This window comes from Maniola jurtina, chromosome 4 (assembly GCF_905333055.1).
Source record: "Maniola jurtina chromosome 4, ilManJurt1.1, whole genome shotgun sequence".
NCBI lineage: Eukaryota > Metazoa > Arthropoda > Insecta > Lepidoptera > Nymphalidae > Maniola > Maniola jurtina.
The window spans coordinates 18,134-162,312 of NC_060032.1; the positions used below are offsets into that span (position 1 = coordinate 18,134).

A 144,179-nucleotide genomic window follows, 5' to 3' on the forward strand; every position below is an offset into this window, starting at 1 on the left:
TGAAGATTTTTAAATAAATAGTTGGGGATGATACTGTTATTGTCGCAAATAAAATGCCATAAGCCTACGTTGTCGTATTAGTTTACAAATTGCGAAAAACCAAATTAAATTTGAATTTCGCGGTGTAACGTGTGGTATTTATTGTATATAAATATTAAAAGTAAACATATAACTTCAAATCACTGATCTCCTTACGACTAGCGACATCTGTGCGTAGCGGGTGGAACTAGTTCGGCATCTTGGTGTGATGCTTGTAACAGCCATCATAAAAGAATTTATTTATTATTACTAATTATTAATTTACGTTTGTGTAAATATTTGCCTTTTCTTTATAAAAGGATCTATAAAATACATTTGTAAAAGTTTCACATGAGTTAGGGAATTATTTTTAAAACTGACAGGTGGTCAGGAATCTGGGGCCAGAAAAAAAAAAAAAAAGAAAAAGAATTTGGTGTGACAGTTTTTCTTTCTTTTTTCGGACGCCTTGCAAGATGGATGGCGTAATTAAAATTCGTAAAGGATAATGTGTTAGTTTAGGCTGGGATTTTTGAAAAATGGTATGTGTGAGTTTATTCGTGCGAGATCAATTCGTCCACTTTTCGATGGTGTTGTGAATTTATGATTCCTTGTTACAGTTTTAGGATAAAGTTCTACCACGCGGCGGGTGGGTGTCGGTCATCACGATTTGGTAAGTGAATCATTACTCTCAAAAATTAATTAGAAAGATGTAAGGCTCCCCTACCCGAAATAAGCGTGTCGCCAATTTGCAATTTCATTTTTCTTTTTAGGTGGCGACATGGGTGTGTCGTGTTGATGTGTTGTTGTGATTAAGAATTTTATGGAATTTAATTGAAATTTAAACAACTTGATAAGAAAATCATCATCATGGTCCCCTAACAACCTAATAATTTAAAAACCATGATTGGGTTATAAAATAACGCTGAAATTTGAGAGTTAACACGCGTTTTGCTCGCTTCACGTTTGGATTGAGGAAGCGTGCACCGCCAGTAATCCATAGGAATCTCTTGCATCCTTTACCTTGCTCGTCCGTATGACACACGGCCACAGTCTGCATGAGCCGCGCGTCCGGAGCGAAGCTTGATTTTTCGGAACAGGTGTTTTCCTAAGTCTTCAGGAGATTAAGGTGGATTCTCTCCAACATATTAACTTTTTTTGTGAAGCTAATTCAACTACTTTTGTATTTTGGTTGACATTTATACTAATTGATGGTTTACCCTAGATTGTGACTTATCCGTTCATAAAATTGTAACTTAGCATTATGTCGAGTAACCTAAGATCATAATTAAGGTGCGTTGAATGCGGACAGCACCTTGAGATTGTATAATACCTCTCTCATGTCTCAGTAACTAGTCGAGTAAACTATAAATTGTAAAGCTCTAACAAACAAGAGAAGAATTAAATAACTATTTCTAAGGTACTCGAGGTTTCAATTTAATAATTAACTTTTTCCACATAAATCCCTGGCTGTACGGAGCTGATTCTGCTAACATGTCTAGGTCCAAGCAACGCACCTAGAGTCCCTGTAAGACCTAGGACCTGGATATGTTACAGCGGGCAGACCCGTCGCATCCACCTTAATTTTTAAGTGTGCTAATATTTATCACCATCACGTTATTGAACCAAAAATAGTTTATGAGATTTTTAAATAGTTAATAAATTATTTAAATTATTTTATTTCGTTTTATTTTTGTTGACCAAAAAAAGTTGAATAAATCGGTTATTTGCCGAAAATCGGTAAATGAAAACCGAAAAGCCGATATTTTTACGATAAAGTGCGACACTATATTTAATTTACGATTCATTACGATTTTCGAAGCTCATTCCTAAAATTACTAGGCTGTCATGACGTCATCGTGACGTTTCGCCGCAACCGTTTACATCTATATTATATTGTGGGAAAGAGACGTGTAATGTATAGTGTTAAATTGCCATAAGAGGGTGAAATAGAAAGACCATGATACAAAGAAAGTTTTTTTTTTTTTTTTCTCTCGTCTGGCTTTTTACACTGATTAGCCAATGTCAAGTGTGTAGTTATTTACAAGTTAGGAAAACTATATGTATAAGTATGGACTTCGTCTGTGCTGGCGCCCGCCGACATACACGCGGCGCCCCTTTAGAGCGCTTCTCAGTCAGTTCCTCGGTCAGTTCCACCACCAATAAACACCAGCGGGACACAAAAACCGGCCACTTTTAACAAAAAAACACTCCAAAAAGTCACAACACGCGCGCCAACAAACGCCACCACAGACAAAGTCCATAAAGTTTATTATAGATAGATATTGATTTTTTCTATATATATAATCCGATATTATCGGTATGAATAGTACTCGCTACTAATCATAAACAGATCTATGGAACTTCGTCGTCTATCTCCGGATTCGTGGTCTGTGGTGTCTAGTCGCAAGTATGGTCCATGTTCAACACACGGGATGAGATAAAATCAATAAAACTACTGTTAAAGATAAAAGATTTTTAATAAAGAAAAGATTAAAAAATACACAAATCGTCCGAGAATACGTAAATCGGAGACTCTCTTTTAATAAAAATATTTCTCGACACGAGCTAAATGTTAATTTCTACGTAAATCGATAATCACAACGACATTCACGATATCTAAGAAGAAAGAGACATCGACCGAGCTTCCGAAGAGCTCCACTACGAAAATTATTGTCGGGGGAGGAGCCGTGACGTCACCACGCCGACACGTCCAGCGTGGACACGACGCGGCGCGTGCGGTAGCGCGGCGGCGCCGTGCGCGACGGCGGCGCGCGCAGCGCGAGCGGCTCCAGCGGCGAGCTGGCCGCGTCGCCGTCGGCCGCCGAGGCCGCCAGCGCGTCGCCGCGCTCCAGCGACCACTGGCGCCGCAGCCCGCGCGCGGCGCCGGCGCGGGGCGCGTCGGGGCCGGCCACGGACGCGGCCGAGGAGCGCAGGTAGCGCGCGCGGCGCTGCGCGGCGGGCGGGCTGTTGCTGGCCGACGCGGCGCCCGAGCGCTGCCACGCTGCGGGGAGAGCGGCCGTCAAACATTGCAGTGACGCCTCGATTTTCGCATTACATTTCGCTCTCATATCATCACAACTAACCGAACTTGTCTGGGGAGGGGTCGGAGCCCTGGCGCTCTGGCGCGGCGCGGGCGGCCGGCGCCTCGCCCTCGGCCTCACCTTCCGCCTCGAACAACACTTCTTCCGTCCTAATTTCAATTAAATATCAATGAAGGAATCTTAAAAACAAAAAAACTAATCAAAAGTGGACAATGGACATACACCAACTACACAAATGCACTATGTCGAACTACGAGTATATTCAGTGGAACAACCACTGTGAAGTATGCATGGGAGAGCGGCACGTACTCGAGCGGTGGCGGCGCGGGCAGAGGCTTGTCGAAGCCGTCCTTGCCCAGCAGCCAGTAGGTGAGCATGGCGCCCTTGCCCTTGACCGGCGTGAGGCCGCGCGCGCGCAGCCGGAAGCCGCCCGCCGCCAGCAGGCGCGTCGCCGTGGCACCAGACAGCTGCACACGCCACGCCGCGCCCGTGGACTCCATGCGCGACGCGGTGTTCACGGTGTCGCCGAACAGGCAATAGCGCGGCATGGTGAGCCCCACCACGCCGGCGCAGCACGGGCCCGAGTGCAGGCCGCTGCGCAGGTGCAGCGGCGCGGCGGGCAGGTGGCGGATGCGGAAGCGGCCCGCCAGGTGCAGCAGGTGCAGCGCCATGGTGGCCACGCGCTCGGCGTGGTCGGCGCAGCGCTGCGGCAGCCCGCCCACCACCATGTACGCGTCGCCGATCGTCTCCACCTGCGACACACGCGCGTTAGCGGCGGGGGCGCGGGGCGCGGGAGGGGACGGAGGCAACGCTACCTTGTACACGCGGTACTGCTCGATGGCGGCGTCGAAGGTCGTGTACAGGTCGTTGAGCAGGTCCACCACCTGCACGGGCGTGGAGCGCGCCGCCAGCGCCGTGAAGCCCACGATGTCGCTGAAGTACACCGACACGTCCTCGAACTCCTCCGGCTCCACGCGCAGCCCCAGCAGCAGCCGCTCCGCCACCGACCTGCGACAACAGCGACCTCGTCACGCGCCCCACGCGTCCACATCTCACTCCAACCAAAGCGCTCACCGAGGCAGCATGCGGTTCAGGAGCTGTTCCGTCTTTTTTTTCTCCATGTCGAGCTGCTCCGTGCGATCCTTGACTAATTCTTCTAAATTATTGCTATATTTTTCCAACATCTCAAACATGGAGTCCACGATGTTCGTTTTTCTGAAAAATTAAAAAGAGGGATATCGATTCGGACAGAGTGAGACACACGATTTGGATGAGAGTGAGACGTAAAGCGAAGGCAGGGCGGGTACCTGCCGCGGTGCATGTGGCGGAAGAGGTCGTGCAGGCGCGCGAAGTCGGGGCGCAGGTCGGGCTGCTCGCTCCAGCACTGGCGCATGACGGCCACGGCGTCGGGCGGCGCAGCGCCCAGCGACACGGACGGCCGCACCAGCGGCGGCGGGCGCCGCAGCTTTTCCACGATCTCTGCAAATGATGGGCGTCAGAGTCCGCGCACACGCTGCTCCCCCCCGCCTCTTCCCGCACGGCACCGCTCACCTTCCGGTGACAGCGACAGCATGCAGTAGGGCTCGCCGCGCACGATCACCTCCTGCATGATGATGCCGAACGAGAACACGTCGCCCGCCTGCGTGCCGCCCGGCACCGACGCCGAGCTCGCCTCGCGCAGCAGCTCCGGCGCCGTCCACAGCAGCTCTGCAACAGAGGCACGTGACGGACTCGAGGCGGAGTGCGGCGCGGGGTGTGCGGGAGGGGCAGTATACCGACCTCGGGCGGCGCGCGGCGGGTAGGGCAGCGCCTGCGCCGCAGCCAGCGCGGGCAGGCCGTAGTCGGTGACGCGCAGCACCCAGCGCGCGTCCACGACGCAGTTGCGCGATGACAGGCGCGCGTGCAGGCGCACGGGTGACTGGTGCAGGTAGCGCATGCCGCGCACCAGGTCCGTGAGCAACGACAGGCGGAACGTCCAGTCCAGCCCGATGTCGTCCGCCACCAGCACGTCCTCCAGCGAGCCGCGCCCGCACGCCTCCCACACCAGCGCCGGCCGCACCTCCGTCAGGCAGCCTGTGCGTACGGGGACAGTCATTTTTTTTCGGGTTGAGTATGGTGCGTGGGCCCTACTGGCCGGACGGCATCACCCAGAGAGTCGACGAGCCCGAAGCTCAACCCGGGGCCCGAGGAAACGATTGGAGAGATCGAGGGGGCGAACCACGGCCACGAACGAAAGACGTTAGGACGAATAACCGCACGCCGCCGAGACCGTGGCTGAGTCCACGTCCGGGTGACGTTAAACATCGGGGACCTCGTGTTCGCTGGCGAAGTCGCTGTGCAGGGTAGGCAGTGGATGACTATCGACCTTAGACATGCTTGATGTAGTAGACGCTGCTTTGCGAATGTGCGCGGTGAAGCTGATTTTCCCATCGTAGCTTACAGCCAGATACTGGAATTCAGCTTGGCAAGGGAGGGGCGATGGCACTCACCGATGAAGGGGTTCAAGTTCTCGTGGCGCAGGCTCTGCATGACCAGCAGGATGTCGACGGTCTTGCGGCGCAGCTCGAGCGTGGCGGCCGGCAAGTACTTCACGTGGACGGGGTCGCCCTGCACCATCACAACATTCGCTATCAGCTGACACTATATTATTGTACACAATACAGTGTGATTTTTTTAACAAGGACAGTACAACAAGGTTAGTTTAACAAGACAAGTAAGTAAGACAAATTCAAATTCAAATTCAAATTCAAATTCAATTTATTTTTATTCAATTAAACTTTTACAAGTGCTTTTGAATCGTCAAAATAATCTACCACTGGTTCGGAATGCTGTTCCTACCGAGAACACAGAACCGAGACAGTTTAACAAGGGGAAATACAAAACCGTAGGAGGTAAAGATTGACTATGCCAAAATTGTTTTCACAAAAAAAGAGCTGAAATTTCCACAGACAGCTTTCCTGTATCTCCTATGGTTTTAAATTGCCCCATACTGTCCCAGTTAAAACAACAGACGGTAGTATATCGATACTAATGCTCCTTCCTTTTAAAATTATCAGAATATATATTTTGATGTACAGAAATCGTCCAGTTACTGCAGTTTTATTATAGAATAGAACGTATGAAGCTGCACATAACGAGGTACAAAATAATGTAAAATGTAGCGGGCACCTTGTACCGGACGCGCGCGTCGGGCGCGAGGCGCGAGGCGCTGCAGGTGGAGGAGGGCGCGGAGGGCGGCGCGTCGGGGCGGCGCAGCAGCGCGGGGCGCGGCGCCTCGCGCAGCTCGTGCAGCTGCTGCAGCCAGCCCAGCATGCTCTCCATGCCCTCGCCTACGCCGCGCTCGTCGGTCGGGAACGCGAAGTCAGCGGCGGCTAACACGGGCGAGGCGCGCGGGCGGCGCGGCGCGCGGCGCAGGCCGCTCCGCCGCGCAAACGCCGCCAGCGCCGCGCCCGCCACCAGCGCGCCGCCCAGCGCGCACGCCGCGCACAGCGCCAGCGCGGCCGCGGGCGGCGCCGGCTCGCCGTCGGCGGCGCGCGCCTGGCCCCGGCGCCGAAGCTCGCGCTCGCCCGCCGCGTCCACGGCGACGCGCGTCGTCCAGCGCTCGGGCGCGCGCAGCGGCCGGTGCGATGTCACCGCGACGCTCGCCCGTGCCCAACTCGCGTCGACGGCTGTACTTTTGTACAAAAAAAAATTGTAACGATAAATCTCCTCCCCCGTTCGCATCGCTTCCTCGTGAAGCAGAGCGGCTTCTAAAATCTCGTCGTACACAGACCGCGCGTCAGAATCGATTTCGAGCGAGAGTTCATCGCTCAGAATCAGCGAGCGATCGTCGCGTGCGTCGTGGAGGTCGCCGCCGCGCTCGGCCGAGCCCGTGTCCGCTTGCGTACCGTCGCGGTGCGTCGCGTTTTCCCACAAAGACTGCTCCGCTGGGATCTCCGAGACCGAGACCGATGAATTGTCTGCAGCTCCGGTCGCGTTCCCGCGGTGAGTCGAGCGCAGAGGAAGCGATTCCCGAAGAGATCCAAAGTAATCCGATACGAAAACGTCCATCACAGACTCTGGAGTGGAGAGCGATTTCCCATTGGCCGCGTCGATCTCCGATACCGACTCGTTCGTGAGTCGGTAGTGCGCGTGCGCGTCCGCGGGCTCGGCCACGCGCAGCAGCAGCACGTCGGTGTCGGCGCCGCGCCACGTCGCCGCCACTCGTCGCCACGTCGCCGCTACGACCGACGAGTCGCAAAGGATAACAGCTGAACAGAATTAGGGATCCAAGGTTAGTTTCGTTGAATCAAATATAACTTCGTTCTCAGACGTCTGTGTAAGCATAGACGTTACATTATGACGACATGCGACAGTCGCACTTGAGCAGAGCCTTGTAGCAGTCACAACAAACAGCGGGGACTGCCGAGAGAAGTGAACACTTAACACCGTAACTTAACACAGTAGTATTTTAGGGTTCCGTACCCTAAGGGTGCCAATGGGACCCTATTACAAAGCCTCCGCATTCCATGTGCCCGTGCGTCTGTCCGTCTGTCTGTCAGCGGGCTGTATCTCGTGAACTATAATAGGTACAGAGTTGAAATTTTCACAAAATGTGCTTCGTGTGCTGGTCCGGCTCGTACTTGACGGTTTTTTTATCAAAATTTCATAATTTGTAATTTAACCCATTACCATTAGTTTAGTTTAGATGTTTAGTTAGAGTTCCGCACTTCAAAAGGAAAAAAGGAACCCTTACAGGATCACTTTGTTGTCTGTTTTTGTGTCTGTCTGTCCGTCTGTCGTGTCTGTCAAGAAAACCTATAGGGTACTACCCGTTGACCTAGAATCATGAAATTCTGCGCATAACACTGTATGGAAAGCGTCAACTGCAGCCTGCAAAACGAAAGCTCCACTGACGCATCAATTGCGCGGTAGTTAAAACAATCCCATCTCTTTTATTACCACAAAATGATCGATGAATCAGCCAGTGTTCATTGTCAGAGCTCATTTTACCTGACGGCGCGTAGACAGGGTTGCGCGCTACTCACCGTGCGGAGGGCGTGTGGGGTCGCCCGGCGGCCGCCGCACCGCCACGCCGGCTGCGGCCAGCGCGCGCTCCGCTTCCAGCAGCGCTGCGCCGCACTCGGGCGCGCTGCGGGCGGCCGGCGGCGCCACGAGCACGCGCCGCCAGCGCAGGAGCAGCGCGAGGTGCGCAAGCGCGGCGCCGCGCGCGCGCGCCTCCCCGCACGGCGCGGGCTGCGGGCGGCTCAGCGCGGTGGCGGCGGCGGCCACGGCGCCACACGCGCGCGCGCCCAGCCGCCCCACCGCCACCACACCGCCACCCGCGCCCAGCGCCTCCAGCGCGCGCCGCGCCACCGCCGCGCGCCAGCCGGCTCCGCACGTCTCTGCAACACGAGGGGGCGTCATCAAACGCGAGTCAAACATGAGGGCGGCCAAAAGAGGCGCACCGGACTCCTTATTGTTTTCGTCTCGACGGCTGGGTCTTCGACCAGTGATACGGTAAACATGAATCGGTACTAAAAGAAAAGTGAATAGTGATGCCCAAAAATGAAGCTCTACAAGCGATGGTAGGTGATGTCGTCGGAGCTGTAAGTACCTTCGTGGCCGAGCAGGCGGTAGTGGGCGGGCAGGCGCGAGAAGCGCGCGCTGTCGGTGGCGTAGCGCTCCAGGCGAGCTCGCGTGACCGCGTCCGGGGCGCGGCACGCCGAGCGCGCCACGAGCAGCAGTGGCGCGGGGGGCGGCGCGGCGGGAGGCGCGGCGGAAGGCGCGGGCAGCGCGCGCGCGCTCAGCAGCAGCAGGGCCGGCAGCAGCAGCGCGGCGCGCATGGCGCGCGGTCACGTGGCCGGCATGGCGCGCCGCTCGCCGCGCCGCCGGCTCGCTCGGCGGCGTCCGGTCGGGGCGCCTCCTGGCCGGTCAACGAATCAATCACTTTCTTTCAATAAATCGCACGAGATTCAAAACAACACTTACAAATTGTAAATTCAATCTGCGATAGTTCAATCACTTAATAATTAATTTTATTTACCTACAATTAACTCTACAGATTAGTGGTGTCAAAAAATAATTTATCTATAATACATATTCAATATAGAAAAATATTCAGGATATTAGATTTTCATTAAACCCCATATTGATTACAAAATATAGTAATTTAAAAAAAATAGAAATTCTTACTAGCATTAGAATTGCTTTTAAATTTGACGAGGCGTTTGCTAAAGATACAGCTACGATCTACGCCTACGTCACAACTCACAAGTCACAACAGTAATAATAAAAATATTGGATATTGCGTAACTGTTACATCATTTTTAGTATTTTGCCTATCTAACCCGAGATTGGTTCGAATGTGGAATACTGCGATAGAATAAATTATTTATCTAGGTTTTCGTATTCTATTAAATCAGGACTGCAGTTTATTTATTTGTCAACGTGAGTGTCGATAATTATTTTGAATGTGGATAATTAATTGTTTCGTTTTTCGTAGATAGATTTGTGTCGTGCGTTAGTTATTATTTATAGGTTAGGTAGTTAGGTACGTAAAGTGCTAGTTGATGTTTTTGGAAATATGTGCATAATTTTATAACACGTATGAATTAGCTACTATGTTTTCTTTTTAAGTAGTAAGTAGTAAATACCTATCTACTTAGTGTTTATGTGGTTAATTCTTGCAACTCAACTTCAGATTAGTTTTTCTAACCGATTGAGTTGAAATTTGAAACAGTAATCAGATATTTAACTTCGATTACAATGCAATAATTATGGTACCATATCGGTGGTTTGATGATGGAACCGGGTGGGCATAAAATTTCTCAACTTCTGAACAGGGTAACTCGGTCGTGTTTGGTCTCGTTGGATTTGCCTTGACAAGTACTTTAGAGTGAATATAGATCATATCCAGAATCTCATGATGGAGCTGGAAGGTGGCCATAGAATCCAAGTGTCCGTTATAGCTTCGGCGTGCTTGGCCTGTTAGATTTTTGTACCTGTTTTAGCGTGATGAAATAATTTCAATTGACATAGTTAATAATATTTTCAATGTACCTATTGACAAACTTGTACCTACTTTCTTAAGTTCGGGATTTCTCTATGTTTTTCAGGGTTCTGTATCGGAAGGGTGCTAACAACGAGAACCTATTATTTGTTTTTGTAACTGTAACCTTGTAGCTGTACTAATAAATATACTATAAAATATAGGTAGGTATATTTATTCAAGTAAACTTTTACATTTTACAAGTGCTTTTGAATCGTCAAGAAACTCGGCGGTTGCTCTTTTCAAGTGTTCAGTTGTTTATTAACCCCCGACCCAAAAAGAGGGGCGCTATAAGTTTGACGTGTGTATCTGTCTGTGGCATCGTAGCTCCTAAACTAATGAACCGATTTTAATTTAGTTTTTTTTGTTTGAAATGTGGCTTGATCGAAAGTGTTCTTAGCTATAGTCCAAGAAAATCGGCTCAGCCGTATGAAAGTTTTATCAGCTTTTTTCTAGTTACTGTAAACTTCACTTGTCGGGGGTGTTATAATTTTTTAATTTACACTTATAACAATATTATGTAATAGCAATTGCAGCCTCGCGCATTGCTGAAGCGAGTCAAATCCATGCTTTTTATGGTTTACATAATATTCTATTGTAAAAACAATAAATAAAAATCTGTTTTAGAATGTACAAGTAAAGCTCTTTCATATGATACTCCACTTGGTATAGTATCTTACTTGTGCTATAAAACCTACCTACCTGCCAAATTTCATGATTGTAGGTGAACGGGAAGTACAATTAAATAAAAATCTGTTTTAGAATGTACATTGTACAGGCAGGTGACTACTAGGCTACGTAAGACCTACCTGCCTGCCAAATTTCATGATTGTAGGTCTAGGTTCTTGACAGACACGACGGACGGACGGACAAACAAACAGACAGACAACAAAGTGATCCTAAATGAACTTTTAAGTACGCCTAGTGTGTGAACTAGACAGTCCTAAGCCCGTAAAAGTATGAAGGGAAGTTCAATTTTTTTTTATTTTTTTTAGGAATATATTCTATCGTAAAAAATATTCAATATTTTTAAGTAACTAGCGTTAGTATTAAGATATGTAAATGTAACCATATTTGACACCTCTACTACAGATACATGAAGGATGTAGCGTGTGGTGGTATCTATATTAATAATTCAGCGTATATTATTCAAAAGTAGGTTGTTGTTTAGCAGTCAATAATAATTCCGAAGCGGAGATGCGTGTCGCGCAACACGCAGCACGAGCAGGGCGTCGGGGCGGCGGGCAGGGCGCGAGGCGCAGCGCGGCGCAGTACGCGAGGTCGCGGCGCGCGCTCGCCGGCCACTGCCGCCGCGTAGCGCGCGCTCGCCACTGCGCACGCTCGGCGCACGCTACGCCGCCGCCCGTAGCACACGGGGCCCGTAGACTCACCGGCCCCTCGCCACGGCCCGGCGCGGCGAAGTCTCTCGTGTGTGTGTGTGTGTCGACAGTCACAGTATACTATTATCGTCCGACGATGCACACGTCTTGACTTATTCATTTATTCATTCATAAGCGAAATAACCCGGTCAAATGCGAGTCGGACTCGCACACTAAGGGTTCCGTACTCAAAAGGAAAAGAGGAACCCTTATAGGATCACTTTGGCGCCTGTCTCTCTGTCTGCCCTTCTGTAGTGTCTGTCACGAAAACTTATAGGGTAAGTACTTTCCGTTAGTCTAGAATCATGGGCAGGTAGATAAGTCTTAATATAGCACATGTAAAGAATAAAATTCTAAAACCGTGAATTTGTGGTTACATCATTGGTTACATCACAAAAAAAAATTAAAATGGGTTCAAGAACTAATAATAATATATAATTAGTATTTTCAATTTTCAAAGTAAGATAACTATATCAAGTGGAATGTCATATGAAAGGGCTTTATCTGTATACTAGCTGATGCCCGCGACTTCGTTCGCGTGGATGTAGGTTTTTTAAAATTCCCGTGGGAACTCCTTGATTTTACGGGATAAAAAGTAGCCTATGTGCTAATCCAGGGTACAATCTAACTCCATTCTAAATTTCAGCCCAATCTGTCCAGTAGTTTTTGCGTGAAGGAGTAACAAACATACACACACACATATACAAGCTTTCTCCTTTATAATATTAGTGTGATTCTAAAACTGATGTTTATTTTTATCCGATCGCTGGCCACGCCACCGGTTTCACTTATCCAGTTTGGTGTCGGGCGAAACAGATACTGAGGATGGGGAACGTGGAAAGGGAATTGCCCTCCCCGCGAACCCTAGCCTTCGGGAGGACCTGTGGATGATGCACGCGGGGCGATGCGTCGTTTACAGCGTGGTCGGGTTGGTCGGCGTGCAGACAGCTGGTTGTGACATGCCTGTAACGGGCACATAGTGTAGTGGTGGGCTGGCGGAGTAGCGAGGCGTCGCCGGTCGCTTGTGCTCCGTCGTCAGCGGTGGGATAGAACTGCGTGTGTAGTCGGTAGGACTCCGACATAACCACTGTGGCCGATGGTATTCATGACGGATTTTTAGTCGGTAGGAGTCCGACATAACCACTGTGGCCGATGGTATTCATGACGGATTTTTAGTCGGTAGGAGTCCGCCATAACCACTGTGGCCGATGGTATTCATGACGGATTTTTAGTCGGTAGGAGTCCGACATAACCACTGTGGCCGATGGTATTCATGACGGATTTTTAGTCGGTAGAAGTCCGACATAACCACTGTGGCCGATGGTATTCATGACGGATTTTTAGTCGGTAGGAGTCCGACATAACCACTGTGGCCGATGGTATTCATGACGGATTTTCCTCTAGGTCTTGTTTTATTTTTTTTGCTATTTGCTACTTTTTGATTAAGTATGTCATGACAAAACTTACAGTTTGTATTGTTAAATATTTTTTTATTAAAAAATTTATAAGATAAATATAGAAATATGAATTAATAATAAAATAAATGTAGTTATTTATCACCCAGTCAAAGTAAATGCGACTCTTCCCATCGAGTCATACCTAGAGTAGTACTAGTGTGACATGATCAAGTGTGACTCGTCAGGAAGCTGTTTGGATGAGTCGGTATATTAATTAGTTAGTCGTGGACCGTGGTGGGGACTGGGGAGCATCGGACGCGGCGGGCAGCAACTCGCCGCGCGCGACGGCCTCGATGCGGGCGCGGTCGAGGCGCAGCGCCGCGCGGCCCTCGCTGGCGGCCAGGTCGCGCGCGCCGAGCCGCGCGTAGAAGCGCAGCGCGTCCGCGTTGCTGCTCAGCACGTGCCAGTCGATGCGGTGCACGCCGCTCTCCAGCGCCATCTGCACACGCGCACACCGCACTCAACGCGACACGTCCCAGAACGCTCGGCTCGTTCGGGCAGGGTCCCTACCTAATTGTCCTAAATCAGCCTACTTGTCGAAACGGACAGTTTCACCTGGCACTGTGGTCACTCGGCTCGGATGTCCGCTGGAGGCTCCAGGCTCTTTGCAGCAGGTGTTTACACACTTCGCCAATTATTCAGCGATACACAGAGTTTGAAGCGGACCACTATCGCTATCGGCACTACCGAGTCATACATTACTCAAATCACGATCCTATCTTATCCTCCCCAGTCCAATTAATGCATTCAAATCGGTTCAGTAGTTTCAGTAGATTAAATAGTTTAGTTTTTACATCTATTGGCACTCCGAGCATCCATTAAAATCTCCTAACGCGGCTTAAGAATTTTTCACTTAACACAAAAAATACTGTTTGGGCCTCCTTAATCATTATTCTATACTCATATGGATAACTTATATTTAGCTTCCTCCGATTAAATTTTTTAAAATATTATGTTCGATGTAGGTACAGAAGTCGTCCAGTGATTCAGCACACAAGGGGCTCGACCTGGCACAGCTCGCGCAGCAGGCGGCGGCCGACGCCCGCGCCGCGCCGCGCCGGCCGCACGTACAGGTCCTCCACGTAGAAGGCGCGGCGCGTCCAGCTGGAGTAGGCGCGGCTGCACAGCGCGTGGCCCACCAGCTCGCCGCCGACCTCCGCCACCAGCCCGAAGAACCAGCTCGGCGAGCTCGAGAACCCGTCCTCGATCAGATCTGTCGACGTAACACATACATCGTGCGCTCCGCTCCTCTTACTTAACGACTAGCAATATGTCTGACTGAGTTGCGCTATTATAATTACGCAGGCGTGCTGAATACATCATTAATTTTATCATTGACTACTTTTGCTTAATTTTAGTGAATAAAAGTTAGTAAATGCACTATTAATTATTCGTTAACAATACACTGTTCACCTTCCACGCTGAGTTTCGGCCCCTCAGGCATCCCCTCGAACGCCGCCAGTTCCTGCAACATCCAACAGAATCGTTGTGCCTACCTATTATTGTATCAAATAATATTTATGGTATATATACTCCACTCATACTCATGCTATACCTAGTGGTTCTTAACTGATGAGAATAACCATAATCCGAAATTTACCGATAAGCATCCGATAGGCTAAATCTTTTCTCCCGCTGTTCACGTAAATAAGGCCGACATGCGCGTGTCTCGAGTTACATCACTCACGTGGATCATGCGGTGCACGGCGGGCACGTCCTCGCGGCGCATGGCGCGCACCGCGCAGGGCTCCGACGACATGCTGACTCCACCTCGCTGTATGCTGTGAACTATAACACAAACGTCACAGTCGCGACAGCTCGCGGCCGACACGCGTGCTCGACCTTCGACTACATACAGACAACACATACCTGACTGCGCATAGCACGCTAGCAACGTAGACGTAAGCTAGGTATGGCAGCTGAGAGCAGTGTGATTGTTTCGTGTTGGCAGATAGATGCCGCTGTAGGTACAATAATTCGTTATCTGATTCCATTACAGATTGATTAAACGAACTCTCTCTTTGCGATTGTTTTCAATGATTAATAATTTTGATGATTCGTATGATTACCTGCTTATTTATCTTTTCCTGCCTACACGCTATTATATTAGGCCAGATAAAAATAAAATAGTATTGCCTGTAGTCGTTTTGACATCTGAAGACAAAAAAAAGTGAACTTAGCAATAATTTTCTAATGAAAAAATATTTTATATAGGTACTTATTTTAATTCTTATTACAATATTATTTTCATTTGGCAACCGGGCCCTTTCATAAGTACGGTTTCTCGTTGTAGTCTAGACACTAGTGCCATCAGTGCCATCTGTCGATATAATCGGCCATTACTTTGCCAACAAAGTTTTAACCATACGTCACTCTTCGAAGCTAGATGACGTTTTAAGGAAATGATATTTAATTGAAATAATAAATATGACAATTCTGTGACCATGTACATAGATCTAGAATCTAGATCTTACAGAGCTTTTTTTTTTTTTTTTTTGTTGACGCTGGGGAATGCATTTACGCATCCCCCCCGGAGGGAGGGTATGTGGGACTCGCCGGCCGAGAGGCGACCGGAATACCCACTAAACCCCAGCGGCGCTACTGCGCGTCGCCTGGCGACTGGGTCACGGGAACGGCCGAAGCAAACACCGCAACCCAGCCAGCGACGTCTGCCGAGGCAGACCCTCCACTGGGGACCTGCTCGGTCCCCACCACCTCCGGGACGCACCAACGAAGTGCGTCCCCCGACCCTGGGACGCGCACGTCGCCCGTGTCCCGTCCTACGCTTCGTCCACTGTGCCCTCTGCTAGTCAGAGGGACACGCGGAGAAACCTCCCCCCCTGCCAGGTCATTAGCCATAGCCAACAATATCTCCGAAGAGAAATTATTAGCCATGTTACCGGGGCGCACCGGCCCGAACACTGCTCTTCCCCTCGGACGCATCCAAAACGGACCAGCAGCATCCAGGCACACTGGGAGGTTACCTGGCTGGCGCCCCATAGGGATTAATATTCTTTTCTCTAACATGCATGGAAATATTGTCATTATTTTGAAAAAAGAATACGTGAAGTATCGAATTTTCGGAGAAAGAAAATCAAATCCATTGCTGGAGCGTTTTTTGAATTTGAAACGGCGTGGAGGTTATTAATAAATACTCTTTGGCAAGAAACAGTTAAAAATTATTTTGCTATAATCCGCCAAATACTCTTTGATCGGATCTCTTTTGTCATTACTCATTCTTGGCATACCATAGTCTCTTTGCTTAGTACAAATTGCGTTTACGTGGCTGCACTGTATAGCCCTAGATGCGTTTGTCTGTCGGCACAGATGATGAAAAAAAAATTGGCGGCAAAGCTGAAAATTCGTCTTGATTTGTTATTTAGTTACATACCTACTTAATAAATATACATTTAATAATAATTAAAATGAGTTTCAACGGCTCAGAGTGTGAAATGGAGATTAATTATTGCACTCCACTAGATTTAAGATCAGAAGCCAAATTGAATTGGCAATGGAAAACCTGCTTTCAGCGAAGTCAAGAAAAATACATGAAAATATATGAAATTTTTATGAGTTGGAAAAACGAGAAAAAAGTCAACATTTCAAGTCAATATATTTACAACAACATAATTTTTATAAGACAAAAATTTTCAAAAGAAAAATAAAACCGACTTCAAAAATCACAAACACTAAAAAGTACAAAATAATTTTTGTTTAGCTACACATGTAATGTACCTAGGTATGAAGTCGGGCGAGCTTCACTCTTGGATTTATAATATGCTCGCTCGACTTCATACCTAGGTACATTACACGTGTAGCTAAACAAAAATTATTTTGTACTTTTTAGTGTTTGTGGTTTTTGAAGTCGGTTTTATTTTTCTTTTGAAATATTTTTATTTCACAGTTTTTAGTGGCCCCACTGTACATTGCGGCCACTAAAAAGTATGCAATGCCAGTTAAAACTGTTTACTAAGCTATTACACTGATCGCAAGCAATTTGCTCTTATCCATTGAGAAGTTCTGTTCTCCATCTCCGAAGATATTCATCAGATCTTCACCAAATTTATATGGGACCACCTGCACAGTATACCCTTTCAAACAAAAAAAAAACATATCTTGTGAATGTGGTAACCGCTACAGAGTAATCGGGGAACACACATAAAAAATAAAATAAAAAATAAAAAAAAAGATTCCGACGAATTGAGAACCTCCTCCTTTTTAGGAAGTCGGTTAAAAATATTCTTAGTTACAAGAGAGTTGGCGATCTACACAACAGGCTGACTAGACACCGTCAAGCTTGCGACTCCTACGCTCCGCCTCAGGAAGGTCCAAAAGTCATTTGTGGGAATGGGTATAATCTTTTATAACAATTCCTCAGCCAATTTTGGACTTGCCTTTACACAGGTTCAAAAAATCTACTAAAAATATGCTCCTGAGAAAAGCGTAATATTATACTATCGAAGATTATGTAAATGATAAAAGAGCGTGGATTTGACCTGCAATTCGCTCCAGCAATGCGCAGGACTTCAATTGCTTTTATACATGGCATAATATTGTATATCAAATCTTTGAAAAGAGCAACCGCCGAGTTGCTTGCTGGTTCTTCTCGGTAGAAAAGGCATTCCGAACCAGTGGTAGATGCTTTTGACGATTCAAAAGAACTTGTAAAAGTCTAATTGAATAAAGATATTTTGATTTTTGAATTTTTTGAATTTTCTCCGAAACAGTATTTTTGGCGTATTTTAATGAGATTGCTAAAACTAAAAAGCCATCTACATTATGGGCAATTGATTCCATGCGGAAATGTACAGTTCATGTTAAAAACGGCATTTGATGTATAATATAAAAAGTGTGTTTTATTTCCTTGCATTCTTTTGAAAAAAACACTATATATGGCTCGGCGGGAAATGGCAATTGCCTGTCTCGTATTTAGTGAAGTCCTCGCCAAACTCATACTCGACCTGCAATTGCCTATATATCCTGGCCTTTGCAATAATGTACTATTAAAATGAAGATAACTTTGATGGAGCATTTTTCTGAACACTAATATTATGTAGGTAATAATTTTTAGCCGTTTAACGTCCGTATTACCGAACATCCAGTAATCAATTGTTAGGTAGGTGTAACCCGGGAAAGACAGAGTACCTACTACTAATAACACCCTTATGTCCAGGGAAATACTTGCCACGGAATTAAAAATAACCTAATCTACACCGGATAGTCGCGGGCGTCATCTACATAATTGGTAAAATGTGGTAAAAAAACAGTTCGTATCCCGGAAACGTCTTATGCTACTTTTATTTATTTATTTATTTAATTAATTATTTAATTAGAACGGACCTTTTAAGTCCAATTACACTAATTAAATTATACAGTAAAAATAATTTTGTTAAGTCAATAATGTCTAAAAAGTAATGTAAAGTCTAAAATGTCAACTACAAATTCTCACAAAAGTGCAGGATCTGACCTATGAGGTCAGCCCATTTGTCAGCAAATATGTCACAGCGAGGGGACTCCTTCAGCAAAGTGCGCGGTATGGGAGACCTGGCGCGCGCTACCGTGCGACTAAATGGACTCACGAAAAGCTTGCGGCGGCGGCGGCGGCGCGGGCGGAGGTAGCTGTGATCAGTGGGTGCGTAAGCGGAGCAGAGCTTGTTGTGCAGAGCAGTCAATCACACCCATAAGAATCTTGCAAATTGTACCAATTTGTTCGCACTCTCGTCGGGTTTTACTTTTAAGCGAGTTGAAACCCAAGTGCCCTTGGAGATTTTTTTTTTTTTGATCCCGGGAAACCAATAATTTCCCACCTGGTTTTTGTAAAACCAAAACTTACGCCCAGTAGATAGCGGCATCATAAAAATATTTAGAACTCTAACATTTTATATATTGTACCTACAGTATGTAGTAACGTCAGTGTGTAAGCCACACTGCGTTCTGGTCTTCACTTCCACAGTGCACAGTGCGACCGCGCGGCGATCATCTGCATCATCAGTCATCATCATCACCCACTCACCACATCACAATAGTATCTAAATAAGTAAATGTGACTTTTCATCGATTTTCTTTTTCTTACCATCGAGTCACACCCAGAGTTTCTTATCACCGTGGCACCTACCTACATTTTCATCATCATCGCGTGCCTTCTTCGAAACGAAGTTTGGCGATCATCATCCGAAAAGCTTCTCTATTAAAAGCCGCCTCTTTCAACTTCGGGTCGCTAAGCCCTGTCCACCCCCTTATATCGTCCAATCATTTGCGTCTTTGGCGACCTTGAGCTCTTTTGCCTGCAATTCTGCCTTCCAACATTAATCTTGGGAATGAGAATTGTCCTCCTCTCTGTAAATGCCCAAAGAAAGCGAGCTTCCTTCGCATGATGGTGGACATGAGTTCTCTCTCTTTGTGGACCAATTCCAGTACCTTGGTGTTCGGTGTAAAGCTGTTCCAGGTTATCTTGAGCATTTTCCCGTAAATCCACATTTCGAAAGCTTGCAGGCAGTTAGTTGCTTCCTTTTTGAGAACCCAAGATTCATACATAGACCAGACATAGCACTTTACAAGGCGGCATCTCAGCTCAAGCTGTAGGTAATTTGGTGCTGCAGAGGATCTTGGACATCTTGTGGAACATGACTTTGGCTTGGCTAATACGGCACTTTATTTCTTGTCTACCTACATTTTACAAATTCAATAATAATTATTATTATTTTTGACAACAATTAAAAAGTGTACAATGGTAGGTAAGTACCTACCGAAATTGAATAAAGGATTTGATTTTGACTTTGACTTCGTTGGTAATTCTAATGGACAAAAAGGTTGCAACTAGTATAACAGTGTGACTCCGTGGGGAAAACAATTCGATGAATTCCCAACGAGTCACTGTAAACCATCTGTAAACCATCTGTAAACCATCTGTAAACCGCACTCAACCGTCAAACAAAAGCCCAAAGCTTAAGTACCTACAAACCATAGATATGTTACAAACTATTTTATGAATTATTATTTCAGTACAAGTATTTTGCTGTTCAAATACAGTATAAAGTAGGCTCTGTACATGCCAGATACCAGAAATTCATATTTCTAGCTACTTAATTCAGTTTTTGGGATAGACCCCGTCACAAAAATGGTCTCAAACTGATGGCCCCCATTTTTTTTATTTTTCAAGACAAAAACATTAAAAAATATGATCATACTCTACTCAATAGTTCTAGATAATCACATCCCACATGCGAGGGTAAGAAAAATATATATTTTCCGGCTCCTTTTTTCATGTACCTATGAGCCCGCTGGAAAATAATTTAATTTAATTTCTAATATTCGGTTTTAGGTAAACGTTCTACCTAAGTAAGTAAGTACATCAAAGCATAAAATTTCAGGTTTGTTTATCTCGTTTCGTCTACGAACTACAGATTGCGAGAAAACTGTATCAATCATTGTTGTCATTGTTTTGATTTGTTGAATTTATGGTATTCTTGTTGAAACAATGCATTGTAGCCAATAGTGAGCGAGCGTCAGCCAATCAGAGGTGATTGCGATCGCGACATTAAGTAACCTGTCATTCTACCGCAATCGAGCCGCTGTGTGTGACATGCGGACTGACAGATAGACATTAGACAGACAGCAGAGGGACATTGTCATTAGGTAATAGGGCTCCGCTTTTACCGTTTGGTTACGGAACTCTAAAAAATAAAACAATCCTTTCTTGGACGAATCCTTTTTCAACTACCCAAACAGTTTAAAAAATTAAGTTCAGGTAAGTAATTCTAATTAATGAACTTTGAAGGCCTGTAAGCACAATGTGAGTATTTAGATATTATGTGTAAGTAATAGTGCATCTTGGTTGGTTTACCTACGGGTCGGCTCATGTATACACCTACCAAGGCTTTCCTAAGGCCTTCACTATACGTACTTACACACTTAGTAATAATTCTGTTCCAAGAGGTAATACTTAATTTTGTATGTATTTACCAACCAGGTACCTACATGACTTAGTATTTCCATTTTAATTTGTAACGCTATCTCCCTTTGTGTCGATTTTTAATATTAATTATCTTACCTACAGCTTTTGGATTTATTTTGGCTACTTAGATACTGCTTAGATGCTTGTAGATATTAGTGCAGAATGTAGAGCACCAAGCAATCAAACTGGCAACTAAATAATTGTTTTTGGAACAAATAAAACATTTCCAACTGCCCAACTCCGGGCTGCTGCTAAAACTTTAACATTACAGTAAAACCAACCCAACAAACCCCGTGACTATCGAGATGGGAAAGCGCGGAAGCTATTCAACTGGGTGAAACCGTCACGCGCCTCTGCGCCCTGCGCCGCGGCGACCCTGCCGACCTCGGCTGTGCTGGGCCGCAGGGCGGGCGGCGCGGGCGCGGCCGGGCGGCCGTGCGCGGCGCGCGCGCCGGACTCGCGCGCCGGCCTCCGCAGCGCGCGCTCGCGACCGCGCACCGGCATGCGAACCCGCGCGCCGCACGTCGCCCCCCGCACCCCGCACCTGCCCCGGCCATGGCGGACGCCAAGCACGAGTACCACTTCGGTGAGTACAGCCACAGTCCAGCCCCCACACACTACCGGGTCGAGTCTGTCGCACTGACCACCTTAACTACCACTGTTCCACTAGCAAGTTTTGTTTTACTTCAAAATTATACAATTTCCTGCGCCGCCTATAAAAAAGAAATTGTGAAAAATGTCACACAAAATGTAGCGGCTTGCTGCGCGACGAGCGGCGGCTTCGTCACTCGCTCAGGTACGAGCAGATATTTCATTTTCAATTTTTCTCTAAAGTGGAAATGGTCACGTAGTCGCGTACGGTTCTCGGATTGCTGCGTGCCCGCGTGCGCCGCGTGCCGGCGGCAGGTGAGCTCGCGGCGTCGCGGCGGCGGCGGCGGCGGCGGCGGCGGGTCGCGGCAGGCTTTATCATCCGGCGATTAGATAAAGCGGAATCGCTGGTGCGCGGAGCGGCGCCCAGCAGTGCGGCGAGCGGCGGCGCGCGCGCAGCTCGCTGCCGGAGCGCTTCCTCGTCCTCGTGAGCGAGTGGTGATCCTCCACGGCTGCAGCGGCCGCGCTGCGTGTGCGCAGGAATCGTTTAAATTGTTCTCGCGGCGCGCGGTCGCCGCTTCTCCGACATGTCTGACGCAAAGGAACGTATTCGGAGCGAGTCGGTAAGTACCCAGATAGTACTCCAGCTGTTCTACAATCGGTGTCCTACCGGCTACGCTCGGGTCCAGCCGAGAGCGCCGCGAGTGCGCCGCGTGGCGGACGCGGCGCCGACGCACGGCCAAGTAAGTAAGTAGGTACGGCACGCCGCGCCGCATGCTCCTACTTCACAAGTATTCAAACTATGCGCTAATGTATTTTTAATTTACCTGTAGTTTAGTCAGGCTAGGTACTTCGTAATTGAAAATTTAAAATAGGATAGGTCGATAAAATATATCTACTTCATTTTCTTATTAGGTTTCGTTGCACCAGTACGTAAGATCACGTACCATCCACCACCTACCACCTACCACTATCCTCGCCACTCGCCTCGCTTCGCTCGAGTGCAATTTCTGAAAATCTCCAGGGAATATCTATATCCTACTTAAATCCAAAATCAAAGTATTTTTTTATTCATACCCAAAAGCTATAAATTTTCATGGATAGGTATAGGTTTTTAGGGAAGTAGATACCTCAAAAGGAAAAGCGGAACCCTTATAGGATTTTTTTGTTGTCTGTCTGTCCATCCGTCGTGTCTGGCAAGAAAACCTATAGGGTGGGTTCCCGTTGACTTAGAATCATGAAAGGCAGGTAGGTATGTCTTGCACAAGTAAAGGAATAAATCTGAAAACTGTTAATTTGTGGTAACATCATAAAAAAAATATTAAAATGTGTTTCAATTTTCAAGGTGAGATAACTATACCAAGTAAACAGATTTCATTTATTTTCATGAATAATAGTTTTTGGTTTAGCGTGCAAAATCTCGGAAAAATACCCGAGTACGGGACCCTCAGTGCGCGTGTCTGACTCGCACTTGGCTGGTTTTTTAAACTATAAACATGCGCTCAACTGCAACCGCGCCATTAAGTGATGACGATGATGCAGACTACGGTGCTGGCGGAGCGCACTATCAGGCACCCTGTACCAGGCACTCTGTATCAGGCACCCTGTACCAGGCACCGTGTATCAGGCACTCTGTATCAGGCACTCTGTATCAGGCACTCTGTATCAGGCACTCTGTATCAGGCACTCTGTATCAGGGACCCTGTACCAGGCACCCTGTATCAGGCACTCTGTATCAGGCACTCTGTATCAGGGACCCTGTACCAGGCACCCTGTATCAGGCACTCTGTATCAGGCACCCTGTATCGGCACCCTGTATCAGGCGCCCTGTATCAGGCACTCTATATCAGGGACCCTGTACCAGGCACCCTGTACCAGGCACCCTGTATCAGGCACTCTGTATCAGGCACTCTGTATCAGGGACCCTGTACCAGGCACCCTGTATCAGGCACTCTGTATCAGGCACCCTGTATCGGCACCCTGTATCAGGCGCCCTGTATCAGGCACTCTATATCAGGGACCCTGTACCAGGCACCCTGTACCAGGCACCCTGTATCAGGCACTCTGTATCAGGCACCCTGTATCGGCACCCTGTATCAGGCGCCCTGTATCAGGCACTCTATATCAGGGACCCTGTACCAGGCACCCTGTATCAGACACTCTGTATCAGGCAGCCTGTATCGGCACCCTGTATCAAGCGCCCTGGCATCAGGACTGAGGTCAAGTAGTTATTGCTCGCTGGCTGCAATATATTATCACCATCAACAGTTCCAAAATCCTCACGGCTTAGGACTGCAGCAGGTACCCCGCAGCATCAAGATTGAAGAGTTGGGACTTGGAGTTCAATAATGAAGTCTATGTTTGGTATTAACCGACTTCAAAAAAAGGAGGAGATTCTCAATTCGTCGGAATCTTTTATTTTTTAATGTATGTTCACCGATTACTCAAAGACTCCTGAACCGATTTGGAAATTTTTTTGAAAGGGTATACTGTGCAAGTGGTCTCATATAAAGGTGAAGATCTGATGAATATCTTCGGAGATGGAGAACAGAACTTCTCAATGGATAAGAGCAAATTGCTCGCGATTAGTGTAATAGCTTAGTAATAACCAGTAAGTAGGGTTTAACTGGGCATAGCATTATAGTTCAGTGGGGCCACTAAAAATTGTGAAATAAAAAAAATTCAAAATAAAAATAAAACCGACTTCAAAAACCACAAGCACTAAAAGTAATAAATATTTTTTGTTTAGTTACACGTGTATTGTATACTAGGTATGAAGTCGAGCGAGCATAAATAAAACAAAATTAGAAATCCAAATGTGAAGCTCGCCCGACTTCATACCTAGGTACATTACAATTTTTTTTATTGGTCAGTATTATTTCACCACTAATAGTCCCGGAATGGCCGGTTGGTTTAGGAGTGCTGCTGTATCCTTTTTCATCAGAGTTGAAGAGTTGAAACTTGGAATTTAGAATTATGAAGTTATCGCTTGGTATCTACAATATCAATTTACCATCAGCAAATCCTAAATCTCTAAGGCTTAGGAGTGGCTGCATCATCAGGTTTGAGAAGTTGGATTTTAATCATAAACTCATTGCTCGGTAGGTACGTCTGATACTTATCGACCCACCATCAACAGTTCCTCAATCTCCACCCCGCATCATCACGGTTGAGGGTTGGGACTCGGAGCTCAGTCATGAAGTCGATGCTTGGTGCCTATACTTACTTAATATCAAACCACAATTCGCAATTCCTAAATCCTCACGGCTTAGGAGTGCTGTAACTTGCATCGTCAGGGTTGAGAGTTGAGCGTGCTTGGCAGTAACAATATAATTTCACAAGTAACAGTTTCTACATCCCCACGGTCTAATGTCAAACTGTGGACCTCGGGCGACAGAGAGAGCTAAGCTTGGAGTATCTCTACGTGATCAAGTCAGAAATGAGAATCTGTAGGAGATGCAGAGCAACTGACATAGCTCAGCGCGTTGCGAAGCTGAAGTGGCAATGGCCAGGGCACGTACTTAGTTCGAACAACCAACACGTTTGGATCCCAAGGAGCTAGAATGGCGATCTCGCACCGGAAGTTTGGAAGGTTGGAAGATCCCCCACTAGGTAGGACAGACGACATCGAGCGAGTCGCAGGGCGCTACACCGTGGCGTGTGCAAGTCCCCACAAGAGCCCTATGTCCGGCAGCAGACGTGTATCGGTTGACAATGATGACAATGATGATGGTTTAAGAGTGCTGTATCCCGCATCCTCAGGTCGATTGAGAAGGCTGGTACCTACTTACCTACTTGCAGTTCAGTCATGAACTCTTTGCTTGGTAGGTAGGTCCCTTGAATATTAATTCACCATGGGTAGTTCTCGGATCTTCATAACTTAGGCGGCGGCGACTTCTCCGAAAAGTTGGAGGTGTACATGCCTAGCGTCGGACCCCGGGGCCCAGACCGTAGGGTTGGACGCCGGGGCCAGACCCCCCAAAATATAAATACCAGTCGCCTAGCAAGCCCGTAGATACCTAGTCAGATAGGTGGCTCAGGAGGTAATGTTTTCGAAAGCTACAGAGTTGCACAATCGTTGGCAGAACAATAAGTAATTTCTAACTCTATGATAACGCCTGTCGTTGCTAATAAAATTAAAATAAATGATGTTAGTGGGTAGGAAGTTAGGTAGGCAGGTACATGTTACAGGAACGATATTATTCATCATGAAAAGTTAAAACGATCGTCGTTTCATCATGTGCTAGTATGTAGCATGTAGCGTATGTGGAGCCGACGACCTGATTCACATTAGCCGCGGCGCGGGCGAGCGCGGGGGTGCGGCGGGGCGCGGCGCGCTGGCGGCGGGGGCGAGCGATAAGCGCGCGCCCCCCCTCCCCCGCCCCGCGCACCTCGCCCCGCCGCGCCCTGCGCCCGCGCACTCAACAACAAATTGTAACAGACTCAAGTGGAGCGTGAAAATGAGTTTTCTCCACGAAAATCCACTACACAGTAGGTAGGTATAGGTACCTACTCGCCCTATTAAGTTTTGATCGAAGACAGTCTCCGATTACAATATGGTAATGGCAATTATCAATATGTATTCGGCTGATTGTCTATAAGATGTTATCTACGTGTTTGATATTTGTAGTGGTGCTGTTTTGGGCTGTAGACTGATCTAAGCTGTGCGATGTGAAGGGTGGTCGGTCCCCACGATGCGGTAGTATCGACGCTAGCCGCGGCAGCGCGTCGGTCGGTCGTTGTGAATGGTGGTCGGGAAGCATAATGAGGCATCTCTGATGTCGTTATCTGCGAGTTCCGTCGCCGCGTCGTTAAAGAGTAGCGCGATAAGGCGCCGCGTAAGTACGTCGGTGGCGGGTCAGAGATTACGCGTTTACGTAAACTTAACACAACATCGGTTTGGCTTCGTACTGGTTTTTCGACACAGACATAATAGCTACTCGAAAACCCTAAAGACTCTTGAAAACAGTCCGCGCTAATTGATGATTATGAATAGTAGGTAGAGTAAAGGGTTTGCGGATGATTGTAAAGCGTTACGTTTACGCAAAGTTCCGGCGGCCGGTCACGATAACGCTGGCATTACCATTAGGCACAGTTACAGTGAATAACGACGCGCGCCTTGTGCGGGGAACACTTGCATGGCGTGAGCGTGCATGTAGGTGGGTGGATGTAGGTAATAGCTGATCCATAGGAACTTACGCGCCTTCTAGCAAAATCTGGAAAGGGCCATCGATCGATAAAAATACTTCTTATTATGATCGTTATTAAATAAACAGTAGGTATAGATCAAAGTCGCCAAGCAAGTAGGCCCTGGTAAGGGTACCACAGCTACACAATATTATTAACACATTGTAGTAGCAAATAAGTAGGCACCTACCTAATTATAATTATTGTTATAAATAATAATATGGTTATAATGTTTGGAATCGTTCAATATTGGTAACTGCGAGCGGTGTCGGCGGGGCCGGCGGGCGGCGCGGGTCATGTGGGGAGGTGCGCGGGGCGCGCGGGGAGGGCGCGAGCTGATAAGGCTCGACCTCCGGCCTGCGCTTCAAAATATTAATATCTTATTTATTTAAAATTGTCACCGTCCCCCCTCGCCCCTCTGCCCTTCCAGCACTCCTCGGCAACGAGCCTCTTTCATTCGACAGTGGCCAACAAACTAAATAATATCACAGAATATAGGTACATATTTTACATAAAACACTTATTGGGTAGAAACCTACTAGGTAAATATCGAAATACTGATAAAATAAAACTATTTTCATTTTGAATGGACAACAGACAACGTAACATAATCGAGCAGACATCTGTCCGCGCATCCATTTCACGCGGACAAATTGCCCCTACGTACCTAGGTAGTAGGTACCCACTACGAAGTTTGAACCATTCCACGGAACACGACACTCAACACTCCAGAAGAATAATATGGAAATCCAAGACAAGAGCAAAATCCAAATTGTTATGAATTAGTTTAACTTGGATGTCTTGTTTGTCATGTACCTACCTAATGAACTGGGGCTCGGTTTATAATAATTACTAAACATATTAAGTACACCGTTACTTTGTTTGTTGATGTAGGCATCCAGCTACTCCACTAACGATGAGTGATCAATGATTACTGTAATATCAGAACTGGTTAACTTAGCTGTACCTACCTACTTAGTTCATGAATTCATTTTAAATGTAAGTATACAAATAGCGAACAGTGTGAGCGGAAGATCAATGCATTATTTATTAGTAACATATTAAGGTATTATCATTAGTCATAAAACTATTAGTTCTGTAACAATACAAGTAGGTACATCTCTGCCTCCCTATCTAGAGTGGGGACTGAGGGGCGGATGTCAAAGGGCAGCTCAGTGGGTAGGTACATCCTGTATGAGGGCTAGAGCCCAGTATAAGTTGAAGCGGTGAATAATAACCCAAAAATTCAGCGGAAGGCAAGTAGTCGTTTACGCTATTATGCTCAGTTCATGTAATTCCGGAAGCGTTAGTCATCACCACAGAGCCATCACTCACCAGCGCCGAGTATTTACATCAGAGCAAAATAAAATACGCGTTACTAATATGGGTGCATCATACTTACGGGATACTTACACTCGTCGTTCCTGCACACTCGCCAGCCCGACGATTACCTCAACCAACACCTTACCGGTACCTATACCTTGGACAGGGATGTATCGGGAAAGGCAGAAATGAAATCACAATAATTCAAGAAACACTTTATTAACGAAGCATATATCGGAGGAAGAAATCAAACACATCAGCTACGAATATTTTATTGGAAATAAAGTGATATCGACTTACCTCAACATCGTGGAAGCGGTCGGTGTATTTCTGGATGATCATCCGACAATCGCTGGTTTCAATTAGAACACGCCCAAGAAACCGCTACACTAACAAAAACCTCCAAACGTTATTTGGTACTAGAGCATGCCCGCGACTTCGTCCGCGTAGATGTAGATTTTTGAAGATCCCGTGGGAACTGTTTGGTTTTCCGGGATAAAAGTTGTCTATGTCAATAACATGGACGCAAGCTACCTCGGTACCAAATTTCATACAAATCGGTAGAGCGGATGGGTCTTTAGGAATCCCGTGGGAACTCTTAGATTTTCCTTGATAAAAAGTTGCCTATGTCCGTCCCCTGGATATAAGCTAACCCAATACCAAAATTCGTCAGAATCGGTTAAACTATTGGGCCGTTCAAAGGTAGCAGACAGACAGACAGACACACTTTCGCATTTATAATAATAAATTATAGTATGGGTTAGTGTATCGATGAAAATAAAAGATTTGTGGAGTACAGGTAGTTCTACCATTAGGTACTTGATGTCCTTCAAAATAACAAAAAAAGTAGAAATTATATAGAATTATTCGCCCTAAATGTACTTCTCTTCACACGTGAACAGCGAGAGTGTTCGTTGCCACTACGCCGCCTGCCAGTGGACGAGAACGAGCATGCGGGCGCCGGGCTGGGCAGTGGGCAGGATAACTGTGCAGCGGCCGCGCCGGCGCAGTGCCCACTGATCGGCATCGGTGTTTTCTAAAGTCGTAATCTGGGAAATTGTGTTGAAAATTTTAACGGTCCATAATATCGCAAGGTGCCTGATTAGATTAGATTGTCTCAGATCCATGTTTTGTACAGACTGCATTGTTTACTATCGTAACGTGTAATCAATGTGGGATTCAAACTCGATCAGTAATTAATTGAATCCCGTGTAGTAGCCAGTATAGCTACTAGCCGGATCAATTTTCTGCTAATCCTAAACCAGTAAGTAGTTAGGTACATATATTGAAGAGCATACTGAGAACTCAGGTAGGAATGTATCCGCGAACAAGTAGGTAGGTACGGGGTAAGAGGCATATCCGCGGTTCCCACCACCTACTAGGAACTCATTACATTAATTTCGCTGCAAGTACGAGTATATACCTGTTCGCTAGGTGCAAGCTGTATATACCTGTTCGCTAGGTATGAGAGGTATCTTCGCTGGTTTAACAATAAGATAGGTAGGAACCTATCACCCATAAACATTATAATAAAGTTACACGAGTGGGGCCTCCGCATTCATGTAATTTTGAGCAATACCACAGTTTTATCGTAAAACTGTTGCAATAGGTACATACTTAGTACTAAAATAAATGTCGCTGAAAGTTCCGTCTGTCTTCAGCTCGCTGAGCCTTCAACCTCCAGATAAGAGCTGCGATAGATTGCGCTAATCGTGCGGCGTAATCGCGACAGCTGATCGAGTAGCTAATTAGCTAAGCTTTGTATACAGACATGACGTGCTACACTGTGCGCCTGTGCCAAGTTCATTGTAGCTGCTGATAGCTAGGCAGCGCGATATCTGCGCGCGCGGCGCCGCCTATCTTATCGGCAAGGACGAGCGTAATCTCGCCGGCTCACCTCCCGCAGCCCGCGCTGCAGTCTGCTGCGCCGCGCCGCTGCGCCGGTGCCGCACCTGCTGCTCCGCAGTGGACCCGGCAGCAGCTCGCGTCACTCCCAGTCCTCCTGCCACTCACGAGCTTCGTAGCTTATCCTCAGAATCGGGCCATTATGATCTATTTGAAATCTTCTAAGGTTTTACTAAGTTATTAAGCTAAACAGTAGGTGTGCCCGGAGAGGGCATGTGCGTGAATGTGCAGTGTCGTATTGTTTAGGAGGAACATGTGGACGAGTCTTTCCACATTGAGAGGCAGACAGTTTGTGCTATTGTGTTCGGATATCAGACGTCAGGGTCTCGTTGAGCTCGGTATTGTTTTTGTCGAATGTGATGTTTGGCAGTTCGCTGGTGTAAATCCTGAGCCGCGTAATCCCCGACTCAAAACAAAGCAGCGTGGCGGCTGGCCGGGCTGTTTGTTGTGGCAGCGCCGCGGGGCGCCGCGCTCGCTCACCACTTAGTTTTTTCTCCTCGCGATACTCAGAAGCGAGAAAAACTGCCCCCGCACAGATTTACAGCGCCCTTACCGCTAATGCGATAAAATTTATAGGTTCCCGGGAGACGGTAGTAGCGCGAGCGATGATTTGTGGCGCGCGAGCTGCGAGCTGCGACCGACATGTTTATAGCGCGCGAGTCGCTTCGCGGAACTATTGGCGAAGTTCTAATGCCTGATGACAGATATCATTATTATTGCCTGTGGATTTATGGCTTTCAAGGTTTATTTCAAAAATAATCCATTACGATTTGCGGTTAATTAGGTACTAATTTTTTGTAGTAAGTAGGTAAGTATATTAATAGATACGTAGCTCCCGATAAGGTCGTGAAAAAAATATTGTTCACTCAAGACAGAGATCCTGCGATTACAAACTTGTAGGTATTCTAAAATTTTAGGTACTGGCTGTCACCCTCAGGGCCATCTATCATTAGCTAAGTTTATTTAAAGTGAAGGACCAGAATTCGTCAGTATGCAATCAACCGTGGCCAAAAAGAATTGTTATTACCAGTAATGCTTAGGTATAGGTGGTACATTCATTGCGTCGACGACTCAGCGTCTCCACAGCAGGTCCTGTGGCAGTGTTGGCGGCGAGGCCGTGTTGGCGGCGAGGCCGTGCGGTGTGCGCGGAGTGGCGTAGGTCGCGACGATAGTGCTATCGCGCTGCAGCGATCAGCTGAGCGTCGGCACTGCTGCCGTGTGTGAGCTGCCACTTAGACCTTCTAAGTTCTAGATAGAGTAATAATAATGTCAAGTAATAGTACCTAATGTGTCGCTTCTATCTTACAACTTACACTGAATTAGGTATAGGTGGGTATCTAGATCTAGTAGGTACCTACCTACATCCATCATAAAGGAGAAAAGTTGATCAATTTTTGAAAGTGCACGTTTTAATTCGCAGTAGGTAGGTTTATTAGCCGCATCGCCCGTGTGTACAAGTTACCCCATTGCATTGGCGCGGCGCGGCGGCGGGACAAATTTTATGATTGATAACCGATTCTTCATTTTTTTGGTGTACCTACTTATCCACACCATTTTGTTACGTAGGTAGGTATCTCATTGTGAATAACTAATCAGTCTATAAAACTAAATAAAAAGGAACTTATAGGTACCTAAGTACATACTTCGACTATACCTGTCAGTAACTAAGTATTTATCTTTCCTGGTCAGATATACCCGAGTGCCAAGTGCCTAACTTTTACAAATAGATAGTTACCTATTTCATTTTTTTTTTTAATATTTTTATATTCCTAATTTCCAAAATTATTTGATAGGTATTATAATTATGATGTTAGAGCTATTTTTTTTACTTTTGAAGGCATTAGTAGGTAGATAAGTTGGAAGGTAAACATTTAGTTCATATTAAAATACAAATTAATGGAAGAACAAGGGGAGAGTCTTTTCCACCCTCGCTCCTACGACGGGAGCACGGGAGTGTAGGGCTGGAGGTGGCTGGAGGGTGTGCGGGCATGTGTGCGTGCGGGGGCGGCGCCGGGGTGCGGCGCGGTGGAGGGGCGGGCGGCGTGCGCACGCGCAGCCCACCGCGCGCAGTACACACGCGAGCGCCGCGCGGAGAGGACGCGCGCCGGACGAGTGAGTGACAGTGACAGTATGTTGCACGACGCGTGGCCGCACTGGCACCACCGCCCGGAGGCCTTCGAGCTGGACGCCTTCATCGCAGAAGTCAACAACAATAACGCCAAAGGTAAGCGAGTGACGCCACACACGCCTCGCTGAGATTTCATTCATGATGCGGTTTTGTTTACTACAAGGTAGGTTTCTTATTTTTTATCTAAATTACTGAAGACGTGTCGGCATGATAGATATGAGTGGTGTTAGACTTGAGAGAGTATTCGTTGTAAAGTATACTATGACGGTAGGTATACCTACGTAACTACGCGGCTTTCTCGAGCGTGGGTGACGACAATAACAATGATAGTAGGGTGCTTATACCTATCGACATTACCTAGGGATCGAATTACACAATTATGCATAATAATCACATTGCCATTCAAAATAAATTCAATGAATGAATGTTCGGTGGTGTCTCGGGTGGTGTGACGAGAAGGCGGCGCCTGACGCGTGTGTGTGTGTGCAGAGGGCGCGGCGGAGAGCGGCGCGGACAGCCCGCCCGCGTACGGCTACGCCCCCGGCGCGTCGCCGCGCTACCAGGAGCTGCGGCCGGCGCACGCGGGCTACGCGCCGCTGGACGAGGCGCTGTTCAAGCCGGCGGGCTCCACGGACGGCTTCCTGCGCCGCAGCCCCGAGCTGAGCCCGTCGCCCGAGCGCCGCGACGACTACCGCGCGCTGCACTACGACGCGTACGCGCCGCCGCCCTACGCGCAGGACCACCACCACCACATCGCGCACGACGGGTGAGTCGCGCCACCTACCTGCTCCTAGTCCTGAGCTGTTTGTAGCCTATGCGAATCATTTGCCGCACACTGGGAACCATTTTCCATCTAATTTTTTTTTTTAAAGTAATTTAGTAGGTGGGACCAATACCAAATAATTTATTTGCTCATGAGTCATGTACCAATAACTCAAAACTAAAAGATTATAAGTAGATAGGTAGGTATACCATGAAAGAGTGAGGATACTTCTTCCAGCAGCACTAAATATATTTAGGTAGATACCCACTTAACAGGGCTCTCTCTGTCACTCGCTTCATATAATCGTAGTTCCAATTTCATTTGAATATCAAGCAACCAAAGTCCATGAAATTTTGCAGACATTCTAGAAACTAATATCTGTGTCTGTGGTGTTTTAGATTTTTCTAAAAATATGTAGATAGTTTTAAAATTACAGGGGCTCAAAGATTTGTATGTAAATTTTTAAGACCGCGTAACTTTGAAACCGAATATTTTAACAGAAATCTGGAAAACCACAGACATAGCTATTAGTTTCTAGAATATGTCTGCAAAATTTCATGGACTTTGGTTGCTTAATATTCAAATGAAATTGGAACTACGCTTGTATGAAGCGAGTGACGGAGAGACCCCTCTTAACTTCAAAATCTTCAAACGGCTAGTCAAGAATGGCTGTGATTTAATTTCAAATCAAATAATGAATTCTCCAGCGGAATAGTGTGCTCTGTCGAGCTGCCCAGTAGGTGCCTACCCGCTGCGTAGGAACAGATCGACTAGGTAGTCAGTGTGCTAGTAACGAGCACGTGCGACGCGCTGTCGTTAGCCGCACTACTTACTGCCACTCGCCCCTGTACTACTGCAGTGTCGTGGCAACGGTCTGTTATCTTAATTACTTTGGTGCTCTTTGCCAAACCATTTCCTACTGATGAACATTAGAAACTAAGCTGATAGCTAGGCAGTAGACAGCTACCAAGTTGGCAGCTGTCTAACTTATTAAAGTGAAAAAAAGTTAAGTAATTATCTCTTTTTTTATTGTTAAGTACTTTTTGCCCCAAAAATTTAAAACTTGCCTCTAACGGGGCTAATTGTACATATCTCACAATTTAATCGTTTTGAGAAAGAGTCTCTTAAGTATTTAAATCACAAGAGTGTATTTATCTACCCAGGTAGGTAGATACATACTTATTACATTACATTATTTTTCGAGTGTAGGATCCTAATTAAAATATATTGCAAACCTAATTAGGTAGGTACATACTTAGGTATTGAATGTTCTGTGGAGCACGTAAATAGATACCTATTTAGTATTTATATTGACTTTACGCGGTACCCACCTAGGCAGCACTAGCTACAATATAAAGTAAACAAGTTACAAATTCCCAACATTTTACATACAATAATTAATTCAATGTCATTTAGAGCTATTTAGTAGTGAAAAACAAAGCTTTGGCCATAAGTAATTTCCCTTCAAACTTACTTGCGTCCAGTATTATATTTTAAAGTAGGTATATATGTATGTGAGTAAATATGGCAATAAGGTAGGTACTAGGTAGGTAGGTAGGTATTATACTATTTGGTTACAACAATAATTTATTTATCCTTATACAGCGAGTCCAGACAACGGATGCCGGATCGGTTTGTTTGTGGCTAGTAACTAATGTTCTACTCATGTGCTGATGTGTTAGCTAGTACCTAGGTATAACTGTCCCGATACCTCGATAGGTATCGGGGACTTGGTAAGTAGGTACGTAGGTACCTATTTATTAAACAATTGTATAAAATTAATTCATCCAAGCATAAAATGTACTTAATACTTAGGCATGGTTGTCTGATTCTTAAGTAGGTATATACATACCTACTTGTGGAATGATGTTATTAGGTATACCTAAATATCAAATCAGTAACATTGCTGAATAGATAATATTAGTATTTTGTTACGTGGTCGTATTTCATCAAAGTCAAAATCATTTATTCAAAGTAGGTACAATTGTACTCTTTTTAATGGTCGAAATTGTTAAATTTGTACGATATACTTAGTGGTGATATTTTATTACGTAACATAAAACTAAAGCTACGAGGGTTCCAAACGCGCCCAAGTCTGAGAAGAGCCCACAACAAACTCAGCCGGGTAAAATCGCTTATCTAATCTTTTGATATTACGTAACTTAACTATTATATTTATAATAAAACTTGCAATAGGTAGATAAGTAGGTATAGGAGGTAGAGGCAGGTACCTAACGCAGATCAAGAAGTAGGCAGAAATAAAAGCGATTACATTCCTAGCCTAAACCATTTCACATCAGAAGCTAGACTGTTGCGAGAGAAATAAAATTGAGTTAACAGGGCTCTCTCCGTCACTCGTTTCATACAATCGTAGTTCCAATTTCATTTGAATATTAAGCAACCAAAGTCCATGAAATTTTGCAGACATATTCTAGAAAGGAGGTTCGTGTTGCGTTCTTGGTGCGGAGTCGCTGCGGCGCGGCCGATGCGGCGCGTGCGGCGTGACGCGCTGCCGATGATAGGATTGCGCAATGCGTTACGCGTGAACTCTGAGCACCTGGGTGCGCTCATCCGCCCACCACGAGCGGAGCTCTCACGAGCCGGAGCGCGGCATCAGCTGTTCGAACGTCGACCACCGTCTGTTATCGTTTCATGAATCTCGCTTAGAAACTTCTCTCCTAAGTATCTCTTTCTGTATTCCGAGAGATTTTGTTTGGGTTTCTACTCGGAATACACTTACAGGATACAGAATCTTTGTCTTAGGGTTTAGGGTCCTTACAAGAAAGTTTAAAAGTTACTTACTCTGCGAGCGATGCAGAGAGTTGTGCTTAAAGTTTGTCTAGTGAGATGTAGCGGGAAGCGTAGGTAGGTAGTGTAGTGTAGGTACCCAAGGAATGCGGAACCCCTCCACTCGGTAGACAGATGAGTCGCAGGGAGCGATTGGGATCGGGCAGCGGCGGTGCAGGAGCGCGGCGTGTGCAAGTCCTGCATGCGGAGCTGCGGACGTGCATCGGTCGATGAGGATGACGATGATAAAGCTTTGGTACTTTACCTCGCGTGTAGCTACCTAAGAGGAATTAATCTCTTTCAAAGAAATTATGAAATAGTAATAATGATCGAGAGCAGTACCTACCTATTTCAATGTAAAACTCCAGCAGCTCTTGGGCAGGCTTTATCAGCTCTGTGCGCGCTACGTGCCCGCCGCCGCGCGCGGCGCACGTGCGGCTCGGCGCGCGGCGCGTTGCGACACATGAGGCGAGTGGAGTTTTCCTACTGTCCAACAATATAGTCTTATTGCCGCCACATTGTTGACGTGGACTGTAATTGTGAAATCAGCTCGTTGCAACAGTAGGGAAGTGCGGCCGACTTGGCCGTCGCGTCGTGAAGAAGATTTTTTCATGTGTTCATAATATCTTGAACTTCCACTCCAGGCAAAGGTAATGTCGCTAACACATTGTAAATATAATATGTGTATAAAAACCGGCCAAGTGCGAGTCGGACTCGCGCACCGAAAGTTCCGTACTCGGGTATTTTTTTCGACATTTTGCACGATAAATCAAAAACTATTATGCGTAAAAATAAATAAAAATCTGTTTTAGAATGTGCAAATAAAGTCTTTTTATATGATACCCCACTATGATGGTATAGTTATCTTACTTTGAAAATTTAAACACATTTATAATTTTTTTTTACAAATTCTTTTAAAAATTTTAAAAAATCACGGTTTTCGGATTTATTTCTTTACTTGTGCTATAAGACCTACCTACCTGCCAAAGTTCATGATTCTAGGTCAAGGGGAAGTGCCTACCCTATATAGGTTTTCTTGACAGACACGACGGACGGACGGACAGACAGACAGACAGAAAACAAAGTGATCCAATAAGGGTTCCATTTTTCCTTTTGAGGTACCTACGGAACCCTAAAAAGAGCAATATAATAGATGTACTTAAGTAAATAGTGATTGAGTGCGGATAGGATCCAGCATCACGGCTGTGCAGATGCGCTGTGTGACGTTGGCTCATTGTGAGACATCCGGCACACAGGATCCCGCCGTGTCATCGGAGAGTTATGATCATAGCGGTCGGTTTCTTAGGGTTCCGTACCCGAGGAGTGCCGTCCGTCTGTTCGTTCGGCTGTCTAGCAGCGGGTTGTATCTCGTAAATCGCAATAAGTACCGACTTAAAGAGTGTAAATTTTCACAGAATGTGTATTTCTATGCATGTAGGTAGGTATAAAAAACAAAAAAAAATGTCAAAATGGCCGCCATGAAAATTTTAAAAAAAGGTATTTTATACCATTGGTACGGAACCCTTCGTCTTCGAATTAGACGCACACTAGATCAATTTTTATTTTGCAATGATGATAACTGACTACATTATATTTAGGTATAGAGTTTATAGGTGTTTGAGTATAGGGATAGCGTTACATCATGAACTGCTAGCCGAGATGTTCGCAAGTCATATTACGTACCTATACCTACCTACTACTCAGCGGGAAACTCTCGGGCGTGGGAACCTCTCCATCCCTGCAGCAGCGGGCTTATATTTTGTAATTTAGGCGATTTATACTTGTACAGTCGGCAGCAAAGCTATGTTAGCACCCGCCAGTAGGTACCTACAACTAGCTTTGTTCCTGACTGTACCAAAATATCTATTTGAATAGTTCAACTGACTGAGAAACTGTCTTTTTATACCTACCAAATATTATAGCAACTTTTCGCATTGGTTTCATCTTGTCAACTCAAAATGTTAAAACCATTCACGGGACAAACATTTCGCTAACCGCTTCTAATTTGTATGCGTTTCGTTGACATATTTAGAGGAAAGGGTGTCCATACGCTAACGATGTAGTTCATCAGTCCGTGTTGCGGTCAGCAACTGGCAGGTCGCAGATCGTCGCATGAACGGCTCCGACTAATGAGTAATTAAATATAACGCGACTCTGCGGTCGCCGCGATAAGCGAGCTGCGTGCGAGTACACACGACGCAGCTGTCTGTCTCTGACAAATATAATCAATATAGAGGAACTACCAATTACATTTATTGTATTTATCTTTATTGGAGGCGTTGCTGGAGCCACGCCATTCGTTTCGTCGTTAAAGTACTTAAAACCACTTTCTAGTATTGGCGTCACTCAGAAAAGCAGGTATTATTTAAATATTTTTATCGAATTATTGGAATGTCCTCTCCAAAACCAACACAAAAAAAACACAAGTTTAATGTGTAAGGTTATCCGAGAGTTTTAATCTAAACAAACTAATGCCAAAATAAATAATTTAATTAGAGCGTGATTGCTATCACAACATCTAATTATCCAGTTCACAACCCAAATACCGAAAATATGCGATATCGCTCCGAATCTCAGAAGGAGACTGAACTAAAACCTTCAAAACACCCGTATTTATGCGAGTTCAATCTTGTCGGCCTCCTAGTAACAGATTGTATGACATCGAATGAGCGAAATATCGATTTTATCAAACTACCTGCATTAGAAAAATTAATAATTTTATATTATTTTTGACAACTCAAATCAATTTTTAAAAATAACCTTACAGTTCGGCCGTCCTGAATTTAACACGTCCTCGTGTTTCTAATTAATCATGTCATGTCAGTCGCGGGCTTCCTTGCCCTAAGTCAAATCCAAATCATGGGCTATCCTGCCCTCCGTCAAATAATTAAAACCTACCCTTGAACTGCCGAACTCTCAGTTTTAATATCAAATCAACAGTAAATCCAAACGACTAACTTCTCATTCGATGTATACGAAATCTGAACCACTTATTGCAAATTACTTTCCACTTCACAAAAGACTAAATTCTTTAGAAAAAACTTAATATTTTAATCACCAAATTACCAAAACCACCGAACTCATTAAAAAAATTTATCAAATGTGGGTTGGTTCGAAAAAGATACCAAAGCGAAATTAAGACAACGTGAGACACGTCCCGCTTCTGAATTATTGGCGTCACTCAGAAAAGCAGGTATTATTTAAATATTTTTATCGAATTATTGGAATGTCCTCTCCAAAACCAACACAAAAAAAACACAAGTTTAATGTGTAAGGTTATCCGAGAGTTTTAATCTAAACAAACTAATGCCAAAATAAATAATTTAATTAGAGCGTGATTGCTATCACAACATCTAATTATCCAGTTCACAACCCAAATACCGAAAATATGCGATATCGCTCCGAATCTCAGAAGGAGACTGAACTAAAACCTTCAAAACACCCGTATTTATGCGAGTTCAATCTTGTCGGCCTCCTAGTAACAGATTGTATGACATCGAATGAGCGAAATATCGATTTTATCAAACTACCTGCATTAGATAAATTAATAATTTTATATTATTATTTTTGACAACTCAAATCAATTTTTAAAAATAACCTTACACTAGGTAGTTTTATCGTTTGAATTATAAGCGTCACTCAAAAAAGCAGGTATCATTTAAATATTTTTCTCGAATTATTGGGATGACTTCCCAAAACCTACGCAAAAAACACAGGTTCAATGCGTAGAGGTTATCCGAGAGTTTTAATCTAAACAAACTATTGCCAAAATATAGAGCGTGATTGCTATCACAACATCTAATTATCCAGTTCACAATCCAAGTACCGAAAATATGCGATATCGCTCCGAATCTTAGATGGAGACTAAACTTAAACCTTCAACCCTATAGCCCTAGGTTGGTCTCCTAGCAACAGATTGTATGACGTCGAATGAGCCACATATCGATTTTGTCGAACTACCTTCATCAGATAAATTAATAATTTTATATCATATTTGACAACTCAAATCAATTTTTAAAAATAACCTCACAATAGGCACCTAGGAGGTAGGTACGACAAGAACGAATTGTAGTAGCTAGTTACGTGTTATAATTCTACTTGCTATAATTATAGGATTGTTCAGTAATATTGTGTGGTCGAACTATTTATAACTGTCATTATTATTTTGTAGCCTATTGTGAAATGTCTACTTCTACCGAAGTAGGTAGGTATAACTAGTTTGTTTGTACTACGTAGTGGTAGGCAGGCAGGTATAGTAGTTTTGCCAATGCAGTTACATCACCTAACCTAGCCAGTGCATTGCGAATGCAATGTAGGTAGCTCTTAGGTACCTACCTACTATGGAAGTTAATGAAGCACAGGCTAATCTTGGTAGGTAAGTGCCTTGATAATTACTTATTTGTAAGTAAAGCATCTATTCAAAACAAGTTTTCAAATTTAATTTTATTGAAATAAAATTAAAACTAGTCTTTCAGTCAGTTCTTTCAGTCAGCAATATCCTAGCGATCAGGTTTCATTCTTTAAAACCTGCAGCATTAATGCTGAGCCAGGGCCTTTTCATTTTGTGCCACGTGGGTGCAAGAACTCATTTTAAGTACTTACTTAATTATTAAGTAAATATTAAGTAAGTACTTAAAATGAGTTCTTGCACCCACGTGGCACAAAAAATGAAAGGGATAAAAAATAAAAAAAGCACAAAAAATGCTGAGCCAGGGCCTTTTCATTTTGTGCCACGTGGGTGCAAGAACTCATTTTAAGTACTTACTTAATTATTAAGTAAATATTTTATTATTAACTACTACTAACCACTCTAGGTATATTTTATGCAGAAGATGAATAAATTATCTCTCTTTCTTTCTTTGTCTTGGAACAATGATCCGTTTATCCGTTGACCTCTTCATAGGCTTTGTTTTCTATTTCCTAAAATATTGAATTTTGTTCCAACTTAATAATGAAATAAATCTTAGAGTAATTAATGTTGGCGGTATACTCGTATATGCTCAGCGAGCCGGACGTCGTCGGCGCGGTGTCGAGGCTGTTATGTTTCGGGGGTTCGAATTAAAAACAACTCCATGCAGTTCAGTTGCGGGCCTCTGGTTATCGCGCCAATTAGAGGTCCTACACACACACTTTCACGTCGCGTGCGCACACCGCACGCACACTGCGCGCGCGCTCGTGCGTGTGAGTAGGCTGCCCACGATACGAACAATTATCATTTAAAACGTTTTCACGAAAGCCCGACTGCGATTTGCACTGCATCTTTTTCAACCCCCACAGTAAAACGCATAAAAACCACCATTTTGAATTTTATATAATTATGTAGCTACTTACCCACTGACACTCACGCCATCGAGACGAATCTAATGACGTATCATTTATCGAAATCGGTTGAGTCGTTGAGTAGTTACAAGTGGACGTAGAAACGGACATACATACATACAGGGCACAACACCCTCCTTTGAGTTTCACCGCAGTTGGATAAAAATTCAAGCAGGCTAAAATTGGGGTTCGGCAAAAAATTGGCGATATCGCGAATTGTGTAGCTATGGTGGTCTGTGAGCATCCGCAATCGTTTCGCATACTTACTCGCGCTAACCAAATGGTTAGTGCGAACGCGAGAACTCTTTGATATCCGGGAATTAGCAAATAGAAAAAAATTCGGTACATTACATAATTAATTGCAAAAATGTATCTAATATTTTTTCAAAATTTATATTGAATTTTATAGATAGGTAAATGTAGGGTTGGTACTAAAATATTATTCTCTTTGTAAATTCCTTTTTGTTGTATCTAGAAAGAAAGTAGAGACATATTATTATTTCTTTGAACTTTTTAGGCGTAAAATATATCGGATGATGTGTTCAATGACACTATTATTTAGCTAGTAGTGCATTTCGCACCGCCTGCGTGTCCGCCGCCGCGTCATACAAAAACTTATTTTTGAAAAAATATTCTATTGACTATATTGTATGCTACGTGTGATGCTCATGCTCGCAATCACAACCGTGCCAACCCGTGGCAAGGTCCTGCGGGACCGTCCGCCGACCGCCGCGCGCCGCAGCGAGGAGTCCCCGCGATTTTCAAAACTTTAGTCATTATTTAAACTAGGTATATATACAATATATCGCTTTAATATGTTATAGCTATTATACAATAGCTAAAATTTTATTGAAAATCAAAATAAATAAAAACAGGTAAATAAGTACTTACCTAATTAGGTATACTATTTTTCCTATAATTACTATTATTAATTATGATCATCACCCCGTCACCGCCTCACTACTGAGCACGGCTCTCCTTTAGCTATCAGCAAGGTTTGGCCGCAGTCCACCTGCTGGCTTAAGGTGCCCACCTTATGTGGTATGCACCTTTAGTGTGGATTGGTGTCACACACCTTTGAGAATATTATGGAGAATTCTGAAGCATAGAGGTTTCCTCACGATGTTTTCCTTAACCGTTAAAGCAAGTGATGTTTAATTGCTTAAACGCAAAAAACTCCGAACAGTTCGAGGGGCACGCTCGAGACCGAACCCTGGAACCTTCAAATAAAAAGGCAAGTTAACTGCTAAGCTCAGCACCTTCATGGAGAATATAGAATCAGAGTCACCTGCTCCTGAACTACTTACTTGTCCTGTGCTGAAACACAGCTTATCTAGTTTATGATATTATATTACTTGCCTCCTTAGATAAACGCAGCGTCAGAAGTAGAGCGCCGCTCGAGCACCCACTTATGTACCTAGGTAGGTACCTATCCAACTGTCTGTCTGCTATAAGTCGTCATATCTCCCTAAATAGGCTGCTAAACTAAAATAGGAAGTCAATGTTTTGGTTGGGCGCCTGTTCCAATTAGGAAGAGCTGTTGTGCTTGTTGAATGATTTCATTCAACGATAGGCACTCACTACTAGGTAGGTACAACTCACAGCTGCAAACTAGAGGCTCGGTGCCGGCAGCGAGCAGCGCGACACGACCTCCGCCTCGCTGTATGCACTTACGAGCACGTTTCAAACCTCTTGCACATAATATTATTATTGTGATGAATGTTATTACAATAATCCATACTAATATTATAAAGTGTATCTGTCTGTCTGTTACCTTTTGACGGCCATCCGCTTAACCGATTTTTATGTAATTCGGTACAGAGATAGCTCGTATGCCGGAGACGAACATAAGCTGCCTAATATTATGCTAGTACGCTTAACGCTTATCGGTTAATTGCTTGGTTCCTACTTCGCCTATAAAATGGAATCCCATAAGTGGTTATAGTTTTCGTGCGTAACGTAAGTAAACATTACGCACTACACGCACTAAATTTTTTGTTTAAGTAAAACAGCTATTTTGGTTCTCTTCTCGATATACCTACTACAGTGATTAAAAAATCTACGTTTCTCACATAAGTATTTTGTTATAAAAAACAGTTTTGGCTCCTAAAGAGCTACTAAGATCTAAGATATCGAAGGTTGATAAGAGTCATGTATTGTAGGCATGTGTAAGCTGGCGCAGCATCGGCAGGAGTACATGTTCGGCATTTGCAGTAGGTGTGTGTGGAGTCACCACTTACCTACGTCGCTTACAAGCTTCCTGCGTCGGCAGGTAGCCGTAACTCGCTGCCTGCAGTCTCTGCAGCCAGGCTCGCAGGCCTCCGCCGCGGTGACACACTAGCCGGCACGTGTGTGTGTGTGTGTGTTCCGCGAAGCCGCCATGACTCGCACTTCCTGCGCGGCGCCGCGCCCGGCTGTACTTAACCCACTAACGACACTAACTAGTTACTAGTAAGTGGTACCTCGGAACATAACACTGCACATTTCCCAAACGTATAGGTACGTCCGTAGGCGCTGTCACAACAACACTACATGCTGAATATTATCCAAAGAATATAACATCGTATGTTTCATCTAATCAAGGCACATGAGCAGCCCTTACTCTGTCATTTTTTATATAAAAATAAGTAAGTATAATGATCTCGTTATCACCTGAGTACTTCCTCGTAAATCTATTGCATAGTAGGTAGATAGTAAACTATTAGTTAGGTAAAGGTTAGGTACTGAAACAACGACATACCTACCGAGTTAAAATCAAAGCTAACTCCTATTCAAAATAGAATTGTAGGCACTTACACTTTTGATTAATTACTATCCATAATTGTTGTGAGATAACTTATACATAGAATGGTGATAATTAATTACGCAAACTTAAAACTAAAGTTACCAAATGCGCTCTGGTCTGAGAAGAGCCACCTACAAACCGTCCGCGTATCAATATCTTACTCCTAGCTAAGACTATCCAGATAACTTTGTAGGTAGGTATTTGATAAGACTGATGGTAGGCAACATTCTTCATTTAGTACAATCTAATTCCCCAGTCCCCACATACAAACATACACACCTAAGTAGGTATTTGTTTGTGTGGAGGCTACGCTGACAGGATAGGACCTCGTCGTCGTTGAAGGCAAACATTTGTAACGCCGCGCTCGTCACAAATACGCAGGTGAGGATCGTTCGCAGCCAGGTACGGCGAGTCCCGCTGGTGCACGCTGGTGTGTGCTGGTGTATGGAGTCAACAACCCTCTTTTTGCGCGTCGGCAAACATGTCCTGTGTGACGATCCGGGTTATTATAAATTATAGTAAACGCGCTGAGTGCTTGAGCAAACGAGCCGCCCGCCCCCCGCGCCGCCCGCCCGCGCCCCTCGCGCCCGCGGGAGACCGTTACATAATAAAATCATTGTTTATTAGGTTATTAACTTAGTGTTAGCTATTGTGGTTCTACCGCGCTATATATTATGATAATGTGGTTGCTTTGTTTCAGAAAAAAAAACTAAATTAAAATTTTTGCAAGTCGCGGTAGGTTTGTGTGTGTAGCGGTGGGTGGATGGCGGCAGGGGTGGGGGAGGGACGCGGGCGCGGGCGCAGTGCCCTCAAATTCAGCAAAGGAGGCATTGCCTGACGATGATGATGGCAAAATAAAAGTTTTACCCAAAAGTGGTGGTTTCTACTGATTCGATTCGTTTGTACACTGGCTCTTCTAGTTTACATTTTGTACGACGAAAAGTAACGTTAGCGAAGATAAAACTTGTTGCCCTCACTCGTGTTGACCTATTTGAGAATTTGAGATGTTTTTATGTGGAATATAAAACGATATTATACCTACCTATTAGCGACACACATACACATAGACGACATATGTATTACACATAGACGACGCGTGACGTAGTAGGTACCTATCTGCCTAGCCGCCAGCCAGGCTGCGCGCCCACGCTGCTGCGCGTGGCGTGGGAACCGCGAACTGCGCGTTTTTATCCCCCGCGACCTGTGGGATGTTTCCCTTCGGAAATATTTGTCACGATAATTATGACGTAATAAACGATAATAATAGAAGCGTTAGCCCGGTTGCAGTGGAACAGAGTACAAACCTAATCGGGAGGCCGGGGTTCGATTACTCATACGGCAATCAATTTAGGGTTTCATATCTTCATAGCAAAAAAGGACTACTTCGTTGTCTCTTTGTCTGTCTGTCAAGATCTGTCAAGGGAATCAAAACCTATAGAATAGGTATCTACTTCCCGTTGACCTAGAATGGTGAAAGACAGGCAAAAACGTCTTAAACAAGTAAAGGGAAACATGTGGTTAGGGAAATCATAAAATAATTGAATAGTGTTATTTCTTGTTTGATGGTACAGAACCTTTCGTGTGCGAGTCCGACTCGCACTTGACCAGTTTTAACCTAAGATTAAAGGCTCAACTCTCAAGTGCGTAACTAGGTTGGTAAATGAAGAGATCCAAAGCTAGATATCAATGATCCAGAAATCAAGACCGTAATGTTCATAATTAATATTATCTCTTGTGTTTGTCGGTTTGTGCATCGATGGTTTGTGCTGATCCATGATAAGTACATACCTACTTAGTTACGTTTGACTAATGGATGTTTGAATCTACCGGTTAGTGTTGGTGTACAGCGCGGCGCAAGACGGCGCAGTAGGTACCTACCGTCGTTACATGTACACTGGAATTTTCCTCAATTTAATTAGTGCAGTAAACAAACGGTTCTTGTGAGCAGGAAAACTGAATGTTATTGGGTACACGAACGAGTTAATTAAGTACCTACAGCAGCAAACAGAATTGGGAATTGACTTACATCTCATAACAGACGATCGAATTAAACAATATTTTGCCTCTAGCTATCCTCATAATATTATTAATTATAATCTTGCAGATTAATTGTTATATAGATGTCATTAGTTATCTATCTACTGATACACCTAGCTGCACGTGGGTGAGGGCAATTCATTCACTCATCAGTCATTTCATCGATAAGAATAGGCCGAGAATGAACGAATGAATGGGATACTTACTATTGATGCAATGCTGCGATGCTGTGATGAAGTCCGCCTCCTGTTTGGAAGTCGGGAGTTAGGGTCAGCAGCTAACCTCTTAACTTTCTGAAGCTAGGAGCATTTCAATCACTTGCTTTAATAGTAAAGGAAAACATCTGAACATCCATAATGTTCTCGAAGGTGTGTGAAATCTGTCAGTCCGCGCGTTGGCCAGCGTGGTAGACCAAACCCTTCTCATTCTGAGAGGAGACTCGTGCTCAGTAGTGAGGCGGCGATGGGTTGATCATGATCACAATCATGATTAATATACTATTATTATTATATAGACTGTCTTCTATTTCTTTTTCGTAGCTTTTATCTGTCTCGTTCATACCTGGACCCTGGATCCTCCTGCTGGATCACTTCCACAATCCACACTTAACATTGCTATTGCATCTTTCTTTTGAAGTTGTTTGAATGTGTATCTGCTTGTGGGATAAACACCCAAGTTATCCCTGTACTTGTCTCAGTGAGCAATAGTTAGTTCACTGTTGTCTAGTTTTACTCGTGTGGCCCCCGGGCCCCGGTCAGCTGCATCACTGCGCCCTGTGCTGCCCCGGCAGTGGAGCGAGGTGAGCGAGGCGGGCGAGGTGAGCGAGGCGGGCGAGGTGAGGCGCTAGGCGCTAGCGTGTTTGCACCTGTTTTTGTTCGTCCCTAACGCGCTATTTTACACGTTTTAAGGGCCCTTCGGATCGTTTCTAAATTAGTCCTATTTATTTTTTGTCCGTGTGGAGTGACGACTTGAGTGTTTCGAAATGAGTTATTTGTATAGGCCCTCTGTGCCCTGCGCCCGCGCCGCACACGGCTCGCCCGCGCCGCACACGGCTCGCCCGCGCCTCGCCGCCAAACATCATTCTATCATCATCATCATCGTCGCGTGCCTTCTTCGAAATGAAGCTTAGCGATCATCATCCAAAAGCTTCTTTATTTATAGCCACCTCTTTTAATTTCGGGTAACTAAGCCCTGTCCACCCCTTTGTATCGTCTAACCGTTTGCGTGTTTGACGACCTAGAAGCCTTTTGCCCTCAATGCTACCTCCAACACCAATCTTGGGATTGGTGTTGGAGGCTCCCGTTCAAAAATGTGTGTGTGTGTGTGTGTGTGTGTGTGTGTGTGTGTGTGTGTGTGTGTGTGTGTGTGTGTGTGTGTGTGTGTGTGTGTGTGTGTGTGTGTGTGTGTGTGTGTGTGTTCAAATAGGGCGAGCTTCTTTCGCATGAGGGTGGAATTAATAATTCCTGAGATTTGGTGATTAGTCAATGGCTGAGTCACCTGATTGGGACGGTCTGTTTCGCTTTTATACACTAGCTGGTATTACTATGGTACTGTTGTTTCTACAATGTCCACACTGTAGATGTCAGAGTTGGACGCTAGGCACAGTCCACGCGCTGCGGTGCTACGTCACGTCCGCCTGCAGCGCCGCGGCAGATAACGAGCCCCTAATGAATTGTTATTTCGGATGCTGGGCTGGTGGGTGGTTTGTTTACACTCTCCGTGAACAACAGGACAGTTCATAACATTTGCATCGCGAAAGCTCGCCTGGCGTCCCCCGGGAGCGGCGGCCTCGTGCGATTTTCTAGGAAGCGGAGGGAGGAGGACTTCACACATCGTTACATAGATGTGTTGTAAATCGATAAGCAGCATTTTCCCACACTCCAAGTTAGCTATTTTTATTTTCTTACTTATTTACAAATATAATATGAGGCATCCTAAAAAAAGTTGCTCATTTCTGTGAAAGTTTTAGGATTAGTCATTAGATTATGCTTCCTGTTTATCCTTCATAATTGGGTTCGAAGTAATAATTATCTTTGATATTTGTCAAGATAAATATAGGTATGTTGATATCTTTTGATAAATATAATCGACAATATTTGATAGTAGTTAATTTGGATTGTTCAGATTCCGAGGTGAGGCGGATGAGGATAGTTGGTTTCTAGTATTAGTTTGCAAGTTTTTAGTCACGAAATTAAGAACAAAATATTATTATAATAGAATTATCTACTTGCTTCTAGCGTAAGTGTTGAGTGATACCACTTAAATAGTATTACTAGGCGGGCTGTTTGATAAATAATTACCGGTTAGTTATCATGATAAGTATCCTTATAATAATTATAACCTTGCTAACAGGAGAGCTTTAAAGCTCCGTCTCTTTTTCTTCTTTCTGGGCAGTTTCCGTCAGCTCTGCGTCCACCCGTCCCTGTGCAGGTATAGCTCCGTGTGTAGGTATGAATGGCGAGTAGGTACGTAGATGGGAGCGTGTGTGTTGACACCATGAATGTGGCACATTCACAGAACGGAGTGAGCCGTCAGCCGACACGCGTCATCAGTACCCGACACCTGCTGCCACGTCGGCAGTAGCCGCGTGCTGCCCTTCAGTGCTCTTGTTGTAGACACAATAAACTTGTAATTTGCATCTCAATTGAAGGCTTGAATAAACATAGTTTCATCTTTCTACTATTCTATTACTAGCTGATGCCCACAACGTCATTCGCGTCGATATACCTAGGTAGGTTATACAGAAACTCCGACGATTGATTTTCCGGGCTAAAAAGTACCCTATGTGTTTATCCAGGATATAATCTATCTCAATTTCAACCAAATCCGTCCAGTAATTTTTGCGTGAAAGTGTAACAAATATACACACGCATACATACACATATACCTACATACACACGCTTTTATAATATTAATGTGTGATCATAAAGCTTAAATGTTAATATTTAGTAGGTATGGCAGAGGCAACCAAAGTCCTAATAAAAGGGAAACAGCTAAAGAGCCTGGTCACGATGGCATATTTCCCACGTCGCGTCGTGAGTCAACCGATCAGGCACACTGGATCACCGGGAGGCATGGCGTGACGCTCACACCTCTACTCGGCTAACTCTGTGTCGCCATTGGCTGAAATGCACTATCTAAGCAAGAACCTTGAATCCAGTCAATCACGACAATAGAGTTTCTAGCAATGGACGCCAAACACAAGTACTGAGGCAGCAGTTTATGGGTTCTGTGAAAAGTCAAGCACGGTTGCCATAGGAATCCCTCGACCGCATGTGTCGGACACACCACCGGTCATGTTGGACAAGTGTTTGTTAAACAGCACATGGTTGATCGGTCGGAACGGACTCGCCCGCGTACTTCGTGTAGGAAGTGCGGGCGCGCGTGGCGGAGCACGTGCGCGCCCGCGTGCCCGGGTGCCGTGCTCGCGCCGGATCGACGACTCCTGCGGGACGACACTTGCACGACACGGAGCTGCAATTCTGTTGGGGTCCACAGAAGTGGAGCCCGGCCGTGGTAATTACCATGCCCATACTGTTCAAGGAACGTCAAGTTTAGTTCACTATGTAAGGTTATTTTTAAAAATTGATTTGAGTTGTCAAAAATAATATAAAATTATTAATTTATCTCATGCAGGTAGATTGATGAAATCGATATTTGGCTCATTCGATGTCATACAATCTGTTGCTAGGAGGCCAACAAGATTGAACTTGCATAAATACGGGTGTTTCGAAGGTTGTAGTTTAGTCTCCTTCCGAGATTCGGAGCGATATCGCATATTTTCGGTATTTGGATTGTGAACTGTATAATTAGATATTGTGATAGCAATCACGCTCTAATTAAATTATTTATTTTGGCATTAGTTTGTTTAGATTAAGACTCTCGGATTACCTTTACACATTGAACTTGTGTTTTTTGTGTTGGTAAATGAGAGGACATTCCAATAATTCCATAAAAATAATTAAATAATACCTGCTTTTCTGAGTGACGCCAATAATTCAGAAGCGGGACGTGTCTCACGTTGCCTTAATTTCGCTTTGGTATCTTTTTTTAAACAACCCACATTTGATTAAAATTTTAATTGAGTTTGATTTGGTGACTAAAAGTTTTAGTTTTTTTTTAAGAATTTAGTCTTTTGTGAAGTGGAAAGTAACTTGCAATAAGTGGTTCAGATTTTGTATACATCGAATGGGAAGTTAGTCGTTTGGATTTATTGTTGACTTGATATTAAAACTGAGAGTTCGGCAGTTCAAGGGTAGGTTTTAATGATTTGACGGAGGGCAGGATAGCCCATGATTTGGATTTGACTTAGGGCAAGGAAGCCCGCGACTGACATGACAAGATTGATTAGAAACACGAGGACGTGTTAAATTCAGGACGGCCGAACTGTAAGGTTATTTTTAAAAATTGATTTGAGTTGTCAAAAATAATATAAAATTATTAATTTATCTCATGCAGGTAGATTGATAAAATCGATATTTGGCTCATTCGATGTCATACAATCTGTTGCTAGGAGGCCAACAAGATTGAACTTGCATAAATACGGGTGTTTCGAAGGTTGTAGTTTAGTCTCCTTCCGAGATTCGGAGCGATATCGCATATTTTCGGTATTTGGGTTGTGAACTGTATAATTAGATGTTGTGATAGCAATCACGCTCTAATTAAATTATTTATTTTGGCATTAGTTTGTTTAGATTAAGACTCTCGGATTACCTTTACACATTGAACTTGTGTTTTTTGTGTTGGTAAATGAGAGGACATTCCAGTAATTCCATAAAAATAATTAAATAATACCTGCTTTTCTGAGTGACGCCAATAACTATAATCCGTCAAAACAGGCAAATCTGTTTGGTACAATTTGCCACGTAGACGCTATACACTGTGTTTGATAAATCATCGTGCCATATTATATTCTTTCATCGTGTCTGCTACTTGACAAACGTTCAAACAGTCCTTCGAGTTCACAGAAATTTTCATTTCCGCGCTCAGCTGTTAGCAGGATTGTTACAGCAAAGAGATCTAAACAGACCTATCTTCTTAGGTGATGTAATATGTGTTGATCTCTATCAAATAAGTTCATTATTCTTATCGTCCTAAGTTTATTGTCATGATCATTCACTAGTTAGTTAAGTTAGGGCGTAGTATGTAGTTTCGTGTGCACCGTTGTCGTGCAAGTGTGGCGGCGTGGTGGTGCGCGGCGGCGGATTGAGGGCATTGTAGTATGTTATTATATCCGGGTTCAAGTTGCGTCGTAAACCAGCGCGTATTGTTCCCGCTGCTGAGGCGTGCTGAGGCCGGCGCACACGCGACGGTGACGTGTGTTGTATTCTGTATTACAACTTACAAGGAATTGTGGTTACAGTAATTGATGTCAAGAAAATTTGAAAATGGTGGTGTCGGAGTGTCTGTTGAAACGAGCGTTGAGTGTGTTGTGGAAAGATTTTGGAAGATCTCTGTGATGTTGCGTGGTGATGTCTCGTGCGTGTGTTACAGTAGCAAGGTGGTAATGCACATTGCGTGCTGCACTTTGTATCATACAATTAATGTCTGTGTTAAGCTTATTGTATATTTGTACATCACGGTCTTGTATATCGTGGACGTCCGCAAAGTAATGTCTGTTTGTATGTAACGTACGAGTTGAGACGCGGCAATGCAGTCGCACGCAGACTGATCCGTCAATCAACCTACACGCAGACACAGCCCTCACATTGTCTATTTGTGAACTGGAAGGCTTGCGCTGCAGCTTGTGCCGCCGCATCTTTAAATGTATCGTCCTAGTTCCCTATTCATATACACATCAAGTCAGTGTGCCTCTCTGCCAAGTGGCGTCCCGTGTGTTCGCTGCCGAGACTGGACGTGGAAGTGTAACGCTGTGTACGTGAGCCCTTAGTGGCGATCGCTAAACAAACAATCGTTGCGCGATTAGCTCGGTAAGGCATTGTTGTACTCCACTCACACACACATGCGCGCACGAGTGCTGTACCTACACGTACGCACGTGATACCTACTCAAGACACCATGCAGGAAGTAAGTGTTATTGATATAATTTGCTTAGATGTCACTAAAACAAATGTGTGTAGGTACTGGCGAGATTTAGTTCCCGGTGCCTTGTCTCACATTACCAACATTTCAATGACCAGTCCCTTTTCTGTAAATTAGTTGAGTCATTAGCTCATTGTCGTTACAGACGCGAGAACAAATAAACAATACAAAACATGCCTAAGTATGTGTTTATACATCATATTACACGAATCATTAGGCAAGTACCTATTATAAATAATTTTCACAATGTTATTCATAACCTAGATACCTAAGTACATAGTCTACTTACTTATTTTGACAATTTAATTTCTAACTATTAAGTACCTATTCTTTTTGCTCTTTTGGATTTTCAATTTTCCGTTTTAGAGATCTCAATTCTCAATACGTTTGTGGTCCCAACAAACGGGGTCTAGTCTCCGATGTCCATTATCTCAGTAGCACGGAAGTTGTGATTATCTCCTACGATCTGAACGTTACACTTTATGGTGGGTATTCACGCTGCAGCAGGCCATTTTAGGCGACAGTGGAAGTGAGATGATGGCGATCTGTCAAACTGAACACTGAAGCTGTCAAACTGCAGCAGCTGTGGTGTAGCTAGGTACGTACGTTGCATGCCGCTGGGCTCGCTAATGTATGCAAGCGGACCGAGGGCGTCGCGACGGCGACGAGGGGGGTGCGAGGGGGAGGTGGCGGGGGGCGCCGCAGATAAGACCGCTGCTTCCGAACCGTTCCGAGCCGTTAGCTGCGCGCCCCACATGCGCGGGCGCCGCGTGTGTTTGCCGATACTTGCACAGCCATCACATCACAGAGCTGCCGCTGAAGCTATCCAATTCGTGTAATATACACATACAAAATAAATGGAAACCGCTGATCCACTCGAGGCCGGGATCTTCAGTAATCACGAAGGAAGAGACTCAATCACATCCTCATAGCCTACTGGGGCACAGAATATTTATACCTAGTAGTAACTTCCCTGGGGAGTGGGGAGCCCTACAACGATGTCTGGTTTTACAACAATTTGACGATCGTTATTAGTTTTAATAAGTATGATGATGATAATATTATGAAAAATTATTTACAGCTCAAAAATGATAAGCTATGTCAGGAATTCTACCGCGGCTTAGACCTTCGATTATTATTATTAGAGATTTTATTATTGCTAATTAAGTCAAAGGGTCAGGTTATAGATAGATAGGTACAATACAATATACAGCATATCCACTGAGGTAGGTATGTTTGTAGGTTTTGGAGTGAATATGTCACAAGTTGTGTCACAAGGTTTCGTCCATATTCGGGATACAAAACTTTGTCCTCGCCTGGTTAGATACGAATGTGTCAGAGCGCTATGACAGCTGACGGCACCGAGCGCGGCCGCGGCCGGTAGCGGCGCGTTCTGCGGGGCGGCAGCGGCCGCGGTGCCATACTCTCCATGCCGCTCGGCACCCGGCACCCGGGCCGCCGCTTAGTTCACTACACAGTACTTATACAATAACTTAATAGTAGTTTGGCCGTGGGCTGTTCGATATATCGTTTGGTGAATTGACCCACTTCATTTACACACGCTTTGTTAGCGCCGCTACGATTGTCTCGATTAGCAACCGTTTTGTCAGTTAAGTATTTGTGTTGGTCGATGCGATATTGTATGCTAACGCGGCGGTCGTGTGCAGGAGCGGCGGCGGCGCGGCGGTGTACGCGCGCTGCGCCTACCCGGCGGCGCCCTCGCCGTACTTCGGCAACGGCGTGGAGCTCGCGCAGACGCAGATCTGGGCCTGCTCGTCCAGCGCGGGCGGCTCGCCTAGCTACGCGCCGGCGGGCGGCGGCGGGAGCGGCGGCGGCGGCGGCGCGCTCGGCGAGGAGTTCGAGGGCAGCGAGGCGGGCGAGGCGGCGGGCGGCGGCGCGCTGCCGGCCTTCAGCGCGCGCTTCGGCGGCCCCTTCGCCGGCGGCGCCGCGCGCCCCGCGCTCTACGCGCCCGCGCTCGCGGCCAACACCTACACGCAGTCCGTGAGTACATCCTCATTCCTCACACAGTTCAATGTAACTACCCTCCGTTCTCGAGGAACTCGGCGTCAAGTAGCATCTGTCCCCTTCTGTATCTGCGGGTTTGCATTTTCACTTTCTGTCGTCACATATATTATTATGTAGACGCGACGATGTTTCTATTGAACGACTAGTACTTCAAAGAAGAGTAATAAGGCAGAAAAAAGGCAGAGCACGTGCAAGACCGTCCCCTCACAGGAGTAGGTACAAAAGAAGGCAGCCATCAGAGAGGAATGCAGACGCATAGTAGCGTGCTACAGCACTGCAGTGAGAACCATGACCGCTCTGTCAAGAGCATAGCGACAAAAAAGAAGAAAGTGTCCACTATTCCACGGTAGTATCTCCTACCCATGGCAAACCCATGGTGAGCTTTCAAGTTAGAGTAGATAGGATACCTACCTACCAACCCGCCTAGCAACCGTGATATCGAAAACGGTCATACAAATAGGTAGATCATTTATTCACTCCCTCTGTTCGGAAGTCGGTTAAAGAACCACAATAGCATGTACTCGCAATATCCGCGATAAGGGACTGGTGCTGCCCGCTGGCGCCTGACGAGTGACGCCTCCTTGCTACTGAATCTGACGACTTTACCTACTGACGATTAATTATGTATTTTAATTTGTTGTAAATTGTACAATATGCCTGTTCCAAATTGGAAGGTACTAGCTAGTTTTAGTGACGCATATAATAAAAAATAATTAAAATAATATAGATAGGTGGCTATACATATATACTGTGTATATTTAAACGGATTAAACACTCAAGTTAAACAACCACTAATAAAAATTTAAATACCTGGTTACGTAGACCTGTTTCTGAAAACAGGCAAGTTTTGGCGCGTCAATTAAATATGTAACTTTAATTACCCCATAATTACTGCTCGATAAACTGCTGTACGACTTGACTTTCAAATTAAGTTTAAGTATTAGCTTATTATTCATACATTTTTTTTTAATTGAGCAAAAATGTATTCTTAGGGATTTTACAAGTTGTACCTATTGTATTCGAATAAGGATCACAGGTTTTAAAGGGTTTCAAAGGCATTAAGATAATGGACTGATAAGGTACCTACCTAAAGTCCGGGAGTGAAGCATTGAAGTATATATTGCGTCGCTATGCGTTAGTCACAGTTTTGCGAAGTTATTCAAGGCTTGAGAATGTAGATCAAAGAAGATTACCCGCTTGGCTCAGTTATGACTTGAAGTACAGGTGCATATCCACGTCGCACTTGAATCAACTTACTTACAATTACTTTCCATTACAAAAAGCTTCTTATAGCAAGCATAGGTACTTACAGACATACCTACTACAAGTTTCACAAAAAGGAACAACGTTGTCCGTGCATTACACTGCCATAGTTAGACTTAATTATTGCCAATAGGTATATCCATTGTGTAAACTTAAATTTGTAGATAGCTGTTAATTAAATATATATGTATTATCTCTTTTCAGGAAGTATGGAGCATAGAAGGAGGGAGAAGGACAAACCTGCCCGCCTCCGCCAGCCTCTCTGCGTGTAAGACAATAGCTCTGTTATTTCAAACCTATTTTATTCAACATAATTACTATATCTAGGCCTTAATTTCCCTTAAGTTGATAGCTTTTCATATAAGAATGGTCCAATTCGACATTAAAAGTTGGGAGTTACAAATAAGATAAGATTTGAATGTCAAAGAGAAAATTAGGACCCAATTTAAAATCTTAAATAAGCTTAAAATCAATTATTCTATCATTTTAGCCATAGTTTAGCTATAAGATGCAAATGCATAAATGAATCTTTAATTAAGTACAATTAATTATTTTTGCTCCTACTGTCGAGCTAATTATACCGTGGTGGGGACACAACCTCTGAGCATACCATAACTTGCATTACAGTTCATCTGTGCTACACACTCGCACAAACCTCTACTCGCAAAATCACAATCTACTCGCTATTGGCAGTTCAACTCAAAAAACTGTTGTTAGTGACAATGACAATGAGAACGTACAATGATGCGCACGCGTCACGCCTGCGACCGTGCCTGCGACGCCACGTCTGCACTTCACGCTGCAAACATGCACACACTATGAGTCACACGATCTTTTGTGTGTGATTTAAAGTGCACAAATATGGACGTTCCTATGCTTTACATAGGTACCTACTTACTTATCTGATCGCTTAAAACTTACCCGCTTATAGCCTCGTGCAAAATTACCCGAACATCCTGTGGAAGTGAACAAGAAACACGCGAACAGGTCACACGTACAAAAGAACTTTACAAAACTAACCTTCGACAGAATGAGATCAGTGCAGAGTATCAGGAGTAGTATAATATCACACTATCACACTATAATATTATAAAGGAGAAAGTTTGTATGTGTGTGTGTGTGTATGTTTGTTACTCTTTCACGCAAAAACTAATGGACGGATTGGGCTGAAATTTAGAATGGAGATAGATTATACCCTGTATTAGCACATAGGCTACTTTTTATCCCGGAAAATCAAAAAGTTCCCACGGGAATTCTGAAAACACCTACATCCACGCGAAGGAAGTCGCGGGTATCAGCTAATGTATAATAAATTAAGTAAACCCTACAATTATTGTAGGGTTAATAAACACTATTGTTACCAATAAATACTTAGTTATTTGTTATGCAAGGTTGGAAAGTTATTATTTTGGCGCGAGAGCAGCGAGAGTTTGTATTGAATTCCGAAACAGCGAAGGATCCTAATTTTGAATCCTGAGTGAAGCGAGGAATTCAAATGCATCTCACTACAGCGAGGAAAACGCCAGATGCTTGCAAGTTCTTTCCTTTTAGTAGTCTTTTTAGTGTTGCTTTTTCGTTTCATCGAGTTTCAAGTCACAAATAAACTTAAAAAAACTGAAACGAGATCCTCGCTATTTAAAAACTGATAAGCATCTAGGATGCATGCTGATAACGACAGTGTGTGTGTGTGTGTGTGCGTGTGTGAGTGGTCGTGTAGAGCATGTGTGCGAGCAGAGACAGTTCTCGCGGGGGTCACGCGATAGCCTCTGGTAGTTACTCTGCCGCTGTCAAAGCTATTATGTATTATTATAATTATGAATACCCTTACGAGCTCGTAATTCGGGAGCGATAAGCGAGCCGACGGATGGTGCCGCGAGCCACTTGAACCGTCGTCCGTCCTCGACAGTCGACAGTCGACACCGAACGACGAGTTTTATTCCACTTTTGTTGCCTGTTTGATGATTAATAGCTTTTCTTTGAAAGGTTTCTCCCTCGGTTAAGTGTTACAGTCAATAAAATTGGGGATTTTTGTACAATTCCAGCGTGAAGCTCTAAAGTCATTATTTAGTTAACTATATATTTTTATCTTTTCCATTGTTTTGTCCTTTCCAGTCTCCTTATATATAAACACAGTAAGTATGTTTAAATTTGGTTTTAATCTAATCATGAAGCGGTAATAGCTTATAGCTAAAACGTCGACCTCTCGTATATACCTACCTCATATGTATATTATGTTAGACTATTTGTAGACAAAGATGTGAATAATATCTTCGTCATTTTCGCTGGTTGAGTTTAAAAAACTTTTCATCATATTGTACCTAATCAATGATTCTCTTTGCAAATATGGCAGTGCACCCTATGGCTATAGGTACATCGATGACCCTAACGCAATAGTCGTAGTGAAGTGGTTAGTGAGACAACGGCCGATGTCCGGCTGTTTGCGCAGGTCCCTACAAAAAACGATGTCCTCCTCCAAATAAACTCGTTCCCTTTTAAGCGCATTAAAATCGCATTCCTTATACGGCGTGGATAAGGCACGTGCCGCGCAAACAGCGCCGCGTCCGGCGCGTCCGCCCCGCGCGCCCCCGCGCTCACCCCCGCGCACACCCCCGCGCGCCCCACATCCCGAGTGACACAAAAAATACAATGTTGTCAAACACTAGCCTCGCGTTTGTCTCGTCGCTGCTTTTTTCTTCCTCCCCAAAAGAAATCTTACAATTTACTGCTGTGATGTATGATTGTCGTGTCAAAGTCGTAAATCAGTACCGATCGTGTCATCTCCTACTTGGTGGGGAAAAAACGAATTTCAATTTGTTGAATTTAATCACGTTCAAATGAACACTTTTATTGTTTCAATCTTCTAGACTAGAATCTCGAATGAAGCGTCTACTTGATTTCCTGCACTATTGAGTATTGACATGTGCTGAGGTCCACAGTTTACCTATTTACCTACATTGAAGTGGACTACTCGTAAGTAACACCCCAGTATTGTGAATCGAGCCAACTTTGTTCAGGTGGAAGGTTTTCTAAAAATCGCATGCAACTTTTTGGTTTTTCGAGATGAAATAGCACGTAAGGCTTCTGTAGAATGCAAGCTATTACTAAATTTTGTCAAAATTGGTTAAACGGATGGACTATGACAAGTTAGCAAACAGTCAAATAGACAGGCACTCTTTCGCGTTTAAAATATTAAGTATGGAGATATGAATTGTTGTCCATTTCGCATACATTCGCTATTGGAATACATACCGGAAGTCAATATTTGACGGCGCATCGTGTGCAAAGTTTTGAGACTTTTGGAAGCTTTTTATTTGGAAACTATTAATGAATACAACAATATTTGTGATTTTAATTAGCTATAGTCCAGTAGGGTTATGTACTTACTACTACAATATAATATAATCATAATTGCTTGATATAATCACTGCGAAAGTGAGTCTGTCTGTCTTTCTGCTAGCTTTTCATAGCCCATCGTTGAACCAATTTTGATGAAGTTTAGTACTGAGATAGCTTGCATTCCATGGAGGCCATAATTGCTACTTTTTTGTTTCGGAAAGTTCCATGCAACTTTTATAAACTCTGGCCACGTGAAGCAAGTTGCGGGCATTCTCTATTTGGTACAGACAGCTCGCATCCTGGAGATGGATGATATATGTAATAGATTTAAAACTTTCTCTACGGCGTTGCCAGAATATTACAAATAGTGAGGCACCTCACGGCTCGCTGGCGACCGGGGCGCGTCAGCGGCGTGGCGCGCGCTTATCTCGCGCAGTGCGAGCCTGCGCCTGCGCCGCTAGGACACAGTTAACGCCATTAGCCATTAGGACGAGCTTGCCTCGTGACGTCATCTCTAGGTACTCGCATGCGCCCATTGTCGATGGCAATCGAATGTGACCATTGTTCGCAATGACTTCAAATCTGTGCTTCACCATTTACTAAGTAGGTACGTTTTGATTATTAACACTTTACGATTACGATTTATGAAACTACTAGTAAATACCCGTGACTTCATTCGGTGGATTTAGGTTTTTAATAGTTCCGTTAATCCGTTGGAACTCTTTATTTTGTAGTCTGTTCCCGTAGGAACTCTTAATTTTGCACCACGTTCCCGTGGGAACTCTTAATTTTATTGGATCAAAAATAGCATTATTAACAGTTTCATCCAGGTGCAAACACTACGACTGATAATCGTAAGATTTCAATGTCATGGAGTCAGGGTCACTCTGTCATCGATCGTCGCAGCAGAAGGCGGCGTGTCAGCACTTTAGTTGCCGACGTCGGGTTTCCAGTTCATTGCACTGCGCGGTGCACCTGACCTGCCTGCTATGTAAACAATTGCAATATTACTTACCTGAATTACGTGAGGCAGCTATTAACTTGAACAAAATATAGCCATGTGACATTACAGTTGGATCTTTATAATAGATGAGATGATGTCCGCGGTTCCGCCCGCGTCAATTTAGGTTTTTAAAAACCCGTGGGAACTGATCAGTTTTGCGGGATAAAAAGTAGTCTATGTCCTTCCTCGGGATGCAAGTTATCTCGTCAAAATCGGTTGAACGGATGAGCCTTGAAAAGCTAGCAGACAGACAGACACACTTTCGCATTTAGGTATAATATTAGTATGGTTAATGTAATTCATAGCTAACCTTACCTCAAAATCTCCGTTAATCTCCAGTACTCGTCTCGGGCCTCCAAATCTTAAATTAAAAAATCCTTCTATGGTTACCCAAACCAAATTATTTTCAATAGTTAAGGGGTTTTTGGGTTTTTCATTAATCTATGGCCGGCGCACCGTTCTGGCCCCGAACCCCAAATCCTGGTTGCCCGTATTTGGTTCGCGTGAATGTTTGTTATTTTGCTATGATTTTCCAGAACATGAGCTACATATTTCGGAGAATAACAAACGTGTACAGATAGGGTTTTATCGATAGATAGCGATTATGCAATGGATGTAGGTCCGTCATTACATGTGGACACTGCGGCGCACATGGCCCCGGCGCGGCCGCTGCGGTAACGCGACACCGGCGCACGCGCACGCCGCGCCGCTTCGCACGCCCCGCGACGACGGACACGATGCCATCACATACATCACGAAACATTACACTTTACGACTACATTATTTAGCTAATGAGATCGAATTACACTGGTATTAAATTGTTGAATGACTCTTGCTAAATACCTACATTGAAAGGAAATTATGAGATGGACAAGCAACACTTTCATTTGTCCAACGCAAGTGGTCAATGTCGATGGAGATGCCAAACCAAGAACCGTCAAAACAATCATAATAATATCCATCAATCCAATGTTTAGATTCAATCGGTTTGAAGTTTTGCTAACCCGAAGTAGATATATCTTATTAGCTTCGATATTCAGCGTACTACCTTATTGTTTTATAACGGTGCGCCGCGCAGCGAGTGTGGGGCATGAGAGTATGGCGCATTCCCGTATGTTCTGCAGCCGTTCGCGGCAGTGACCCCGGACACAATGCGCCGCGAGGCACGAACTCGCGCGCGGCACGCGCGGCCTCGCGGCTTGCGGCTGTCGCGGCGCGGCCATTGCCAAGGCCGCGCCGACGTCCAGCGCCGGACAAAGAGCGCTAACGGTTCCTTGTTAGCCGCGAAGGAGGAAGTACATTTGTAAACAACAAATTATGGTATGCTCAGGTTTCGTTCGGAGCCCTAATTCTCTCCGACGTTGAAATCGTAACACCTACGTACGCATGATGTACGAGGAGTTACGATTGGAACGTCGCAATACGTAGGGCTGGTCGCTCGGTGCGAGTACGTGTGTCTGTGGCAGTCGAGGCGGAGCTGTTCACGGAGGGGCGCGAGTGCGTGAACTGCGGCGCCATCCACACGCCGCTGTGGCGGCGCGACGGCACCGGCCACTACCTGTGCAACGCGTGCGGCCTCTACAACAAAATGAACGGCATGAACCGGCCGCTGAAGCAGCCGCGGCGGCTGGTACGTCAGCGCCACGCCGCGCACGCGCCGCCCGCGCCCGACGTACGCACCGCTCGCTCTACCCCCGCCCCGCCCCTCGCCCACGCCCCCGCCCCCGCCCCGCCCCACCGCCCCCCGCCCGCGAGACATCCGCGCCCGAGCGACCCTCGCTGACAGTCGGTTGTGTGTTGCAGTGGCCGCGGAGGGGGCCCCGCCGGGCGCGGATTTCTACAAGGGCTTCCTGTTTAACGGCGTCGCCGCGCACGCACTGTCCGCGCCCGCCCCCGCGCTCGGCGCCCACGCCGCGCACCACGCGAGCCCCGACTACGCCAAGCAGAAGAAAGGGGTATGTCGCCCCGGCCCCGACCGGCAGCCCGCAGGGTCGGCTTTCGGTACACATCCACACGCACTGTGCTCAAGCATCTGTGGGGGAATCTGTGCGACGCTTGGAGCGTGTACAAATTTTTGTCGATTTTTTGTAAATAAGTACGAGGTGTCATTGGAGTCCTTCCAAATGCTTGCAGTAGAGTTGACGTGGACCGGGCTCATGTGTGGTAACCTGAAAGCTCGCCCTCGGGCGCCGCACGGTGCTCCCCGTCCGCTGCGACGTGACCCGCCGTTCCCTCCGCCCTCGCTCCTGTCCATTCCTCCCATCATTAACTATGTAGTACCACTGACGCACATCGCTTCTGCTGAATGACCTCACACTAACCCTTCACCCGCTCCACCTCACATTTCATTGTTTCAGTGTTTGTGTTGAGAGACGTTGTATCTACTGATATACCAACTTGTTCCAACTTCAGCAACTTACTCGTGTCTACAGCCCGGTCGGCGGTTGTATTCGTTCAGATCTTGGAACATTTCATCTACCGGTGTGATGGCATATCTGTAGATGTCTCTTATTCAGTTCCAAGTTACCATTAAAAATTCCCCGTCAAGTAAACCTTCAAGTAGGAGGTGTCTGTCTCGATCATATTCATGTCACCGCTTGTCCGCTTGGCGCTCGCCTGCAGCGCGGCCGCGTGTAACGTGTGGTGTGTGCAGCAGATGGGCGCCAAGCGGCCGGGCGTGCTGTGCAGCAACTGCCAGACGGGCACGACGTCGCTGTGGCGCCGCAACGCGCAGGGCGAGAACGTGTGCAACGCGTGCGGCCTGTACTACAAGCTGCACGGCATCAACCGCCCGCTCGCCATGAAGAAGGACGCCATACAGGTGAGGTTCCACACTGTTCGACTGTCGACGTCACTGTCGCACAGCGAGATAAAGTCCTGTCAGCCCGACGCCACGCAGTCTGGTCTGTTCGACCCCTAGAGTGTTCTTCTATCGCGTGAAGCCAGAAACTTTAGAAGGAAGTTGTGAATGAAACGAGCCTAGGAGCCGAGTGGAGCGAGCTGTAGAATGAACGATGAAAAACTTTTTTACTGATTGGACCATCCCCGACTTGCACCGACGCAACGGTCGCGGTGCACTGAACTTGCTGCGTAACGAAACGAGAAAATGGATGATTGGTCCAAATCGCAAGTTTCACCTGAGCTTTGTTAAAGTTTGGAGCATCAGCGCAGTCGCCGGTCTGTCGGTATTCTACAGAATATATTTTGAGAGGTCGCTTGAGAACTTTTTGATCTGAATTGTTGCCTCACTTTTCTATTATCGTGCTGCAACGGTTTTGCTAAGGTCTGCACTTTGCAGCTGTACGTAGTCAAAATACCAAGATGCGCCCCACTAGGAACATAATATTTGTAGATGCTTTTGACGATTTAAAAGAACTTGTAAAAGTCTAATTGAATAAAAATATTTTGAATTTTGAATATTGTTGATTTAGATATGTAGGTAAATCACGGTATTGGGGCGCGTCATTTCAAAATTGACAAGCTCTGCTGCTATACCAACGAGTGATCAGGTTCTTGGTTTAACTCGGACCGTTAGGATGTGGAGTCTCCTTATAGCTTCAGTTTCCTATTGTAGGCTGCATCATCACTCACCAGTAGCTAAGCACATAATCTGATGGCGTCTAAACGACTCGTTGTCGATTCCACGACTACTATGTGAGGTGATGATGATGAATGGATTTAATTGATTCTACATCGATCGATAGTTCAAAGTTGTACATCCTGTGTATCCAGTGATGTTTTTCAATATTAAAAACAGAATCTTGGAATTATCAACTTTTACAAAGCTTTTACAATTGATAAAATAGGCTTTGATCGATAATAATATTACTTTGACATTTTATTAGATACTCAATGGTAACCATTTCTGCATTTCAGACAAGAAAGCGAAAACCTAAGAACGCATCGAATTTGAAGAATAAAGTGAACAATATCAAAATGGAATGTAAGTACTTACTGTCCCTACTTGATGCTAGAAAACGGTGAAATTATTTTACTGAAAGCGAAGGAAGATATTGTTTGAAAGCCAAGAATATTGTGGCGACTGTCTCGCACGGTTAACTTGTCAGTTGCACATCTGAATCCATTAAACAGGTAATGCAATTGGTAGTGCAGTTAGAACGCTAGCATAAACGATGAGAGCTGATAGTACTGATGATTATTATTATTAAAAAGAAAAGAAATGCGAAAAAATCATTTAAAAAAAACCTGTATTCAAAATACAAAGTTCACAATATATTGCAAATAACACATCTGACTGACGCTAGAGGTCAACGAGCGTTGCATGGATAAATGCCGCGGAGTGAATGCCGCGTCGTAGTCGGGGCATTGACCCCGAGTTTCAGCATATATTGCGGCTTGTTATTGGTATTGGGTTGTGTGTAAGTAGTAGGTATTATACACCGCTAAGTTTTTGCTAAAGTTACAATTACACCCTGTAGGTATATAAGTGACGTTTCTCATCCACAGTGGAGTCCGTGAAGGCGAACACGACGGTGGTGCGCTCGCCGCTCACGTTCGGCTACTACGTGCAGCAGTCGCAGCAGCAGCAGCAGCAGCAGCAGCAGCAGCAGCAACAGCAGCAGCAGCAGCAGCAGCAGCTGTCGGTGAAGCTGGAGGAGCCGCCGCCGGCGCACGCGCACCAGCTGTCGCACAGCCAGCCCTACTACGCGGAGGAGTACCGGCGCGCGGAGCCCGCCGAGCGCCTGGAGCGGCCCACCGTCGTGTCGCTGGGCAGTTGAGCGCGCTCCCGCGCCCCGCCCCCGCCCGCACGGGACACCCACGAGAATCTCACTTGTGTAAGCCTAGGTAACGCTCGCGGCGCTCGGCCGCGAGCGGCCGCATAGTCGCTAGTTGACCAAATACGCCCGCGCGGCGCTACCCCAGGGTAGCCGCACTTTAGGATATATTTTTTACAATAGTTTGACAGATTTTATGAGTACAAGCATTTATAAATAAATATTTACGAGTAGTTGGAGGCCGGTCGCGGGCATCGACGCGCCGCCCCGCAGCAGCGCGCGGCCGGCGAGCTGCCGGCGTGCTGTCTCAAACAAATGTATGAAACAAAAAAACATACGTAGATACGATGGCGTCCATTCTGTTGTCTTTCTTTCAACTAAATTAAGAGTATATGCATCTTTTTAACTTCTTAATATTGCTAAAAAACAGATGGAAAATAAATTTTAAGTTAAAGACTAAGTCACTGCTGCTCTACAAAAAAATTAGAGGCTCACGACTGGCGCCTAAATGCACGAGGTTTAACAGTTCTAAATTTAATCAGCCTGTCTTTTTCCTATTACATTGGTAAGAAAAAGATGCGAATACTCTGAAATTAAGTTGCCGTCAATATCAGTACCAATAACCGCTAAAGTAGTAGACAATGCTGATATACCAGGTCGCCAGTCGCGCAGACGCGCGTGCTTCTGTTACCAAATAATTTTATACTTAGGTATGTTAAATACTATAAGACTGTGCCCTGGCATTCCACGTGTCGCCTTCCTATATAGATACACCTAGATATACATATATAACGTTAGTGCCTACATCGTAGTTCATAAATTATTACTATCCGCGGAAGTTGTTCCGTGGAAACATACAATTTTGTGTGTTTTGTTATGTTTTGTCGACTCCATGACTTCGAATACATTCCACGAATTTAGTTAAATGTAAGACTATATTAGAACATTAAATATATGAACTATTTTATTTCACCCTTTCACAATAAAATAATGATTGTAATGAATCGATGCGTAGAAACACGCCTTCGACTGTAGAGCGAGGACGTCAGAGCTCGCTCCGCCTCGAGTTCCCGCGTCGCTCCAGACGGGTAGACTGGCCTGTACGCAGAGCTCGCGCGTCGCTTCCGAGCTGTCTCTGGTTTCCAAGCGCATACAGCTCTGCTCATACAGGGGCAGTTCGGAGCCGTAGCGACCGATCGTTTCAAACTTTGAGCGCTTAGTCCGTCTTTCATTTTCACACAAAAGACCACTCGAGCAAAATGACGACTGCCCGAATAGTTAGGTAATAACGATGGTTCGCGCAGTTGACCGCGACTGCTCGAGCAGTCCGCGTCCGCGTACAGCTGCCCGCCTGCAGCCGCTCGAAGCCTGCTTCAGTCGGACACCACTACTTGATAATGAGCTAGCACTGAGCCCTAACGGCTGTTACTTTCGAATCATAACACTTGATAATAATTCTAGTAAGACTGCAGTCTAAGCACGATCAATACGCGACAATACTGTTCGCTTATCGAAAAATTATTGCAAAAAAACGCTAGAAAGATGTGCCGCAATGATTGTGCTTGGGCTGCAGGTATCACATTTTACGTTATAAGAGAAAACGAGCCGAATCTCTCGATTCGGCTCGTTTTCTGCCTCCTTTTTGGGAGTCGGCTAAAAATATGTTTGTACAAAGTTGCCATCTGTTGCATGTCATCAGAAGCGATTTTGCATCTGCAGATGGCATAAGTCAATCCACCAGATGATGTTGCACAAGTATGGAACCTGCGCCTCAGCGCTCGTTATATCCATAAACTAAGTATGTCTATCGCTTGCAAAGAACTACCTTGTGTCGATATTTGAGACAATTAGTATATCTATGTTAACAAACTATGTAAACGCTCTCATTTACAATAATGGATTTAATGATTGATGATTTTTTTTAAGTTAAATTGTCTGTTTGTTAAAATATGTCTACCATATAGATCAATGAAATAACATAAACACAAGTACATAGTCGTATCGCCGACCAGCAGATGGGTGCACATTAAAACTTTTCAGCAAAGATACGGGCTCATTTTTTGTAACAAATCTAACAGAAACAATATTTTGTTTAAGCTTTTAATTTTTTTTATTAATTACACATTCAACTAACCTAGCATCACCACTAAGTAATGTTTTTCACGAGGACCTATACAAAGAAGTGATAACAACCGGTTTTGTTGATTAAAATCCAAGCAGAGGTGATGCTAGGCGTAGATCCGGCGCGGTGAAACGACTAGAGTTGCTGGTGTTTATAGACACTAGAGAGTTTCTGCGTGAGAGGGCGGTCACAAGAGCTTGCATAATATTATTAAAATTAAATAAAGATTACATGAAGTACAACAATCTACCGATATGCCGACTGTCTGTCACATTCGCTCGCCATGTAGGTGAGACAACAAACGAGGAGATTTTACATCTTACCAATGTTGGCGTCGAAACACTTCAGAGTAAAAGGGAGCTATTGTAAAGCTCAAGTTCATCCACACATACAAACGGAAACCTCGCGAAATGAAATTCGGTGGCACTGAGTTATTATTAGGTCCATTTTACTCTGAATATATTTTGTTTTTGGACGCTGGAATTCTGTTAGCGTTGCGTGTTGGTGAGATTTAAAATCTCTTAAGCATAGGGACCTAAAGACAGTTAATTGTGAATGAAGAAGTAAAATTGCGGTCGGTGTAATGATAAAGTTCTAGGCCTGAATAGTTTTAGTTTAAGACCTGTTCGGGGTTCTTAGTCATCTTTATGATTTCGTATTCATATTTTCAATGTGTACCACCGACGTCCAACGCCCTGAGGGTATTGGAGTTGGATGTCGGTACTGCAGAGGCTACGACGCGCGACGCAAAGATCTGATTCATTAGATACCTCTCTATGTTTAAGCCGAATTATGGAATAAGCTCAGTTTTACAATGTTATCAAAATTTAAATTATTCACTAATAATGTAGTCGGACGTGGATAGCGAATACAAATAAATATGATATTATATAAAGTTAATTATAATAAAATGATAGTTAAATGTCTACAAATGAATTATAAAGTGAATATTTTGTAAAGACCGCGTGGTTTCGCGGCGCAGCCTTAGCACGATCAGTGCGAAGACACTTGTTCGCGGCTTTTCAACTAACGGCCTGCGAACACGAGAGACTATTGTCCGTAGAGGACAAAAATTTAGCACTAAGTTACTGCCTCACATAACGCACACAATAAACTAACAGTACGGCGCAACACTGTGGTAAAATATGAAGACTTTTGTCCTCCGCGGACAATTATAGTCCATCGTCTACGTAGGCTAAAAGCGTTAGGTGATAATCGAGCCACGGGAGCGCGTCATCGCAGTGGTTATGTTATGCTTGGACGGATGATAGTCATTGTTGTTGGCGAGGCTGCGCGCGCTCGCGGCCGCAACTGTTATATTTTATGTAAATATAATATAAGAAAGAAGTACACTTTAATAAATGAGCATATTATTATGATTATTGGTGTGTTGTTTGATTTAACGATGTCATTATGTCACTGTAGCCTATATACCTCCCTGTGTCGTCCCTCGAGGCTCAGAGCAGTAATGTCGTTGGCTATGTATGGAGGTGTGTGTGTGGAAGGATAGCGATTATCGCAGTGATCGCTGCTAAGCCACTCTGATCAACTTAAACCGGACAAGTATTACAAAGCTATACTTACCTACTGCTCAGATCTATACAATTACTAATGAAGGATTGTATGAAATCATAAAACCTAAATGTTAGCATTACGTCCAAGTCATCAATCTATCGCCAGCGGACTGCTGACTCGAATAAGTAGCTACGGGTCTGCTCTCAGAATAAGAAAGGTTTGGCAACAGTGTAGCACGCTGGCCGAGTGCGGATTGGCAGCTTTTACACATCTTTGAGAACATTACGGAAAACTCTCGAATGTGCAAGTTTTATCACAATGTTGTAAGAATTTTTATCCTTCATTCAATTCGGCAAGCCAGGTATTTACCTACCTTACAGTGCCTATCTGGCCTTATCTCTCACGGACTTTAATATTAGGAAATAATACAACTTTATTGGGCACGTCATAAACTATGCTCTATATGAGGTTTATATTTATTTACAACAATATAAATTACTCGGATTGCTGAAGATTATACAAAGGAAACTTTAAATTAATCTATGTAGGTACCTACCTGCTTTGTGTCTTGTTGTAGGCTAGTATAGGTACCTACCTAAATGTTTGTACCTATCATGAACGTCCTGGTATTGAATTTAAAGTTCTATGTTATTTTGGATTGGTTTAGAAGATGATGATGGTATGGTATGATTTTGATCAAATTGGCTACCTTCCACTTCCATTGAACAATTTTTGATTGTTAATTGTTGGATTTGTAAGATAATAATGTAATGATGATAAATGATAATAATTAATTAAGTAGGTAGGTACTTATATACTTACGTTAACTTAAAATTAAAGCTACAAGGGTACCAACCGCGCCCAGGTCTGAGCCTAAACATTAAAATATATATAACTAGAGGATGCCCGCGACTTCGTCCGCGTGGATTTAGGTTTTTAAAGATCCCGTGGGAGCTATTTGATTTTCCGAGATAAAATGCTTATGTCAATTACAGGGACGCAAGCTATCTCGGTACCAAATTTCATACAAATCGGTTAACCTTATCGACCCATTTCCGCCCCACTACTGAGTACGGGTCTCCTCTCAGAATGAGAAGGGTTTTAGGCCATAGTCCACCACGCTGGCCCAATGTGGATTGGCGGACTTCACACACTTTTGAGAACATGGAGAACTCTCAGGCATGCAGGTTTCTTCACGATGATGTTTTCCTTCACCGTTAAAGCAAGTGATATTTTAATTGCTTTAATCGGTTAAGCGGCAGGGTATTTAGGAATCCCGTGAAAACTCTTTGATTTTCCGGGATAAGACGTAGCCTATGTCCGTCTCCGGGATATAAGCTAACCCTGTACCAAATTTCGACAGAATCGGTTAAACTGTTGGGCCGTGAAAAGGTAGCAGACAGACAGACACACTTTCGCTTTTATAATATTAGTATGGAATTCACGTTAAGTGCTCCCAATACAAGGCTGCACCCCTAGCTTACAATCTAGCTCACCTTAGCTCTGGTATGAAAAGTAACACTTAAAAAAAAATTCAAAAGAAAAATAAAACCGACTTCAAAACCACAAACAACTTTTGTTTAGCTACACGTGTAATTTACCTACGAGTATGAAGTCGAGCGAGCATATTAAAACAAAATTAGAAATCGAAGAGTGAAGCTCGCCCGACTTCATACCTAGGTACATTACACGTGTAGCTAAACAAAAAGTTATTTTTTATTTTTTAGTGTGTGGTTTTTGAAGTCGGTTTTATTTTTCTTTCGAATTTTTTTTATTTTACAACTTTTAGTGGCCCCACTGTACTATAAAATGCTATGCCCAGTTAAAACCCTTCTGTTTACTAAGCTATTACACTGATCGCGAGCAATTTGCTCTTATATCAATTGAGGAGTTCTGTTCTCCATCTCCGAAGATATTCATCAGATCTTCACCAAATTTATATGGGACCACCTACCCTATCAAACAAAAAAATTATTTCCAAATCGGTCCAGGGGTCTTCGAGTAATCGGGGAACATACATAAAAAATAAAAAAAAATAAAAAAAGATTCCGATGAATTGAGAACCTCCTCCTTTTTTGGAAGTCGGTTAAAAATGGACTGTGAGTTTCGTTTCAATCCAATCCAATCCATCAGCCTCTGTGCGTCCACTGTTACTAAATGTAGGCCTTTTCAAGAGCGCGCCACCAAACACGGTGAACTAGCGAACTGCCAGAGAGACACACTTTCGTATTTATGATAATAACGTGAGATGCTAGAAATTAATTTGAATCTCATTTCAAATGGAATAACTAAATGTGAAGCAGGTAGACGCGTGACGCAGACACCTTGCCGGCGGCATAAGTAGGGAATATCAATATCGCATAGTAAGTACATTCATCATGATTATTACTTGTGCAACTTATTAATTGTCTTTGTTGTCTGCATTATGAATCATGCCGGAATTGGGTAGATTGTAGAGCGATGTGCGAAGGCTCGGCTCAACTAACGCAGAGAGACTACAGGCAGAGCTGCGGCCATTGACTAGTTATACGCTGCTTAGGTAACTAAATTAGGTATATGTTGGAGAATTTCTTCAAATGCCTAGATTTACGCAAAAATGCTGGATATTATTCAACTTACGGTTTATAAACATACAGATTCGTAGAAGGTTCGGCGTAGAAGCGTAGCCGCATTGGCAATTCATTTACACATCTACACATTAGAAAAACTCTGTTGTACCTACTTGGTAACTAAGTAGTAAACCGTGTAGGTGCTTAGTTACCAAGTACAACAGAGTTTTTTATATATATTTATATTTTATATGATTGAGAAAATGTGAAAACCATAGTTTCCATAATGTTTTCAATTTTCCTGAAACAAAGTTGATATATACAGGTAGGTAAGTAGGTAGGTATGTATAGCAGCACTCAACGCTTCAGTGTTGGGAAACGTCGAGTGGATACCTGCAAGTAGTCACGCGGCTGTGCTACGTGATGCTCGGGACGGCGGGGCGGGCGCGAGGGGGGGGGGGGGGGAGTGCTGAAACAATATGGTGGCTTATCGCGCCCCCGCCCCGCACCCCGCACTTTATTAGCTTTTCACGGAAAATATTCCACGAAAAATACAACTGATAACATCGTGATGAGGTCGATCGGCGCCCATCGATAATCCGCGACACGGTGCTATCAGATCGCGAGCACCTCCCGCGCTGCACCGCACCGCACCGCACGCCGCGCCGCGCCGCACCGCACCGCCGCACCGCATCCTGCACTGCACTGCACATCCTCCCGACTGCCCGCTCGCACCACTAGCCGAGCTTATACTTAACGCTGGCCAGAAATACGTTTACTTCCCCACGATAGTGTATCTCGGCGCGGAGTGTCGCCGGTAATGAGTGGCGACAGATACGCGCTCTCGTAATCAAATCTGTGGCTCTATCTGATAATTACCGCGTATCGGGGTGCTATCGCCATATCTCCGCACCCGCAGATACGCCGCCTGCGAGCTGCTCGCACCGAGCGAGGGCGAGGGCGGCGCGGGGGACGCTATGCCACGGCATAAACAAATATTAGCTCGAGCCTCGTCTGTTTGCTGCGCTTATCGCGTCACTCGCGAACGCACCCAGCCCTCCATCGGCCTACATATATGAGGCTTAAGCAGAGTCCACACCGCAGACGCACCGGGACGTGCCAGCGACGCGACCGAGCCGCGATCCTTCAACATAATCACTTCATTTTTGATAGTGATCGAAATCTTATCAAATTACCTACCTGCCTATAACAATCTGGGGTATCTTTAAAACCAGAGAAAATTGGTATCTCCTAGGTAAACGCATCCAATCAAACATCACTTTCCGTCATGTGTGACTGTGATCTTTAATGGATAAAAAAGTTTCGAAGGCTCTAGAAGCGACACACGGCCCCGCTTATTTACCGCGTGTGTGTAAGCAGTCCACTATGGGCACCTCTCGCCGCGCCCGCGCCTTCAATCCACGTAGATTACTCATTAGGGGCGCCTTTACACGGAAATGTTTGCAAACAGTGAGTCAGGACTGTCCCCCCGCAAGGTTCCCGCTACGCCGCGCTCAGCTGTTCCGCTAGATACAGTATCTGTGCGACTAGATACACTATCGAGGCCCTAAGATAGCCAATCTCACATTAGCGCCTAGTTAAGATAAACGAGATAACGTTTAGCATATGTTCGGTGCGATAGCCGCCACGCCGCGCGGTCGATGCACCGCACTATCGTTATCATCGGCAGGACGACTTACACTCCTCAACGAACACTGAACTAGGCTTATGCAACTTAATGGCGCACCAACAGGCACAGGACAGGGACACCCAACTGTTTCACATCGCGAGCTATAAAATAAGGCTAAGTATGAAGCCAACCTTCGCTAGTCAGCTAAACAGCCAATTTCATTATATCACACAGTAACTACTTATCTGGAAAAGTTACAGGTAGGTAGGTACCTACTTTACTACAACATGCTTACATTTCCTTATGCATGCCGTAAGGAAAAAGCCACAAGGCTTTTGACGTCATGTCATAGTGACTTTGCAAGAAGCTTTTCGATTGCGATCGAAAATCGTCAAAATTAATCAACAAAGATTAGTGCGGAATTATACCCTTTATAAACACCTAATTAATGTTATGAAGCAGGTAACGTTTGACGATATTGTAACTGGCTGGTGACGTAATACACGCCACATTGCACAGTAGTTATATTTACGTGTTAGGTAATATTGTGTCCTAAATACGACTACTTACCTATTGAGCACCGTCTCGTGAAACAGAAACAGTTTTTGAACTGTTAGGTAGAAGAATGGATGATTCTTAATCTGTCATCTCTGTCCTAGGTACCTACTTAGATATATAAATGAAATTATCACCTTCAGATAAGATCGTTTCAGTGTTAGCAAGATCGATACCTACTCCTGAATTCTGAAATAAAACAAAGTTGTCACTGATATTGATAACACTAAGCGAATAGTATAATTGAAGCCTGTCCTTATCAGCAGATACTGGAGTGATAATGAGTTGTTTACCGCGAGCTGTAGGTACCTGCGTGCCGCCTGCGCCTGTAACTGTTCGTAGTGTGCCAATACTGTAAGCATTGCCAACCATATCAAGGCAGATCACTGAAAAACCGACCAAGTGCGAGTCAGACCCGCGCACCGAGGGTTCCGTACTCGGGCATTTTCCCGACATTTTGCACGATAAATCAAAAACTATTTCACATAAAAATAAATAAAAACTGTTTTAGAATATACAGGTAAAGCCCTTTTATATGGTACCTCACTTGGTATAGAACTTACGTATCTTACTTTGAAAATTGAAAATGAAATTACTAATTAGTATTATTAATTGTTCATGAACACATTTTAATTAATTTTTTGTGTTGTAACTACAAATTCACGGTTTCGCATTTTTTTTATTTGTGCTTTAAGACCTACCTACCAAATTTTTCTAGATCAACTCTATACTTAATAGATTTTATTGACAGACGCGGCAGACGGACAGACATACAGGGCTCCGTTTTTTCTTTTGAGATATGGAACCCTAAGTGTCGTAATAATAGTAAGTACTTAGAAAAGTAAAGAAATCGGTAATATCCTCTCTTCATAGAAAGAACCGTGAAATATAGATTCTTTAATTTAAAATTTATTTCACGTCTTTTTCCAGCAATACAGAAGAGAAAAGACTCAGATACTTACTCTAAATTTAGGTTAGAGAAAGATATCAGAATTGATGCTATAGGAAAAGTACTGGGTAAAGTTTTCAAATCCAAATCTATACTAATAAATAAAATTGGAGTGTCTGTCTGTAATTTCGAAATAACTACCACATATTAAGGTCATATGGTTATTTGAACGATACCATAACTGAATCACACGTTTTTAAAATTTTTGTCTGTCTGTCTGTCTGTCTGTCTGTCTGTCTGTTTGAAAAGGCTAATCTTCGGAACGGCTGAACCGATTTTAACGGGATTTTCACATACAAGTAGAGGATTGACCAGGGTGTGACATAGGCTACTTTTTTAACCGACTTTCAAGAAGGGAGTTGTGTTTTTTTACCTATGTGCACCGAAATCTCCGAGATTTCTGAACCGATTTGCGTCATTTCTTTTTTAATCGATAGAAGAACTTTGCGACATTATTTCATAAAAAATTTTGATTCCAACTCCTCAATCCTGATGCTGCAGGGGATCTAAATAATCCACGCGGGCGAAGCTGCGGGCATCAGCTAGTTCAAAATATTTTTATTCAATTAGACTTTTACAAGTTCTTTTGAATCATCAAAAGCATCTACCACTGGTTCGGAATGCCTTTCCTACCGAGAAGAACCAGCAAGAAACTCGGCGGTTGCTCTTTTCAAAGATTTGATATACAATATTATGCCATGTATAAAAGCAATTGAAGTCCTGCGCATTGCTGGAGCGAACATCGACAAGTACCTACGCTCTACGTACCTACCTAATACCTGAGAGGTAGGAACCTCTCCTACTCCTATGCATGAATGAATACATGCTCCTGTATAGGCAGTGGTAAATCGCAACAAGTTGAGACATACAAGAGGAGACAAGATGTCCTTTGGAAATGTATTGTAGGTACTTGGGGCCGATGATCAAGTGGTTGCAGTGTCGGCTGTCAGCGCGCTGACAGACAGCCGACACGCCGATAAGCCGACGACGCCGACGCCGCATCACACGCTCCGATATCATCTGATATCTATCACGTTTGACAAAATATCGATAACAGACGTACAGAATTAAGGTCGTAGCTCACTCACGGCACCGTTCCCTCACAACTCACAACTCACGGACGGCTCCGCCTCAAATCGAAGTGATCGTTAGTTTGTCCACTTGCAATGTGTTGCTGGCAATTGTATGTCATCACTGTAAAATGTATCTACAGAGTACCTACTTAGGTACGACTTCAAGCCGCCCAAAGAATGTTTGTTCTTTTACCGTAGGAGCGGTGTCGCGTAAGTGAGCTACGATCTTTACAGAATTCTGAATACATAGACCATATATCTAGAATTTTGTGACCAAAATGGCAGTAGATACTCGTACAATACTTTGTCAAAATACTGCAAATAGTACCTAATGTACATGTCTCAGTTATGGTGAATATACAGCTTGTGGAGTATTTGGATACTTAAGAGTTTTTCCTAAGTTATACTGTAGGCATCAATATATCATACAAAAGAAGGTTTATTAGGAACATCATCACAGATCGTCGGTGAGGAAGTAAGCCTTTACATTTTACCGATATACCTACCTATAATATAGAGTGCCTGTTCTAAGAACAGATTAAAACAATCTTGTTAGAATTTAAAAACGGCGATAAACGTTGGCCCCCTGCAGTTGGGCGATCCGGCGCGGGCAGTGGGCACGGGCTCTAACTTTTCGGACTTATGTCCGGTGTAACCATTGTAACCAATACAGTAACGGTGAAGGAAAAAACTTGTATTCTTGAGAGTTCTCTTAATGATCTCGGCGGTGTGTGAAATCTGCCAGCGCGGTAGTCTATGGTCAAACCCTTTTCATTTAGAGACTCGTGCTCAGTAGCAAGCCCGCGATGGTTGATCATGATGACGATGTAAGGTTATTCCAGACCCTTGCCTGTAGCCACTAGTCAGTCGGATACAAAGAAGGACTGTACCTCACTGATGTTTTCTTATAAAATATTTGCCTCATCATCATCATCGTCCCACTACTTACATAGCTTAGCGCGGGTCTCTCCTCACAGCGAGAAGGGCTTAGGCCGGAGACTGGCACGCTGGCCCCGCGCAGGTCGGCAGATCTACTATTTATATTGATATACATATTTACCTACGAAGGTGTATGTATTTTGTAGCGATGTTACAACAACAAGTGTGACGAGAGATAAGCCGTTGAGCGCTGAATCATGAGCCGTCGCGCATGTCGCGATATGGACGCAGTACCTCGCTCCCATGTACCCGTGCCTCGAGCTGGCAAGTGGCCACCACTCGATAACACCACACCGTCTCAGAGGCCTCGAGTGCCGCGACCAAGTCGCCAATACAACGCACACGTGACAGTTTTCAGCTCAGCCGGCAAACGTGTGGAATGTTTATTTGAGAGATGTTATACAGTAAAGGGATGCTAGATGTTTTTTTTTGTAAAAATTAATCATTTCTCCTTCAGCTAAACGTTAAGCTTGTGTTGTAACAGGTTACAACAATAGTGCAACGTGTACATTTCAGTTCGCTCCTAGGCTACACACACCGATTACATTAAAACCTTCAATTTACAGCTTTACAACGGAATTTTTGAAAACAATAGATGGAAATACACTGCAGAAACTTTGGATTTCATAGGAAATGGCCTAATCTTTCATGACCGAACATTGGTTAAAAAAGTCTTTCACTCTAGTATAGGTAGTAAGTATATAACTTCGAAGCCAATGTTAGCAATGCCTTTCTGTTTACAGCTCAAACCTACACATTGCTTGTAAGATTGTAGATTTATGTACATCTTACAGTAATATAAATCAACAGTGGTGATGAAACGCTGTGCATTCTAAATAATGGTTCAGTAATCGGTTTATTACAGCGGATAGTGATGACGCGTGACGCAACCTATCGCCAACAATCTAATCGTAGTCACCGCACCGACGCAAACCCAGTAGCTCAGGCGACACTCACCACAACTACGTACAGCCTTACAGGAAAGGCCGTTCTGCAGATAACTTCAATTATTATTATCTTAGACTTTGTGATAAAATAAGTAATTCAATGAGCTATTCATTAATGCTTAACCTTTATTTTATAAACTGGGACAAATCTTAAGATACTCGATTTTTTTGATTTCGCGATTTATGTGCGATGTCTGCCACCAGCTCTACCCTCAGCGCATATCGGAAGGCTCCGATATGGAATATCGATAGTTATAATCACAATAAGTACTTAGTACATACTACCTAACTATTTGTGCGAAGTATCCTGTATATCGTGTTTGTTTAGTTAGGTATATGATGGTCGCAGAATCACATTGACAAGGCTAGTAAATACCTAGCTAGCTAGAGCTTGCTTATCGTCGATTTTATATGATTAATGTTGCTCGAAACAATAATAATTACAATAAAAACGGTCGATAAGTCGGTAATGCGCCGCGGCCGTTATCTTATCGGCTTACTTGACACATCGATCATCGCTCTAATTACCGCTGATACCCAGCGCGGTGGACAGCGGCCCAGGCGCGTCCACTCCTGCGCAGCCTGTCCTGCGGGACACGCAAACTGACATTATTCACATGACACAGAGATGCAGATATTTTCCCAGAAAGAAGAAACCTCAACGTGTCTACTTATATTCAAGTTATTCCGCTTTCATCTTAGACTGCATCTGTAAAACATGAGATTGCAGTAAAGAGTTAACTTGTCATAAAAAAATAAGTAAGGCACTTAGTACTAAGTAGGTAGGTACATTTAAATGCTTTATTTTAAGCTTGATCTCGAAGGATCTAATCACTCTACTAAGATGTAAAATACTAGATCCTAAAAGTACTTTTGTCCTAAGATTAGCTTAGGTAATTAGTCTTTATCCTATTGTAGTGTATTTATGGTGTAAATAAAATGATAAACATGAAACTGGTAAGTTTGAAAGGGGCGCCTTAGCCTGCCAAACTGTGTTGTATTTATATTTTTGTGTTTATCCTATGTTACTAGAACAAAAACTAGGTACATATATATATTTTTAATGTTTGATAATCCATACTAATATTATAAATGCGAAAGCGTGTCTGTCTGTCTGCTACCTTTTCACGGCCCAACAGTTGAACCGATTCTGACGAAATTTGGTACAGGATTAGCTTATATCCTGGAGACGGACATAAGCTACTTTTTATCCCGGAAAATCAAAGAGTTCCCATGGGATTCTTAAAAACCCATCCGCTTAACCGATTTGTATGAAATTTGGTACCGAGGTAGCTTGCGTCCCTGTAATTGACATAGGCACCTTTTTATCCCGGAAAATCAAACAGTTCTCACGGGATCTTTAAAATCCTAAATCCACGCGGGTGAACTCGCGGGCATCCTCTAGTAAGTAAATAAAGACATTTTTCAAACAAACAAAAACTAACTAAATTCTAAAATCTAATTATCCTGCAATTATAGTACTTACACGGTAGCTATACCTACCTACCTAATATTATAATAGAGACTGAATGGTGGTCGAAATGAGCACAGATTACTATCAGCAATTGTAGGTTATATTTTTTCTATGATAACTCGTTACCCCGCAGCAATCACCATATCGTTGTTGATATACCTACTGATAGATACTTACTAATTGAATAATCTCTTGATTATCTGTGTTGATTAGCTGCCCAGTGCCCAGTGCATCAGATTGCGGACGCCCGATGCTCGATAGGAGCCGCGTCACGCGTGACACGCGGCCAACAGCCACTGTCGAAGCTATTAGCTACCTGCTTACCTAATACCTATACCTAAGTCTTTATCTGAGATTGTTGTGGGCTCTTACCAGACCTAGGCGCGTGAGGAACCCTCGTAGCTTTAGTTTTAAGTTTACGTAATTAATTATCACTACTATAAATCGTCTTATAAATGTTAAAATTGTAACCATCAAAAAGAGTACAATAGTACCGCTACCGTGAATAAATGTTTTGAGTTATTTACTCATTATTCTAAAAGATAAAGAATATATAAAAATTGTTTATTCAAATGAACTTTTTCAAGTGCTTTTGAATTGTCACTAAATCTTACTTTACACTGTTTTTAACAGGGCTCTCTCCGTCACTCGTTTCCACTCGTTTCATACAATCGTAGTTCCAATTTCATTTGAATATTAAGCAACCAAAGTCCATGAAATTTTGCAGACATATTCTAGAAACTAATATCTGTGTCTGTGGTGTTTTAGATTTTTCTAAAAATATGTAGTTTTAAAATTACAGGGGCTCCAAGATTTGTATGAAAATTTTAAGACCGCGTAACTTTGAAACCGAATATTTTAACAGAAATCTGGAAAACCACAGACATAGATATTAGTTTCTAGAATATGTCTGCAAAATTTCATGGACTTAGGCTGCTTAATATTCAAATGAAATTGGAACTACGATTGTATGAAACGAGTGGAAACGAGTGACGGAGAGAGCCCTCTATAAGTTTGACGTGTGTATCTGTGTATCTGTGTGTCTGTGTATCTGTGTATCTGTGTATCTGTGTATCTGTGTATCTGTGTGTCTGTGTATCTGTGTATCTGTGTATCTGTCTGTGGCATCGTAGCGCCTAAACGAATGAACCGATTTTAATTTAGTTTTTTTTGTCTGAAAGGTGGCTTGATCGAGAGTGTTCTTAGCTATAATCTAAAAAAATTGGTTCAGCCGTTTAAGAGTTATCAGCTCTTTTCTAGTTTTCTTGTAGAAAAGAAGGTTAGATAACCGTTTGGTTCATAATATTATGTTAATAGACAAATGTCAAGCTGTCAAGATGGACGTTGCCTAAATACATAATTATTTATTTGAAAATGATGTTTTGGAAAACTCAAATACTTTGGATCGTCGGGGGTGTTATAAATTTTTAATTTACACTTGTGATAGGAAGGGAATGCCCTTCCTATCAAAAAAAAAAAATCATCAAGAAACTCGGCTGTTGCTCTTGTCCAATATTAAATTTAGAACATTATTATACTAATTAATGCCACATAGGTACATACCTACTCTATGGCTCGGTGAAGCTGCATGAGTCTCGCGCCGCGCAAACAGCGCAGATAACGCAGCCTCCCAAACTCTATTATTTGTAGACTCTGACATCGTAAACCGTGCCTACGTAGGTACCTACACCTACTGTTGAGTAACATTAGTACTTAATATTAATTTAATTATCTGCAGGAATTAGGTCGGATTCAAAAAAGAACAGAATTCTCAAAAACACCTATAATAATATCAGTTCCTATGTAATACCTACAGTCAGACCTATAGGTATACCTACTAGTCCGATTTGTAAACCGGTTGAAAGCCGCAAGTTGGTCCTATCTACGTGACATTCCTACTTAATTATTATTTTTAGATTTGAAAGGGTTGATAGACAAGTAACATCAGTAAACTCTGTATTAAAACTATTCTAATGACAATTCTAAAAATCTTTGAAAAGAGCAACCACCGAGTTTCTTACTAGTTTTTTTCGGTAGGAAAGACATTCCGAACCAATGCTAGGTACCTACCTATATGCATTTCAATAGTACCTACTTGTAAGAAATTAATTGAAAATAAATAAATTATTTTTAGTTTTATTCTAAACAGAACAACAAAATTAAGAACTAGGATATGCATAATTGATATTGTAAAGTTCTAGGGCTTATTTTCAAGTTCCAACGTGCATTTAGGTACTTACTTATTCACATGAGTCGATCTAATATTATGCGAGTCGGTTTTTCAGCTCGCCGGAGACCCCTGTAACACGAACCAGCGCGAGGGCAGAAAATGGTGAAAAGCTACGAATAGCAAGAGCTGTGTACCGTCCGACCAATGGCCGGCGCCGCCCCGCCCCGCGCGCCGCCCGCCCGCCCCCGCGCTGATAACACGCCGTCACCACTCCGCGAGTGATAGTGAGCGGGCGCGATGCGCGACGCGCTGCGTACCACATACGTTGTTTTCCTACTTACGGAAAAGACTGAAAATACCTAAATATTATCTACAGGTGAGTTTCACTTGCCGTTTTTGCCTATAAAATGTTTTTAAATAAAGTTATGCTGTAATTTAAAAAGTTGTGATTTATGGAAAGTGCCAGGTGAATAAATTTTTCATTAATATACTTAAGTGTCGTGATTTAGCCTTGGATTGCTGTGATGGAGAGGTAGATTATTTGTTCTGTTATAAAATCATTTGATCCGTAAATCCTCTATTTACCTAATTAAAACATTAAAGCACATTATATCTAATACACAAACTTCCAATCGTTAGATATTCGTAGGTAGATAAGATATAAAACATAAATAAGTTTTTCCAATATAATATTTTCAAACGAACCCTCTTTAAAATTCTTATTAAAATGTGATGAGTAATAATGTGAAACAGTTACCTAATTAATGCTGAAAACAAAATAAAAATAATTTAATTGAATTTTTAATTCAATATTCAGATTTACAATAATTCATTCGGTCTGCGAGGCAGAGACCTGTGACACGCTTTCGGACAGACAGACAGACAGCAGACTGATATTAATAAGGCTCCGTTTTTACCGTTTGCTACGGAACCTTAAAAATGGATACCTAAATTAATTACTGTACCTATCATTTGGCTAAACAATTGTATAAAACTCTAGTAACTTTACGGTGCAACTCACTCGTAGCTCAAATCAAATGTAAGTACATTTGATTTAAATTACGGACCTAGTCATAACAGTTTTAGGTATTTTCCTTTGATTCATCAATATTTTTAGAAAACAAGTATTTTATACAAATGGTAACGTCAAAAATTACAAAATAAAATTGTGAAGATGAATTTTTACAGTAAGTAGGTTTAACTCATATTATTTATCCAATTATTAACAAAAAATATTTTTATAAGAGACCATTACTTACTTAGGTATCGTGCGGCACTTTTATAAAGGTATCTACGCATGTTTTTGCTGAAAATCTTCGTTGATCTTTTAGCTATCCGTAATATACTTATAACAGCTCTATTTGATGCCCTATTTCAGTTGAATTCTGACTTGTTGCAATATTTTATTTAGTTCATTGACTCGCAGCCCCCGGCGCGCCCTGCTGCCTGAGCTCAACAAATATTGTATTAATATGCCCTTATCAAAGATGTAGGGCTCGGCGCGTTATCTCTCGATCGTGTGTTTGTGTGTTTGCTCCGAGCCACACCGGCCATAAACCTCCGCCGGCTCCGGCCCGCGCCGGAAACCTGCCGACGCAACCTAAATTGTACCTTGACTACATAATCCTAAGTTTAAATTTGGTTTAAAGTTAATTTATAACAGCTTAGGAATTAGGTTGAATCGTGTCACCTTATTGCAACTAGTAAAGGTCTTAAATTGTATAAATATAATATCTAGACATGTTTGCTAAAGCTCACAACTAAGGGCGCAGTGAAACGTTCAAAAACTCAAGTGACTGTGAAACATTTCATGTCGACGATATATTATCATCAAGTCATCAGTAGGTATCGAGTACAGTCTCGTCTCGCAATGAGAAGGGTTTCGCCACACTTAGCCCACCACTGAGGCTAAGTGCGGATTTGGATGTTTTCCTTCACCGTTAAAGCAAGTGATATTTAACTTAAAACGTCCATAACTGTGAAAAGTTAGAAGCCCGAGTACCTACCTACCTTCTTACTAGTCTTACGTCCTACATTTCCGTCGTATTTTTTAGTAACATATCCAAATGGAAAATAATCATATTAAAAAAAGTAAAGGAATGGAAAAGAGCACGCGTCCACCGCTGGGCTGCCGGCGCCGGCGCCGCGCCGCGTGGACTGTTTGTATTTCCGCGCCGCTCGGCTCTTCCGGGTCAAAGCCTTCGTTGTGTTTGTCCAAGTCTAGTTCAGGAAACTGACGTGTGTTGACTCTCGACCGAATCTCGAGTGTACACAGTCCTGTTCCGACTCTAAAATAACCTATTTTATTTTATAACCAAAAATGGATCGCTTAGATTTTTTTATTCCTATTTGACTGACGCTCGACTAAAACTATAGTTGATAGAAAATACCTACAGATGAGGTCAAACTTGAAACACACGACTACAACATGTTCATACTCAAACTATAGTAACACGGATGTCGGGTGGGTGTTCCAGTAGTTGTTATTTTGTCTCGATACAAGCATTTGTTCCAGATTAAAAATGGAGAATGTCAACAATATGATCGAAAGGAAGCAGGAGCAGCGCGAGGGAGACAACGACGAAGCGTTACAGCTCGTCAAGCACGAGGAGCGTGCGGGCATAGTTGGCGACGCCAGCGCCGGCGGCGACGCGGACGGCTCGCCGGCGCTCGGCGCAGGCGCCGGGGCGGAGGCCGGCGGCGAGCAGCACTCGGTCATAACGTCGCGGAGGGCCTTGAGAACTATAACCACGGCGGGCCACATCACCGACGGCACGGATTTACACGACGAAGGCGTCAAAGACGAGCCTCCGGAGCAGTCGTCGTTGGAGCACGACCAGATGCAGTATTCGACGAAACTGGAAGACGAGAACGGGCGCGCCGTCGCCGCTCACTACGAGGAGGAGAGGATGCGGTTAGCGGAGGCGGAGACGGCGAGGTACCTGTCGTTCAAGCAGGAGCCGTACCGCGCCCTGCAGTCGCCCGCGCCGGCGCCGCAGGACAAGCGCGGCCAGCCGCAGTACGCCAGGATCCCCCCGCCGCGGACGACGTACGGGCGCGGGCTGTCGCTGCGCTACGGCGCGCCGCACCACGTGATAGTCGCTGCGGAGGGGGAGGCGGAGGAGCACGCGCACGAGCTGTTCCTGCAGAAGGACAAGGCGGAGCAGCTGCAGCAGTACAGCGAGGCGCCCGCGCAGGACGCCCGCCAGTACGCGGCCGTGCTGGGCGAGCACGGCGCGGCGTCCGCGCTCGAGATGATCCAGACCACGTCCCTGAGCAACCAGCAGTCGGTCGGCGTCGCTTACCAGCAGGTGACGATGTACTTTCAGCTGACAATAATGTGGAAGATGCAACGAGTTCTGCCCACGGTTCATTTATTTTCGAACATTTTTCAGATTATTAAAATTATATTATATCAAGACATTAGGTAACAACATAAGTTTTCTTTCGTCGACGGTCTTCTCTGGTTAGGCTTGTTTAGTTTAGGCTGAGTGACTAGTTTAAAAGAGGTTCATATTGCAAATAGAAATATCAAAACTATAGTTAAATGCAATCGACTAAAAATATATGAGTACCGCCCTGTTTTTCCGCTCATTACAGCTGAAGTGCAAGAAATGGAACCCAAAAAATAATAATAAATTAGGGCGCCCGCTAAAAAGAAACGATATCCTACCAAAAAGCATTTCAGTTTTTGGTGGGGTCAAGTTGGCCGTCGAGGAGAGACAATCACGTGGCTGGGTACGCAGTAAGTAAGTTGTCTCGTGATGCGCAGGTGAAGTACGAGTCGCGCGGCGCGGGCGGCGCGGGCGGCGCGGGCGAGGGCGAGGCGCGGGGCTCGACGTACGCCAGCCTGCAGCCCGTGACGTCGGTGGGCGGCGGCTACGCGTACGCCGGCCAGAGCCCGCAGTACGCGGCGGCCGGCTACGGCGCCTACGGCAAGGAGCAGCTGCTGACGCTGTACGGCGCGGCGCCGCGCGGCGACGACTCGCCGCCCGGCCAGCTGCTGTACCGCAGCGACCCCACGCTGTCGTCGTCGTCGCTCGGCTCGCGCGCCGCGCACGTCGTCTACGGCTCCGTCGTGCCGCAGTCGCAGGCCGTGTACGACGCCCCGCCCAGCCCCAACTCTCAGCAGGTACCCACTACTCTCAACACTGCGCACTATTCCTTTGTCGTTCACAGTACAGCGTGTGTGTGTGTGTAGCAGGTGACGCTGTACACGCACGGCAACACGGTGCAGTACAAGGTGGGCGCGGGCGGCGAGCACTACCTGGCGGCGGGCGGCGGCGTGGAGTACGTGCCGGTGTCGGGCTACGAGGGCGGCCTGCTGGTCGAGAGCTACCCCGCGCAGCCGTGGCCCGCGCACAACCTGCTGCCCATCGACGACTCCTTCGACCCCAGTCAGTATCCACACTACCCCCTACCCCCTACCCCCTGCCCATTCTCTCTCACAGTCACTTCTCAACCTTACACAATCTCTAAGGAATCGGCGAGGCGACAGCTTTACCCTGCCTACTTCTTAGCTTACACCTTCACTAACCGAGATCATTTCTTTAGAGTTAAGAATCAAAAGAACTCGAATTCAAGAGTTTTAAGTTGTCTGTAATATTCAAAATTCAAAAATGTTTATATTCAATTAAACTTTTACAAGTGCTTTTGAATCGTCAAAAAACTACCACTGGTTCGGAATGCCGTTCCTACCGAGAAGAACCAGCAAGATACTCTATTGAGAGACTATTGAGAGAATATGTTTCCCCTTGTATAATTTTCAGTGTCGAAAGGCACAAACGATTGACACGTGTGTATTCTCCGTCAGACATGGCGGGCATGGGCGAGGTGAAGGAGTGCGTGAACTGCGCGGCGGCCGCCACGCCGCTGTGGCGACGCGACGGCACCGGCCACTACCTGTGCAACGCGTGCGGCCTCTACACGCGCATCAACGGCGTCAACCGCCCGCCGCTCAAGGGGCAGAAGGCCAAGCCGCAGCAAGCACTGGTGAGACTGTATACATGGCGTCAGCGGGTGAACGAGGCCGTCTACCTGTGTAACGTTATTCATCAAGATTTGCGAGAAAGCGTTGCCGCAAAATTGTGCTTTGACTAGTGATAAAAGTATTTCAGTCCAAACAGAAATGTTAACCGTTGTGTCCCCGACAGCCCACGAACGGGAACCGGCGCGTGGGCGTGACGTGCGCCAACTGCCGCACCTCCAACACCACGCTGTGGCGCCGCAACAACAACGGCGAGCCCGTCTGCAACGCGTGCGGCCTCTACTACAAGCTGCACAACGTGAGTACACCGCCGCCGCCGCGCGCAGCACCCACATACCCGAACTGAGCCACTATTACGCAAAATAGTTTACTCTGCCGAATTCTGCCGGTCGGTTGAATCTCCGTCCCGTCTCTGTCACTTCACAGAGTGGCTCTATCTAGACGTTTCCAGCGACCAATTGTATGAATTGTCTCTTTAGGCTGGGAACTGTTTGAAGAGCTAACCCGTCAGTCAACCCAGTTTAATTGAATATTACAAGTTATCCACTGTATGATATCGTCAAACTAAACTCAACTTTTATCTTGATTGACCACCGGTCAACCGGCGTGCTTCGGGGCTGAGCCTTCTCGTCTGAGCGCGGTCGGCAAGCGCCATCCTTCTATTTTGGGCAGCCGTAAGCCGTAGGTTTCGAGTCTGGTGACACCCTTGCGTCGTACCGTTTGTCAACTGGTGCCTTGTTGGTAGCAATCGCAATATTTTTCGTATATTGTTGGTTCCGTGACCTACCTTTTTAAGGCTGTTAACGGTAAATCTGAGATGCTAAAGTTATATATCGTGATAGACGGCAGTGTGTGGAGTCGTGACAGATAGGCGGTATCGCGCGGCAGTGATAGCGCGGGTTACGCGGCGCGCCGAGCCGCGCGGCGAGCGGCGCGGCGCAATCGCCGCAGCGGTTATCAGGGAACTCCTCGGCAAACACCGGCCCCACGTGGAAATCACAACACGGGGTGCCATCTAATCTGGCGAGATAAACGCGGGGCTGGCGACTGATAGAGAATTATCATCGCGGCCACGAATATTCATAATGAGATAAATAATCTTTTATCAATTATCTCCACGCGGCCAGATACGCTTGTTTAAAGGATGATAGGAGTGCGGCGGGAGATTACGAGGAGTTCCCCGCCGCCGGCCGCCGGGGCAGGGCGCCGCTCGTGCGGCCGCCGGCGACTCCGACTGCGGGCCTTACAATCCACTAACTAGCCGTATAGATTAAGACATCTGTGCTGTTTGTAAAGTGAGTTTTCGACGATAAAAGTGCACGGTTCCGTAATTAGTCAGAGTCTACAAAGTGTTTATATTTCGCTCCGGAATTGTAATAAAACCCCTTTCTGTTTTCTTGCATTGCACCAAAACGTTCCTACAGTGTTACCGCCGCCGCTCGGCCATCATGTACCGAAGGCCGTACCTAACAGAACATACTAATAAGTTCTTGAAACGTGTGGCATACCGTATAACATTATTTAACTGTATTGTTTGAACAATAAAAGTGCGCAGTTCCGCAACAGTGTCAACAAAGTGTTTTATTAATATATCGTCGCGATAAAAGATAACATGGTGCTCTTCACACTTACCTAAGCTGAATGCTTAGCTGATTCTCGCTGAAGGTCAGATTTGAACCTCCTCGTAATAAACTGTGTTAGCATGTAGGGATCTACCTATGTAGTTACGTTTATGAAAGCCTTTGCAAAGCACAGCGCAAAATGCTAAAACGTGAGAGTAGGACGCAATTTTTGACGGAGTTAAAAATTTCTAGATCGATCTTATTTTTTGAAACAATTTGATAACAAAAATCAATACTTTTACTAATTTTTAAATGCATAAATTACAATAATTGATGAATTTTTGAATGATTTGATGATGAAGAAAGTTGCGTGGAAGCAACCGGCTAAGCTGTTGGTTGTTCGATGGCGCAGTGAATGACAATATTGTCATTTTTTAACAGCCTTCAAAAAAGGAGGAGGTTCTCAATTCATCGGAATTTTGAATTTTTAGACTTTTTTTTTGTTTGAAAGGGTATAAGTACTTCGCAGGTGGTCCCATATAAAGGTGAAGATCTGATGAATATCTTCGGAGATGGAGAACAGAACTCCTTAATCGATAGAGTAGATTGCTCGCGATCAGTGTAATAGCTTAGTAAACAGTAGGGTTTTAACTAGGCATAGCATATTTTAGTACAGTGGGGCCACTAAAAATAGTGAAATAAAAAATTTAAAAAGAAAAATAAAATCGACTTTAATAACGACAAACACTAAAAAGTTATTGAAGTCGATTTTATTTTTCTTTTAAATTTTTTAATGATTTGTAAAGAGCAACTGCTGAGTTTCTTGCCAGCTCTTCCGTCGTAGAATCTGCATTCCGAACTGCTGGTAAAGTCGCAGACGGGCTATAAGGGACAGTAGTTGTTATACATACCTACATGAAATAAATACATTTTGATTTTGATTTTTAAATTGTGATCATAATGCTGTGCAAATCATAAAGCATCATCCAAACCTGCGCGACTTAAGCGGTTAAAAGCGGGAGCGTCAGCCGCGCGGCGGTCGACTCTCACAATATGCACTGCACACCTACGTGCATCCCGCATTCATGGCGCGCAGGTGTGGCCGTAGCTTAACGAGTGTACAATGTTTGGCGCGCAGGTGAACCGGCCGCTAAGCATGAAGAAGGACGGCATCCAGACGCGCAAGCGCAAGCCCAAGAGCATGGGCGGCGGCGGCGGCGCGGGCGGCGCGGGGGCGGGCGGGCGGCCCGGCGCGCTGTCCGGTACGTGGCTGTAGCTTGTGCCGTGCTGTGTGTGTGAGGTGCGCCCGCTACACCTACATCCCTACATCCTACACCTACACGCCGACTACTACTTTCTACTTTACTTTTGCACCTAGTTCATTGTTCCGATTTTCGAATGAGCAGTTATACTAGAGGCTGGCTAATGAAAGATGAGACTGAAATCGCCCGGCAAAAAAAAAATTCGGAGGGCATCCCCAAACTTATAGTGAAAAAAAATTGAATAACTTAATTTGATACTTACTTGAAATTATTAAATTTTTTAAATGTTAATTTACAGATTAGAAATCTTTTCACACATATCCGGTTTTACAAACTTCTACGATTTTAAAAACTCATCAAGGGATTGGATTCCCAGACACATTGACGTTCCTGATACATCTTTCAGTTTTATTATCAAAGGAAACATTTTTTGTGTTAAAATCAGAAATCATAACCAATGATGTAATATCGTATCGCTTACAATCGTAATATAATAAAAGCTATGTGCTAATAAGAGACATGGTTTTAGTTTTACATCATTAATATTAATATCTTTTACGAATTTAAACCAAGTATCAAAATTAAATTGTCATACTTACATAAGAAATGGATGACGTCAATCGACGTTTTAGGGTTGCCCACTAAAAAGTTTGGAAAAAAGCCGAGGATCATCTTTCATTAGCCAAACTCTAGTACTTAATATTGTCTGCATTATTTAGGTACGACTGTCCTGGTTTCTGTGGTATTCGTACAATATTGCTGTATGTTTACACATGGTATAAAGGTAATAGAGATGCAGCAAATAGTGAAGTAGAAAGTAAATAATACTAAGCATATACCTAGAGTCATAGCGACGTTGCGCGGCGCAGACTGTGGGCGCAGGCCGTAACAGTGTAAGATCATAGGCATTAGGAAAGATTCCGACGGTCGACGAGTATCGTGATGTACTTCAACATCGCCGGCTCACTACTGGACACGGTTCACTTCTAAGAAAAAGACGACTTTGAAAAACGGTGAAGGGAAACATCGTGAGAATCTCTGCATGCCTGAGAGTTTTCATATAGGTAATGTTTTCAAAGGTGTGTGATGTCTGCCGGTCCGCACTAGGCCAGCGTGACAGACTATGAGCGAAGCCTTCTCATTCTGAGAGGAGAGCTATGCGCAGTAGTGGGCTGACAATAGGTTCATCATGTTTGATCATGATTTACCACGGAGCTCGGAGCATCGCGGTATCCGTCGATCGTCGGAACCCTCCCGTGGAGCGGAGGTATTGACGTGACGTGTGCGCAGCGGAGGCACACAAGGTGCTGCCTCCGCTGTACTCGGCGGTGGAGGGCGCGGCGCCGCTGCTGCTGCTGCCGGCCGCGCGCGCGCACGCCGCCGCCACGTCCGCGCCCGACGCCACGCGTGAGTACCCGCCTCGCCACACTACGCTACTGTGCACCACACCACTAAACAACTGCCCAACACTATTCTATTTCTATCTATTCTTTACAATAATAACTGGAAGTTTTATGACTTGTCTCTATGATCTAAATAACGCCTTATCTTATTCGCGAATCGCTTCAAACAGTGCTAACAATATAACTTGGACAATGGACATACATACTTAACCTTAGATTTGCGAAACATCAAACAGATAAGTAGGAAAGTAAACCAACTTTAAGTATGTTTCTTGGGCTCAACCTGCATTGTGTAGCCCGATACCTACCCCCCCCCCCCCCATACATAATAAATATGCAGATTCCCGTAATTACATAATGTGCCTGCACTCTTAACTAAAAATGATTTAGAAACTCTCAAGCAAGTCTACCTATAGGTATGCAACCATTGATACTATACCAAGAAACACAACTCGTCTACTGGATGTTCAACTTGATTTGTAACTCTTGAGTGTGAGTCCCCGCTGTGCTTCGCTACTCGTGTGTTCCATTTCCAAGCTGTGTGCGCTGGCTGTGAGTGTGTAGAACGCCTCAATTGTACCAATCGCAGTGTTTGCACATCTGTCGTTATCTCGGCGCACACACCACAGCGCACCTACCTACGTATAGGCTTCATGCCGAGTGTGATTTGTTAAGTTATTCGTGACGTTCTGCAGCTTAAACTTATCACTTAAAAGTCCGTTACAAGTTAGCCATAATATCGTAACGATTCACGAGGAAAATTACAACGGTTTACGATAAGAGCAAAAAGAATTTTTTGAGTGCCAGGTTTCGATTACCAGTCCTTGCATTACCGGCAAAACGTTGCCTGTAGGATGGTAACTGATAACTGCTCTATTTTGAAGCATTGCAGAGGTTTTTGCCGGCTTTTCTCAGTAGAAACGGCTTTCCGAATTTGTGGTAGTCTTGACATATTATCATAAGTAAACAGGCTGCCCTATATGAAATAAATAAATTCATCAATTTATTCATATTTTCCTGATAGTGGGTACAATGCGTAGACATGCAGCGTAGGTCGATTAGTAGCTTAGTAGTCGATTAGGGGTATTGCTGGTTTATTACAAACGGCCAAACCCTTCCCAAGTTAGTCCACTTCTTATTCTTTCAAGGACTACCTTGTATTATAGAAAAAAGGAGTAGTTTTTGCTTGATGTCTAAAACCACTATTTGTTTAAATACCTCCTGGAATATACCGGGTCCGGTCATAGCACTGTCCCACGTGTATATAACAGTGAAGCTACCAACGATGCTGATGTTTCAGGGTACCAGCGCTAGACGCGCGGCGCGCAGCGCCGAGCCGCGCCATCCCGCTTCTGAACCAAAAGTATGCAATATTTGCACACAGGAACTACATATTAGTTGTAAGAATACAGGTTGTTACACAGGGTTCTGATTCTTTATGACATTCAAATGTTTACGATATGCGCGAAAGATCAAGACTATGTTCAGGTGAATGTGACAATAACTCTACAACAATCAAATAAAATATTTACATAAAATATAATTATATAACATAACATAAAATATTTACAATAAGATTTAAGAGACGACTAAAGTGCTCTAAATTAGAGAATTAGATATCACCAGATGTCACCTACAGTATGGCGTTCATTGTGATGTTTTTCTCTAAACTTTTAGAGTTCTTTTTCTTTTTAATATTGTTAAAAGAGGATGGAAAATGAATAAATAAATGAGCCTACGACTGGCATCTAAAGTCAGGCGATTAGATAGTCCTTAATTAAATTAATTTTGTCTGTCCTTTTCTTACTACATTGGTAAGAAAAAGATGCGAATACTTACACTAAGTTGCGATCAGAATCAGTACGTCAGTGCCAGTTTTTACTTCATAATTATAAGGAAGAGATTTTGAGATAAATAGGTAAGTAGAGCGCGGCGTTTCAGACTTCCGGCACACTTCCGGCACATGGAAATATTTAAGCTTCCGGTGGTTATTTTAATATAGAGCAAATTCTATTATTTAATTATTGAAAAAACCAATTTACTTATATTAGTTTATTAAGGGCCATTTGAAAGCTTTAAGTAAATTAAACAACCTTTGACCAAATAAGTAAATCGCATCATGTCTTCTAAAATCCTATGTACCTAACATAATCATAAAAACTGGGTCACTATCGAGGTACCAAGATACCCATAACATTCTGGAAACTTCCTTCACCACCGTGACTAACGAATAGGAAAAAGTTTTTTCGTATTCGTTTCACAAAGTATTTACTTTGTGAAACGTTATCTAGGTAATCGGTCACTCTGCTCATTTAGTCGCGGTTTTTTTACCGACCTTTGTAAAGTAAACACTTAAAATTAACATTTTTTCTTTTTTGATTGTATTCTGGATTTGTTCCAATTCATTTAACCAAAATCCTTTCCAATATTCCCAAATCATATGATCTACGCAGATTGTATCGATAGGCACCTGTCGCAATGATTAAGTGGAATAATATAAAACGTTATCTATATTCGAGACTAGCTGATGCCCGCAGCTTCGCCCGCGTGGATTGGTCAGATCCCCTGCAGCATCAGGATCGAGGAGTTGGACTCCAAATTTTTTATGAAACAATGTTGCAAAGTTCCTCTATCGATTAAAAAAGAAATGACGCAAATCGGTTCAGAAATCTCGGAGATTTCGGTGTACATAGGTAGAAAAACACAACTCCCTTTTTGAAAGTCGGTTAAAAAAGTAGCCTATGTTAGTCCCTGGTCAATTCTCTACTTGTCTCTGAAAATCCCGTCAAAATCGGTTCAGCCGTTCCCAAGATTAGCCTTTTCAAACAGACAGACAGACAGACAGACAGACAGACAGACAGACAGACAAAAATTTTAAAAACGTGTGATTCAGTTATAGTATCGTTCAAATAACCATATGACCTTAATATGCGGCAGTTATTTCGATATTACAGACAGACACTCCAACTTTATTTATTAGTATAGAAGTATAGATTCCCAACGAATATTACGAGCACGACACCGAGGTACTAGGTAGGTAGGTGCGGTATGTACTGGAAATACCAATAATGTGTTATCGGAGGATCAATCCACTGATAACGTTATCGACACACGAATTTGTAATATTTATTTGGAGCTATAAAGTATACAATATCACCTACTTAGAATTATTCGATCCAACGCAAAATGTGAAAAAGTCATAATATTTCTAAGAAGGTACTTATTTACTTTCATAATTTTTTAACACAGATCAAAAAAACAAGGCGCTCATTTTTAAAATTAAAAATCGAGAAAAGTAGATAATAATATGTTTGTGTTTGAGTGGATGGCAGTAATTTCATAGTTAAAAATATCCCTACTCCAAATCAGTGATTGTACTCTAGAAAGTGGACCATACATTATTTGTATTAAGTATTAATAAATTATTTAAGTAACTAGGTAGGTTAGGTACGTACCTACTTACGTAGGTAGGTACGTGAGTAGGTACCTATCTTATCTGCTTTATGTAAACGGTAAACCTAAGCAAAATGCTGTGTTGTTACAATAAATATTATAATGATTATTTAATCATACTTTTGTACATAACTCCTATCGACTAGGGTAATATATTTTAGGCGCAGGGAACTGTGCGAATTCTAAAAATATCTATAAAAAAGAATAATATGACGAATTTATTAATATATGATATAATTTATAATTATTTAATAAATAATTTAATTTATATAAGTTTGCGTTGTCTGTGTATGGTGTGTAGCTGTAGGTGTATGTGTGTATATATTGTGTTAACTATAAAGTAGGTTTGTACAGCTCCTCAACTTATTCCTGTACCTACTCGACAAAGTGCGCGAATATTTGTAATATATTTTACTATAGATTTAAGTATTTAAATATTATTGAATGTAATTTTAATAAAAAATCTTGCCCGTGTGTGCTTTTCTTTCCTTTAATACAACATTAGAAAACATAAATCGCAAGGCTTTAGGTAATAAATAATGGATAGGTGGAAGTGCATAGATAGGAGAGTGGTACCTAGTAGCTACCTAGATAGGAGTCATCTTCTTATGTTGTTTAAATAACAAACTATAACATATTACCTATCGACCTATTGGATGGAATAGATATAAATGTAACCTCGTTTTAGTCCTACCTATTCTAAAGTCTGCGTAGATTGTACCTACATGCCTACGAAATTCCATTTTGTAAGCTATTTAGGGTACCTACATAGGAAATAAGTAGATGAACAATTCTATAGCAAAAATGAGAGTTTTAACACAATATACTGGAATATCACTATTACCTACCTATGTACGTGCCTTTATTCAAAACATTATGAAATAATTTTATTATGACGTAGCTGGCGTAGGCCGTAGCATTCGTAGAACTCCGGAAAATACTTGAAAATATGCACACAAGGTTGAGAAACATAATAGTGACCCTTCAACGCCATCTATTTATATATGGAACCAAAAGTTTCAAATAACGTGCACAGATGGCGTTATCAGTATAATTGAAAAACCTTTTCTCTAAATACGCTTGAAATCTAATTTGCGTTTAGGTTATACAATAAACTCTTAAACTTTTGCATTTCCATAAGATTGAATTTAATGTTTTATTTTTATGAAAATTGTTTTCGAATTTTTCACTTTCGCACGAATTAGTACCGTTTATTCCCACGAGTGCTGCAGCTTTCATAAGTAATTGTTGCAGTCATCAATAGATGGCGCTACCAGTCCTAAAGTAAGGAGTAAAATGTAGCTTGAAACTGTTGAACCCTCTTTGCTTGAAAATGTTTTGTATCGTTGTACAAACTTGTAAAGTTGTAGTTATTGGAGCTGGTTTCGGTCGCTCTCGGCTCCTTTGTGCTTTATTTTTACATTTTAACAAGAGATCCTCGCTCGCACGGTGTTTATTTCGTTTATAATTAGGCCTTCGTAGCTGTATTTAAATATTGTTTCAAATGCAAAACATAATCTTTGTGGTACTTAGTCGAGAGTAAAAATACCTTTTATCATACCTACTGAGTAACTCTACAGTTTGTGTGCATACATTATGCACTGTAGGCTATAGGTATACCTTTTTAACTCGCTAGGTGTACTGTAATATCTGATAGCCTAGTGTGTAGTGCGCAGATGTCGGCCTTGTAATCTGGAGGTCGGGGGTTCGATCCCGGGCCTGCAGCTATAACTTTTCGGAGTTATGTGCGTTCTAAGCAGTCAAATATAACTTGCTGTCACTTAGGAAAGCACCGTGAGCAAACCTGCATACTTGCATACTTGCATAGGTTCCTACCTGAAGCTGAAGCTTTCAATCCGCTTTTGGCCGACGTGGTGGACTATGACCTAAGCCCTTCTCGTTCTGAGAGGGGATCTGCAGATCCCCGAACGAGAAGAGTAGGTATAAGTGCTCAACTAGGCTAGCGTTGGGTTGATGATGATGTGGGCCCTACAAAGCTGCCAATTTGGTAGGTATATTGTAATATCTTAGGTACGGAACCCTAGAAAGGTTTTATAGAAGACACGATTAAATCAGACACAGGTACCTAGGTGTTCTACTCACCATTGCGTTATATAGGTATGTAGGTATGTGTAGCTGCAGCTTGCCTCTTATAACTACGAGCCCCCTGGTCGTGCGCGGTTAAGTTTAATTTATGGGCGAAGCAGAGTGCAGTTGCTTGTATATCATTTGTGGCTTGTCTTCAATTATATTAAAAATGGCTTTGCGCGATAACCACATGGAAATACAGAATCGTAGTTAAATAATAATGATGATTGTATAACCTGCCTACTAAAACAATTATTGTATACCTATATACCTATACATATATACCTAGGTTAGCTTTTATCTACGTACATCAGTAATTTGGCCTAATTTGGAGAACCGAACCGGGACCCCCGCTTGTAACACAGCGCTCACCACTGCGCCGGGAGGAACATTAACCTTTTTTATTGAAATCAATAAATAGACGTCTTTGTTCTTTTGTTTGCTAAGCGCGGCCTACTTATCTGTTAAACCGATTTTGAAGAAAGGTAGATGCAGAGATAGTTTACATACTTCATACTTATAGGTATACTTACTTACTGCCCGGAAAAAGAACTAGGCTTCCTTTTATTCTAAAAAACAAAAGAGTTCCCACGGGATTTTTAAAAAACCTAAATCAACATGAATGATGTCGTGCGCATCATCAACTTGACACAGATAGGTATAAGTAGCTTGTCCCTATCCTGGTGACGTACGGTCGGCCTCAGAATTCGAGTAGCGATTCTGCGAAACTATTGCATCAAAAACCTCTCACACCTATAGCTTTTTTAGGGTTCCGTACCTCAAAAGGAAAATTGGAACCCTTATAGGATCACTTTGTTGTCTGGCTGTCTATCTATCTGTCGTGTCTGTCAAGAAAACCTATAGGGCACTTCCCGTTGACCTAGGTCCTAGAATCATGAAATTTGGCAGGCAGGTATTTCTTATAGCGAAAGTAAAGGAAAAAATCCGGAAATCCGAATTTGTGGTTAGGTAGGTACCTACCTAACCACAAATTCGCGGTTTTCAAAATTCCACAGATCACAAAAAAAAATGGGTTTCAATTTCCAAAATAAGATAACTAAGTATACCAAGTAGGGTATCATACGAAAGGGTTATCTGTGCGTGCTAAAATAGATTTTTTTTAATGCATAATAGTTTTTTATTTATGGAGCAAAATGTTGGAAAAAAATACCCGAGTACGGAACCCTCGGTGCGCGAGTCTGATTCGCACTTGGCTGGTTTTTTTCTATAAATACGCCACACACACCTAACGCATGTGCATAACCGTGCTACGCGAATAATTATGATCATTAAAGTGCTAAACGACTTAGGGCCTTTGACTGTAATCATAGAGTACGGTTTATCCCGGAAATCATAGCGTTCCCACGGGATTTTTAAAATCTGAATCCACGCAGATGAAGTCGTGAACATAATTATTTAGTACCTAAGTACCTACTTAGTACTATTCTCAAATATTGAATCAAACTTGGTTTGCATGAGGCGGACGCGGACAACGCTTCTCTTGGCGGCGACTTTTGGTAAAAGAAAAGCGACAAAATGCAATGTTGAAGATTCAAGTGTATTTTCCATGTTCTCTTCTTCATTAATCATGCACGCAAACGCAATATCATTTTGTTATCAGTCGCTTGAATGACCACTATATTGAGCAGATATCAAACTTTATATCGCTCAATATCGTAATTCAGGAAAAGCAGTCAATGTTAATGTGTTAAGTATAAGTAGGTAAGTACCGACTCAGCGGGTCATATTATTATCTATTGGCTCGATAATTGCAAGATTATTTATCTTAATGCTCTAATTTATACCATTTGCAACTTTATTCCACATAATATACATAATAATGTATACTCAGAGAGCTTACGGTAAATACGGTGGGCATCATTGAAAAAAGCAAAATGCAACAAAAATTGCATTTAGTGAGATGCCTTGCATTGGCGTTGATGCCCACGACTTCGCTTGGACTAAGGATTTTAAAAATACCGTTGGAGCTCTATGATTTTCTAGAATAAAAAGTCTTATGTCAGTTTTCAGTATTCGATCCTTCCACGTAGTAGGTACCGTAATTGTGACGTGATGAAAGGACAAACCGACAGAAAACACAGTTTCGCTTTTATGTTAAGTAGGTAGTGACAGTATGCGCTAAACATAGGCCAATCATTTGCAGTTGCAACACAGTGATTTGCGCAGGACTCGAGTCCCGCTGAGATTTGTACTGTTTTTACTTTTTAACCGACTTCCTAAAAAGGAGGAGGTTCTCAATTCGTCGGAATCTTTTTTTTTTTGTACAATGCGCAACATAAGTACGTGTTCATATTGAACTACTTTGTCTTGCGCGCACTGTATCTTCTCACCACCAACTCTTGGACCATAAGATAAATCAATAAATAAGTAAGCCTAAACTTCAAATAACTTAAAACTTTTTAAACGTATTACTATACCTAGTTATAAATTATATTTTTATTTATTTTATTTTATTTATTTAATTAAAGACTTAATTAAAAAAGAACATTTTGCACCAATAATAATTGTTGTAGACCAAAGTACTAGACAACTGAGACTGGTGTTTGAAATTTTGCAGCCCAAATAGACCGTAGTGTGTACTAGTGCTGTATGATTTATTGCACAGGTCCGACCGAACAGTAAAAGTAAGTATAAAAGAGCTGCTTATCTAGTTCATTGAGTAATTTTGTATAACTTTGTTACTTAACAGAGCTCTCTCCGTCACTTACTCCATACAATCGTAGTTCCCATTTCATTTGAATATTAAGCAACCAAAGTCCATGAAATTTTGCAGACATAGTCTAGAAACTAATATCTGTGTCTGTGGTGTTTTAGATTTTTCTAAAAATATGTAGTTTTAAAATTACAGGGGCTCAAAGATTTGTATTTTTCTTTAAAAAAAGGCCCAACTTTGTGCTCGTTTTTCTAGACAACGAAGCAATTTAATGAAATTTGGAAAAACCACAGACCTAGAAAATTTAATGAATATTATGTAGTAAAAAAATTATCGTTATATATTTTATATTGTTATAATTATGTGGGAACTACGAAAACCAGAAATTACACCCAGAAATCTTGAAAATTTCGTGCTGTCTCGATTTGTGCAAGCGGGGTGGTAAAGTGCGGGGGACGACACGTGAAACTGACAGAAACTGACAGTCTAAACACACGGGCCACATTTAGACTGCACCCAACTCCAAACTTGTCGATAGGTCTAACTAAATACACTGGTACATTTCAACTTGCGTTAGACGTATGCGTTACCTACTCAGACGTTGCCTGTAGATAAAAATATGTCTCATGTTTGCTGGCAATAGCGCATGCATCAAACCCTGCAAGTTGCAACTCTCTTGCAACCTATTCCTCACGCAATACGCACAGCTTTAATATTATAATTTTTGACAATGTATACTATATGTAATGCCATATCACAGGTCACTCTCTGATTTATTGCTAACAATTTACTTCCAAATCAATTCCAAATGCAAAGAAATCTAAGTGTGTTGAATTCACACTGCCCAATACCAGGACCTTAAATGACATAAATTCATTGATAAATAATCATATGTTGAAAATAAAGGAGAACCCCGTGTTTCTCGGTATAATGTTAGATGCAAAGCTTCTATGAAACACCCACATATCAACACTTGATGGTAAACTCAGCTCTGCTGCTTACACTGTTAGAAAAATTCGACAGGTACTGACGTGACGGAAACTGCAAAAATTGTATATTTTGCCTATTTTCACTGTATTATGTCTTACAGACTCTTGCTATGAGATAAAGCGGTAGATATTGAGAAAAAAATGTATTACAGAAAAGGACAGGACGTGCAATTTATAATTTAAAACCGCGCGCTGCCATACAATAAAAATATAAGGAAATAAGTACCTTATCTATTATCTTATAGTAGCTTCTAAATATATTTACAACTAGCTAATGCCCGCAGCTTCGCTCGCGTGGATTTAGGTTTTTAAAAATCCCGATCCTTTCATTTCCCAGAACAAAAGTTGCCTCTCCGTAATAGCCCGTCCCCGGGATGCAACTTGTTTCTGTATCACGTAAGAATATTTAAACGGATTATCCTTTTCAAATCCCGAGGGATCACCAGGATTTAGGAATGCAATTTCTTACAGCATCAGGGTTGAGGTCAACGACAAAGTGTTTACTTGGTATAGATACCTTCAATATCAATTAATAATCGACACTTTTTAAATCCCATTAGCTTTAGTAGTCAGGTCCCCTGCAACATCAGGATTGAGGAGTTGGAATCCAAATTTTTTATTGAACAATGTCGCAAACTTTCTTTATCGATTAAAAAACTACCCAAAATTACGCAGTTAGGTTACCTGCCAAATTTCATGGTTTTGAGTCAACGGGAAGTACCCTAGAGGTTTTCTTGACACACACGACAGACAGAGAGATAGACAACAAAGTGATCCTATAAGAGTTCCGTTTTTCATTTTGAGGTACGAAACCCTAGAAAACGTAGGAACGGCATTCCCAACCAGTGGTAAATTTTTCTGACCATCCAAAAACACTTTGAAGTTTACCTAAAAGTTTACAGGAATAAAAATTTATCATTGTATTCCATTCCATTTCATTCTATTCCATTCTGTTCAAAGATAAATAGATAATAAAAATATTTGTCACCGAAACAATAATTTACGATACATCAACCAATATCAATTTTACTGATGACAATCTGACTATTACCAAAGTGAACGACTACTATAATATCTATTATATACGACTAACATAATATGTATTATAAATTGTGTGCCGTTTGCATTCTCACTAGGTTCTCATTAAGTTTGTTTTATTTGGTTAAACTTTCTGGCATTTATATTGTTATGACGTTTAATTGGCAAACAGTCTGTTTATTGGCTGAAACTCAAAAATTCAGCCAATCACAACAAAGAAAATATTGTAATAATGATTGATGCAGCTTTCTGTAATTGAAAACAAAATATTTGACATTAACTTGAATGTGACAGTGTTTTCCGAATAGGGTTGCCAGAGGCCCCGTATTTTACTGGTTACCCCGTATTTCAAGATACAGAAACCTGTAATTATGAAAATAAAATACGGGGCAAATAAAACTAAATATTTTTAGGGTTCCGTAACTCAAAAGCAAAAAAGAACTCTTATAGAATCACTTCGTTGTCTGTCAGTCTGTCAGTCTTTCCGTCTGTCCATCTGTCCATCTGTCCTTCTATCCGTCTGTCATGTGTTCATGAACAAATATTAGTATTTTCAATTTTCAAAGTAAGATAACTACATATATCACGTGGGTTATCATATGAAAGGGCTTTACCTGTTCATTCTAAAACAGATTTTTATTTATTTTTATGCATATTTTTTTAATGCATAACAGTTTTTGATTTCTCGAGTAAAATGTCGGAAAAAATGCCCGAATACGGAACCCTCGGTGCGTGGGTCTGACTCGCACTTGGCCGGTTTTTTACAAATTCAGCAGGAGCTGGCTGGCGAAATTAAACACTGACGTTATGTCCAGTAGAAAGAATATTTTCCTTTTGCGGCAATGCGTAGCCGAAACCCACTCGATATTGATCATGGTCGTAGTCAAGGCGGCGGGGCTTGGTTTGAGGATGTAAGCCTTTTTTTATACAAGTTAGCCCGTGACTTTAATCTTTTCTAGTGGTAAGTGATGATGCAGTCTAATTTCTTGGCCGTTAGGGCCATACTAACCATATAACTAGCCATGACCGAAGCCTCCCACCAGACCAGAAATTTTGAAATGGCGACTGCGCCTGGACAGCCGTCAAAAACCTAAGCCTAAAATAATACTTACACTATTTCTTGCATTTGCTTACCAATTTTTTTTTTGGAAATATATCAAACATTTCGCGCTCACTTCACTCGCGCTTTGAATTTCTATTGCTTGGTGTAAACGCCGCAATTTCGTTTGCATGAATTTAGATTTTTAAAAATTCCGTGGGGGATTTTCCGGGCTAAAAAGCCGCCTAAAAAAAAATTTCTGGGATGCAAGTTACCTCTGAATAGTAAGTACCAAAATTTTGGTAAAGAAGATGGGCCGTGAAAGGGTAACAAATAGATAGGTAAATAGATATACTGTCGTATTCGTAATATTAGTATAGATAGGAAGCTTTAAAAATAAAATCTTGCTATGGCTACACTCGTTTCCCTTTCACTTTATTTTTTTCTGTATTGAACCAAAAACACTTACGCTCACTGCGCTCGCGCTTTTTTATTGTTGTATTTTATCTCACTGTCAAATTGAAAGGCGAAATTCCACTAACCAGGTAATTAGCCCATAAAGTTGAGCGAATGTTTTTTTCCTCATGACAGGATTCAGTTCCGGCCCTGATAAAACCTCTCCCGCAATCGATTCCTGGCTACGGCCATAGTATTGATACTGTGAAGGTGGAATTACAAATTAAATGTAATTTTAAGTTGAAATGAAAAGATTGTATGCATGAAATGTATAACATTTTGCTTTACAACACTAAGAGTTTTAAAAGCTATTTAAATAAATAAATCTTTTATTTAAAACCACATTGCAAACACAGTTCACCAATCAAGACACGGCAACATACAGAGAAAAAATACAAAACTTACAAATAAACTTAAATATCTAAATAGGCTTTCCATGCATTTCAGAGAGAACCACCGCCTATTTCTTCAAATACTTCAAATTTTCAAATTTCTTCAAATCTAAACCCCGTATTTTTTATGGTGGTAGCCTGTAAATCAAAAAGAGCCAGGTGGCAACCCTACTTCGACCTAGACAGAATGAAAAATTGTTTTCATTACTCGGTATGCCTACTGCCATAGTGTGACAGAAAGTGTGACGGTAGTTGTGACCTCTGATTGGCCGACTCTCTTTCACTATTTGCTAAAATTGATGATTGCAACAACAATTTTTTCTTTTTTGTAATCGAAAACAGAACACGGACGTCAAACAGGTTGACTAATTGCAATCATTTCTGACCGGCTAACATTGTTCCGCTAGTGGCTCAAACTCACTGTCGCAGCAAGAACATGGTAAATTCAGCCAATCACAGCAATTTGAAATTTGGTTATCACAAATGTACCGATCTAGGAACCGAGAATGCACGAACCAGGGCAGATAGAGATAAGAACAATAATATCATACGTAGGAAATCGACGGGGGATCGTTGACAAGGATAGCCTTAAGTACCTACCTACCTAATATGAAAAGACAATGAAATGAGTTCAAAAGAAGAGTCTTGAGAAGAGAAAAATCTTGCTGGTTGTTATAAGCGGAGCGGGCATCCCAAGCCAGCAGCGGCAGATTCTCTAAACAATTCAAAAGCACTTGCACACAAAAAGCAAAATAAAAAGTCTTTATATTTCAGAGTTTTTGGTATACTGACATTGATTGGTGATGTGATGGGAATTGGGTTGTAGATAACCTCTGCCGGTGCGGGAAGGCAGTTCTGACGAGGTTTTGCTCAGGATCACACTTCAGAGGGTAAAATGATTTAACTTATAGGTACATCTGTAAGAGATTACGGTAAGTTCATCAGGTGGAAAGTGTGGCCGACGGAGTCATGTAAAGGCCTTACAATTATTTACTTCCTTCATTGTTTGATTATGTAACCACATACTTTAAGATTTTTATAGAATGACATACTTATTTCGTTACAAAAGAAATTATTGTTAAAAGGTAGGTACCTCTACCTACCTATATGTGGTTAAAACGTCGGCTCCATAGTCGGCAGGTCCGGTGTTCGATCCCAGGCATGCACCTCTAACTTTCCGGAGTTATGTGCGTTTTAAAATATCACTAACTAGAGGGTGCCCGCGACTTCGTCCGCGTGGATTTAGGGTTTTAAAGATCCCGTGGGAACTGTTTCATTTTCCGAGATAAAAAGAATTGCCTATGTCAATCACAGGGACGCAAGCTACCTCGGTACCTTTTATACAAATTTTAGGAATCCCGTGAGAACTCTTTGATTCCCCGGGATAAAAAATGGACAGCGAGATGGACTAAGTAGGTAAGTTTAAGTAGGTATGTGTAAACGCTTCTCACGTGCTCGGTAGTGAGCTGGCGCTGTGTTGCCATGATGCTGATGAAGTATTGTTGTTCAATAACAATTGGTACTCGTACAAGGGAAAACAAAGCCATTGTAATGTACCTACCTAATTACTTAAGTAGGTATAAGTACTTATAGTTGGTTTAGCGCACAATAATCTTTTATAACAAAATTCCGCAATCAATTTTGGACTTGCCTTTACACAAATTGAAAAAATCTATTAAAAAAGCTATGCTTCTGAGAAAAGCATATAGCTAGGTATGCAGAGCTGTAGCTCGCTCTAGCAATGCGCGCCGGGACTTCCATTTTTATAAGTAAACAGATACTTAAGTAAGTACATGGCATAATATTGTATATCAAATCTTTGAAAAGAGCAACCGCCGAGTTTCTTGCTGGTTCTTTTCGGGCAAGGCATTCTGACCCAGTGGTAGATGCTTTTGACGATTCAAAAGTACCCAAGTAAGTAGATACTTGTAAAAGTCTAATTGAATAAAAAAACTTGGAATTTGAATAGCTTTAGGTACTGTATCGCAGGAAGGCGCTTTCAGTTCGCATTCCTCCGGCCCCCTCGTCACCAGCGTCATCAGCGTCAAGACCTGATAAGCAGATGTGTCCGGAGTCCGTCCGTCCCGTCCGCCGCGTCCGCCGCCCGTCCGCCGCCAGCCGGCGAGCCGCGGTCATTAGCGGCCGCGGGTAGGCTTCATATATTATACCTACACGTATCCACTAAATTGTCAAGCCGATAAGTGGGCGGGAGACCCGCCCGGCGACTCCGGCGCTTGAGCCGTCTCGCCGACAACCCGAACTGTACCTTGATCCAAAGGTCTACATCTTAAAATCGACCGAAACGAATTACGGATACGATGTTACGCTGCACGCTACTTCTTCGATCACTAATAATGAAGGTGCGTAAGTCGGGTCGCTGGGTAATGTAAAGTGTGCTTAAGGCACTGGGTTTAGAGTGGGTTTTCGCTCGCAGAGCGGCGCAGTTGGGGCCGCTGGGCCGGGGCGCGCGGCCGCGAAGGGCTAATGTGTAACCGTTGTAAGGCGAGCGCCACTAATGCGCGCGGCGCCGGCGCCCGCCTAAAACAAAAACGTACAACATTCCTGCGTTTAGGAGAGCCTTTATTCCTTTTTTATCGGCGCATGAAATAATAGAATAGGCACAAAGCACCGCCGCTTATCGAGCTGCTCAATTTATTAAAGCAGACTATTGCCCCGGCGGCGACATCGAGCGCGCTATTACGAGTTACGTAAGCGCGTACCTATACCTACCTAGTGAGCGCAACACAGGCTGTTCCAACTTGCATGGCCACGCCGACGTTGACTCCTGCCTATTTAGCTAGATGGAGACCATTGGACAACATTAAGAAGTTACCTACCCTATGCTTCTACTTTCGCAATTATACCTACCTAATAGGTATAATATTTCCAAAAAAATATGTATCTGAAGACATGCATCTACATTTATCTAACGGAAAAAAATATCAACAGTTTATTTTATTTTTATTTTAAAATATAGGGAAGGACAAACTAAATGCTTTTATCCACGAAACCGAAACTCAAACAGTTCCACGGGATACTTAATTCTAGTTCTTAATAGATCTAAGTATAAGTATTTGCTATAGGGATAGCTTTTATCCCACGGACGGGCATAGGCTATATTTTATGCAGGAAAATCAAGAGTTCCCACGGGAATTAAAAAAACTATCTAGGCCTAATTGTTTAAAGATGTCCTGGAATATTTCTAAAAAAACTCACACGAAACTTTTTATTCGTGTTTTGTTCTGCTAATCCCTTCATTACGAAGACATTTTGTGTGCAGGTAGATACTGACTACGTATTAAGTACTTAGGTACATCATTCACTTTCAAGGATTAAGTTTGACATACCTACCCACTCCCAATAAGTAGGTATAGGTACCTACATGCGTCATCCGTTTAGGAATATCTGTAGCTACTTCTGCCTTTAAATTAATATTTTTGTTTTAAATTAAATATGTTGGCAACACCTCGTTCTCACGTTCTGTGTTGCTTGGTGTTGGTGGTTATGCTGTGGTCGTGACGTCAGAGCCCCCTCCATCGAGACGAAAAAGATGGCGCTAGGGCGAGGACGTGGCGTGGAACGACAAGCTTCAGTTGCTGTTTGCGCTCCGACCGATTTACATTGCATTATACGGGTTGATTTTACTATCTGAGAGTTTAATTGTTAACATCAGAAGTGTGTAGTAACTTACGCTTTGAGGAAAAATCGGTCGAAACGCAAACGTACTTTTCCACCTAGAGGTCTTCAAGTGCCAGGACACCGTCGGCCGCGATGGAAACGTAATAAGGTATCTCGTAAAGATACCGAAACTGTGAGTACTTTGAATAATTATTAAAGATTAAGTGAATATGGTTTAAATTACTAAATCGTATTCTCAAACTTTTGTATAGTCAGGTGAGATAATTCGTTACTAAACTAAGTTGAAGGTATCAGCTAAAAGTCTGGCACAATTTAATATTGCGTACAGTCTATAAGTGGTCCTCGTGGGAATAGTGATCGGTAAACGAAATTGTCTTTTAGTTCCAAAATCAAAGGAATATGTTTTTTAAAATGGTTAACTTTTAGTTTGTTCGAATTTTATTTTGGAACTAAATGTTAAATTCACGTTTGTCTCAACTTTTTTTTCGAACAAAATATTATTTAAATTATAGTGGGTCAATTATTATAGTAGCATCAGTAATATACGTCCTTAGAAGATAATAATTTAAAAACGTGTGACGATTGAGCTAGTTATTTACATAGAAGTTTTTATAATAAAAATATTAAACATGTGGGTAGTATACGTGACGAACAAGTTAAAATGTTATAGTGGTAGTGGTAAAAGTAATCGAAGAATGTCTTAGGTGAAATGTTAGCTCAGATATAAATCATGATAACCAATCCCGAACTCGTATACTGAAATGAAATGAAATTTATTTATTTGCTGAATATCAGTTGTTGAGTTCAAAATTATAACTAAGTAGCGACCTTCATATTCTACTTCATAAGCATGCAAATATTTAATACTCATCAGGAATAATCCGTACAAATAATCCTGATGAGACCAAAAAGTGAATTAATTTCTATGGTAACATGTCTCTTAATTAAATGTCAATATTAATGTTATAATAATAAGTTATTATATTAATTGTAAGTAAATTTTACATAATATATGGGGTTAAAAAGTGTATATTTTTGATACATGTCACGAGGCGTTTATGGATACCGGAAGTAGTTGTCCGCGCATATCAAAATCGTTAGTAAAGGGATTTCAGTTTAAAAACATTTATTTATCAATAAAGAGCATAACAGTCTTTTAGATATCAGGAATTACAGCTATTTACATTTACAATGGTAGGTACTTACGCACATGATATCAAGTATCCATTTTAGTACTTCATATTATCTACATTGAATAATTGTGTGGGTAAGTAATAACATCCATACGTTTATAATACTAGTTTTTAGGGAAGTTTTCGTAATTGTTCTTCTTTTAAAGCATAATTGGGAGTGTATATATCCTGTTATTATTTTCCTGATAGGAATACAAGTTTGAAGCGCATACGAGTGACTTATATTTAGAATTTTCGTATCTTTATAGAGGTAATTCTTTATTCTTTCTTTATTTGCATTCATGTCTTACATCATAAATAAAAAATATCATAATATTACAACATGAAGCCCCGTTGGGGCGTTGCAAAGTAAAACATATGTAAATAATCAAAGGTAATATTACAATTCTTATGAAATATGAAATATGAATAGCAAAAATTATGAATTAATTATATGGTCATTAAATAAAAATAAAATAAAAAGGTCACATATAAATAAAGATTATGGGAGTTTTCAAATTATGTCCTATTATAACTAATCAGACTTTAAAAAAAAGTACTTACAAATAAAAAGTGGTTAACAAAGTTATTACAATCTTCTTATATCGTATTATCATATTATTGAGGTATATTCATTCAATAGTTCATGCACACTGTAGTAACATTTTTGGATTAGCCATTTTTTTTAGTTTTGTTTAAATAATGTTTCTTTTGTTTTATCTATTATTATTGCTATACAGGTTATTTAAATCAGTAAATATTTAAAAAAGAGCCTTTGTTGCAGTTTTAAATAAGTACTGTACAGGTTTACCTTAGTGCTACCTAAGTAAATAATTAATTAGATAGATAATAACTTTAAATTATTACAGTAAAGATTATTTACATATGAAGTTTAAGTTTTATTTTTTATATTCTGCGTGCTCATCGACATAGGCATCCCCTTTTCGATATACTATTCAATATACAATAGAATAGAATAGACTAGACTAGAATAGAATATGATATAATAATTCAAGTAAACTTTTACAAATGCTTTTGAATCGTCAAAATAATTTACCATGCATTACAATATGATGTTTGACTAGATCGTTATAATATTAGGGCGTACTTTTGGCATACAAGATGAATAATTTTACGTAAGGTTTCTATTTAAAGATAAAGCTGAATTTTTTTGTTGATACAAGGGTTTTTAGCAGAATTACAAAAGGGTAATAAAAAAAAAATGTGTTAACATTCCTTTTGATTCAATTGCGTTAAGCGAATTTATTTTTACGTTATAGGTATGTACCTATTGGGTACTAGGGAGTAATAACTTGCTTGGACGGAATGTAACAGAGTGATCCGATTTGGTTTATCCCCGAGAAAAGTAATGTAGTAGTAGTAGACTCGTATACACATTGACCTCTGAAAGCATTTTAGCTATTTTTTGTCCATCCAAACAGAGAACCGTTTTGTATACATGTACAAGTCGATTAGATTGAACTAGAACGAAGGTAAAAGGATTGTACATTATATTTTAATAAAATAGACACAGACAGACTAGTAACGATGAAAGTAATATTTCTCTTCAGAGTTAGAACTATTGCCTGTAGTCTGTTCAATTCAAAAATTTGTTGCATTTGATGTGTACCTGCTTCAAAAACAAATAATAATTACGGATTGTGGTGTGTATAGTATGATAATGAAGCTTTATTTAGTTTGTAAAGTCATAGTATATCATTAATAATGCAAATTAGAATAATATTTAAAAAAAAAATAACTATGATTTATGTTGGTAGTTAATACCTAATATTACAAATTTGGGTAAAAGCTTCACATTTGCGTTGAACAAAGAAATATTCTTGTCCGGATAGCTAAGTGGGTATTATTAACTTGAGAGGGTAGACAAATGCAACATTTTTATGCTCTCAGCTGCAATTCTGTGCTATAATCAGGACAGGCCGAAAATAATAAAGAGTGACAGTAAGAGTATATTGTGCGAATAGAAATATTCGATAGCATACAGTGGCAGTAGATGAATTCCCTGCGTGAATGGACAGATGAATGAGTTAAAAAGAAAGTCTTGGTTTTGGCAGTGGCATGCATCGGTGTCGCTCATAATCCATGACTCTCTGTTTATCATTTTTAATTAACCTAATAATTATTTGAGATAGCGTAATTAATATTTGCATATATGGAATATGAAATACCAATTATTATTATTGTTTGATACTAGAGTAATTCATGAATTAAAATAGTTTGTGGGTTATAAGATTATATTTGGTGACCAACCCTCGTAATTAATAATGCAGTGAACTAGTGAAATCATTAATATAATTGCAGTTAAGATATTGATTAGTTTAAAAAGTGATAGTTTTAGTATGATAATAATTATTTAAAGTTAACTTTGATAGCACCAGCTTTACAATCAAATGATCCGTTTATAATAATAAATCATTGATAGTTAAAATAAAATGGATGAGATCAAATATGATTGTATGCACCGGTGATCCCTTGCGTGGATGCGCGGTAGATAAAGATAGTGTGGTGATTGCATACGTGGATGAATAGTGTCGGAGCACTGTGTGGGTGCACGATGCTATGGCATTGAGTATGTGTTCAGAATTTAGTAAAGAATTTTGAGATTTAGTAAAGAGGTATGATCTGATTTTAATCGTGAGTGCTAATGCATTGCTTCTTTAAAGAATATTCATGGAATATTAAAAACCGTGTTGGCAAGGCTACCTTGTGTATTATGTTGAGTAATCTATTTAAAATTAAGTATGTATAGCAACATAATTGATACAGCGAGCCGTGATAAAATTTTGGAAGATTAATTAGTTGGAATATTGCACCATGGATATAAGATATCACACTGGGATACGAAGCTTGAACTTTGATAAAATATTCGAAAGATAATTGGGAATATTGTACCATGAATATAAAATATCACATTGGAATACGATGCTTAAACTTGAAGGCGAACTTGGTACGCTTAAGTGAGTGAAATGCTCTTTAAGTGCAAGTGGTCTTCAAGTGATCTTCTACGATGCTTGACCTTGATGGCGAACTTGGTACGCTTAAGTGAGTGAAATGCTCTTTAAGTGCAAGTAGTCTTCAAGTGGTCTTCTATAATGCTTAGAACTTGATGGCGAACTTGGTACGCTTAAGTGAGTGAAATGCTCTTTAAGTGCAAGTGGTCTTCAAGTGGTCTTCTATGATGCTTGGAACTTGAAGGTGAACTTGGTACACTTAAGTGAGCGAAATGTTCTTTAAGTGCAAGTGATCTTCAAGTGGTCTTCACCAACTTGGTACGCTTAAGTGAGCGAAATGTTCTTTAAGTGCAAGTGGTCTTGACCAACTTGCTGCATTTAAGTGAGCGAAACGCTCTTTAAGTGCAGTTGGTTTTCAACTACGACAAATCTGGTCCCCTAAGTGTGGCAAAGTCCCTTTAGATGCGGTTGTTTTGTTCTTTAAATTGAAAGCTGTTGTTGTGATGAGTGATAACGAATGGACAATATTCCTGGATCTTACGAGTACATAGTGGAGGTGTCTTGTTAAGTTGCGAGCTGTCGTATGATTGTGAAGTGATAAGTGACAATGAATGGGCAATATTCCTTAGGAAGTTAGGAAGGATCCTTACAAGTAGGTAATGTGAATCAGGTGTTAACGGTTGTTTATTTTGCAGTAATTTTATCCCGACTCGTGGGGTGCCCGGGGCGGGCACCATGCAGCATGGCCGTGTTGGCAACACCTCGTTCTCACGTTCTGTGTTGCTTGGTGTTGGTGGTTATGCTGTGGTCGTGACGTCAGAGCCCCCTCCATCGAGACGAAAAAGATGGCGCTAGGGCGAGGACGTGGCGTGGAACGACAAGCTTCAGTTGCTGTTTGCGCTCCGACCGATTTACATTGCATTATACGGGTTGATTTTACTATCTGAGAGTTTAATTGTTAACAAATATGTGATCAAAATCATTTATTTCAGAGTTTGTACAATTTTTATGGTTCCGTACCTCAAAAGGAAAAACGGGACCCTTCTAGGATCACTTTCTTGTCTGTCCGTCTGTCTATCTGTCCGTCTGTCCATCTGCTGTCATATCTGTCAAGAAAACCTATAGAGAGGGAGTACTACTAGACCTAGAATCATGAAATTTGACAAGCAGGTAGGTCTTATAGCACCAGTAAATGATAAAAAAAATTTCAAAAGAAAAATAAAACCGACTTCAAAAACCACAAACACTAAAAAGTAAAAAATAACTTTTATTTAGCTACACGTGTAATGTACCTAGGTATGAAGTCGAGCGAGCATATTAAAACAAAATTAGAAATCCAAGAGTGAAGCTCGCCCGACTTCATACCTAGGTGCATTACACGTGTAGCTAAACAAAAGTTATTTTTTACTTTTTAGTGTTTGTGGTTTTTGAAGTCAGTTTTATTTTTCTTTTGAAATTTTTTTATTTCACAATTTTTAGTGGCCCACTGTACTATAATATGCTATGCCCAGTTAAAACCCTACTGTTTACTAAGCTTTTACACTGATCGCGAGCAATTTGCTCCTATCTATTGAGGAGTTCTGTTCTCCATCTCCGAAGATATTCATCAGATCTTCACCAAATTTATATGGGACCAACTGCACAGTATACTCTTTCAAACAAAAAAAAAAAAATCCAAATCGGTCCAGGGGTCTTTGGGTAATCGGGGAACATACATAAAAAAAAAAAAAAAAAAAAAAAAAAAGATTCCGACGAATTGAGAACCTCCTCCTTTTTTGGAAGTCGGTTAAAAATGCGAAAACCATGAATTTATGGTAACATCACAAAAAAAATCAAAACGTGTTCATGAACAAATTTTCAATTCTCAAAGCAAAATAACTACCTATACCAAGTGAGGTATCATAAAAAAGGTATTTACTTGTACATTCTAAAACAGATTTCTATTTATTTTTATGTTTTTTGATTTATCGTGCAAAATGTTGAATGAAATAAGCGAGTTGTTACCGGAACTCTCGGTGCGCCAGTCTGACTCGCTTGGGCTGGTTTTTTATATATGCATACTTTATAGTTTTTGATTTCTCGTGCCAAATGTTGAAAAAATACGGAAAAAGTACGGAACCCTCGGTCCGCGAGTCTGACTCGCACTTGGCCGGTTTTTGTATGTAAAATCTAGGTCTATTGTTATAATTTCACAATTATTATTTAATGGTAACATTATGAGTGAACATAGCAGGAACGCGTTCCGTTTTTGTAGCACAGGCTGAAGCAAAGCACTCTTGTTAGCAAGGCAAAGAGCTCAATATTGTACAGCAGTCTCAAGTAACTCATTCACAAAACAATCTGCCTCATTAACGCAATCTCCATTAAGTAGGTAGTTAGGTACATGACCTGATTGTGGCTTGTTGTTGTATGTAGCTTATAACTCATGAATACTTTCTTATATTGCAGCTATAACTACTAAGCATAAGTAGGTAGGTACTTAGTTACCTAATTAATATAAAAAGTGTTTTAAGTGAGCTGTATATGTTTAGTTGTAGATAGCGACAGATGCTTCAAACTATGGTAGGTACTAGATAGGTATTTTGCGGATTTTCTTGCAGGTTTTTGTCGGTAGGAAAGGCATTCAAAATCCGTGGTAAGATACAATCTACCTACCTACTTGTAGAAGTTGATAAAAAATATTTTAATTCTAATGATTTTAAGCTTATTTTGTGGTTTAACGACATTTTATACTTACTTATTGTAAATAACGGGTACATTGTTTTGTCTAATTAGTAGATAATTACCGATATTTCAATTCTCAAAGCAAAATAACTATATCAAATGAGGTATCATATAAAAGGTATTTACCTGTATATTCGAAAACAGATTTTAATTTATTTTTATGAATAATAGTTTTTGATTTATCGTGCAAAACGTCGGAAAAATTACTTACCCGAGTAGGAAACCCTCGGTGCGCGAGTCTGACCGCGCGGTATTTTTTAACGTTAAAGTCACGTCACTACATTACAAAGCCCACATAATCCTACTTATATAATAACTTACCTAGCTGTACTTAACGTCAGCCAACGTTGGGGGAGCCATTGTGTCAGGGGAGCGTCGCGAGGGTGGAGGACTGAGGGCTCGTGCAAATCTACAGTTACTTATACTTACCTAATGATGAGGGGGTGGAGAACGTATTACAATACATTTACCTCAATACTTAAATATAAATTTTTAGTCCATAGAACCAACTAAGGTAAACGATAAAATAATAGCACAAGGGAGAATTTTCTCAGCGCTTAAATTTTCTTACACTGTATTATCCAACCTTCACAGTCGCTGATCGTTCCTCCCTGTGTTAGGGACAATACGTAAAGAAACTTTCAGCTGTTATAAAATAACGAAGGTCTGGCCCTCGCGGACTCTTATAATCCATATTAGAGCTTTGTCAAAAGTTAAGTTCAGAGTTTATGTAAGGCAACACTTACCGAGTTAGTGGAAGATTCCCGGTAGCCCTGCTGCCTACACTCCGCTGCCCCCGGCGCTGGCTGCACTGTCCCCGGACTCCTGACTCACTGATAACGCGCTGATAACGATCTCAGCACAATGTCGCCGCGTCATCGTTGTTTACATGCCTGTACAAACTCCATATTTGTCGTCATCTTGTCTTCGGTATTTGTTTGAGTCGTTTGAGAATATCTACCGTTTAGTGTTTAAGTAGGCACATATGGTACACCAACTATGTACTTACTTAAGTAGTTGGTGTATATGTATATACTTACTTAGGTAACGTTGAAGTAGAAACCACTTCGAATGGGGATGATGCCTAAGTCAAAAATAAATTATAACTTATTTCTTAGTTACTTATTAGGTATGAAATAGAGGTCCTACCAAAATTCATAAAAACTAAAGTCCACATTCGCCAAACAACTAAAAAAGGACGTCTTTGTATGACGTCCATCTGTGTGTTTCATAGGTAGGTACACATACTTGCTTACTTACCTACTTACTAAGCGAGCGGTTTGACGTTTGATTAAAAGTCACTGATGTGACTAGTTACTAGTAGGTACCTAATCATTCCTATTGCGATGGGTTGAGGAATGTATCTACCTTAGTAAATATAAGTTAAATACCTAAGTACTTAATTGCTTAGTACTCAACTAACTCCGAAAAGTTAGAGGTGCGTGCCCGAATCGAACCTCAAACCCCCTCAATAGGAGGCCGACGTCTTGATCACTACGCTATGCTTGCTTTTTAACGGTGCAGAAAAACATCGCCAGGTAACCCGAGAGTTCTTCATAATGTCCTCTAAGGAGTTTTAAGTCTGCCAATTCGCATTTTACCAACTGAGCGGTACTAACTAACGGCTGAGCCAAGCCCTTCTCATTCTGAGAGCAGGCCCGTGCTCAGTAAGTAGACAGTGAGCAGCAATGGATTGGCAAATGATCATAATGACAATGAAAAACTTTTTATTCATACGACAAGGTATCACACAGCATCGTGGAAGACATGTTATACTTTGCAGCGCCCTGACGGGGCTTCATGTTGCAATATTATAATATATTTTTTATGATGTAGGTAAGACATGAATGCAAATAAATAAAGAATAAAGAATATTTTTTGCAAGTTATAATGTGTTACCTACTTACTCGTACTTAGGTAAGGTAGGCGACCTTATCATAACAAAGTCTCTTCCAGGCAACCTTCATGATAGGGACAAAATGTGGACGGCAAAGTGGTTGGTGTCTGTTAGTTAGGTTCATATTATTGAAAAAACCTGGAAGAGGGACCTGTCAGATTCAAAGATAAGTATTTCATGAAGGTTAACATAGACTAAGTAAGTAGGTAATTTGGCCGATTATACCTAGGTATCCCGCGATGATTGAAGTTGCATAGAGAAGGACTGTAGGAAATAGGTGTCTAAGTACAAGTAGGTACCTAAACACCAACTTAAAGGCTGGTAGGTAGGTCTCGATAGGTAGGTAGGTATATATTTAGTATCTATAGTTTCAACACAAAATATACCTATTAATGAATGGTTTCAAGCACTTCAAGCTATGCCTGCAGATATTACCTAGGTATATCCATTAGCTAATCTAATGAGGCTTTATTCGTCGCAGCACATTCGCGGCTGCTTATATTCTTTAGTGTTACGTACTTAGTAAGTATAGGTACCTACTTGAAGTAGGTATAGATCACCGCATGTTGTGAGCTGCAGCACTCTTGCAGGTTGCTGGGCAGCCCCGGGTCGGCAAGCAAATGGCGGCTTCACAAACGAAATGCAGGTAAAATTAACACTAATTATAATTAATATCTACTTACCACAGTAAGTAGTGTCAGTCCAATCCAGAGTTATCAAGTGTGTCCAAAATGACAATCTTTGATAACTGGCCTGACGCGGGGCGCTGCGTTGCGTCAGTGGGTAGCAGGTAGGTTCCTCACAAGCTTTAGGGCGGTAGCTACCTCTCTATGCAGGTACCTATAGGTATGCAGAAGAACCTCGCAGATCAATGATTGCGTACTTAGTATCTACCTATTGCCTACTTTACAGTTTACCAGTAGACAGCTAGATATTTCTCTATCTAGCGGTAAGTAGGTCCTACCAACTTCGGTAGGACGTGATAAAAAATTGGCCAAGTGCGAGTCGAACTCTCGCACCGAGGGTTCCGTAGTAGGTAGGTACAGAAGGAGTAAAACGGTAAGAATCACTTTGTTAACAAACCGCAAAACTAACTATGTTTATAGAGGTTTATTGTTAATATCGAAAAAACTTTGATAGTTATGTTAATATGCCTACCTATTTTTTTGTAAAATGCATATAATTTTCTATTGACCTTGATTCTATTGATCTGAAATAATTATTTATTTCAGATTTTTCGATTGGTATTCTTCGGAGATAAGCAAGGAGGGAGGAATGGTGTTGTATTTGACATTTTGCACAATAAATCATAAATTATTAAGTAGGTATGCATAAAATAAATAAATAATCTGTTTTAGAACACTTAGGTATACAGGCGAAGCGATTAATTTACAAACTATACCCCACTAGGGGTGGCTCTTTTAAAATCAATGGTTATTTTACTTTGAAAATTGAAGATATGTAGGTATAGGTACTAGAACTAGGTACCTAATTATTTTTTCATGAACACATTTTAATAGGTATATTTTTTTGGGATGTACCTAACCATAAATTCATTATTTTCGGTTTTTTCCCTTTACTTGTGCTATACTTACCCTTTCATGATTCCATAGCTCAAGTAGACAAGTAGGTAGTTAGGTACGTATAGGTTTTATTCACAAATAACAAACAATTTTCAGGACGACCTCAATAGGTAGGTAGATACTTACCTAAATATCTATAGAAGAAAAAGCCCACGATTAAGAAAATGTACTTATTAAAAATTATAGACTTTTGTACCTTTGCAACCTTTAATATTATATAAGCAGATACAGACTAAGTAAGTACCTAAGTATTCGTAATGTTTTCGGCTTATCCAATTCCTGCTACCGCATTTGATTCATAAACTAGGTACCACAGTGTAGCACGTCAAAGTACCTACTTTACTTACCGACCACGACCTAGGGACATGCGCGACATGGCAGATTCCCACGCCTCTCATGTTAATCCTGTTAACGAGTTACTGGGAACGTATGTATTAAGTATAGCTTCTTTGGGGCTGATCCTCACGCTAATACCACAGGATATATTACAATAGTGTCTACTACCTAGTGTCTACCTGCATGTTCCGCCCTTTGTCCTAAGCTCGGTGCTTTCTTCTGTACTGTGACGTCATGCGTTATGCGTAGCGCGCTCGCCTGCTTCTCTATGATGTTTTCGAGGGATATGACAATAGCCTAATATCCAAGTTTACATAGGAGTCTAGCTACTAAGTACCTACAAAGGTTTTCAAGCAACACGTTTTAGGGAAGTTTACTTTTACAACGTAAACGCTTTTCAGCTTTCCCTAGCAAAAGAGTCCACTTCCGAGGCCCAACCGTTGAACCGTTGAGACTTTTCACTAGTTATGTGCCTCATAAGAAAGCTCGGAGTCACTCACGGGTGATGGAGAGAGCTATGCTTGCAGTCTCTCTATATACCTACTTACCTACGTGATTAGGTAAATCAGTAATAAGGAGATCCGTACAAGTGGCGAAGCTGAAGAGGCGTTAGGCAGGGCACATACTTAGTTCCAAAAACCGATAAGTAGACGTCGAGTTGGGGTCCCAAGGTGTATAGGATGGCAAGCTGACGCCGGAAAACGTAGCGTTGAAGGACCCTCCACTAGTTGGACACACGACATGAAACGGGCGTCAGGAAGCAGCGCTAGACCATACCTACCTGTTATGACATATTGTGAAAGTCACTCCAAGAGAGCACACTATGTCAAGCAGTGGATGTTTATGGGTTGATAGTGATGATAATTAATTAAATGACCTGCTTCGCAGATAAGAAGGTACCTAAGTAAGTAGCTAAGTATGGGGGTGTCGACCGCTTGTTTGGTCTGACCAACGTCTCGGGCTACGTCCGCGGGGTCTCTCTCCTTCGATGTTACCAGTGACCATGAGTTTCTCAATATCGCTGGCGTTCCTCCTTGCGAAGGACTGTAGGCTCCTCCGCAGACAGCTGTTAGATAGTCTCATCTTTGTTTTATACTTAGTATGCTACGTATTAAGACGTTTTGTTCTAAGTATGTTCTGTCCACGATATGTCGAGCGTGCAACACCACATCTCAAATCCTTCTATTCCAGATTCTTTTTTTATCAACTCAGCTCTGTATAAAGAAATATGGAAAACACAAGAGTTCTCACTAATTGCATTTTTGTCCATTGGGATATGTACCTACTTATCCTGCCATATTCTAGAAAGCTGCTCATGGTGCTCTTTGGCATGCCAATGCGACGGCGGACTTCCTGCTCGCAGCCACCTTTGTTGCTTATAGGTTAGCCTACCCATAACCCTTAACCTATCCATACGTTACAGCTCATAACAATACGTAGAGGTCAGCTACAATTGCCTACAGTTTCCAATTAAGTAATTAAAATGTCTGTCGATTACACCTTCCATGCTAATAAGTAGGTAAGTATAGATACACCAGCCATTAGCGCGCACGTCGGTCAGCGCACGCGGACATCGGCAACATGTGCAGTGTCAGCGGCGCCGATAGCCGCTACGGCGTAGCAATTAACGCGCGATTGATTTAGAGCTACGGACCCAATTCATTAGCGGGCGAGCCTATAAACATGCGCTACACGCCTCTACACACGCGCCGACCACTCAGCCACCGATATCGCACCAATTGTAAAATTGTTAAGTACCTATTCAAATTCAAATTCAAATTCAAATTATTTTTATTCAATTAAACTTTTACAAGTGCTTTTGAATCGTCAAAATAATCTACCACTGGTTCGGAATGCTGTTCCTACCGAGAAGAACCAGCAAGAAACTCGGCGGTTGCTCTTTTCAAATGTACAATTTACAATAATATGCCATACTGTATACAAGCAATTGCAGCGCCGTATATTGCTGGAGCGAATCAAATCCAAGCTTTTTTGTCATTTACATAATCTTCGATTGTATAATAAGCTTTTTCCAGGAGCATACTTTTAATAGATTTTTTAAACTTGTGTAAAGGCAAGTCTAAAATTGATTGTGGAATTTTATTATAAAATATTACACTCATTCCCACAAACGATTTTCCCACTTTCCTGAGGCGGAGCGTAGGATATGCGAGCCTATTACGGTTTCTAGTTTGCCGGTCGTGGAAATCACCGATTTTTTTGTAACTATGAATGTTTTGTCGTACAAAAATTATATTAGCGTAAATATATTGAGAAGCTACTGTAAGAATACCTATTTCCTTAAATTTCTCTCGTAGGGAATCGCGCGGTTTTAAATTATAGATTGCGCGTTTTAAACTATAGATATGTAGGTAAGTAAGTAGGTATGTAGATATGGCAGGTAAGTCGGGCTGACTATCCAGCAAACCTAGAGCAATAAGTAGTAGGAACACCCATTAAAAAATTTAAATTAAGCAATCAGGTTTTTGTTTGTTGAGCTCAAACAGCTGATGATACCTACTTAGTACTCACTTAGGTACTTATCCAATTATAAATAATATGATTTTCATGTTTTTCTTGAAATTAATACCTTATTTGCACTTAAAGCAATTAGGCACTTACCTAGGTGCCTATTTACTTTACTACTTTAATGGTGAAGAAAAACATTGTGAGGAAACCTGCCTGAGAGTTCTCCATAATGTTCTCAAAGGCTAGGTACTTGAAGTCTACCAATCTACACTTGGCCAGCGTGGTAGACTTTGACCAAATCCTTCTCATTCTGAGAGAAAACTCGTGCTCGGTAGTGAGCTGGCAAAGGATCGATGATACCTATTAATGGTAAAAGGTATAACCTTCGTGTGTTTGTATCGTAGGGAGCTAGGAAATCGCAGCTATCAACCTAATCACGAAGTCGGCACATGTGTAGATGCCACAGTAGAAGCTATGCAGGCGGCGGGCGGCGGCGGGCGCGGCGGGCGGCGCGCGCGGCGGCGCCGCCTCCCGCCCACGCTAATTTATGGAAATGAGTTTCCCGCCCCGCCTCGCCAATGGCTGCCGGGCGCCGCCCGCCGCCCGCAGTCGCCTCCCGCGCTCCACTCCGCACGCACGCGCGTCCGTGCTCCGTGCGACCCGTGCGACCCGTGCTCCAGCTTGCCCGACTTACCCGTGCTCCGTGATCCCAGTGTGTATAGTGATCGTGTTTACCTAACTTAGTGGCAGTTCAATTTTTGGTTCCTGTTTCCAGTTCCGCTGGTCAAACTTCGCCCTAATGTGAGTGATACATACCTATATATTATTATTCTAAGTAAGTAGGGCATAAGTGTCTTACTACAAACCTGCACTGGTATTCTTTCGAAAGAAAATAGACATATTGACTTTTTGAAACATAAGGTACAGGTAGAGCAACTTACCTTTAGCCAAATAGTAGATAAAACTATATTTTATTTAAAATTCAAACAGAATTTCTAGTTGGATTTGATATTAGGACCTAGTGACTTATGTTTATTAGTATTGATTGTTACAATCTACGTATCTTATATTGTAGAGTTACAATTTATTCAAGTCTAAGTTCACTCTTTACATAGGTAACTTAAGTACCTACCTATCTGTACCTACTTACTTACCGTTTAAGTTCATTCAAATTCATTCCACCAAACTTTTAATTAATTATTATTAATAGTACTTACCTAAGTAGGTATTTACCTATTTATTGATGAAACTTTACTGATTTTGGAGTTGTTACTTAAATTATAACTATCATGTAGTAGGTACGGAGGACCTAAGTAAGTACTTATGGGAGTTTAGAAAGCACTTCAATAGAGTCAAATTTCCGCCCGCCCGAAATACCCAGATCCCGCTCGTGCCTCGCTTTAAGTAGGTACCTACTTAACTTTTATAAAAACTAAAAAGTAGGTCGGTAGACATCTAGCTAGGCATCTATCTACGGTAGACACTAGACACATACCTACCTATTCATCAGGCATAACAATAGCCAAGCTTTCTTTGCCGAACTACCATTCGTGTGGAGGACGCAGGTACCTACCTACCTACCTACCTACCACGGGGTAAGGTACCTACTTCGCAATTCCGTTGAAACAAAAAGCCATTCGACCTTACCTCTACCTGTATCGTAGAGGCTCATTTGTCCGTCGCATTACTTGTATCTATCTGATTACTTACGTAGGTAAGTATCCACTAAGGTATCTGTAATTCTGTGATGGTGAAAAATATGAATGTTGTCAAAAGTCATCATCGCCATGATGGACCCTTCACGAGCGCGCTACGCACGGGTCTCCGTTCTGAGCCAGCAGCACTTAGGCCAGCGCATCGGTACACTTTGCCGATCTTTGAGAACATTATCATGGAGAGCTCTCAGGTTGAAATCTATAGACTTCAGTTTCGGTTAAACAAGACAGATTTATGGCAGCGGTATATAACGCTGTCTCGTTTTACCGTAGATGCATGGTCAAAGTGCGCTCTATAAATCTCAGCCTCAGGCATACAGATTTCCCTTCGTGAAATACCTACTTGGTATTATTTGTAAAATTGTACGAACACCTTATTTCTCCATCTATTTCAACAAATCAATTGATTTTGATTTGAGTTAAAGCAAGTGACATGTAGTAAGAGGTGCGTGGCCGGGATCGAACCCCCAACCTTACCTTCAAGTTACTCAAAAGTGGTAATAAAAAATAATGGAGTGGAGTCGCCGGCGGCGCGGCGGTTAGCGCCTGCTCGTTAGCCAAGCCGACCAGAACAGGGCTTGCCGACCCGGCGCGCGCGGCAATGTTCGCTACAATAGGACAAAACCCGACCAAGTGCATGTCAGACTCGTGCACCGAGGGTTCCGTACTCGGGTATTTTTTCCAACATTTTGCACGATAAATCAAAAAGTATTATGCAAAAAAATAAATAACAAGTGTAAATTAAAAATTTTCAACACCCCCGACCAGTGAAGGTTACAGTAACTAGAAAAGAGCTGATAACTTTCAAACGGTTGAACCGATTTTCTTGGACTATTCCGCGCCTACGATCCAAAGTATCTGAGTTTTCCAAAACATCATTTTCAAATAAATAATTATGTATATCTAGGCAACGTCCATCTTGACAGCTTGACATTAATTGTCAATTGACACTTGAATATTATGAACCTAAGGGTTATCTAACCTTCTTTTCTACAAGAAAACTATAAAAGAGCTGATAACTTTTAAACGGCTGAACCAATTTTTTTGGATTATAGCTAAGAACACTCACGATCAAGCCACCTTTCAAACAAAAAAAACTAAATTAAAATCGGTTCATTCGTTTAGGCGCTACGATGCCACAGACAGATACACAGATACACACGTCAAACTTATAACACCCCTCTTTTTGGGTCGGGGGTTAAAAATCTGTTTTAGAATGTGTAGGTACAGGTAAGCCCTTTCATATGATAGGTACCTAGATAAAAAAGGTTCAAAAATATATTCCTTCAATGAATTTTAAACAATGATAGCCCAATTATTGTTTGGGTAAGAAAAAAATTTTTTTTCGGCTCCTTTTTCATGTATCTATCTATCCCTGAAAAATAATTTACTTAATTGAATTTTTTATTCAATATTTGGTTTTAGGTCAACGTTTTACACCAAATACCAAAATTTCAGGTTTGTAACTCATTCAGTCTACGAGCTAGAGACCTGTCCGAGCTGACACGCGGACAGATAGATAGACAGACAGCAGAGTGACATTAATAGGGACTCCGTTTTTACCCTTTGGATACGGAACGCTAAAAACTGACTTCAATAATTACAAACACTAAAAAGTAAAAATAATTTAATTTTTTACCGAATATTATAAATTATGTACAAGCTGATGCCCGCAGTTTCGGCCGCGTGGATTTAGGTTTTTAAAAATCCTGTGGGAACTTTTGATTTCCCAGGAAAAAAATAGCCCTCCGTAATATGCCATCCCCGGGATACAACGTGTTTCTGTATTACCACGTAAAAACATTTAAACGAATGATCTTTTAAACCATCACCAGGATTTAGGAATGCAATTCCGTACAGCATTAGGGTTGAGGAATTGGGTCCTCGAGGTCAACGATAAAGTATTTACTTGGCATAGATACCTTCAATATTAATTTATAACCGACAGTTTCTAAATCCCACTAGCTTTAGTGATCAGATCCCCTGCAGCATCGGGATTGAGGAGTTGGAATCCAAATTTTTTATGGAACAATGTCGCAAAATTCCTTTATCGATTAAAAAAATTACGCAAATCGGTTCAGAAATCTCGGAGATATCATCAGTGTATATAGGAAAAAAGAACAATTCCTCCATTTTTGAAAGTCGGTTAAAAAGTAGCCTATTTACTCCCTGGCCAATCATCTACTTGTCTGTGAAAATCCCGTCAAAATCGGTTCAGCCGTTCCGAAGATTAGCCCGTTCAAACAGACAGACGAAAATTTTAAAAACATGTGATTCAGTTATGGTATCGTTCAAATATAACCATAATATGAGCTTAATATGAGGTAGTTATTTCGAAATTAAAGACAGATTTCAATTTTATTTATTAGTACCTATAGAGTATAGATACAAGAGTTAATGTAGTTCTTATAATAATTATTTTTTGGAGCCGGTGCCAACTAACTTCACGAACTGTCTACTCTACTCTACATACCTACCTATTTTCAGTGACTCCACATTGGCACCGGCTCCAAAAAATGTAATTATAGAACTAAGAACTCTTATGTAGATACCTAACTAATTTATGTTCGGTAAGAAATTAAACAATTTTTTCTTTTTAGTGTTTGTGGTTATTGAAGTAGATTGTTTTTATTTTTTTAATTTTATTATTTTTCAATTTTTAGGGGCCCCACTGTATTAATATAAGCTATGTCTCGTCGTTAAAACCCTACTGTTTACTAAGCTATTACACTGATCGCGAGCAATTAACATTCCATTGAGGAGTTATGTTCTCCATCTCCGAAGATATTTATCAAATCTTCACCAAACTCAAACGGGACCACCTCTGAAGTATGAACTACCAAACAAAAGAGAATTACGAAAATCGGTTCATACCTATTAGGTGGAGTAATCGCTTAACAAACACACAAAAAAAAACAGTTGAATTGAGAATCTCCTTTTTTTGAAGTCGGTTAAAAATATAAAATTCATTCATCAGGAATTATTATTATTTCACATAACTGAGTGTTAATAAGCTTACTATGCTTTTAACAAGTTATTGTGGTGTTGAAATAAAAGTGTTGTTCACACGTCTGACATCACACCGCGCCGCAGGCACGAGGGAAGCAGAGCAACGGCGCGGAACTAACACACGAAAATACACCTCATTTCACCAAAAACGACGCAACTACATCCTCTACACATCCTAATATATTCCCTACAATTCCTCGATTAAGGATTAATTTCGCATGTGTTTTGTCTTGCACTTGCGACAAAGTAACTATTAAGGCGTTAATTGTTCATTAAAAGTCCTGCGTTATTAGTGGAGGCAAATATTATTCTAGTGAAGACCCGGCGCAGACGACAGAAAGTGCGGAAGGCGGCGGCGAGCATATTAGGTATCACAAACTCAACCTGGGTAGAGCTTGTCTATGTTGAAATGACGCGCCCCACTACATAATTTTGTGTAGTAGTGATGTGTAAATTGCGGTGGTGGGGCGCGTCATTTCAAAAAAGATAAGCTCTACCTTCTTTGATTTTATCAGCAGAGAAGTAGTGTACATTTTTGAGTTAAAAACGTGAGGATGCTAGAATTTCATTAATCTGCCAAATTGTATGGAAATATCAAATTACCTATGTCATTTGCCATCCATACTTACTACTTAACTGAAAGAGTTACCTAGTACCACATCCACGAACTAATACAACGATTGAAAACTTACTTTAGGTTCTTCTATCAATTTTCAAGTAAATGTTTTAAAAATTAGCACTTTTTATATTATGTGTCATTTAGTATGAACTTGGAGATATTGAATCACGTTTTTCCGTCCCTTTTTTCTAAATTATATCAACGCACAGTTAAAGTTAACTTGAAAGGTTACGCTAGTTGTAGAACTAAGAAACAAAATGTACTTATCTAATACTTGCCGTTATTACCTTGATCATACAGTTTTAGAGTCATGGGATACTCGTAGACAATGTTCGAAGGTCAGTCGGGCGTGTGCGCACGGCTTGGCTGTAAATTGATGGGTGAGGTGTCGCCGCTCGTTTGTCTTGCTCGCCGACCGACGCGGACGACAGCGCCGTTATAGAAAACGAAAGTTAATTTGGCACTTTAATAGCATAGATGGACATTTTGAACTAAAAGTTTATTTTCCCGCTCCGGTTGATCCTGCTTTTTAGGGACCCTCTACAAAAAAGGTCTAAAATAAAAAATAACTCTGAAACAAAAAAAACCCCGGTCAAGTACGAGTGAGACTCACATGCGAAGGGTTCCGTACCTACCATCTTACAAGATAATATACCTACCTTACCTACCTAAATCTTTTATGTAGAACATTAGATTTACTTAATAAATTATTTTTTCTAATGTGCTTACTTACCTTACTAAAATTCACAGTTTTCGGATTTTTTCCTTTAAGTATATGCTTGTGCTATAAGACTTACCTACAGACCTACAGACAGAGGGGCAACAAAGTGATCCTATAGGGATTCTTTCGTTTTGAGGTACGGAACCCTAAAAATATACCTAGGTAGGTAGGTACAACAATGTGCATATACCTAGTCCTACAGGTGTTAAATAATCGAAACTTTAGACAACTTTAGACTTGTCCATGACTAACTCGGATGGGTATGAATAAATTCCCGCAGCTTGTACCTATACCTCGCCCTCACGCCCGTGAACGCAGCACTTCATCGCCTTTATTGTTCAAAAATATTCATCGCCAACAAGATCTCAAGAGATAAGATGTCTCGATTAAGATTGTATCCGAGTTGTCGATTGAGTCGATAACGATCTTGATGTCTCACGCGACCGATACGACGAGGAGCCGAATCGCCGGCACCACAGAAGGGTAGTTTGAGATGGCGCTGATTCAGCCGGTTAATCTGTTGTGACCCTTTTAGCTTGCTACAATTACGTAATAATATTATGAAATGTAAATCCTCCAAATCGATGCACAAATAAAAATTTGGTTATTAAGTGCCAGTTGGACTCGAAGGGTTTCGTACTTTCGTATAGGAGTTAATGTTTTTAATTTATTAATATTCAGGGCGGCCATTTTGAAATTTTTATTGGGTATTTGTTGGGTATTTGTTATAGCGGTGGCAACAGAAGTAAACATTCAGTGAAAATTTAAACTCTCTACCTATTTACCACAGTTTTTCAATGTACTATTACGGTTCACGAAATAAAGGCCGCTGACAGACAGACGAACGGTCAACGGACGGACAGCGCAGGCAGTAATAGAGACCCGTCGGCACCCTTCGAGTACGGAACCCTAAAAAGTTAAGGCAAGTCTTGCTAATACGGGCAAAGAATTTAGTCTCAAAAGAAATTTTAAATTTTCACATAGGTACCTAATGAAATATAATTATTTATCAGTAGATAACATGAAGTAAAAGCATATACCTACATATAAACCTACCAATGCTATTGCTTACACATCACCGAAGTTTCAACGTAATTTACATGTTTTGATACCTACTTAATACATATTTTTTTTAAATATTTTAATTAATATTTTTTATTTGTGTAGGTAATTTAATAAATATTTACATTTTTCTTACAGTAGGTAATTAGACATAGTTTTTAAAATATTCCGTTCCCTTTATTTTAAATATGAAATAATTTTCTTAGATTTTATCTACTTTTATAAGTAATTTTTATCTGCGTAGATTAAGGTAAAAAATTTATAAATAAGTAAGTAGTATCATTTTATTAGTGTCTAAGTAATTCATAGAAAAAATATGTTTTAAGATTTTGAAATTATGTAAAGAGTAACCGTATAGATAGATATATTGCCTGTTTAGCATACAAAATGGTAGCAGACGTAGTTCCAAGCCCCCAAAACTGCATAATTTGAACCTCATTTAGATGGCAAGAGGAAATTCGAAAGTTTGATAGGAAAATCTCTTAACAGATATACAGTAGGTACCAACCTACTTAATATTGGAAACTAATTCAATATGTACATTTGAATGTATAGCTACTAATAGCTGCTTACCTACTGGCGATACATATATCTTATAGCTTGCGACAACATTGGATTACGTGTGGTAGAACATTCTTAAAACATTTTGGTTTTTCTAACTTTCAACGCCCTCACTGGCATAGTGGTGACGGCTGGAGGTAGTCTTATTTAATGGAATAGAATACAAATATGTATTTTTCTTCAAATAAACTTTTATACGTAGCTAGGTATTTTTGAATCGCCCAATGCGTCTTTTTAGGGTTCCGTACCTCAAAAGGAAAAACGGAACCCTTATAGGATCACTTTGCTGTCTGTCTGTCCGTCCGTCCATATAGCTAGCGGGGAAAACGGAAGTCGGAAGGGCATTCCATATTCTACCACTGGCATTTAGGTATATTATGTGGGAGCTCCCGGGCCCGATTACCGGCAGGGGCAGTTCCACATCACACTAATATTATAAAGGAGAAAGTTTGTATGTGTGTGTGTGTGTGTGTGTGTGTATGTTTGTTACTCCTTCACGCAAAAACTACGGGACGGATTGGGCTGAAATTTAGAGTGGAGATAGATTATACCCTGGATTAGCACATAGGCTACTTTTTATCCCGGAAAATCAAAGAGTTTCCACGGGAATTTTAAAAAACCTACATCCACGCGAACGAAGTCGCGGGTATCAGCTAGTTAATAATAATTGTTAAATTGTCTCTAGTCTGGTCTGGTGTGAGGCTTCCGTCGTGGCTAGATACTACCCTACATAGCCATGCCCTCAAGCGATTTAGCGTTCCGGTACGATACCGTTTGGAAATCGATAAGGACTAGGTATGGGCATTATACAGACTAGTGTGAAACAGGCAAAATGAAACTGCCGTACCCCATCTTAGACTGCACCATCACTTAGCGCCAGGAGAGATCGCAGTCAAGGGCTAACTTGTAATCGAATAAAATTAAAAATAGCATACTTATTTTCATAAAATAAAATAGCCTATGTCGTCTCCAAAACACAAAGTATTCTTATATTAAATCTCACTAAGATCGGTTCAGTGGTTTCGTGATAAGGTGAAAGAAAGCACACTACGTCCATGGAAGTTTTGGGGAAAATCTTCTGAACAGGAACATGTCTCTAACAATAGACATCAACGCGCGTCCGGCGCCTGGCACAGAGGAAGTGGAATAAGTCAATCAGTAGCAAGTATGACTGCATATCTCGAAAACGGTGATAGATTTCGACTATACAAATAGGTACTATGAAGTAAAATAGTTCTCAATCACGTTTTTTATAAGCCAACGCCCCAAGCGGACTTAGTGAAAAATAGAAATGGTATAGTTCTGAGTCATTATGATTCAGAACTACCATTTCTATTTTTCCACCATAAGTAATGATCACCCATCACCGGCTAAGTACTGACTAATGAATTGGGTCTTCCCTTTCCACGTTGCACAGCCAGGCCGATCCTTTGCCAAAAAATGAACCAGCCCTTGTGTATGTAATAATGTAATATGAGGTATTTAAATGCAGTGATATGTTTCGTTTTGAGTTTTTATTTTGAACAGAGATAATATGAGTCTCCATAACATTTGTAATAAGTATTTCAAAAGCGGCCCGAAAAATAAAAGTTTGACCTTATTTCAAAAGTCAAATTGTTAAACTTATCAGGGGGCACGGCAGTGCCCCCGCCAAGACGAGTCAAACGGCGGCCGGGGCGCTACTTACCTTCTTCTCGAATTGCCTTTTAGCATAAATATTTTTGTTCTCATTTAAAAAATACCTGGCCACTTGAGCGATGTCATTGGGTTCGTGCTCTGTCATCTGTTTCTACTATTCTATATGAATGATTTGGAATGTTGTCGACGTGGGACTTGTGCTAAGGGTTGGTCCCAGCGCTCGTCGCGTGAGATGCAGGCTTGTGCGCATGCTCCGGGCACGCTCCGGGCGACAAAGCGGAGGCGATACCTGCGCCGGCGCCGCGGACGGAATTCCGCACATCGCTCGACCCTTACTCATTACTGCTAAGTGTAAACAGTTTACAGTACCTACCTAAGTTGTCACCAAATCTCACATTTTCTTTTTTTTTCATCTACTTAAATAAAAAAGGAAATGGTGATTGACTGACTGATTTATCAACGCACGACGAAATGTCACATAGGTATGAGTGATAAAGACAATGCTCTACGAAGCCGTAATCTTTCTAAACTTCGATGTACAATATTTCCTGCCAAGCACTGTACAAAGTTATTCTCTGTTTCTAATTTCCCGGCCTCATTAATGGCCAACAACGCGATGTACAACGGCGTTTCCCGTTAAACGTAGATGTAGCCACGTCAACGGACAACGGCATTCACAATGCCGTTTGGCGTTAGACAATTTTAGCCCCAATTCTTTTTTATTATTATTCAGATACAAGTTAGCCCTTGACTGCAATCTCACCTGGTGGTAAGTAATGTGCACTCTATGATGGAAGAGGGCTAACCTGGAAGAGGTATTCAATTGGTATTAGACGTTAACCGTTCAAGTGTGGACACTCAGTTCAATGCGTTGATTATGATTGGCATTTCGCGTTTTTTTGCATTGTACCTACCTACCTTTACTTATTTGTAAATTAGTCGTTATCGATTTTCTGCGAGTAAATAAAACAGTTATATTATATCTACGTAGGTGTTTGACGCATATTATTTAAACATAAGTATTTAATGTAATTATTCAGTATTACTGACCTAATGCGCAGAATATTATTCTGCATCCTAGACTGTTTAATGTAAATGAGTGTCATAACTTCACCTTAAACAGTGTTAATGAATATTAAATTAATAACAGCTATACTATAATATTAATAAATCACATTTTAAATACCTACGCCTGTGAGTAGGATACAAATTTGATATTATTGTTTTCGTAACTGATTTTTGATAAGATAATTTTATCGGAAATTATACTTTTATCTATTAAAACTCAAGAAGGAATCTAATACTATTATATCATTATAATTTTAATATTAACGACAACGAGTCCAACGCGGCGTGACTTTATTAAAATGTGTGTATTGTAAATATTATATTATAACACTTCGGTATGTAGCTATAATTTATTTATATTCAAATTATCCAAATAATGTTTGTGAGCCTCACAGAATATGAATGTGGAAATAAAATACCTACTAATGTTAATTAAATCTATTCTTGCAAAAGCTAGCTATGCTTAAACTGTAGATTCGTCCTTTTTAGGATACAGCTATACCTAGCGGTAAAGGTACTTCGCTAACTTAGTGTTCAACGATGAGTAGTACCTATTTACTTAGCCAACGATCATATTTCACATTTATTTTGAACCCATCGAAGGTTTTCTACGAAGCATAATTTTGATGGCACCCAGTGAAGCAGCATTGTAAAATCAACCAATGTCAAACAAATGAGCTGTGTCTCATAATATGTTAGTTGTTGACAATGAGGTGTTAAACACCGAGTAAGCGAACCAGCATGCAGGGTCGCTGATTCGACATGACGTTCGTAACAGACCATCGACTTGCGATTTCCGAAAGAGCTCTTTGATTTTCCGGGCCAAAAGAGCTTAAGTAGGTATATCCTTTCCTGGATTGCAAGCTAAGTACTTATCTCTATATTAAACATACAAGTGGGCCGCCACACAAGTGGGCCTTTAGCAATCCCGTGGCTTCTCTAATTTTTCGGAGTAAAAGAAACCTATATAATTATATCCCTTTGTCGTTTGAATGCATGGAACGTGACAAACTAGCAGATAGACATTATAGAAAGACACAAGTTCACACATAATATACCTAATATCAAGTATGGACACTAGTATGGATTCTTTATAAACTTGTTTCTTGGAAGTTGACACTAGCTAAGTACTTTTTATTCCGAAAAATTCAAGAGTTCCCACAATTTACAAAACCAAACTTCGATGAGGTAAGTAGATTACCAGAAGTGTACCTAATCTGTGAGTTTTACACAAACAGAATTCTGTTATCACTCCGGAGTTTCATATCACTTTGAAAAAATCAGATCATCATTTTCAAGCTATTTTTCTATGAAACAACCGGGCTAACTAGATTAAACTTTCCCCGGCATGTCTTGTTGTACATACTTAGTTCTGCTTGAGACGAGTGACGCACCGCGAGGCGCCGCCGACGATTACCTGCCGCCGCGGGCGCCGCTCTGCGCCTCTCCAGCGGACACTGACACCACTTCCTGTTACATGCATTGTAGGGTTCCATACCCGAAAGACGAAGTGCCGACGGGACCCTATTACTAAGCCTCCCCTGTCCATCCGTCTGTCTGTCTGTCAGCGCGCTGTATCTCATGAATCGAGAGGAAGATCATGGAAGTATACCACTTCCCATGGCACCACCAACCTCGCGGTTACATGGGTCGAGACGCGGCGGGGCGCCCGTTCGGGACTTGCTTGGCGCGTTTCCCGGGGCGCGTTTTTGACTGCCTGCAAATTATTTTGTCTAATACTTCCTTGTCTATAGCATGTGTCCCATGAACCGTAATAGGTAGAGAGTTTAAATTATCACATAATTTGTATTTCTATTGCCGCTATAACAGCAAATAATAACAAATTCAAAATGGCCATCATGTAAATGGTAATGTCAATTGTATGATGATACTGAACCACTCTTGTGCGAATCCGACTCGCACTTCGCCAATGTTCTTGAAATTTCGACTACCTTTATTGCTTAGCCGTAAGATTAGGGTCTCGCATTGCAAAACTATTATCCTAAATTCAATTCTAGAAGATCTTTGTAACCAGACGAGCTGATCCGCTTCGGTTGTGCTCAATATAGTTAAAATAGTAATTCATTAATTTAGTAGGCAAAAGCTAAACTAGTTTTTACCCAATAGCCTTCGTAACAAAAACAGATAGGTAGATAACAAGATAACATTTCAACATTAGGTTGGAAAAGCTGATTCCGAGATGTGGAAACATCACGGTGAACTTGCTATGTGCCTAATATATAGGTATTTTACATACCTACTTATTTACATACCTGACATATGTTTATGCATTCCTACCCACCAAGTTTATCAAGATTTGACTACAGCAAGGTCGTGTTTTAGTGTAGGTATAAGTATGTAAAAATGATAATAATAGGAAGATGGCAGCAAGCTATTTGCGATGTGATCAATAAAGATAAAGACAATTTATATCTGACCAGCTGGTGCCTGCGACTTCGTCCGCGTGGATTTAGGTTTTTAAAAATCCCGTGGGAGCTCTTTTTTCCGGGATAAAAAGTAGCCCATGACACTCGCCAGGTCGTTAGCCATGAAAAAATCCCGTCGATTCGTTGCTCAGTTGCGACGCGATTGAAGGACATACCTACCCAACAAACAAACACAGTTACGCATATACAGGGTGTTTGGTAATTAGTATATAACGATGACACGTACCCATGCTACTTAGATCTGATAAATACAATGCTGAAGTAAAATGACGAAATAAAATTATAAAAATTTCCATACAAAATTAAAAAAAAAATTATGACCAAGTTTTCATGACCCTAATGTGCCCTAACTCACTGAGATCGGCCTATCTAAAGATGGCCAACGATCTCAGTGAGTTAGGGCACATCAGGGTCATGAAAACTTTGTCATAATTTTTTTTTTAATTTTGTATGGAAATTTTTATAATTTTATTTCGTCATTATACTTCAGCATTGTGTTTATCAGATCAAAGTAGTATGGGTACACACGTACCCATCACGTCATTATATACTAATTACCAAACACTCTGTATAATGTGATATTACTATGTATACATCCTTAAATATACATAATTAATTGGCCATTGAATAAACCAATAACCAATAAATAAACCAAAATCAATAGCTGTCTGCTGTATGTATATACACAAAGTTATACTTAACGTTAATATGTTACATAATATTAGGTAGGTATATTTACCTACCTAATAATATGTACCAATTTCATTGAGTCTTATTAATTAATAGGCATATTTACAATTATTATTGAGTGTGAATCGTTAAAAATTATAAATGTTAATAAACTGATGTTTGTTATTACCTATAAAATACTTATGTAGTAGGTACTTAAATAGATAGATAATAATTTATAGATGTACTTACAATCTATAAATAATTATTGACACAAATTGGTATAATATTAAGTTACAAAAATGTTACTTATAACTTATGAGTTAAAAGTTGGCCCACATTAAATAAATATTTTTTAGAAATAATTTTAATATCTTTTAATTTTTTTAACTTCCTTAGTGGTGAAAAAAACATCTGCGACAGTCAGACGTACCTACGAGTACCTACATACATTCGAATAATCCATATACAATAGCCACCTATAGTTACTAGGTATACCATATACGAGAGTGTGGCTATCATCTAGATTTTCACGGTCCATTCGTTTAACCGTTTTTGAAGAAATAGGTACATACCTACTTAGATAAATAGCTTGCATCCTAGGGAAGGCTACTTTTGTGTCCCGAAAAATCAAAGAGTAGGTAATTCCCAGCGAATTCTCAGAAACCTAAATCCACGCGAACAAAGTCGCAAGCATCTTCTACTTGGTATCATATATATCCTGTATACGGACATAGGCTTCTTTTTATCCCGGAAAATCAAAAAGTTACCACGGGATCAAAAAAGCTTAATCCACGCGGACGGATTGGGTCACGGACAATCTAAGCAGTGACTAGTCTCATAAATCATAATCATTTTGAGTTTCATTAATTGTCTTTTTTATTCTTACAAGTTAAAGTTGAAAAAAAATGTCTTAAACCAGAAAACTAAAACCCGACTGCGATCGTCTTAATAAACGCTGAAATGTTATAGTAAAATAGTTTTTCTGTCGCTTGGTATATTTTAATGATCTTGATTGAAACCCAATGAAAAGTGTGAGTAGCGCAAATGTTGTGACACACGGGTCACAAAGCGGCCCGACACAGCGCCACTTCCGGCGTCCGGCCGCCGGAGCCGGAGCCAAGCCTTATCTCGCGCCCATCAGCGCCAGTTATACGTAGCTGATATATCGATAACAGCTGGACCGAGGTATGTCACCCCTAACTGCGCAAACTTTGAGCGTGAGATATATATAATTATGTGTCTAATCAAATATATTTAATACTAGCTGATGCCCGCAGCTTCGCCCGCGTGGATTTAGGTTTTTAAAAATGCCGTGGGAGCTTTGGATTTCTCAGGACAAAAGTAGCCTCTCCGTAATAGCCCGTCCCCGCGATGCAACGTGTTTCTGTACTTACTTACACCGTAAAAACATTTAAACGGATGACTCTTTAAAAATCCCGAGGGATCACCAGGATTTAAAAATGCAACTCCTTACAGTATCAGGGTTGAGGAGTTGGGTCCTCGAGGTCAACGACAAAATCTTTACTTGGTATATACCTTCAATATCAATTTATAACCGACAGTTTCTAAATCCCATTAGCTTTGGTGGTCAGATCCCCTGCAGCATCGGGATTGAGGAGTTGGAATCCAAATTTGCTATGGAACAATGTCACAAAGTTCCTATGTCGATTAAAAAAAATTTAAGCAAATCTGTTCAGAAATCTCGGAGATATCGCGATCATTGTACATAGGTAGAAAAACACAACTCCTTCATTTTTGAAAGTCGGTTAAAAATGTAGCCTATGTTACTCCTTGGCTAATCCTCTACTTGTCTGTGAAAGTCCCGTCAAAATAGGTCCAGCCGTTCCGAGGATTAGCCCGTTCAACAAGACAAATTTTTTTTAAACGTGTGATTCAGTTATGGTACAGTTCAAATAACTATAATATGAGTTTAATATCAGGTAGTTATTTCGAAATTACAGACAGACAGATATTTATTAGTATCGATCGAATGTTATTAGAGAGGTCAATTACCTATACAGGGTGGTCAAAAAGTCGTGGATCAAACGAAATAGGGAGATAGAGGAGGTCATTTCCAGCAAAAAATATTTCTACAGCATGGCCTTATTTAAATTGCCCTAAGAGTTATGAATATTTTTGAGATTTTTAACAAAATACCAGATTCTCTTACAATTAGACTAATTTAAAAAAAATGAGATAAAAGATAATAAAACAAACGATGCTGTGTCATTACTAGATAATGTATCAGCACTACAAACCTTCTATTGAGGCTCTGGGTGCCAAATTACAAGAGCAATTAATTTTTTTCCAAAACTTTTAAAGCGTTACCAAAAATTAAATGTCACTTTAAAAGCGCACTGTGAAAAAAAAATGTACTACGAAAAAGTGACCCTGTATCAGAAAAACTTGCTGATTTAATGCCAATTTAAATGAGGTATAACACATTACTTTTTGTTTCGTAATTCTGGTATTATAATCGTTTTTTCATATCAAGGTGCAAATTTCAGTAGATTAGTTTAATTCAAAAAAAAATTGAAGATTATCATGCTGCTAGTTAAACTGCTAGTTTTTTGTACGTTGGAATGCTAGAAACATCACTGTGCTTGTCACACTTAAAATTTGTGAAAAGAATAGAAACTCTTCACTACCACCTCGTGCCAGAACCACCCAGAACTACCCAGAACGCCCGTCTTGCAAGTAGTTCATCTTTTCTAGGAAACAAAAGGATAAAGAAACTATGCCTCTCGTTCACACTAATCATCATTTCTATTTGCATTGTTGGAATAAGGAAGGATGTGAAAGAGAGGCATAGTTTTTTTATCCTTTTGTTTCCTAGAAAAGAGGGCGTTCTGGGTAGTTCTGGCATGTGGTGGTAGTGAACAGTTTCTGTTCTTTTCACAAATTTTAAGTGTGACAAGCACAGTGATGTTTCTAGCATTCCAACGTACAAAAAACTAGCAGTTTAACTAGCAGCATGATAATCTTCAAAATTATTTTGAATTAAACTAATCTACTGAAATTTGCACCTTGATATGAAAAAACAATTATAATACCAGAATTACGAAACAAAGAGTAATGTGTTATACCTCATTTAAATTGGCATTAAATCAGCAAGTTTTTCTGATACAGGGTCATTTTTCTGTAGTACATTTTTTTTTCACAGTGCGCTTTTAAAGTGACATTTAATTTTTGGTAGCGCTTTAAAAGTTTTGGAAAAAAATTAATTGGTCTTGTAATTTGGCACCCAGAGCCTCAATAGAAGGTTTGTAGTGCTGATACATTATCTAGTAATGACACAGCATCGTTTGTTTTATTATCTTTTATCTCATTTTTTTTAAATTAGTCTAATTGTAAGAGAATCTGGTATTTTGTTAAAAATCTCATAAATATTCATAACTCTTAGGGCAATTTAAATAAGGCCATGCTGTAGAAATATTTTTTGCTGGAAATGTCCTCCTCTATCTCCCTATTGCGTTTGATCCACGACTTTTTGACCACCCTGTATAATCGACCACCTGACTACAAATGAAGTTGATAATAACCAGTAAGTAGTAAAACGGATTTAATTTCCGTCACAACTTACTACCCAGAAGTATTAGGTATAATTAATGCAAATATGTTTGTTATTATTGGTTTGTCCTTCAATTACGCTGCAATGCAACGGAAAAACGGATTGAATTGATTTTTTGCATGGCTATAGAGAAATACCTGGAGAGTGACATAGGCTACTTTTATCCCGGAAAATTAAAGAGTTCTCATGGGGTTAGGAAAACCTAAACCCATGCGGGCACATCACCCAGACTAATCCATACTTAATATTGAAGGACATACCTAAATGCGAAAGTGTGTCTGTCTGTCTGTCTGCTACCTTTTCACGGCCCAACAGTTTAACCGATTCAGACTAAAGGTACAGGGTTAGCTTATATCCCGGGGACGGACATAGGCTACTTTTTATACCGGAAAATCCAAGAGTTCCCATGGGATTCTTAAAAACCCATCCGCTTAACTTTGTATGAAAGGTACCGAGGAAGCTTGCGTCCCTGTAATTGATAGGCATTTTATCCCGGAAAATCAAACAATTCCCACGGGATCTTTAAAAACCTAAATCCACGTGGACGAAGTCGCGGGCATCCTCTAGTTAATTTTAATTCAAATGGAATGGAATGGAATCAATGGAATCGATAGATAGTTTTTCAGCAATTCCGCCCAATCCAACCCAGGGCGGGCGGATCAACTAAATTTTAAAATAATTATTTTATTTATGGTGTAGTTAAAAAACTACGCCTTAATCCATATCGAACTTAAACCATCTCTCATCCAAACACGGATGATTTTCGTAAAAACATAAATACAAACAAAAGATGCTGCGTAACGCCGGTGTCAAATATTAGTTGGTCGCGTGTGATGATGTTGCGGGTTGCGACGCGCCCGCCTCGTCGCAAGCGATACCTTCACCTCGACAGGGGCCAAGTTTTAGGGTTCCGTAGTCAGAGGGTGCCAAACGGGGTCCTATATTTATTTATTTTTAATTTATTTTTTACGGAACGCCCAGTAGTGAGCCGGCTTGAACTTGATCATGATGGTGATATTTATTACTACGACATCTATCTTGTTATTCACTACAATAATTCATATCGTGTAGTAGATACGGAACCCTTGTGCAGAAGTCTGACTCGCACTCGGCTGGTATTTAATCCGTCTGCAAGTTTTCACGGACCCTCTCGTGTCGTAAAGCACACAAAAAGCGAGGGCTCGCAGACATTTCGCACTTAGACTACAGAGACCCGTATAGCGCGACTTATCATTCTCGACACTATAAAATTAACATTTCGTGACGTCACTACATAAATAGTCCACCTTACGATACTCCTTGATACTTTTTAGTCGAGATAAAAATTGTAATATAATGAGACCCGCCAATTTCACACAACCTTTTTTTAATGTAAGCAATGTTGCTGTCACATTTTAGGCGAGTTTTATTGATTCTGCGCGCAGCGCTCAATGCTTTCACTACTAATATTACACGTTCTTTTCCACCCGGACTAATTATGTAGCCATGTGAAGAGCTATGGAGTATGGAACACGTAAGGCTTGTACTTTAAGTAGACTACATATTGAAGTAGTGGATTATACTAGCAACGCTGCACTTGTCGGTGCGAGCTCGCCATTCGCAAAACCGATACACGTTGGGGTCCCGAGATGCTACCTTGGTACATCGGTTTTTCGAACTATGTGTCTTTCTAATTCAATATGATAATTATTTTGTATTTTTCGTTACAAAATCATTAGATTCGAATAAATAGATACCTACATAGTTTGCTTTTAAATAAACATCGATGAGTTCGATCAGTATGTTGACAGCACATCGCTTACAGTACCGAACTATTACTCAATAGCAGATTAATTTACAACCCCAAGTATTAAAGCGGGCAGTCGCGCTACAGGGGTGGCGCATGGCGTGGCGCCTGCGTATTAGGAGCCGGGTTATTTATTGTGGCTCTTTTGGGGTTGGGCTCTGTCCCGCTCTCACTCGCCGGGGATCGTATCCCGCGTCTCTGTCCGCGGGACAATTAGCCGGCCCGCGTCCGGACAGCTCAATAACTCAGTTGGGGACAGAACGTCACTTTTTGTCCGGCGCTGTTGTGACGTGACGCAAGCTTGGCTCGTGCGTGCGACGCCATTCCTGAACTGCGATAAGGGTTTTGCACTGACGTTTCCTATTGTTACCTGAATGTTTATGGAGGTCGCTCCATATTATTGCTTTCCTGTATCACTTTCCTACTGACATTCCTATTCATCATCACCATGAATCACAATCAACGCAACGCCGGCTCACCACTACGTAAGGTCTCCTCTCAATATGAGAAAGGATTTAGGCCTCGGTCTGCCACGTTAGACGACAGACTTCACACGCTTTTGAAACATAGAGAGCTGTCAGGCATGCTCAGGTGAGCTCACAGCCTCACGGTCACGATGTTTTTGTTCACCGCTAAGCCAGTGATATGTAATAATTGCTTAAAACCTATATGTGGCAGTATTACTCCGGACAGCTAGAGTTGTGTGCCTGTACCCACTATTATGTATTCTGAGGTCTGAAATGGTACCATGGACTCTCCAAAGAGGAGGCTGACGTCTTAACCACTCGGCTATCACCGTTTTTTCCTATTATGTACCTATACCTACCTATTATATTATTCCATGTCTATTAAACCTTGAGGATTACAGAGACTCTACTTTTACCAAAATATCAAATTGTAAGTAAAGGAAGCTATACCTAATAGTACCTATTAGATATAATTGTATGTATATTCAGGTATTCAAGTACAAATAGGTATATCACCATACTAATAATATTACTATATTTTTAACCGACTTCCAAAAAGGAGGTGGTTCTCAATTCGGCGCGTATAAATGTACCTATTTTTTTTGTAACAGAGTATTTCTACATAATGTAATGGCTAAACTGGATAGATACCTAGTCTACCTATACTATTTCAACTATACCTGACTTCCTTCAAATCCATGTGTGGCGCCTCTTCACTGAGGTATATTTTAACCGACTTCAAAAAAAGAGAAGGTGCTCAATTCGTCGGAATGTTTTTTTTACGTGTCGGAAGATCAGCGCGGCGATAGGACCCCGCTCGGGTTGCAACTGCACCTCACAACACAAGGGCCGTGGGTTCGATGCCGAGATACCATCTTACTCACTGACTTAAGTAGCTTACGTACTCTGATCTCTGTGTTAGAGTTTGGGATATCAGGTTTTGTTTCGGCTGAGGCATTAGCATTTTAATCCTTATTCCTTTATTTTGCCGCTACATTAAGGTTAACGTCAATGCCCGACAACGTCATAATTATCGCGATAATCAACGCGTTAAACTGAGTGGCCACATTTGAACGGTTAACGACTTAATGCCGATTGAATTGGGGTTAAAATTGTCTGACGCCAGACGGCATTGTAATGCCGTTGGGTGTTGATCGTGGCTACATCTACGTGTAAATACCTACATTATGAAACCAGCAAATCCATTCCGGCTGTTTCTTTTCGAGCCTATTTACCAAGACCATAATAATAATAATTATATCATTTAGGTATAGGTAGATATCTTAGATTTTATATTTTTGAATATACCTACACTGATAGGTACTCTGCTTTAATTTACCTGCCTACCTATTTATGTATTTCAAAAGGTTTATTAAGTAAGAAAGAAAATAGCAAAATCAGCTTCTCAACTTTATATTTTGTTTCTTAAGATTAGAAGTAACTAGGGACGGCTAAATATCTACTTTGCTAAATAGATACTAGACATGGTGTTCAAGCATGCCTTAGGTACCTGTCCATGCTGATAAATAAAGGTTGTTTTAGGTTTCTTTTAGGGTTCTGTACCTCAAAAGGAAAAAAGTAACCCTTATAGGATCACTTTGTTTTCTGTCTGTCCATCTGTCGTGTCTGTCAAGAAAACCTTTATTGTACTTCCCGTTGACCTAGAATCATGAGAGGCAGAATGGTAGGTTTTATAGCACAAGCAAAGGAAAATAATCCGAAAACAGTGAGTTTGTGGTTACATCACAAAAAAATAATTAAAATGTCTTCATTAGCATTTTCAATTTTCAAAGTAAGATGACTCTACCGTACCAAATAAAGTAGGAACATATGAAAGGGGTTTACCTGCACATTCTAAATAAGATTTTTATTTATTGCTATGCATAATTATTAAGTTTTTGATTTATCGTGCAAAATGTCAAAAAAAAAACCCGAGTACGGAACCCTCAATGTGCGAGTCTGACTCGCCAAGTCGGTTTTTTTGTGTAGAAAACGAGTTTTTTTTAATAAATTAGGTAGATTATTTCCAATCAAATGATCGATATTATCATGAGAATCTTCGATAAATACTTGTTTGAAATCGTTACTGACATTATGAATTAGATTATATTAGCGCAAGGAATATTATAAGCGGCCATGTTTTTACATACTTACTTATCGCATTTGCCCATAATTTATTTAGAGTTCCTGTAAACACTTCCAATTCAAGCGTAATTTCTACGTCCAACTTTACGTCCTGATTATTAGCGACGTTATTATTTTAAACCGTTACAAACTCGTGATAGGTTACAATAACTGCTAAGAATAGTTATAAATGAATGAAGAATTATACTGAATTATAATTGTTGACATTGGATTTTAGAAAAAATGAATCTTTTTACATCAGTTTTTGCAGCAAAGAAAAAAAACCGACTTCAAAAACCACAAACACTAAAAAGTAAAAAGCAATAATTTTTGTTTAGCTACACGTGTAATGTACTAGGTATGAAGTCGGTTTTATTTTTCTTTTAAAATTTTTTATTTCACAATTTTTAATGGCCCCACTGTAGGTACCTACTAAGCTATTACACTGATCGTGCAAAATATCGCAAAAATATGACTGTACCTATTACGGAAACCTCGTTGCGTGAGTCTGACTCGCACTTGGCCGGTTTTTTATTTAAATGGGAGCCCTGAAATTTAAATGGATCCCATTTAAATGGGACCTCTGAAAAATAATATAAGTAGGAATTGAATTTCTTGTACAATATTCGGTAGTGGGTCAACAATGTACTCTAAATATGAAAGTACCTTTCAGGTTTGTATTCGAGACCCGGACACGTGGACTGACAGACAGGCAGACCGAGAGAAAGCAGTTTCGTTTTACTCTTTGGAAATGGAACCCTAAAAAGGCGAAACAATTTAGATTGAATTATTATGAAAACTTGGCCTTCGGAGCTGTATCGTCGTTTATCAGATTTAGGCATTATTATCGATTGTATATACATACATCGACAGACTATAGTATGCATTTGTAAAACTTCAAGGTTAAAATACACACGGAAGTGACACATTATAATCCATTAACATGCATAGGTACCTACCTAGGTATAAATTGCTGTTAATACTTTAGATAATTTAAAACATAAAATATAATTTGCAAGCTTTTTAAGAGATTTAAAATAAGTTGCCTTGTTCAAGTAAAAGCTTACGTGACGTCATTCATGGCTATGTATAGAATAATAGAAATAATCGTAAGTAAAGGAAAAAATGTAATAGGTACAGTACTGATCGAGAACAATAACCTCTTTATTGGCATGCTAATATTTTATTCTACTATTTTACCTGCTCATAACACAGGCAAGTGTAAATATATGTATTTCGTATGAAAATGAAATTGTTGATTAAAAATAATAAGTACCTACTTAGGTAAAACTAATAAGCATTCTATGAATAAAACATTTTTATAAACTTTTGATTTCATTAAACCTAATTAGCGTCCATCCGTCAGAGCAACGAAACAAATATTAAGAAACTCATTAATTATTATTATTTATCTAGTGAGACGTCAATATTTAGTAGGTATGTCAATTAATATGCGGTATAGTATGTATATGTTCCCATATCCTTTGTTAGGCGGTGTAGGTACGTAGTTAGGTAGGTACGAGTAGGTAACTACTTAGCTTTCGTTATAGAGAGAACCTACACGTAAGTTTCTAAATCCACCGGCAGTTTGTCTGTCAGTCACGGTATTATATGACGTCATTTTATATTATTAATACCCGTTGTACTGACCCCTAAGTTCTGACCTCTAAAAGTGACCTACTTTAATATTTCCAATACGATAAAATATTATACGAGTAGGTACCTACTAAGTAATCCGTCTGTCTGAGTCTAAACCCAGAAGTTCTCAGAACCAAGAAAGTGATGCATTAGACGTTTATTAGGTACTAACGCTAACGTCGCAATGTTGTATGGAATCGATTCGAACCTGCACCGATCCATTATCGTGTCTGTGTGTTATCAGAGAGCTATTATACGTATGATAACTCACAAATGTGTGCGTGGGCGTCGGCACAGACTTTATAACTGTTACTATGAGTTGTAATTGTCAACAGTTATCACATTTGCCGGCGATGTCTGCTCGAGACAGTATTACTTGCCCTAAGCTCCAGAGTATCTGGCCTAGAATCTAGGACACTTGATTCCTCCTTCGCGTTTGAGGATTTATCAGCTAACTTAAGCTAAGTAGTCATATTATTACCAATCTACAAATTATGATTACTTATAAGATATTATGGAGAACTTTCTGCTGTATTTATTGTGTTATTTATTATTGCTGAAAAAAAAGCTGTGATAGCTTAGTGGTTAGAACGTCCGGCTCCTAATTGGAAGTCGGGGGTTCGATCCCGGGCACGCACCTTTAACTTTTCAGTTATGTGCGTTTCAAGCAATTAAGTAAATATCACTTGCTTTAACAGCAAAACATCGTGAGGAAACTTGTATGCCTGAGAGTTGTCCATGTACCAACTCAAAGGTGTGTGAAGTCTGCCTATCCGCACAGGGCCAGCGTGGCAGACTATGGCCTAAACCCTTCTCACTCTGAGAAGAGACCCGTGTTCAGTAGTGGGCCGCTATAAAAAAATATAATATTGTAGTAGGTTTGCGCTCGACGACAATCATGCTTAGGTATGCGACAAATGATGTAGGTTGCGGCGCGTTTGCCTAGAACATGCCTACTTATTCACTCATGCGTTGAACTCCTGCGACGTAATACGTTGCAGGAAACAAGGGCATTATACACCTTAGCGGTTCGTATCCGAGGAACATAATTGTTCGTACATCGTTTCGTATTCAGAACGATAGATTGGATGTCGATCACATACGTTCCGGTTCACGGTTCACGCTATTCTGTGGTAGAGTGGTGATGAATGATGAAGTTTCTGATATACATCTATGTCCAAGCTCCAAATACGTGTAACTTTATCTCCGTGGAGCGGAATTAGGCGAACGCGCGTGCCTACTGCCTAGGTCAGCGTGAGGTCAGACTTAGGCCGCGTCCTCCGCGCCATGCCTATTATATATTATCTTCATAGAGAAGATATCAGAGCGTAAATTCTTAACGTACCTAACACCTATAATATAATATATCAGTCACTAAGTACCTACGTAGGTACTTACCTTATATCAAGATGGTTCACACTTCAATGAACAATTGGAGTAGGCGCATTAAAATTCAAATGTAACTACCAATATTGCTTGTCAATTAGACCTAAATATTTTTTATATAAAAACCCACGTACAGCTTGCGTCCCCGGTTTCACCCGCGTTCAGTTCGATGCTGGGCTCTAGCTGGAGCTCTAGTACGTACTACGTAGGTACGTAGGTACCTACGTAGGTAGGGAGGGAGGTACTTATCCTGATTTTTCTTTTTTCTTGAACTTGAAAACAAGATTTCAAGTTCAAGTGTCGTTTCAATTAGGTCAGAAGAGGTTGTTGGGTACGTGACCCTACAATAAAACTAAATATCTACATATAATAGGAAAAGATGACTGACTGACTGACTGATCTATCAACGCACAGCTCAAACTACTAGAAGGATCGAGAAAGTATTTTTGAAGTTTGAAAATTAAATCCCTAAACGGTAAAATAGCAGGTTGAAATTTGTGTTGGCCACGTGGATGCAGCCCCGGACATAAGCTACTGAATAAATAAACAGACAGAATTGTACAATTTTATATTAGTAAAGATTCGAAAGTTATAATAATATTTAATTATTATTATTATTTGCAAGTAGGTACCTACCTATCTACTTACCAATATTGGCACATGTTTAACGACAGGAAAAGGCCAATAGTTACATAATCGTAATTGATCAGTAATTACTTAATGACAATATTTTCAACAAAGTGTAACGCAAAATGATATTTAGCTATGAACTTGAATCTTAAATACTTAGCTATCAGCTGTGTATCTGTAGGTACATTCATCTATCTACCTGACGATTGTAACAAACACATTATGTAGGGACTATATAGGTATCTTTCATTTTTGTTTCATTCGTATAAATCTGCTTATATCTTATCTATACCTAGGTATAAAAATCTAGATCTCAAAGTGATGATGAATGAAAGGTAAAACAAAATGCCGTAATGGTACGCCCACACTGTTCGGGATACGGCGAATATAGTTTATTAGGTTTATGTTTAGTCATTTATTTGAGGAAACTTGAATCCACATTTTACACACATTCTATACTTAAAAAGGAAATCACTCACAATAGTTTAATCATTAAAACATAAACTCATTTGAAACATAAATCTAAACACAAATGTACAATTGTTTAAAAACAACGAAATAAAAATAATAAAATCTATACTTAATATTATAAATGCGAAAGTGTGTCTGTCTGTCTGTCTGTCTGCAGTCTTTTCACGGCTCAACAGTGTAACCGATTCTAACGTTTGGTACAGGGTTAGCTTATATCCTGGGGACGGACATAGATTACTTTTTATCCCGGAAAATCAAAGAGTTCCCGCGGGATTCCTAAAGACCCATCTACTTAACCGGTTTGTATGATAGGTACCAAAGTAGCTTGCGTCCCTGTAATTGAAATAGGCAAGTTTTTATCCCGGAAAACCAAACAGTTCCCACGGGATCTATAAAAATCTAAATCCACGCGGACGAAGTCGCGGCCACC

The 144,179-nt window shown here is 41.7% G+C and overlaps 3 protein-coding genes and 2 long non-coding RNA genes across 19 annotated transcripts; 4 read left to right on the top strand and 1 right to left on the bottom strand.

Annotated features, from left to right (window-relative positions):
- The first annotated feature begins 470 nt into the window (after positions 1 to 470).
- Positions 471 to 1,438, top strand: LOC123864903. Its single transcript, XR_006795860.1, has 3 exons — positions 471 to 557; positions 636 to 688; positions 789 to 1,438. It is a non-coding gene; the product is annotated as an uncharacterized LOC123864903 (long non-coding RNA).
- Positions 1,439 to 2,497: 1,059 nt separating this feature from the next.
- LOC123864899 (retinal guanylyl cyclase 1-like) lies at positions 2,498 to 16,771 on the bottom strand. 4 transcript variants are annotated; one of them, XM_045905628.1, is made up of 13 exons: positions 14,795 to 15,189; positions 14,613 to 14,713; positions 14,339 to 14,390; positions 13,933 to 14,138; positions 5,549 to 5,666; positions 4,839 to 5,132; positions 4,611 to 4,766; positions 4,367 to 4,538; positions 4,134 to 4,274; positions 3,875 to 4,067; positions 3,369 to 3,811; positions 3,102 to 3,208; positions 2,498 to 3,019 (listed from the first exon to the last, which is right to left on the bottom strand). In XM_045905628.1, exons 2-13 carry the CDS (start codon positions 14,682 to 14,684, stop codon positions 2,712 to 2,714), a joined length of 2,262 nt encoding a protein of 753 aa, XP_045761584.1. In that variant the 5' UTR covers positions 14,685 to 14,713; positions 14,795 to 15,189; the 3' UTR covers positions 2,498 to 2,711. The 4 variants fall into 4 exon arrangements, with proteins under 4 accessions (XP_045761584.1, XP_045761583.1, XP_045761585.1 ...); XM_045905627.1 differs by having other exon boundaries at positions 14,613 to 15,189; XM_045905629.1 differs by lacking the exon at positions 4,839 to 5,132 and having other exon boundaries at positions 14,613 to 15,189.
- Positions 16,772 to 21,332: 4,561 nt separating this feature from the next.
- On the top strand, positions 21,333 to 67,610 carry LOC123864901 (transcription factor BCFI-like). Of its 7 annotated transcripts, none has more exons than XM_045905645.1 (8): positions 21,333 to 21,465; positions 32,500 to 32,776; positions 53,411 to 53,744; positions 55,236 to 55,299; positions 60,837 to 61,042; positions 62,024 to 62,191; positions 63,247 to 63,313; positions 63,838 to 67,610. In XM_045905645.1, the coding sequence occupies exons 1-8, from the start codon at positions 21,435 to 21,437 to the stop codon at positions 64,107 to 64,109; spliced, it is 1,419 nt and encodes a 472-aa protein (XP_045761601.1). In that variant the 5' UTR covers positions 21,333 to 21,434; the 3' UTR covers positions 64,110 to 67,610. The 7 variants fall into 7 exon arrangements, with proteins under 7 accessions (XP_045761601.1, XP_045761594.1, XP_045761595.1 ...); XM_045905638.1 differs by lacking the exon at positions 21,333 to 21,465 and adding an exon at positions 29,225 to 32,106; XM_045905639.1 differs by lacking the exon at positions 21,333 to 21,465 and adding an exon at positions 29,226 to 32,106 and having other exon boundaries at positions 62,027 to 62,191.
- Positions 67,611 to 80,310: 12,700 nt separating this feature from the next.
- Positions 80,311 to 90,680, top strand: LOC123864900 (transcription factor GATA-4-like). Of its 6 annotated transcripts, XM_045905635.1 has the most exons (9): positions 80,458 to 80,561; positions 82,545 to 83,340; positions 83,802 to 84,161; positions 84,231 to 84,426; positions 84,843 to 85,021; positions 85,183 to 85,314; positions 87,717 to 87,840; positions 89,131 to 89,247; positions 90,544 to 90,680. In XM_045905635.1, the coding sequence occupies exons 1-9, from the start codon at positions 80,554 to 80,556 to the stop codon at positions 90,555 to 90,557; spliced, it is 1,926 nt and encodes a 641-aa protein (XP_045761591.1). In that variant the 5' UTR covers positions 80,458 to 80,553; the 3' UTR covers positions 90,558 to 90,680. The 6 variants fall into 6 exon arrangements, with proteins under 6 accessions (XP_045761590.1, XP_045761588.1, XP_045761591.1 ...); XM_045905634.1 differs by lacking the exons at positions 80,458 to 80,561; positions 90,544 to 90,680 and adding an exon at positions 80,311 to 80,405 and having other exon boundaries at positions 89,131 to 90,537; XM_045905632.1 differs by lacking the exon at positions 90,544 to 90,680 and having other exon boundaries at positions 80,455 to 80,561; positions 89,131 to 90,537.
- A 36,875-nt stretch (positions 90,681 to 127,555) lies between these two features.
- LOC123864109 lies at positions 127,556 to 141,352 on the top strand. Its single transcript, XR_006795706.1, has 3 exons — positions 127,556 to 127,636; positions 129,103 to 129,104; positions 141,341 to 141,352. It is a non-coding gene; the product is annotated as an uncharacterized LOC123864109 (long non-coding RNA).
- The last annotated feature ends 2,827 nt before the right edge of the window (positions 141,353 to 144,179 follow it).

Coding starts and splice junctions, on each gene's coding strand:
- LOC123864899 (XM_045905627.1), bottom strand. CDS start 14,792: ATGTGTTGTCTGTATGTAGTCGAAGGTCGAGCACGCGTGTCGGCCGCG. Junction 5,133..5,548: donor GAACTTGAACCCCTTCATCG/GTGAGTGCCATC, acceptor CCGTACGCACAG/GCTGCCTGACGGAGGTGCGG. Junction 4,539..4,610: donor GCTGTCGCTGTCACCGGAAG/GTGAGCGGTGCC, acceptor CATCATTTGCAG/AGATCGTGGAAAAGCTGCGG.
- LOC123864901 (XM_045905638.1), top strand. CDS start 32,013: ATGTTGCACGACGCGTGGCCGCACTGGCACCACCGCCCGGAGGCCTTC. Junction 61,043..62,023: donor ACGCGCCGCCCGCGCCCGAC/GTACGCACCGCT, acceptor TGGTGTGTGCAG/CAGATGGGCGCCAAGCGGCC. Junction 62,192..63,246: donor TGAAGAAGGACGCCATACAG/GTGAGGTTCCAC, acceptor TCTGCATTTCAG/ACAAGAAAGCGAAAACCTAA.
- LOC123864900 (XM_045905632.1), top strand. Junction 84,427..84,842: donor CGACGACTCCTTCGACCCCA/GTCAGTATCCAC, acceptor ATTCTCCGTCAG/ACATGGCGGGCATGGGCGAG. Junction 85,315..87,716: donor TCTACTACAAGCTGCACAAC/GTGAGTACACCG, acceptor TTTGGCGCGCAG/GTGAACCGGCCGCTAAGCAT.